This window comes from Gobius niger (genome assembly GCF_951799975.1).
Source record: "Gobius niger genome assembly, chromosome: 14".
Classification (NCBI taxonomy): domain Eukaryota; kingdom Metazoa; phylum Chordata; class Actinopteri; order Gobiiformes; family Gobiidae; genus Gobius; species Gobius niger.
Genome location: NC_136865.1, coordinates 22804585 through 22946823, shown reverse-complemented (window position 1 = coordinate 22946823; position 142239 = coordinate 22804585). Strand labels below are relative to the sequence as shown.

Sequence of the window (142239 nt, the reverse complement as noted above, 5' to 3'; positions counted from 1 at the left end):
TTGCTTTTCATAGCCACACCAGGGGGCGCTGTGACTTGATATTTGTTAACATTACATTAAGTTTAAAGGGATATTTCAGGATTTTTGACATAACGCCTCATTTCCTAGTTATGAGAGTGAGAGTTGAGTAAGTGTTGATTTTCTGGATATATATTTTTTTGTAATTCATGCTGTTCATGCTAGAATAATTTTAACCATTTTGCATTTAAAATAACTTAAGTTTGAGCAGCATCAGCTCCGTAGTTGTATAAGCTATGCGGCGGCGGAGTGATGCAAGGTCAGTTATATTCCAAAAATTATTCTATTGACACAGACATTTACAGTGCCTCTCAAAAGTATTCATACACCTTGAACTTTTGCACATTTTGTCATGTTTACTATCCTAAACATAAAGATTTTATTTTGATTTTTTTTACTGAACGTTCACACACAAGTAACAGACAACTGTGAAGTGAAAGCAAAATGATACATGATTCTGTTTTTTTTTTTTTAATAGAAAAGTGAAAAGTGGGGCGTGCATAAGTATTCATACAGCATGAATTAATACTTTGTGGAACCCCCTTTTGCTGTAATAACAGCAGAAAGTCTTTTGGGGTTTGACTCTACAAGATTTGCACATGTAGAGACTGACATTTTAGCCCATTCATCTTTAAAAAACAACTCCAGCTCTGTCACATTAGAAGGAGAGCGTTTGTGAACAGCAGTTTTCAGATTATTCCACAGATTTTCAATAGGATTTAGGTCAGGACTTTGACTGGGCCATTCTAACACATTAATATGTTTTTATTGAACCATTCCATTGTAGATTTATCTTTGTGTTTAGGGTCATTGTCCTGCTGGAAGGTGAATCTCCGCCCCAGCCTCAGTTCTCTTGCTGAATCCAGCAGGTTTTCCTCCAAAATGTCTCTGTATTTGGCTCCATCCATCTTCCCAACTATTCTTACAATCTCCCCAGTCCCCGCTGAGGAAAAGCAGCCCCACAGTATGATGCAGGGTTAGGTTTGCTCCATACATAACGTTTTGCATTAGGGCCAAAAAGTTAAATTTTTGTCTCATCTGACCAAAGCTCCTTCTTCCACATGGAGCTGTGTCCTCCATATGACTTCTAGCAAACTTCAAACGGGATTTCTTATGGCCTCCTTTCAATAATGGCTTTCTTCTTCCACTCGTCCATGAAGGCCAGATTTGTGTAGATACGACTTATAGTTGTCCCATGTCCAGATTCCCCCAGCTCAGCAGCAGGACTTCACAGCTCCTCCAGAGTTATCTTGGGGCACTTGGTTGTATTTCTCACCAGTGTTCTCCTTGTTCAGTTTGTTAGTTTACATGAACAGTCGTGTCTTGGTAAGTTGGCAGTGGTGCTTTACTCTTTCCATTTCTGAATGATGGATTGAACAGTTGCTCCGGGAGATGTTCAAATCTTGGGAAATCTTTATATAACTTAACGCTGCTTTAAATTTCTCCACAGCTTTATCCCTGACCTCTCTGGTGCTCCTTGGCCTTCATGATGTTGTTTAGTGACCAGTACACTCCGACCACAGCTCTAAGGGCCTAAAAGAACAGCTGAAGTTAAACTGAGAATAGATTACACACAGGTGCCTCTATTTAACCGTTAGGCCAAGGTGTGAACATTCTGGAGTCATTAGAAATGTTTTAAAGGCAATTTATTGCACTCAGAAAATGCTGTATGGACACTTATGCAAGCCCCACTTTTCACTTTTCTATTTCTATTTTATTTTCTATCATTTCACTTTCACTTCACAGTTGTCTGTTACTTGTGTGTGAACGTTCAGTAAAAAAATCAAAATAAAATCTTTATGTTTAGAGTTGTAAACATGACAAAGTGTGCAAAAGCTCAAGGTGTATGAATACTTACGAGAGGCACTGTATATGGTTAGTCTGGCGTTATAAGTGATTTGCCTCAGGTGCACTGTGGAGCGGGTCAGACGGTTTTTAATGCAGGCTAGCTGATACCATAGAAATGCGCTAGCCTTGCACTAGCCTAGCGCCACGAAACTCTTCAAATGTAAGAACTGCATGAATTACAAAAAAAATATCTCCAGAAATCAATAACTCTGGATAACTAGAAAATGAGGCCCAAAGTCAAAAATCCTGAAATATCCCTTTAACACCCTGATCCTGACATTAGCTTTTATTAGGGGTTTAATACTGTAAAAAAAATCTAACATCTTATTGCAAAAAGTACAGATCATAGTTAAAGTGTTTTGTCAGATGCTCAGGGCTTGGTCGTCTCATGGAGGCTGAATGGTGTAGATTTATTTTTGCATCTGTTTACAGTATGATCATATTCATTGGTGGTCCCGCATTAGCGCTCGTCCTTCACATGTACAATAGACCAGGATGAATGATGTGCATTAATGAATGGTGGTGGTCAGAGGCTTTTGTCAGGCTATACTCTAGAGGAAACTGAAGCTACATTTGTGGCTTAGCATCACCGTGTGTGGACTGAATGAAGCACAAAACACACATCTGGTACTGATTAGGTATTGACTCATGATAACACAAAAAAACACTCTTAATAACAAAAGGGAAAAGCACTCATTATGACAACCTGCCACAGTCCTGTCTCTGATGTTTAATATTTAATACAATGAGACATTCAAAAAGGAGGAGATACCAGCTTCAGGTCAAGGGTTAAAACTTTTAAGAGTGTGACTTTAGTTGGACGTTGTGTTGATGAGAGGTGGACGCTGCAGTTACAAAAAAGCTGTGACAACCAGCCCCGGTCTCCCCTACTTTCCTCATAGACTCTTATAATAAACCTATTAGATGAATGTCCTTCAGGCAGAGGTAGAAAATGAACATCCACAGTGTACTAGTGTACTGCACACAATTACTAACAGTGTATGAGATTGTAATATATAATTGTCTAATGGAGGACGGCAAAGATGTAAACTGTCCACCTTATTGCCACATTCACAACAGGTGATCGACAAAATGCAAAATGGTTGTGGTTTTGGAAATACAAATGCTACACAGAACAAAAACAGCAGCAGGGCCAAATCGAGACAAAATCAGGACAAACTTTTCTAATAAACATCTAATTACTGAGATACACAATTACAAGGAATCTGTTTCTACATGGAGGTTTTTTTTGGTGGATGCTGCATATTCTGTGTTCTTAAATAAGATGTATGTTTTAAATGATAATTATAATGTTGGTTTATTCACAAATACAAAACCATTTTACACTAAGGCCTAAGAGTTTGTTATGTTAAAGCAGAACTAAGTAACATAAGCGCCACTGCAGGTGTTGTAGCATGTTGCGTGTTTTTACTCATTAATTGTCCGTGAGAGTAAATACTACGCTGACAGAAAAGACAAAGGGACAGAGGGGTATTGTACATCCAATTACACAATGGAAATCATTTTTTTCACTCAAACTTGGCTGTAAATACTGTTTAAGTGGCGCTAGCCCACAGTTAGCTTTGCCCGTTAGCCTGTTAGCTTCTTCTTTGTGATTCAATTAGTGTGTATTGGTGACTCCCCCAATCATCCCATTAACACTTGTATTACCCCCAGAGAGACTACGGAAAGGATTTATTTAGGTAAACAAGTTACTTAGTACTGCTTTAGACTATACGGAGTTTAAAAATGTTAAAATGAAGTATTTTCCTCCCCCTACATGTTCCAGAAATGTCCTAATGTGTAGAATGAGCCCAGACCTGTTCACCACAACTGCCTCTAACTTAAAAAGTTGTCAATTCAGGTCTGAAGCGCCGTCATGCACAAGCTTAATATAGAAGCTGCAGTTGCGAGTAAGACCTAAGGTGGCAGTAGTGAGTATAAAATGATCAACTTGCATCTCTTTAACGCCACAAATCTGTCCATTTATCATTTCAAACATATTTTTCAAAACAAAGGATTGAAGAGAAATCTAGAAATGAGCTAAATTGGACACAAATTGCAACGTTTGAGCAAAAAACAAACAAATGTAAAGACGACGGAAAATGTGAAAAATGCATTTAATGGCGGTTACAATTATATTTGAGCGCCACTTTCAAATTACATCACCTTACATTTGACGATATGTGGCGATCTCAGCAAGATCACCATAAACATGCAAAAACATGAACACAAACGGAGGCTCTTTGATGGCAATAATAACAATAAAAAGGCAGTAACAGTGTCTAATGCTGATGTGAGTTGAGCCCGAGCCCCAAGGACATGCTATACTGAAAATAATGTCTATTACCGAAACTTCATTAGTTTTATTACTAATTTCCTAACGTCTGAATTAGCGCCTCGGGGATTTGCACTTGTATTATCTCCATTAATGCTAAGAGACTGTTCCCTTATTACCCTTCAGTCTCAAACTTCATTAAACAGCTGCTAAAGAAATGCTCTGGTGGTTCTACAGTCTTAATCCACATTTATTGTCATTAATGTGTTCTTTAGTGGTGTATTTAAGTTGGGTCTTATTATTTGGGTCTATTTTAGCCAGTTCTGAGTTTCCTCGTGTTTAGTGATTAGGTCAGAATACAGGGAGGGGAGTAAGTATTGGGAGTGAACATTTTTCCCAGTAAATTCCAATAAATGATGTTACACGATATGATACGTGATACTGTGAAAGAAAATACATTCTATATTAGTAGTTACAGATTTTAAAAATGTAATGTTTGTATTACATATAACTGTTTAAAAATGATCATTGAGTGAAAGTGCAGTCAAAGATTTTCTTTGCTTTCCCGTTCTCTTGTATTTTGTTTTACGACATTAACTACTGTGCAGATCTTACACCAGTTTGGACGAGTTTGGCATTTTCTCTTCATACATCAATACAAACAATTTAAATTCACTTGTAACTTTACTGTCTTAAATCCAGCACTGGAAATGAAACACAGAGACTGAGAAAAATAACATCACTGATCCTTCTTTCTCTCGCTGCGTGGTTTGAGGAGCTGCTGCAAAGTTTAACCCTTTACTGAAGCAGGTCATTTTGATTCACTCGCCTGTAAAATGACGTCTCCAAATGAAAATCATTGCTGTTGATGTCCCTCATGGAATTTACATAATTCTTCTGCCTGTGAGTCTCTAGTTGTAGCCACAACAATCAGTATGAATATCAGTGCCACTATTGGCAAGTTATCAACTACAGTACTGTAATAAAATAATAATTTTCTTTATCCTCGCCTACATTTTTTGATGAAAATAAAGGTCCACAGCTGCAACAGATAGGTGGGAGCCCAAACACACTCTGAGTCTATAAAAATACTACCACTTGAACATATATTTTAAACAGGTCAACAATATCTGTCAAAATTAACTTTGTACATCAATTTTTACATGGATATGTCCATGCGTTTTATAGGACCTTTGTCAATGTGACTGTGGTGCGTATAGGTATGCATTCATGGTGCACGTATTGTGGGCGGTACGTAGCCTCTTTAAAGGGCTACTACTAATAATTGGTTTTATTTATCTGGACACTCAAAGACACTTTACATTGCATTACTCATTCACTCCATGCTTGGTGCCCTGGGGTAGCCTGACGGAAGTGAGGCGACCAGTCTGCGCCATCGGCCCCTCCGACCACCACCAACCACTCACTCACTACATTCTTCAGGCATCCTGGTGGTACCACACGGTCTCCCATCCAAGCACTGACCAGGCCCTTCCCTGCTTAGCTTCCGAGGTCTGACAGGATTGGGCCGAGCAAAGGCGGTGTGGCCACAAAACAAACCTATATGCCGTCGTGTTAAGCTCCTGCGGTGTGTTTTCCAGTGTCTGTCCTTCAACTCTCCTCTGGATGACGCATTAAAGCTGTAGAAAATACAGGGCAGGGGTCATGGTGTTATTTTGAAACCATTGAAACCACCCACAAAACAACAAGATACAACCATTTCAGCCATGTAGGACACTCTTGTTCTGTCATTTCTCGAAGTGAAGACAAAACAGACATTTCCTTCAAACTGTAGACTTTTCCTGAGCAAACACACTCTCTTATGCTGACAAAACAGTTCCCTTTACATATTTCTGCATATTGTACAGATGATTTGATGTGTGACAAAGATTGAATGATTTAAGTGAATTTAAAACGCCTGGATTATAAAAACTATGACAAACAACAGCAACAACAGCACCTGAAGTCAGACAGTGTGTTAAGTAAAAGAGGGCGAGAAAGTGTTATGCTTTCTCAACTGTTTTCTAACCCACACATGGCTTTTGTAGTTGGTTGTGTTTGTTGGGAGAAAGAGGTTGACATGTGACCCTGGGAAGATACAGTATGTTTTCAAACCTCATGGAAAATCCCAAGCATCCCCAAAATATACCTCAGATAATGTCTATACTCGTGAGTCCTGATAATGCTCCAAATGAAATGTCTTTGACACAAAGTTGCCAGTCCCTTTAGAGAACCAAAGAGCAAGTTTTACTCATGCTCCCCATTCTACATAATAATATACATCCACTTGAGTGTTGACCTGCTTCTCCAAAGGTGCAGCATATCTGTCTTTCTCTCTAAACTTTAATACATAATACATTTAGTGAAGTCTCCATTTATCCTTTGGAGAGACTGATTTAAATCTGACCTGACTCACATTGGTGTTTTCTTGTCTGTGTGTTAGTCAAAGGATGAAAACAATACAGTTTGCTTTTGTGGAGAGTTTCGAGGAGTGTGTCACAATGATGGTCCAATTATGGAAAATGTATTTACACCAGAACTGGAGGTTTTCTAGAGTCTGGATCAGGGCACACAAGAGCAATGCCAGTATTGTGGTGTCGACAAATACCCAACGAAACAAAACACAAGTTCTTTTATTGTGCTGTCAACTACTCTACAATAATCACTGCAGTGAAATGGCTTCTACTGACTCTGGAGCAGTGTTTCCCAACCAGGGGTAGGGGGACCCACAGGGGTACACGAGCACTTAGCAGGGGGTACTTGGAGCTATTACAGAGCTACAAATAAGGCCAAACTATTTCTCTTTTTAATGATAATTTGCAGTAAAAGATTTCACCTAGTGTTTTTGCTTTATTTTTAACACAATACACAACCAGTGTTCATTTTGACAACATATTTTAACTTAGTTTTAATCTTTCTCTTCAATTTTAGTTTAGACTAAAAGTGCAGGTCAATTTAGTCGACAAATTCAGTCTTTGTATTTATAATATTAATTATAATCATATTTAATCCAGGACCTCTGCTTCATGGAGCTGCTCCCACATAAACAAAGCTCAGAGCTGCTCCTTTGGCAGAGAATTTAAATGATTTTTCAGACTGTCAGTGGAAGTTTGGATGATTTTAGTCTCTCCTTTTCATTTTTATTTAGTCTTTATTCAATGAAAATATCTGGACATTTTAGTCATAGTTTTAGTCCAATTTCAGTCAGCAAAAATACTACTTTGACTTAAAGGGGCTAGATGCAAGTTAGCCATTTTATACTCACTACTGTCACCTCAGGTCACACATGTAACTGCACCTTTTATATTAAGCTTGTGCATGACGGCACTTTGGACCCGAAGTAACACCTTTTAAGTGACAGTGCAGGATTTTAGAGGCAGCTGTGGTGAAGAAGTCTGGGCTCATTCTACACATTAGGACATTACTGGAACATTTAGGGAGAGGAAAATACATAATTTTAACATTTTTAAACTATAGTCCCTTAGTATCATAGTCCCATAGTCGATGAAATTAACCCCTTACACGAGTAAATACCAATAAATCTGAGTTTAGTGGATCATTTTTAAAATAATTGGCTGCACCTTAGACACAAAGGGTTGGGAACCACTGCTCAAGAGCATTTCGATTTATTCAGCTATGGCCTCTATCTGGGTAATGTTGCAGGATAAGGCCGGAGATATTCATATTTTGAGGTCCTAAAATTCAGACTTTCCAAACCATTTTCTTGACACACTTTTCCCAAAGTGGCAATATTTGACAAATTAAGTCTGGTGAGAGTAAATGTAATATACCCAGAGTTGACAGCACATTACTGAAAACAATTTACACACAGAGTAAGAGCAAGTCTGGAGTTCTGTACCAGGGGAGTGTCCAAAACATTTTCTCTGGGGCGGCCTCATGGGGGCAATAAGCCATTCTCGGGTGGCACCAGGGAGTCTTTAAGGCTTTAATCCAAATTTGAACAGGGAGAAGTGACACTTAAATGTCACTGTTCTGATTTGTGCTTGTGATGTAACGCTTGTCACCAAATCGGCTCCAAAAGTTTGAACCGGATTAAATTTTTTCAATGGACTTTTGCAGAAATGTAGCTGAGCAAACACAAGAAGCAGCACACGAGCAGAAACCAGGAGTGGAAGGTTAGATGTCTGGATTAGCCTCTTTCATTAGTTGCGGCTTAACATTTTATTTACATAACAGACATTTCAAAGGTCAAAAGGAATCTCACTCTCTTTAAACAAAAAAAAAATCATTATAACATCTTTTGAACAGCACTTCCAGCTGTTGTCAACCCATCAACCCCATTAAGGTCAAAGCTAGAAATCATCAATGAATGTACAGACCTTTTCTTTTTCTTTTCAAGCATCAGACTAGACACAACTGTGCCGTATTCCTGCCTCCTGCTGTTCGTTCTTCAAATATTCCTTATTTATATTCTATAGTATAGTCATATAATCTGCAGATATATTAACACTTTTTCATTTTGGTCCAACTGTAAGGATTGCGAAGATGCTTGAGATAAAAGCTTGATTGTCCGACGATCCCCAGGTCCCTGCAGAGTTGCTTCCTCTGGTGCAGGTGCTTGTTACTGGTCGAGCCTCACAGTCGCTCCACACTCACACTTGCCATCAGGGTGCTTTGCCCATAAGAGCCAGCCCACTTCTCAGCCCAGCAACAACAGACTCCCTCCGGCTGCAGCGGAAGCTTGATGGATTCTTCCCAACAGAGTCTTAAAATGACCGCCCTTTTGTGCCTTTTTTAACACTTTTCAGATTTTGCTTTGGATAAGACTGAGCGTGTAAAAGTGGCCTCTGAGACAAATCCAAAAATCACATTCAGTTCAGTTTCTGCTTATTTATAGGGTCACAAACACATCAACCGGCCACCAAGCATCATCTTATAATACGGCAATGATAGAGAAACCACAGAAATGATATAAATGCCATGAAACAGACTTCGTCATACTTTAACATAGGGACTGGCTTCTCCATTCATTTGTCTGGAGAGATTCAAGCAGGTCCTGGAAGCCAATCAGACGTATGCATTTGGAGGAACAGACCCAGAGCTAACGGCGTTTTTGGGATTAGCGCGCAGCATTAGCCACATTAGCTGCAGTGCTAGCACGTCGACATCACCTTCGCGATGTCTGTGTTTTTGGAGGCGGCGCTGATGTTGGTGGACTGGGCGGTGTCCATTTTGCTGCGGTGGTCCCGGTTGTCGTTGAGGGGGCAGTCGCCGGGCGCGCGGCACCAGAACACCTGCTTGTAGGAGTTCCTGAAGTTCTCCGACAGAAAGGCGTAGATGATGGGGTTGACGGAGGAGTTGCTGTAGGCCAGACTGTGCGCCACCATCCGGAAGACAAAGGAGGCCTGGTTCAGGGGGAACGAGCCGAACTCCACCCAGAGATGCACCACGTGATGGGGCAGCCAGGACAGGCAGAAGACCACCACCACCACCAGCACCGTCAGAGCCGTCTATAAACCAGACAGTCGTCAACACAAAAATAAAAATAATGACTCTAAATCAATTCATCATGTCATGTTTTTCTTCCGAAGTTGATTGGATTGAACTTAATCAGTTATTACTTAAAGAGGGGGTATTATGTTTTTTTCAATCACATAGCACCAGTCTATAGCTACAATGATGACGAAACCTTCTGTTGGTCTGTAAATGCAGTAAATTTAAATAACTGCCTTGTATAAAATTGCTCTCTCAAAATGGCTGTAGTGAATGTCTTGAAATAGGCCTCTGTCTCTTTAAGAACCTCTGAGCCTTTCCGACACGCCCCCTCCACACTCTGTCTGTGGCATCAGTGGGGAGGGGGTTCTGCTGAGGAGCAGTGATTGGTTACTCGGCTGGTGACGAAAGCTCGGAGGCGTCTCCAGGAGGTGGGGGCGTTCCTAGGAGGACTCAGGCAAACCTATCCCTAAAATGGCTGCCATCAGAGTTTTTACAGATTACTCAAAAATACTTGAACTTGCCAAGGCAACACTTCAGGCATGTTTTTAATGAGGGAAGGACATAATAACATGATATAAAGCTTGAAAAATTTGATTTTGCATAATACCCCCCCTTTAAAGGAACTATAAGGAGTTTAAAAATGTTAAAGGTGTAGATAGAATGTGTAGAATGAGCTCAGACCTGTTCACCACAACTGCCTTTAAAATCCCGCACTGTCACTCAGAAAGGTGTTACTTCAGGTCTGAAGTGCCGTCATGCACGAGCTTAATATAGAAGCTGCAGTTACGCGTAAGTAGTGAATATATAGTCCAATGGCTGCTTGTAGCAGAGATTCACGACGACGACGCTAGGGGCCGCCATTGCTGCAGTACTTCCATATAGTGGCGGCAGAACAAGCTAGTTTTACATTGCATAGCATTGGACTTTGGACACGTTCTAAACAACAGTAAGGCCTGGTGCCTATTTTTTTTTTAAATCTTTCTTCAGCTAGATATTACTCTTGTGATAACGCTGGGTTAGGCACAACTAAAGGGACCAGGCTGGTTTTTGTAAGAAAAAAATTAGAAATCTCGTATTAATGAGGGCCGGACTGTTAGCATTAGAGCTGCGCGAGCTACATGTCACGCATGAGTCTACAGTGAAGATCCCGCCCTTATGCCCTTCTTAGGAACAGGCTTCGTCAGAGCTGGGGAGGAGGAGTCTTTAAATCCACCATGATTTCCCCCTTGAACATAGTTATTTTGTACGGGGAAAAGTGAGTATTGACGGTCTATTAATAATGTGTCTATAGTCCCTTTAAATGAAAGCCATAAGAGTGAGTCAAGTATATAAAGCAACAAGGTAGAAAGTTGAGAAAAGACATGTCCGCATTGTGAAACTAGCCTTAATGTAAAAATGCTAATTGAAGGCTAATTATAATCAAATTAACAATCTTCAAATCCAAATCAGAGCATCTCTTCCTGTGACAGAGAGAAGGAAGCAGGTCTGGCACAGTATGTATGGGCAGTATTTCACATAAAATTGGACGAGTTAGGCCGCTGATACCATGGCAACCCTAGGTGATGACACAATGCATTAAAGGTGCATGATGCAACTTTTAATGCGAAAAGTAGTCACCCAGCGTATGAGAGGTCAGCATGCTCCAGGATCAGTTGTGTTGTAGGTTTTCTCCTGGTCCGCCAGCAGAGAAAACCTTCCAAACCATTGATCCTGGATTGTCCTAGAAATCACTGATTGAATGTAAAGGCGCCATGTTGACCATTCATACAGCTGTTGGGTCACAAGGTAAAAAATACACAAATATCAACTTTTTTTCTACATAAAAAGTTGCATAACTATCCATCCATCCATTTTCTTCCACTTCGTCGTGGGGGCAGCTGTTGGAGCCCAAATCATATTGCACCAGCCTCTTATGGCTCCTCCTGCAGGTGGTGGGTCCACAGAAGGACGGCCTCATGATTCTCAGGCCTGTTGGTCTCTCATAAGGGGCCTCTGAACCGCTCTTTGTCTGACCCGTCACCTATAGGACCTGCCATGGGAGACCCTACCAGGGGCACGAAGCCCCCGACAACAGAGCTCCAGGGATCATTCGGGCGCTCAAACCCCTCCACCACGTTAAGGTGGCGGTTCCAGGAGGGGAAGTTGCATAACCTTTAAAGAAATCTAAAACTAAACTGAACAAATAGTTTGAGGCCGTCAGCATTTCAACACCGTCACTGGATTAAAACCAGCCAGTCTCTTACCCAAAGGCCCAATCAATGGCAGAATGAACTGCAGTGAAAATAGAAAAAGCGAGACCTGCTTCGGGACCCAAAGGTGTGGATGAATATTCACACGGGGTGCTGTTCCAGGAAGCCGGCAATATTGGACGGCAGGAAGGCGACTGGCAGGTGATATAGTGAATGCACTCCGTGGTAGCCAAATATAAAAGTCCTTTATTCAGGCATGGACATATCCCCCCTCAAAAAAGCCTCGATAAAGAAATAGATTTCTCTCCCGTCCTGTGACTCTGGCCTCCACAATAGCCCTTTGTTCTATGTGATGTGTCTTGTCTGTTAGCCTTTTGGTCCGGTCTATATGTTTTATTCCTGAATATTATGATGATAAATGTATGTGCTGTCACTGTCACTTATATAGTATTTATGTCTGTTTGCTGTCATGTGATGCTTCAAGGCTTTTATGTTTTTTTACATGTCATAATCCCATGTAAAAGTGATGCATATTATGTATATATAATTGTTTGTTTTTTTCTTTCGGGACACGAGATGCCTCCCACGTGATCTCTCTGGTATTGAACACCTGTAGGGTGTTCTTTCAAAAGATGACCTGACGAAGACATGCTGTGTCGAAACGCGTTGGCTTTGTTTTAGATCTGTCCATGCCTGAATAAAGGACTTTAATATTTTACTCCCATTGAGTGGCTCGGAATTTTTTGATTGCATTCACTGTATCTACGTCACCAGCCAGTCGCCTCTGTCCTGCATGAATTGCGGTGTTGGGGATTGAGTGATAGTGAAAACGTATGTATTCCTACACCAATGAAACTGCCTTTATTAAGACAATGTTTTGATCCAAGTGGAGCTTCCTCTTTTCTGTTCACTGATGTGCATATCATTGTTCTGCTTGAGTGTTGGGGATTGAACCATCTGGCTTTGGGTCAGTGGGTGCAACTATTTTTTTTGAAAATTGCATCTTCCACCTAAAAGGTCAGTCAGTGCGGTCGGTCTCTTTCACTTTGTTGGGAAACTTTAATCTGTCTGCACTGAGACTCCGCCTCCGTCAGTCTGTCTTTCTATCTTTCTGTCTGCCTTAATGGAGCAAAGCTAATTACATAACCAGTGGCTATGAGCAACATGACAGTAATAGGCTTTATGGTGAAAGTGTTTGCACTGGAAATGGAGCACTTAACGGATAAAACATTCTCCAAAAATGAAACAATTATGCAGTAAAAATCAAAGGAATTAGAGCCTCCCTTTAAAACTGTGATTATAGTCATTTCTAGTATAGATCTGACTATTGGATCTGATCTGGCTGAATGCAGTGGAAATGTTAATGGATTTCAACAGAAAACCCAAATACAATTTACTTCAATGAAGTCACATATTTCCACTGAAGGGTTTATTGGATTGGTAAGGGATAAAAGGAACACATTTCCATCTGTCTTCATCCTTCGCCTCTTTAGTCTTCAAGGGCTTCGGTTTCAGGCAGACCTCATTTCAGCATCGCTCTATATTCACTGTCCATCCCACATCTAAAGCTTAATCTGGACTCATCTGAATTCTATCTTAAAACATGTCACATGACCTGTACCTCTAATGACTGTGATGGCCCATTGCTAATCATATTGCCACGAACAAAGGGAACAAAAACATCACAAAACATCACTGCATCACACTCACCTATTTATCATCATGTGTCCCATCAGGACGTGAAACATTTACATTTTAATCAACGTTTGCCTCATGCATTTTTCATTTGGAAACTACAACTGAAACCAATCAGTAAAATCTGATCTCCATCAAGGTTTCAAACATCACTGTTATCAAGAGCTTTTTCAGCCTTTAGTGTGTCATTTATTGAAGACAGTTTGATATACCAGAGCTATAAATGCTGGAAATACTTTCATAAAATGGTGCTAATATAGATCATTGACTGACCTTTCTTTTGGAGAGCTCCGACTTTTTAGAACCATTCCTCAGCTTTTTGTGAAGATGATTTAAAACCTGCAACAACAGACACGCATTTTAACGCAGTGTTATGTTTTGGGGATTACAACATTTCCAAAGAACCAGATCCACATCTGCGTAATGCCCGTGCGCCCTCGTGCGCAGCGCGCCTACCTTGGCATAGCAGACGGAGATGAGCGCGAGCGGGAGCAGATATCCAAAGACGAACGTGCACAGGACGTAGACTTTCCGGTGGTGGTCGGGCCAAACCTCCCAGCAGTACGTGGTATTGTCCTCGCGCTCCACGATGCTCTGAAAGTGTGCCACGGGGGACGCCATGCCCAAAGACAGTGCCCAGATCAGCACCACGCCCAAGGTCGCGTGTCTTGCCACGCGGATTGAGGACGACTTCCTCGCGTGAACTATCGCCACATAGCGGTCCACGGACATCGCGGACAGAGTGAAGATGCTGACCAACATGGACACCGTGAAAAAGTAGTGGATGAACTTACAGATGAACGCGCCCAGGACCCAGGTGGGCAGCACGTAGATGGTGGACTGAAAGGGCACGCAGAAGAGTAGGTAGGACAGGTCCGCCACGCTCAGGTTGAGGATGAAGATGTTGGTCGTGCTGCGAGGCTGTCCGGGCTTACTGCGCGCGAGCACAGTGATCACCAAAGTGTTCCCGAGCACCCCCAAAACGAAGATGACCCCAAAAATGAGCAGTGAGATGAAGTTATCCAAGCCCACTCCGAGCAGCGCTTTGGCCGCGGGCAGCAGCGCCGCGTCGCTCTGGTTCTCCATCTCTGAAGCTGAAGTTACATGTTGAGCTCAGCCTCTCAAGTCAAACACTGAGGACTGAAGGCGCGCGCGGCTCCTTCTTGTTTCCACGCGCACGCGCGCGCTGTCTCCAACATGAGCGCAGTAAAAGACGCGCCTTTGATCCACAGCAGCGTTTTACGGGCTTTCAGATTCTTCATTATATAGTTGAATGCACACGGGATGATACTTTTATATCTGTGCAAATAGAAAACCTTTATATGCGAGAGCTCTGTACCAGACTGTTTATATTAAGGGCAATCTCAAATGAAAATGCGCACTTGAAACGGTTTACAGGTGCACAAACAACATTTATGATGGAGAATGAGGTCAGTGAGGACATGTCATTTTAGGACATACTAAACATATATATCCTTAATACACGATCAATACAAAGTAAATCTGTAGAAACCCTATAAACCAATGGAGCTTTCAACCTCAGCAACAACAAAACAGAGGTCAGGCAATCACAATCTAATAACAAATTCTACTGCACACTTTTACATCAAATTGCTGTAATTACTTCAGTAGATTGCTGCCAAAGCTGGAGACGAACTGAATATGGATGAATGATGAATTGCAGATTCAAACATAAAACTGACTTGATTCAAAATAGCTTTTTGTTTCCATTTAATCTCGCTAGAAGCAAACAGAACATAGTTACACAGCCCAGGGATATAGAGCGAGTCTCTCTTAAAACGCACCAACACACCGAGTCTTCTCTTATAATAAAATAGCACTTAACCTGAAATGATGCTCGAATGCTAATGTTGAACGAGAAAGTTTGTGTGATGATTGTGTGTTTCAGAGAGCGGCGCAGAGGAGGCAGCGATGACAGGAGGAGGCTGAAATTAGAGTCGCCCAGAGGAAGACCAAAGAGGACAATTATGGATGAACTGAAAGAGGAGAGGACGCGCTCATTAGAAGAAGATAAATTGCTCAGATTATTTTTAACTATTGGAAAAAGGGGGAGTATGAGTCGCCTTGATACCAGTTTCCATCTGGCCTGTACTTTGTCTTATTGATCCCGCTGTAAAAACAACATCACGGTGATTAAGAGGCAGAGATGGAGGATAAACATCTGCAGCTCATGGACCGCTGTAACCTGAACCAAACGAGAGCGATACCATCACCCGTGTGCCCTCTGCGCTCACAGGACGGCTGTGAGGCCAGAGCGAGCACAGAATCGGGAGCACGTCTGCCTTTTGTCGTAACATTTGGATCACTTGCAGACGGGGAGGTAAACTAAATAACATAACATGGATCTTGAGGTGGCACTTTTTTAATGCTTTGGCTCAAAAACAAATTGTGGCCTATATATTTATGCTTGCTGAAATATCATCTATCTATCTATGTATCATCTAAGCCTGACTAGTCCCTACTAGAACTAGGAAGTATGGCCATGTTCAATGCTCAGGTCTCTGCACTGGCTTCCTGTCACTCAGAGAATAGTCTTTATGGTCTAATTACTACGACTATCGACTCATCGTTCAATTAATGACTGAAAAACCATACATTTTTGGGCAAAACATTTATTCTGTCCTCATTTTTCTCATGTATATTCTTTTTACCCACATTAAGGTGTGTCTTATTGTATTTCATGTTTATTAATTAAGTCCTTTTTGAACAAAGCCTTACTGTCATTTATAAACTTTAGTGTAAGTTTATCACAATATCCTCCTGCGTCAATATATCGAACTTCAAATTTTGTCGTGACAGGCCCACATACAGTGCCTCTCGTGAGTATTCATACACCTTGAACTTTTGCACATTTTGTCATGTTTACAACCCTAAACATAAAGATTTTATTTTGATTTTTTTACTGAACGTTCACACACAAGTAACAGACAAATGTGAAGTGAAAGCGAAATGATACATGATTCTGTTATTTTTCAAAAAATAGAAAAGTGAAAAGTGGGGCTTGCATAAGTATTCATACAGCATGCATGAATACTTTGTGGAACCCCCTTTTGCTGTAATAACAGCAGAAAGTCTTTTGGGGTTTGACTCTACAAGATTTGCACATGTAGAGACTGACATTTTAGCCCATTCATCTTTAAAAAACAACTCCAGCTCTGTCACATTAGAAGGAGAGCGTTTGTGAACAGCAGTTTTCAGACCTTTCCACAGATTTTCAATAGGATTTAGGTCAGGACTTTGACTGGGCCATTCTAACACATTAATATGTTTTTATTGAACCATTCCATTGTAGATTTATCTTTGTGTTTAGGGTCATTGTCCTGCTGGAAGGTGAATCTCCGCCCCAGCCTCAGTTCTCTTGCTGACTCCAGCAGGTTTTCCTCCAAAATGTCTCTATATTTGGCTCCATCCATCTTCCCAACTATTCTTACAGTCTCCCCAGTCCCCGCTGAGGAAAAGCAGCCCCACAGCATGATGCTCCCCCCCATTTGACACTGGGGATGGTGCACTCAGGACGATGAGCAGTGTCAGGTTTGCTCCATACATAACGCTTTGCATTTGGGCCAAAAAGTTCAATTTTTGTCTCATCTGACCAAAGCTCCTTCTTCCACATGGAGCTGTGTCCTCCATATGACTTCTAGCAAACTTCAAACGGGATTTCTTATGGCCTCCTTTCAATAATGGCTTTCTTCTTCCACTCGTTCATGAAGGCCAGATTTGTGTAGAGTACGACTTATAGTTGTCCCATATACAGATTCCCCCAGCTCAGCAGCAGGACCTCACAGCTCCTCCAGAGTTATCATGGGGCACTTGGTTGTATTTCTGACCAGTGTTCTCCTTGTTCGCTCTGATATTTTAGGTGGAGGACCACGCCTTGGTAAGTCTGCAGTGGTGCTATACTCTTTCCATTTCCGAACAATGGATTGAACAGTGCTACGGGAGATGTTCAAATCTTGGAAAATCTTTGTATAACTTAATGCTGCTTTAAACTTCTCCACAGCTTTATCCCTGACCTCTCTGGTGCTCCCTGACCTTCATTATGCTGTTCAATGACCAATACACTCCGACCACAGCTCTGAGGGCCTAAAAGAACAGCTGAAATTATACTGAGAGTAGATTACACACAGGTGACCTCTATTTAATGGTTAGGCCAAGGTGTGAACATTCTGGAGTCATTAGAAATGTTTTAAAGGCAATTTAATGCACTCAGAAAATGCTGTATGAATACTTATGCAAGCCCCACTTTTTACTTTTCTATTTTTTGAAAATTAACAGAATCATGTATCATTTTGCTTTCACTTCACAGTTGTCGGTTACTTGTGTGTGAACGTTCAGTAAAAAAATCAAAATAAAATCTTCATGTTTAGGGTTGTAAACATGACAAAATGTGCAAAAGTTCAAGGTGTATGAATACTCACGAGAGGCACTGTATGGTTGATTGATCTGCCTTTTGTACTTTCAAGTAATTGTGGAAGCTCTTTGATTTCCCTTGTGTATGAATTGTGGTCGACAAATTAACTTCCCTAATCCATAAGACCATCTGATCTAAACAGGGTTCCAGGACAGAGACAATGGGGAATTCCAGGGAGCTCGGATAAGTGCAGGGTTTGTGATGGTTGTTGTATCCATCAATCAATCAAAGTTAAATGTAACAACACAGGCAAAACAGCACAAAATACAGCATTAGGCGTCATGGAAGGCTTGTCTAAGTAAGTGAGGCCCCTTCCGAACACCAAACCGGATGTGCGTCAGCGTCCTTCATGATGAGGAGCGTCCGAATTGGGCTGTCAGTTAGGAAGGAGTTAGGAAAAGGAGCCTCAATGCTAACTATCATAGCCAAAAATAAGATTCTGCACAAGCCAAGCTTTATGAAAGTGACAAAATCCATGTTGTCATCACCACAGCTCAGTCACATGTCAGTGTTAAAGAGCCGCCTCAGTAAACGGCTTAAATGAGGGCAGTTTGTGCTTTTGCTTTCATTTAGTAGAAACTTAAGCCACATGGATCAGATATAAATAAAAGAGAATAAAGTCGAGATAAAATAATGCTAAAGGAAAATGTGAAGGATCATTTGGATTTTTCTTTTTTTGTTGTTGGACACTATACAGTAGGGGGCAGCATGTACTCTTGTTTGGCCTGCTCCACCAATACCTTTAAAGAAGAAGAAAAACAGCTGTTGGTGATGTCACTTCCCCTTCCCCTGGGTAAGGACGGTCAAATTGGGCAAATAGCTCTGAAGCTCTAGTTCACTAACTGTTGACCCCATGAAAGGTTATTAAGGATTCGTTGCTAGTGTTAGTACTTAGGGGCTATAATTTGATGGTTTCATACGCAGCCTGTTTAGTCTGGATTTAAATAGTGGCAGGTCAGTGAAGACTCGCAGCTCGACTGGGAGCTGGTTCCACAGTTTGGTCCCTCCACGGCAAAAGCCTGAGGAGGGACCTGGGCCCATCCAAAACCATCTGAGAAGAGGAGCGCAGGGCTCTGCACAGGCGGTGGATGGACAGAAGCTCAGACAGATATGGGCGCGCATGTCCATGTAGAGCTTTAAAAACAAAAAACAACATTTTAGATGACATTGTTGATCTCACAATAGAGAAATTCACTTGCTACATTACATCACTTTGTAATATATCGTCAGTGAAGGTTCTTGAATCCCTTCAACTACAGAGAACAGAAGACGACTCAAGAACTTTCACTGAAGATGGACAACGCTTGTACGACTGAGAGCCTGAACAGACCAGGAGTGATATAGTAATAATCAATATCAAAGCTCATCGTTGGCAGTGCAGGTTTACAGTCAGAGTCGGGCCGCACGGTGGTTAGTGCTCCAGCTTCACAGCAAGAAGGTCCCGGGTTCAAGTCCCACCTTTCTGTGTGGAGTTTTCCCATGCAGTGGGTGGGAGGTGTTGTCCATGATGGATGAGAGCTTGGCTAATACCCTCCTGTCCCTCTCTTCCAGGGGGCAGCTCAGGACAGAGCGGGCCCTCCTGACCAGCTTGTTCAGTCCGTTTATGTCCCGCTCTGTGCTCTGAGCATATAGTGGAGATCAGAGGCCACAGAGTCATGAGGCCTGTTCACTCCGAAGGACCTCAGTCTCCTCAGAAGGTGGAGGCGACTTCTTGTTCAGGGAGTTGGTTTTGTGGGACCAGTCCAGTTTATTGTTGAGGTGAACACCCAGGTACTTGAAACTGTCCATCTCCTCAATGTCCTCCCCCTGAAGTCCCTCTCCTAAGGTAAATTAAATCCAGAATGGCAGTCGAGGGAAAAGAGGATCGAGTTTTCTTCACCTACTACTTCTACTTCGAGTACCAGACTTACTTCGACAGTCTTCCAGATGTTTTCCTCTCAATTACCGAACACTAATCTGAGTAACTCTATTGATAATCATGCCTGAAGACAATCCGGGGGAATAATCACCGTCTACAATACTTTTAACCACGGTCCCTTTTACAGCGTTGATCATAATTGCTTTATCACCTCATGTCGAGAGTGAAGTTTCCATGGAGACGCTTCAGTCCATTCGAGCTGGAGTTTATCCCTCTCCTTCACCGCTCGGCCAATTACCTGTTCTGTACAAAACAACTGCAGCATTATTCCACCCGGACAAACAGCAATACAGAAAGTAAGTTTATGGATCTGAGGTTCTCAGACTTTTCACAACAAGGTTTTATGAAGTGCAACCACAGCGAGGCAGCAATTAAATCCGGAAGGAAATTCAGTTTTTTAGCTGGAGAAATAGTCACAGATTAAAAAGTTATGAAAATTAGTAAGACTTAATAGACAAACAGGACAGCACAGAGAATAACAGTGAGATAAATATTGGGGCAAATAAATATAAGTCTCAAAATGTTTACTTCTAAATACACAAGATTAATGAGATTTTCCTGTTTTACTGAATCCACCATCAGTGCAGTGAGTGCAGCAGGGGTGAGGAGCGGTGGGGTGAGGGGAGAAGGTGAGGAGAGGGAGGGGCAGGACTGAGCTACAGGAGACACACACTGAACAAATGTGGGGCCTTGGTTTCCAAAGAAGAGCATTTGCTCATATAACTCATGTGAGGAGTAAAATGATTGATCAAGTCGTGTTTGTCCAAGAAGCTTATGCTAACTTATGCTAACTTCATTTGGTCTGGTAATTATGGTAAATACCACTTGTCAAGTAGAAAATTGCTTTGACCTTTCAACACGACAGAGCGCAGCAATAATACTGTTTTCATGCCTTTTAGCTGAAAGTTAAGAAGCAATTTTAATGTCATCTTTTTTCACTAGTGTCAAGTTTAAAAACATGAATGAATCAAACGTGATGTGTTTTACCGAGTAAAGCAGACGCCAGATGCATTTTCTTTACTGCTGTTTGTAGACGACTTTCTCACATGAAATCATTTGTGTGTTTGCTTTTGTTAAAGGGACTAGACGGAGTTTAAAAAAAAGGAAAATCGTGTATTTTCCTCCTCCTACATGTTCCAGGCATGTCCTAATGTGTAGAATGAGCTCAAACCTGCCTCTAACATCCTGCACTCACTCAAAAAGTTGTCACTTCGGGTCCGAAGTTCCGTCATGCACGAGCTTAATATTGAGACTGCAGCTACGCGTAAGACCTGAGGTGGCAGTAGTGTAGTGTAGTATAAAAATGACAACTTGCATTAAGTCCCTTTAAAGCAGAACTAAGTAACTCATGCTCCTGCATTGTGAGAGTAAATACTATATGACAGAAAAGACAAAGGGAGAGAGGGATATTGTACATTCAATTACACAATGGAGATATTCTTTCCCTTCAAGCTTGGCTGTAAATACTGTTTAAGTGAATTGAAATCTTCCCACTAATAGTGGGACAGGTTATCTTGGACAGGTTTGTTGTTGTTTCCATCAAATCGAGTTGTTCTCACAGTAATTGTGTCCAGTGGTGGATTTAAAACCACTTGTTTTCCCTCCAGGAAATTCAGCTCCAATAGAATAAATTGGATTCCACGTGTCTCTGTCCACCCACACTCCAAAATGTGAACAAACTATCCAAAAATCCAATTCTCCTGTGCCCAGAAGATATCCCAGACAGGAGAGACCGGGAATAGATGGGAGTAATATCTGTGAATGCACCGCCCCCGTCCTCACTCATGAACATACAGCTTTTCTCAGACGCATTTCTCTGATCACAACTAAAATATTATAATGAAATTCAACCGGCACAAAGAGTCATTTTCTCGTTCTGTTCGGCAAGAAGCAAGTGTTAAGGTTCTATTAAGGTTCTAAGGCTCTGTTTTCAGCTGCCAGTTTTTTTTACCCTAAAATGAACAGAATTTACATTTTGTCTAAAATACATCGTTTTTAAATGTATTTTCAACGTTTTGATTATAAATTATACTGAGAATGATTGTTAAAATCACAGCAACAAACTGTTAGAAAAACAGCTGAGACAATGCTTAACTGAAAGGTTAATTACAAGGATCCTGTACTTTTTACGGTATATAATTGAAATAATTCCAGAAAATGTATGTAGAATAATACAGTAATTGTGGTTACAGAAAATGTGCCTTTTCCATTATCTAATTATGAAATTTACATTCTTAACTGTAAATAATTTTACAGAATTGATCTACAGTTTACTGAATGAAAACAGGGTAAACCAGTATTTGCAGCAAATGTATGTAAAATGTACAGTATTGTTAGTTACACACTGTACTATAAACAGTAATTTTCCATGAACCGAGTTACATACTTTTTCTGTAGGTAAATGACAGCCTGTACTCATCTACTTTTAAAGCGCCAAAACCTCCTCTTCAGTTTGTCTCTTCATTGCAAAACTTTGTAAATGCTCATCATCTCGTCGTCCAGGTCATTAGTTTAATCTTGCGACACAAAAACAAGACTCAGGGTTTACGTTTTTGACAGACATGAATTTCCTTACGGGGATTAATAAAGTATAACCTTGACCTTAAGACAGCAACATTTCACTCCAGCCAGATTCACTATATTGTCTTATTATAGTGCCATCCATTACAAATATCAGATTTTTTATATTGTTTTGCATTTTTTCGGTTCCTTTGTCTGACATTTTTACTTCAAGTGGGAAAAAATGTTTTCTATTTACTCCTAGCCTCAGAACATTTGGACACTCTTCCTCTGGCTTGTCTTCACTGTGATAAATGTCATTATGGAGATGATGCTCTGAAGACCAACTGTTGTTTTGTTCACATAACGAGAAATTAAAGAGATGATCTCACAATCTCACGAGGGAAAACAAGAAAGGAAGCGCATGCGACCAAATGATAGTTAAATAATAAATTAAAAAAACAGACAAACACTTCAGCCCGGCACAGCTGCTTGGCACAAAAACAAAAAAACAACTCAAAAAGCAGCCCTCCTATACAGTCTGTACAATGACATATTTTCAGACATTACATAAAGCACCTCCTTCAACTCCTCTCTTTCTAAAATGGCACTTTCATTTTTCGAAGCCTCACTTACCCTTTTCTTACAGAATCTCAAGCGTTGACACTTCACCCCTTTTTGAAATGTCTTTTTCTCACACAAACTGTCCATAAAGCAAGTGTTAAATCCCCAATTATCATCTTCATGTAATATATATCCTCACTTTGGGCTGCAGGGAATGTGTGAAACCCTTACAGGAGAAGATGCAGCACTTTGCACCACCAGCAGAGGGAGACAGTCGCATTTGCCTCTGCCACCATCAGGACAGTGTTTACCTCTTACTCCCCACTGTAAACTTTTTCTCCAGTTTCCTGAATCGTAAAAGCTTCATGACCAGAGAGCTACAGCTTATTGGCCAGTGTAACGCCTCATTTGAACGCTAAGACCTACAAAAGTGTTGTTGTTTTTTTGCGTTGCTTTCTTGTCTCTCTTTTGTCACTCCTATTTTGCGTATTTGTCATGCTTTTGGAACTTTTTGTTGCTCTTCTGTGGCTTTTTTGTTGCTTTTCCATCAGTTTTTAGTCATGTTTTTGTCTCTCTTTTTCCCCGTGTTTTTTTGGTGATTTTTCATAGTTTTTCCCCCCACTTTTCCGGTACGATTGTGTAATTTTTTTTTGTCACTCTTTGTGGCTTTTTCATTACTTATTAGTCACTATTTTGACGCTTTTTCCCAAGAAGCTTTTAGATTTGGGTAAAGCCAAACTGAAGAAAATGGGCTTGTTCAGGTGGGGGTTAAGTAGTTGTGCAGCTGTAACATTTTTTAAGAATGTCTTTTTCAGGGGAGTCCTGACCCCAGATGGACCTATTGTACATGTTTTTAGTGACAAAGGAAACTGGAGTACACAGAGGAAACCTGCAGATCGTGTCACTCCCTTCTAACACGGGTGAGAAAGAAAGAAAGAAAGAAAGAAAGAAAGAAAGAAAGAAAGAAAGAAAGAAAGAAAGAAAGAAAGAAAGAAAGAAAGAAAGAAAGAAAGAAAGAAAGAAAGAAAGAAAAAGAAAGACTGAAGGAAGGAAGGAAGGAAAGTACGAATACAAACATGACAGATAAAATACAACACTATAAATGTTGCAGCAGTTACTATCAGAGAGGAGGAGCAGAGAACCAATGAGACGCCAGAGCAGCTGTATTTTAAAGGCATCATGTATCGCTCTCGTCTTAACTGAAGGCCTGAGTGAAGGTCGCTCCCAGAAGCTTTTAATCCTCCATCCTGTGCTCGGTATCACTGAACCTTGAGAATCACAGTTTTTGTTTTTTCACTTTCTTCCAAGTGCAGCCCCTGATCACCTCCTCGGGGTTGAAATAATGAGCAGCTCAGTGGTTGTCTGCGTCTCCTAACCGTGAGGATGCACTCACATGAGCTGCAGGCATGTTCCCCAACTGCTCCAGAGTGTTTGCTGAATCTATTTCTGCTGCGCGGGGTCTCCTGCACTCAGGCACAGCAGGTCCTTCTCTGCACTGGTCCCACACACCACTTCTCAGGAAAATTGATCCTTTTATCTTTGAACGTGCCATTTATTCAGCAAGTTGTGTTTTGTTTTCTCTGGCAAACCGAACAGTGACTTTACAAAGTGCCATTTTAACAAAGTACAAAATAACAGCTTGTTGTTGTTGTGCTATGTTAGCCTAAAACATGCACATGAGGCGGCACGGTGGCACAGCGGTTAGTGCTTGTGCTTCATAGCTAGAAGGTCTGTGTGGAATTTTCATGTTCTCCTCGTGTCTGCGTAGGTTTCCTCTGGGTTACTCCGGTTTCCCGAACCACTAAAACATTTACAATAGGGATCCCGAGGGAGGTGACCAGGACCACCTCCACTGGATTCTTTCGACGTGAAGGAGCAGCGGCTCTACTGTGAGCTCTGCCCGGGGGACTGAGCTCCTCACCCTGTTGCGTCCACACCAAACGTCAGGTTTCCATTTAAAATACATGGAGGACACGCCTCGGGGGCGTCAAGAGGTCCCGCAGCGCGTCACGCGCCTCCTGTGCGGCGTATTTTGAAGCTTTTCGCGCTTGGTAAGCTTTTGACGCCTTTCAGAGCCGAGCGGCCGAGCTCTCTCGCTCAGAGCGCGTACATGTTCACTGCAGGCGAGCGCTGAGAAGCGCCACACTGTTAACTCCACCTGTCTCTTTGTTGAACTGAATGCCTGTCTTGGCCTCAATCAACTTGATGTCATCCACCTTCACTGCTTTCCTTTTGGGAAAAGTGACGAGGCCCCAAAAAAAGAGCAGCAGAGTGACCTGAGGGAAAGTCTGGATTTGGAAAAATTACAAGTCATGTAGCTATACTGCCATGTCAGGCAATATTCCTCTCTTTATGAAATAAGCACTCAATACTACTACTATAGTGGTAATAATAATAATAATCATAATAAAAATCATAATAAAAATCTTAAATATATATAATCATATAAATAATCATACAATACAGGCCAATCTTTCATTTATTTAGTAATAATGTGTTTTATACATTTTCGGACAGAAATCTGCTTTGCATCGCGAGCCGTAGACGAGTAGTAAAGCACTAAAGCACTAAAGCAGTGTGGACGGGAGTGAAGGGTCTGGGCGACGGGGGAAAGCCAGGTGAGGGGGGGGGGGGGGGTGGTTCCAGAGTTCACTACTCCACCTACTGATGAAAAAAAAAAAAATTCAAAGACCTCGCTTAAGGCAGCTTTAAAGTGCATATGACAGGTTTTAATGCTTTTATTCATTTTTCAGTTGCTGACAGGAAGTGACATAGATAAAGGTTTCACAACAGTTTGACTCATTTCCCACTGACTTAACATGGTTGGCACGGCAACAGTTTAAAATAGTTCACCTTCCTCTATACGTCACTTCCTGTCGGCGCCCAATAAGGAAGTAAAACTATAAACATCACACTAAACTAAAGAAAGCTGGGTACAATCTTTAGTAAAATCTTGAATATAATTGTGCTAGCAATGTTTTAGCACAAAATGTGTCTAATGTGTCACATGCACTTCCAGAAAACATCACAGTTTCTCCTCATCCTTCAGTTCATTGATTTGTTTGTAAACTCTCCAACCATCAGTGACTCTTTCACCTCACGGCTCAGGGTTCAGGGCTTAAACCCCGACAGAAACAAGTCTCCCTGATTGACTTTCGTTGCACAAAGCCCTCATTACCCGAGCGCCTGTCACCCCGGATGACCTCCCTTCATCTCATCTCACTGTGTATTGAATAAACAAGCGCAGCCTCTCATCCTGATGTCACCGCGAGGCCAGGCAGTGAAAGCAGAGGCCTTCATATTACACTATCTCCTCATGAATACTGATCAAAATAACCCGTTAAGGCTCGTTTCGATCCGTTCGGCACCGTGCTTAACCTCTGAAATAACCATAATACGATCAACCATGGCTGTACTTTGCTCCTTTGGATCCTAAACAGCTTGAATGTGTTGGTGCCAATGATTCTCTCAGCTTTTGGCAGGAGCAGCAGAGACAATGGGAGATAATGCGTTTGTTTGTTTAGCATCACAATAATATCACAGACCCGGGGCAACGGGGTTATTACGGACACAATGGGGCAGAAAGAATGAATGGAGGGCAGTAAGTGCAGCCTTTACTATGTTACTAATGTCAGCCATAAACCATTGTTGTCTTTCCATGGAGACTCCTCGAGATCAACTAAAGCGTGGCAGGTGCACCACTGGGGGCGCTTTGGTTTGTCAGGTGGTGATCAGGGCAATTTTGTGTATTCATTATTCTGAATGATTGAAAAATGTTATTATCCTCTTAACCCCCACCTGAACCAAAATGTGACAAAAAAGCAAGAAAAACGTGACAAAAAAATGAGGAGGCTTTCAAATGTGCCGTTACTTTGGTCTATAGGCTGCAAGCTCCAGGAGAGAAGCTTTTAGATTTGGGTAAAGCCGAACTGGAGAAAATGCGCTTGGTGAATAATGCTACAGTGTGTGTAAGCTGAAAGATTATGTTATTGGCATTGGTTTATGATTTGGTGTTGCCTGTATTAAAGCAGAACTAATTAACTCATGCCCCTAGAGGCCATAAGCGCCACTGCAGGTGTCGTAGCATGTTACGTTTTTTTACTCATTAAATAATTGTCCGTGAGATTAAATATTACGCTGACAGAAAATACAAAGGGAGAGAGGGATATTGTACATCCAATTACACAATGGAGATCTTTTTTTTTTTACTCAAACTTGGCTTTAAATACTGTTTAAGTGGCGCTAGCCCACAGTTAGCTTTGACCATTAGCCTGTTAGCTTCTTCTTCGTGATTCTATTAGTGTGTATTGGTGGCTGCAATTGTGGTTTTCTGGCCAGAGACACCAGGGGGAGATGAAAGACCCCCAATCATCCCATTAACACTTGTATTACCCCCACAGGAACTACGAAAAGGATTTATTAAGGTAAACAAGTTACTTAGTTCTGCTTTAAAGTTTCCCAGCCCCAAAGCTGATGCGTAAATGAGACAATGCTGCGTGTGTAGTAAAAATCAAGCATACATGACTCTGCTGCTGATCCACTTTTGCACGTGGTACTCGCTTTGCACATGAGCAAACAATTGGTGAATGACGATGGGAGAGTGCGACCACTGTGCAAAGCCTTCTTCAGCACATCCCAAAGATTCTCAGGGGGGTTCAGATCTGGACACTGTGGCCAGTTCATGTGTGAAAATTATGTCCCTGAACTACTCTTTCACAATGTGAGCCAGATGGATCCTGGCATTGCCGTCTTGGAATATGCCTGTGCCATCAGGGAAGAAGGAATCCATTGATGGAATAACCTGGTCATTCAGGAAGTTCAGTTCGTCAGCTCATTCTTTGGGCACATAGTGTTGCTGCAGTGCAATCCCAATTCTCATAAAGCTTAGACTCTGCTTCCACAACTCATTCACTGACTCGATTAGGGCTATATGTGCAATAGGCTAAACTTTACTCATGTCTTGACCAAACCTATAGCTAAAGATCTGGAGATGAATCCTCCATCTCTGCCCTCTGCCCCAGCTGCATTAAGTGTTGGAACAAAACCACATGAGAAAAACATTTTCCCTGTAGGGTCAAAAAGGTTTACATTTATCTAAACCTTATTATTGAAAAAGTGGATTTGTTTCGCTTTTACATCACGCCCACAGTTCAAAAATCTCCCTCATTCATTCGTGTTTATCTTTGCTTCAAACAGAGCCGTCCCTTTATCCCGTCACAAAGCCCAGTGTCCCTCTCTCTCTCTCAGCTGCCTCCTGTAGGCGTCCCGTGGCAGGATTCCTGACCGTATCTCCGTGTTTGTGTCCCACTGCTCCGATCTATCGCTCCCTTTGTGCTCCCCGCGGTCCGCCTTGACCCCGCAGTCCCAGGAACAAGTCCAAGTCTCTTCTGGACCCGAGCCGGAGCTGACGGGACGTCCCACTCCTCAGATTCCTGCGGCCCTCCACGCTCCAAACGTGGGTCCAACGCAGCGGGACGGACAGACCAACCCTATGTGGACAAACATGCCTTTGCAGTTTAGAAAGAGGTTAAAGGAAGTGGACGCCATGTTGGCCCAGTTTTACCAAATCAACCAGGAAGCACCAAGGGATCTGGAGAAACGGGACGCACCTAGTCACAAAATAACATAAAGCCAATGCATTTCACTAATACATCAGTCCACGCAGACTCAAAGCGCTGAACCATCGAAAGAACATAGCCAGAGTTGCCCCATTCTCTCTCGGGCCAACACGGAGACGCTCATGCATGCTTTTATCACCAGTCGTATCGACTACTGTAATGCCCTGCTTTCTGGTCTTCCCAAAAAAAGTATCTCAGGTCTACAACTTTTACAAAATTCGGCAGCTCGTGTCCTGACGAAGACCAGGAGGCGGGACCACATTGCACCGGTTTTAGAATCGCTGCATTGGCTTCCCGTGTGTTTCAGGATCGATTTTAAAGTTCTTTTAATGGTTTTTAAATGTCTTAATGTTCTTGGTCCTTCTTATCTTTCAGAACTGCTTTTACCTTACGAACCTTCACGGCCTCTTCGCTCCTCCGGCAGGGGTCTCCTAGTTATTCCTTAAGTCAACAAAAAGACTCATGGTGAGGCGTCTTTCCAATATTACGGCCCTCGCCTCTGGAACGACCTGAGGAGGAGCTCAGGGCTGCAGAGAACGTTCATGTTTTTAAGAGCAGCTCAAGACCCACCTTTTTAGCTTAGCTTTTAACTGACTAATCTATTTATTTAATCCTAATATATAAAATGTATATATATGGGAGGTTGTCCCAGACGCATTGTTTTAAATGTTGTAATCTGTAAAGCACTTTGTGATACCTTTCGGTATGAAAATCGCTTTATAAATAAAGTTTGATTGATTGATTGAACATGAAAATAAAAATAATCAAAAGTGTGTACTAACTTCAAATAAGACTCATCATCATTTCATTATATTCATGAAAATGCATAGTTGAACAAGCCAGACAAACACTATCAAGATAAAATAGGATCAAATAAGTAAGGATTAAACAACGAGGAGCCGTGCATTAGACGGTTATAATGCACGACGCGGAGTCAAGAACACCACGACGCGCAGCGGAGTGGTGTTACTCCGCGAAGTGCATTATAACCGTCGAATGCACGGCTCCGAGTTGTTTAATCCGCTTATACCATGGTCCCACAAACGTAACATTTATAATAAATATTTGTTTCATTTACTAAACTCACTAAATATGCCAGACCACCGGGACTATTTTATGTTGGTTATTAGCCGGTCACTGAAGGCTCGTCTCAGAGCGAGTCATTCTCCGCAGCTATTACGAGGATCTCAGTCAGGCTCAACGACACAACATAAGCACACGCTGCATCGCCAGAATCACAACACAACAGGACCAACCCGGCACTTTTCCGTGGAAGTAAACACCGATGTGCGGCACTCGTGGGCAGGAGTTATTTCACTTTTACGCTGTTTAACCTGAAGCTAGCTAGCTAGCTCAACCAGCTCAACTGTTTATGGAAACAGCTGCGGTGGAGTCGCTTACACCTGGGCGCCACGAACTGAAACTTTTATGATTGACTTTACTAATCCAGCCAAATATGTTTAAATGCAGGATCATTTTATGTACGCCTGAAAATCATGAATAGGGCCTTAACCGTTTTCAATAGAAATGGAAAGCTCATATTTTATTAACAGTAGCTAACCTGCTCACTCTCCTCTACAAACATTTATCAAACATTTTGTTTTGGTCAAAAACGTTGAAATTAAACAAAATCCATCGCATACGTTCCTGTCAGTCACTAATTACGTGTTTATCTGATTCAGCTGTGTCATGCGTTGCTATGGCGATGCCCACAGCGGAGTGATATCCCAGTGATTTAACTACCGGACTACGTGTGCGGTTATACGAAAATAATGCACGCTTGTTAGCACCCACCAGCCAATCAGAATCGAGTATTCATCCAGACCATGGTATAAAGCAATGTGAATCCAGCAATGTTACCACAGTCTAAGTTTAAGTTTGGGTTCGGCGTTCGTGAGTGGGCGGGGCATCCGGAGCATTGGGGCCTGTTGGCTGAAAGTACGACGGTAACACTTCGGATCAGTGGTTCTCAACTGGTTTGGCGCCTGGACCCACAATCACCCTTGGATGATGAGCCGTTATTCAAATACGACAAGACGTAAAATATAATGTAAAATCTTTTCTTTAAAAATTGTTGTTGCGTTAAATAAGTCAAAAAAGCTGAAATTATGATAAAACAGGTCATAACAGTAATTTGAACAGGCTCTATCATCTCAAATGCTGGGTTCTCCCATTTCTGTCTATTAGAGAGATGTTTATTCCAGTGTAATGTTCCTTGGCTTCACTGTCTGCCTTTCAGGTGAATTGGGTTCAGTTCAGTTCAGTTCAGACCTGGAATGACTTTTGACAGAGGCGGGAACCAGACGCCATTCAGACACTTGTTTGCATACATTCCCCATATACTGTATATATAATTCATTTCATTTACAGGCATGAGAGATATGGCCAGGTGCATGTCAAAATGCAATACAAGGGCAATCGCCTCAGGGTTAGACTTCGCATCTGCCAATAAAACGACGATTAAAGTAACCTATAAGGCCACAAAGGTAATATTTTTTCCACATTTAGTGTTTCTCAAAGATACTTGTAGACTTTATTATTCATTGTAGGGAAATTTGTCCTATGCATTTGATTTATTCTTCGATCAGTGCCTGCGTGAGTGGCCAAAAGTGCAGCACCCAGGGACGCATCTCTAGATTTTGAGCCAGGATGTTGGTTAGGATTATACCTAATGAGAAGTTGTTAGCCGATTCTGCATGTTTTAGGCCGCATATTCCAAAGAAAAGCCCCAAATGACCGGGAATCGAACCTTGGACCCTCCTTTAGAGAGAGACAAGAACCACAGCACCACCAGTTCACTTACAGGAGTCACCAGACCTTCAAGAGCACTGAGTTGTTCGGTAGCTCCCAGTTCCACAACAAAACAGTCAGGGCACTTTCTTCCACCTCGTGCAACAACAGCGTTGGTCCAGACGAGGCTGGTATCTTGCGTGCACACACCTGCTGCATCAGGGCTTGTGGCCAGTGGCTAAAGGGTGTCGCTAATAACAAAAGAGGCCGGCTGAGGCGTTGCTTCAAGAGCCCTTAAAGGGACTATACATACAGAGTTAAAACATGTTAAAATTAAGTATTTTCCTCCCCCTACATATTCCAACAATGTCCTAAGGTGTAGAATGAGCCCAGACCTGTTCACCACAACTGCCTCTAAAATACTGCACTGTCACTCAAAAAGGTGTTAATTTGGGTCCCAAGTGCCGTCATGCACGAGCTTAATATAGAAGCTGCAGTTACACGTATGACCTGAGGTGGCAGTAGTGAGTATAAAATGGCAAACTTGCATCTAGCCCCTTTAAACTGCTGCTTCCCCTTCGCAGTGGCTTCTCATCTCTTTCTCTCCATCACTCCTCATTCATTCAGCATTTAGGCAACATCCTTTTCAAGCTCTCACAGGACAAACTACAAACTGTATTTGTCCCACTGTGAGTTAAACACTGTCCCAAGAGAAAGAGAAGATACCGATCAAGAGCGATGTGCACCCCCGCCCCCTCAGCCTCATCCATTGACAATATTAAAACGAAGAGGGTTGGTACCACTGTTCCATAACATCCCCATTCACCATTCACACGGGTGTCCAGCCCAGGTCAGAGGTCAGCCCCAAAGTCCCATCTAAGGCCTGCATTTGGAAACACAAGTTACACTATTTAATTGGAGCTTAAAAAACAAATTCATGGCTTTAAAAAAAGTGAGCCACAAGACTAGAAATTACATATTCAAAGAAATCTAATTGGAGCAAAGTGAATGTTTTTATGATTAGAAAAAGTCCAGGGCTACTGAGTGAGCCTCAAAGGGCCCCCAGGTGCCGACGAGCTGAGCAGAGCGTTGCTGATTATTTGTTGAAGTGTGTTCTGTAAAGACGGCGCAGTGTTCATGGATAATTATGCTTCATGCCTCACTCGCTATTTTCTGCAAAACTGCCGGACAGTTTCTCTCACTGCGATTTTTCTAAAGCCGTTATTGAAGAATGAGGACAATTCAAAACCTTGCACCATGTAATACACAATGTTAAACTGAATCTGCTGCAGCTTTTTAACTCAATGTGTGTTGGGAACAGGATTCAGTGAAATAATGATCACTATGAAACTATATGATTAACAATGACCAAACCAGGCAAATAAAGCAGGGCCTATTTTGAGAATAAAACAATCACTGACTTGTGTGCGCCTAGAGCAGATTCAGAGAGATACTGTACATATAAAAATATGTTTCTTTCCCCAGTTGGAGTCTAATCGTTTGGTACAATAGTCCTTTGTTTGAAAATATTAATATTCAGAAGCTGAAGGCGTCAACTCACAACCAACAAGTGCAGTTTTGTCCTGAGAGAGATGCGGAAAACTTCACTGCAACATAAATCCAAGCCATCATTAGCAACATTATTATACAAGTGATTATATGTTTACGTTATAATTGTAAAATATTTGCAAAACCAGGGCCGTGGACAGACTTTCTGTGGCTCAGGGCAAGAAGGCTCCACGTGCAGTTTAGTCCTGATTTGATCAGAGTCCAGGCCTGGTGGGGCTTAGAAGGTCAAATTTTTCATGAGGAGGCACTTGGTGTGAAAGGTTTGAGAATTGTTGCCATATTATTCATAGAACTGGACTCACTATCCACTGGTGCAGCACCAACTGTTGTAGAAATAAACGGAAGTAAACTAGTAAAATAAAAAAGGTAAATTCTGAGTTGACTTTGTTCTGGTGATTAATTTGTTTAACATGTTGAACTGAATAATTTAAAACATAAAACATATTTTTATTTCACCCTTTTCCTATATAACTCCATGTGTTCATTCATGTCTTCAGTGAGAGTGTTGAAAATAAAGAAAAGCTGATTAACATTAAAAGTGCTTCCAAACTTTTGACGGGTACTGTATAGCTTTAATGCCTGATGTAAGTAAGTGCTTTATTTGTCATTGTACAACCGTACAACAAAATAATGTTCAGGTGTTAGTCCTGAGCCGCTGCGACTGAGCTGGGCCACCACTGTGGGCCGACCAGCATGTTTTTAAAGGTTGTGGAAACCGTAGCACCCGGAGGAAACCTGACTGCCTTCAGTCTCCACTGAAACGGTGCTCCGCCTCCTGGGTTTGTCCCTGTTTCAGAGCGTGGTGTCCTGCACTGGTCAGCTCCACCTCCTCCTTCCTCTTCCTCCTGCGCAGCTCCTTCCGCTCCACAACAGTCTTTCACCATCTTCTGGGAAGAGTTTAGCAGTTAATCTGTTTTATTCTTCAGGGAACGTCCATTAGCTAGAACAATAGAAGGCATGTGTGGCTTAGCTGTGAGTCTCGCCCGGATACCTCCTCGTTTGTCTCTTCCTTGCTTCCTGTAGTGCCTCATGTGACGCCTCCACTGTGCTGCAGGTGTAGGGGGGGCTCTTAGTATGTTATGGACACTTTGCAGTAACAGAAACCACAAATGCTATTAGCAGAAAAAAATACTAGAATTACTGGATTTGATAAATGAAATGCTAAATGAAACCTCTTTACATCAAGGAGCCACTCCCCCATTCACACTCCAGGCAAGTGTCTTGCCCAAGGACAGAGACCTTTTAGCTCTGGAGCCTGGAGGAATAATGTTGCTAACCCGGTATCATAAACCAAGTTAACCTCTTACCTTAACCAAGCTCATTTTCTCCAGTTCGGCTTTACTCTAATGTAAAAGCTTCTCGACTGGAGTTTACTGCTTATAGAACAGTAATGGTAATGTTTTTGCCGCATTAATGTCGCATCTTTGAAGAGCATTAACGTGGTTTTGTACATTTTTGTCAATTTTTTTGTCTCTTTTGTGGGGTTTTTGTCACTTTTTTGTTGCGTTTTCATCCTTGCTTTTTTCAAGAAGGTTTAAGATTTGTGTAAAGCCAAACTGGAGACAAAGTGCTCAGTTCAGGTGGGGGTTAAGAGGTTAAAAAGTACCGGTATCTCTTGTATTTGATCATCTTCCAGCCTCTGTCTCTGCCTCCTCTTCTCTCTCATTCATCAGAATCACTGCTGCTCCACAATGGCCCCACACAGACACCGCTCTGCGAGTCCACTCAGAGACGAGCCCAGTGTCCCGGGACAAAGGAGACTGACACAACCATCAGACCCCCGTCCCGTCTGTTGCTTTGGGCTGAGACACGGCCTTCACCCTCCATGACCCCGCGTCGCTGTCCCATGCTGCTCCAGGGGGGTGAATACATGGACTTAACATGACTTAATAACTATGGAGTAAAGGAGTCAAAAGGCTGCAAGAAATCAGGGCCAAATGCAGTATTCAGTAACCGTCTTATTGTGATAATATTATTAGATAATGTATTACGAGATAGTGAGAAATTGATACAAAATAAATTATAAAAATCCTGACTTTTATAATAATGATGATCACTCTCCTAAACCAATGGTGTTTTGTAGAATGGACACATTTAATTAGCGCTCGTGCTTCACTGATAGAACGTCCCAGGTTCTATCTCCAGGTGAGGCCTCTCTGTGTGGAGTTTACATGTTCTCCCCGTGTCTGCATTTCCTCCGACCACTAAAAACATGAACAACAGACCAGGATGAATGAGGGTGTGTTTGAGAGCGTGCATGGGGGACGACAGATGTAAATTAGCCAATGCATGAGTCCAATGTTCATTAACATGCACTGTCCAAATAAACACTGCGCATATTGTACCTGTTGCATTTGGTTCTTTATCTTTTGCCAGTCTGAATACTAAAGGAATTGTGAAACAGATGAGGGCGAGTGCATCAATGGTCTGAGGAAACTTGTGAACGACGACCGGTGCTCTTCAAGGCCAGAGCAGAACATGAATGAAAAAGGAGAAGTATAAAGACTTGCCTGTGGGACAGCAGTCACTCAGAGAAAATGTCAGAGGCAAACGAGTCTATAGCAAAAATTAAAAGTCCTTTATTGAATCATGGACCAGCCAACACATTTCAACCACGAGGGTCTTCGTCAGGAATAAAGAAACTAAAGGAATTGTGTTCAAACACTTGAAGGTTCAATACCTGTCTCTTTTTTCTAGCAATGGATGAAATTTGTATACATTTCATGAACTTTCAGGTGATTTTTCTTTAATTTTTCTGACAATGACCCTGAAAACAAGTGACTCTGCAAGAATCAGGATGCTACAATAGAAAAAGTTAGGTATGAGTTTCGGCCACAACAAACATACATTTAGTGTCTTCCTATTTCATTTTTTGTCATTAAAAAAACAGGTAACACTTTATTTTACAGTACCCTTGATACATTGTACCTAACTTAATGTAGTACAATGTAATGTGCTCTGCAACAATGTGTAATAACCTGTACCTGGGGTTAGAAACACAATGGAATAATATGTATTTGTAGTTTGTATAAGACATAACCCTAACCTTAAAGGAGCTATACCTGATTGTACAAAGAAACAGGGTCACTCAAATTTCAAATTGCTATTTTCTGGTCCAAACTCATTTCAAACTTTCCTAATGCATTTACAACATCATTCGTCACAGGGACTGAGTTTAAACCAGGTTTCACAACTTTCAGGAAGGAAAACTGTAAAATATGCCTACTAGCCTGACATTTATGACTATTTAAAAGGCTTTAAAACCAGTATTTTTTGGATAAAGGTCTGCTTTTGCCATATACTAAAGGACAACATTTTATTCCAATAGCAGAAATATAAAAAATCAAGGATAGCGCCTTTAAGCCCAAGTTATTCCATTGTGCATCTAAAACATAAGTACAAGTTATTATAGATGTACTAAATTTAGTTAGGTACAATGTATCAAGGTACTGTAAAATAAAGTGATACCAAAAATCAGGTATAGTGTCTTTAAGTGTGATTTTTAAGTTACTTTGTTCCTCTACCTTCTGATCTTTACATTCATTCATGTTCATCCTCCTTGACCCCAGCGTTTGTTCACTACAGCTGACATCAGGAGAGTTACAATACTGACCCAACACTGGAGCACAATCGCCCCTCTCTCCCCACCCCCGTCAGGAGGAGGGAGCAGGTTCAAAGCCGCCCCCGGGTGCAGTCGTCCCGTGGCAGAAGGGCGAGCGGGCAGCAGTGTAGCCGGGTGTATACGGGACAGAGCAAAAGGTCGACCCCTCCCAGACGCCTACAGACAGACTCCAGGACTATGGCCTCCAGCAGCGGCACGGGACACAGCGCCTTCGGACTGGGCAGGAAGAAGAAGAGTCCCGGCCTCATGGATCAGATCACTAAAATATTCGCGGGGGACAAGAAGAAACGCAGCAAGGTCAGTGTCTCGGCGGATTTTCAGCCTAATTTGTCCTTAGATGGAGCTGGAGGTTTACTCCCGGCGCTACGACTTCACATGGAAAGGGGTCAGTGATGCTGGATTTGTGGACTTTTGGTGAGAGTTAGATGATAGTCAGAGGTGGGTAGAGTAGATACTTAGAAATATATCTAATCACGCAGAAGTAAAAAGCAGATGATTCAAAGTAACAAAGCAGGACAGAGATAAACGAGAATGAACGAGAAAATCAACTATTCTTGAGAAAATTTGTGTAATTAGTTAATTAAACTTTAAGGAATTTTTATAAGTCGCCAAGAAGCTTTCAAAGAGTAAAGAAATGTCACTTCTATCCACCTCTGAAAATATTACAGGTGAACTAAGGCAGCTCAGCTTAACAAATGTGTGAAGTTTATGATGTTCATGCTGGTTGTGACTGTTGGAGGCTAAGCTTCACTCTTTTGGCTTTGTCCTGTTGCTGCATTGTGTCTCTAACAATTGATCTTTGCCAAATGTATAGATAGAAAATCCAGGAAAAAGGCCAAGGCAGTAGTGGTGTGACGTTCATGGCCGACCGACTCTTTTTAACGGCTCTTTAGGTTGAACAATCCAAACTGGATCTCAATTTTACTCCCTGAAGAACTCCCTGAAGGAACACAAGAACAACCTAACAGTGGAGCAGGCGACACAAGTGAAAGCTTTCCAAGTCAAAGCTAAATGATTTGTCAGACATTAGTTGTGAAGTTTTCCCATTGTAATTTTAGATTATTCCAATTAAAAAGTGCCTTTTATGCATCACGTCTTAGATATTGTAAGTTTTCAGGTTGGCGTTATTACACATTTTACATTAAAGAGCCGGTCTTTTGAACAGTTCTGTGAGATAAACTGATCCCAAAGAGATTCGGCTCCTTGTAAAGCAGGGGTCGGCAACGTCAGGCCCGGGGGCCAAATCTGGCCCTCCAGCATAGAAGCTCTGGCCCTCAAGAGGATTTTGAGCGCTCTGTCTAAATGTAGATTGTTGTTGATAATAAGCCACGTTCATAATGTATATATTTTTTAATGGCCGGTAATTCTTGCGAATGGCCGACATTTTACGACCAAGCCGGCCAAAGTGGCCGAAAAAAAAAAAGTCTAGCGGAACCTCTGGTCTCAATATAGGATGAAAACGCAACAAAAAAATGACAAATAAGCAAAAAAAGAGCAACAAAAAACTATGAAAACAAAACAAAAGTAATGATCAGTTTTGTAGGTCTTGGCTTTCAAATAAGACACTGCCCCATCAGCCTGTAAACTCAAGTCCAGAAGCTTTTAGATTTGGGTAAAGCCAAACTGGAGAAAATGTGCGCGGTTCAGGTGGGGGGCAACAGGTTAAAGCACTCAAAAATGTGAAACATACAGTCAATTCCTTTAAATTTCTCAGCCAAACACCCACTTAAGTCACGTATGATGCACAGCTGGCATTTGTTGAAAGTGATGCTTTATTTCGGGCGACAATTGGGCGTCTTCGGCCCTCGGCCTTTTGACGATGAAGACAATCGGCCCTTCACCAAGCACACTTACCTACCTCTGCTGTAAAGAGCCGTAAACCCCATCACAACAAGGCAAAGAAAAACTTAACAGAAAATGATTGAACTAATATTATGTGCCAAGTTTGCAGCATCTTCTGTTACATGTGATTATTGTTTACATTGTGTTTAAGACCTGACACCTACAAGCTAGTCAGGAACAGAGCCGTGGGAAGATATTATAGCTAGGGGGTGCAGAGGGACAAAATTGACACCCTATTAATTAATATTGCCTGCAGTTTGCAAATTATCCACCAGGGGGTGCTGCAGCGCCCACAGCACCCTGGGTTCCCACGGCCTTGGACAGGAACATGTCTTTTGTCAATGCAGTTACTATGTAGTATCTGAAAACTTTCCCAGTGATAAAGCAGCGGAGGACAAACACACACAGAGAGAAGACGATCTAAGAATAACCTCTATCATAACGTCTCCTCCAGTCCTCGATTGGATCTGAATGGCACATTGTTCCAGGAAGCCCTGGATGTACAGACGAGGACTATTACCTTGACAACTCAGTCCCAGTGGTCACTGAGGACAAGAAAAGGCTGCAACTGTAAAAGCAAGTTTGAAAGTATGAAGGAATGAGGCATTTGGGGACCACAGGACCTGAAGAAAATCCATTTCTCTCACACATTATTCTGGATGTTTTACAAGATTGCGATAAATATTTTGCATCTCTCTGTCTCCTACTTTTCCCCCGTGAACTAATTAGAAACAGCGAAGAGCTTGTTAAGAAAAGTCCAGCAGCCAAGATTATTTTTCAGCACGAAGAAATGGAATCAATTGTGTTTATTTTATTTTATGAGACCTAAATGTTTCCTGATTGAGTTCCACATCACAAGAAGAAATTGCATCGACCGTATAAATGTGAAGCTAATATATGCTAGACTCATTACAAAATGAGATATGTAGCCTTTATTTGCTATCATATTATGGCTCTGCTTGTAAAAACTACAAATTAAAAATCCGCTTTTCCGAGTTTCCCCTGTAGAGAATGTGCTACAGGTTTGAGAGCCTGTGATTATGTCGATCCATCATAAGCTCAAATCAGATGTGAATGAGTCTGAGGAAACTCGTACGAATGGGAATTTGACTTCTCACAATAGAGAACAATACAGGACTGTGAAACGTTTTTGTATCTTTTTTGTATCTTAGAGCAGTGATCATTTTCCATCCATCCATTTTCTTCCACTTGTCCATTTCCGGGTCGTGGGATCACATTGCACCAGCCCCTTATGGCTCCTGCTGCAGGTGGTGGATCCACAGAAGGACGGTCTCATGGTTCTAACCAGGCCTGTTGGTCTCTGAACCGCTCTTTGTCTGACCCGTCACCTAGGACCTGTTTGCCCTGGGAGACCCTACCAGGGTCACAAAGCCCCCGACAACAGAGCCCCCAGGGTCATTCGGGTGCTCAAACCCCTCCAACACGTTAAGGTTCCAGGAGGGGAGTGATCATTTTGACATATTTTAATTAAGTCAGCTTTGCATTTATGATATTTATTATAATAATCAGATTTAATTTCGAGCTACTTCGAGCTCCTTCCATCAGGGCAGAGATACAGACTTCCTTGTGCCAAGAAAAATGTGTACAGGAAATATTTTGTTCCATTTGCCATCAAGGAGCTGAGCAAGTTGTAACCACTAATGTCGCTGAGTCAGTCTGTTCCTTTTCCTTTCCTTTAATGAAGTGAATCTGCTGCTGCTGTGTCTGCAATGAACTGATTTTATCATGTACATTGCTGGGCAAATGTATTCGAATGTGTGAGCGAGCCAAAGGCAAATTTCTGCCATCTTTGTGCATGGTAGACAATAATGTTTTTTTTTTTTTTCTATGTTATTCCTAGTCTCTTCTTTTCATTTTCATTTAGTCATATTTTAGTTGACGAAAATATCTGGGCATTTCAGTCACAGTTTTAGTTTTGTTTTTGGTCAGTGAAAAATATAACTTTGACTAAAATTATCACAAAACGTTTTTCACATGCAGGTTTTTATATGGATTTTACAGAATATGTGCTGTTTTACACCAAAGAATTCCTAAAACTTTCTCCTTTGTATTTCCTCTTAAACATCTCGAGCCTCACTGTGGGAACACTTCTTAAAGCACCATTTCTACCTTATTCTGTTCTGTGATGGTGGGAAAATAGCATTAATTTGATTTGAAAAGCTGTGCTCTGTCCCTATGTGAATAGAACCCCTTTTTTTTACCATTTCAACACTAAGGAATGAAAAGGTAAAAGATCTTTTCACACGGTGCCTGCGTCACTAAAGAAGTCATTTAAAATAATATGCTCTTTGTGATAAAGAACTCGGTCTCTCAGAACTGTATTTCAGTCACAATCACAATCCATCACAGAATCTATAGCTACGGACAAAAGAACCCCTCGACACAAACTAAAACTATTGACGACAACTGGACACTTTTGCTTCACAAATATTCGAAGGCAAGAGCAGACCCTGATGAGTGAGTGAGGTGATAAGTTCATTGGGGGAAAGTGTGTGTGAGTGTGAGGTATATCCAGTGGCGTAGCAAGGGTACCAGGGGGTAGCCCGGCATCCAGACTAATCTCCGATGTTTATTAATTAATAAACAGGAGACTAGTCTGGCGACCCTGTCGTAGAAAAGCTACTGCTTGAGGCGGGACTAATGTGGGACAACCGAAGCTTAGAGCAGCCAATGAGAACACAGCGAATGTGACAACAGAAACAGCGACAAGAAAGTTGTATCATTCGGACATTAACAATGGCGCTCCTGCCACACGGAGTTCAGTAAATGACTTCTGTCGTTTATGTCAGAAAAACGTAAGAATACAAGCATACCGGAGCATTACGTGAAGTGGTTGCTTGTGTTGAAAAACTACAAAACAAAGGCGCAACAACGTGACGCCCGTTCAGGGAGCTGCTCTGATTGGTCGGTAGGCTCCATATCGCTGCGTCACTTCCTTTGAAAGCGCGCAATGGAGTGTTGCCAGACCCTCTTCTGTAAAGAAGCGGAGTCTGGTTGGCGAGACTAACCAGGGGGCCCTAAGCAGGGATGTCAGTAGGGGGCCCTCTGTCGGCCATTTTGTGCTCTGCGACAGGGTGCATTTGTCTAATGGGGCCCTTTCAGGGTATATGCGACAGCCAATTGTCGTTGCACCTTGTCACAGCTGTATTCTCTTGGTCGTTTCTGTCAAATCTGTTGGCCCTCTGGGGGGCCCTGCTGGCTTGGGGGCCCCAGGCATTGGGGGGCATTAGCCAAGCTACGCCTCTGGGCAAATCCAAACAGTGGCATAGTTGTGTTTTAATCTGACCCATGCACAAGCACTGAAATAGTCACAGTAATTTAGTAAAGGAGGGTATAAGCTTTTTTTTTTACACCATGTTACTGACCTGGAGTTGAGTTTTCGGGCTGCAGTTTTGGGTAATCTTCCTCCCCTCTTGGTAAAAGCTAAATAATTTTATCACAAAGTAAAAACACTCCGTACAGCCACAGGTCGAGCAGTGTAGATGGAGGATCAGGAAGTGAAACTACTGCATATTTTGCTCTTTTAATTCGATATCACATTATCTCAGTGTAAGAAAGATTTGTTTGAGATTGTTACAAAAAGCCTAACACCCTCTCTTTACTCTGACACCTGCTCACTGATGGAGGGACCTTTCAAGTCCAGGGTGCTAGTTATTAACCAAACATCGATGATAAACTCCAGGACATCACCAGGGTAACGCGTTGTCCTGCTCTTGATACTCAAACTAGGAATATACACAGATTTTTTGTATTTAAGGCTATATATTATGGGGGCATTAAAATGGCGTTTCATTCAAGGTTAAAGTCCTCGGCGTTTGACCCATCCTTTGATGCTGCTGGGTAAGGAGCAGTGGGCGCCTGGGGGCCCACAGATGTAAAGCCAGGCCCATGGTCAGAGTCACCTGGCTGGAGCATTGACCCATTGTGCATGTTTTTGGTTGAAACCGGAGCACCCAGAGGACATCAGACCAGTCTAGATGCACTGTATAATATTCTTTTGCCAAACACCTCATGTGGAAAATAATACAGCACAGGAAGAACAAAAACTTTTGGATTTTGGTAAATATTTTTGATAGTTTTTGATCATTAGTGTTCATAGATACAGACGGCATCTTGTCATAGAAGGGGGCGTGGCTACGCCGAGGGGAAAAATCTTTAGAGAAACACCATTTTTCCCTCTTTTTAGCCATTTTCTGGTGGAATATCAACTTATTTATCACATAAATAAAGTCAAGTGTAAATCAGGCCCATATGGATATTTTCTCACAGCAGATTGTTCAGTAGAAGTGAAAAAAACAGCAGTTGTAGCTAGCGCTAGCTAACCCTTAGCATTAGCCCGATGCTAACATGTAGCATCAGGTTAGCATTCTCCGTTTTTTTATGTATTTATGGGCTGTTGAACCACTTGGCTCCTCCCCATGTCTTTGTATCTTTATTTAGTAGAAAACTAGATTGATAACTCAGCATTTGTTAAAGTAGATTTTTCTCCAGATTGTTTTCCCCCTTAACTGTTTTCAAACATGACCATATTTGGGCGATTCCAGAGATGCCGTCTGTGTCTATGATCAAAGCCTGAATGAACAGAGTATGTGAAGAAACACACTTGGACATATCATGAAAGGATCTGTCTTGTTGAAGGAGAGTCTTGATGCCGCACCACTTGGGAACCATAGTGTCCATACATCATTTTCATTCCTAACAGAGCACTAAGAGTTCCAGACTGAGTGTCACATCAAACACTTTAGGCTCCTGTTGCCAGGCTGTCGCTGTGCAATGACATCGCATCGAGACAGATGATGGGGAGGAAAAAGGTCGCCAGCTGAAGAGATCACACATTTACACTCGCAGGTGATTACTCTGAGTAACCTGAATGAGTCTCATTTAGGCACCACTTTTTCTCCATGTTATTACTGTTACAGTAAAGTGCTGTCAATATTTTTTCTCAGCATATTGTTTTTTAAAGTCTTTATTCATGTTAGTTTCAAAATGGAACAAACAAAACAGTGGAGTATGACAGTTACAAAGATGATATTTTATGATGGATTGTTTCTTCTAACTCTGATCAGCCATTTTCAGTCTTATGTAGTGAGTGATTTCCTCCATAATCTCCTTCCAATCTGGCAATGTTACAGCAGTTTCTTGTAATGGTTTTCTTGCTGGCCATGACTTTGCATAGGTAAATATCCTCGGTCCGTATGACTGACTTGGATAATAGCCCCAGGCACGAAGTTTGTGAGTCGTTGGACATCTTATAGCCAAAGATTTCCCCTATCACCTCCCCTATATTTTCAAAAGTAAGTAAATAAGAGCTTTATTTGCCATTATGAAACAATGAAATTGCGGCGGTCAGATATAGGGTTAGTCCTGTTAGGCCACGCCGCCACTGTGGGCCAACCTGATCAGCATGTTTTGGAGGGATAAGGGAAACCAGAGCACCCGGAGGAGACCCAGCTGCTGCCTTCAGTGCTCCACTGAAACGGTCTCCGCCACAACACATGACAATGGTTGGCACTCATGTTGCCACAAAGTCTCCAGCACTGTGGAGGAGTTCTTAGCTGCTTATACTTTTGGCATGTGGTAAAATAAAATACCTCATTATGTTTTTCCAACGAAATTGTCTTCTTTGCCTCGGGCTGGTATGTATATCAAGGTTAAGGCAATGTCAAGATGCTTTGTCAGTATACAACAACAACAACTTTCTTTCTTTCTTTCTTTCTTTTTTTCTTTTTTTCTTTCTTTCTTTCTTTCTTTCTTTCTTTCTTTCTTTCTTTCTTTCTTTTTTTCTTTCTTTCTTCACTGGGAGAACCATAAATCGGCGCCTATGAATGCCAATGCTCCTCTGCCATCGTTCCTATTACAGTTTTTCATACATTTATACAGCCTTTCATTTGTCTCTCAGGGATCAGAGTCGCTCTTGATGCTGACAAGCTGGAGCTCATAATTACTTTTAATTGATGTAATTTTTGCATGAAACGCCATTGAATTCTGCCCCCTGCGCCTCCTGCTCATTTCCGTCTCTCACTGACGGCTGCCGACTCACTGGGACTGAATGTCAGAGTCATTACTGTAATCATTATGTTAAAACAGTTGTGGATTTTTAAAAATTTAGGAGACAAAAAGGTGATCGCTGCTGGATTTCAATGCCGTGAATGTGATTTTTCAAATGTTGATTGAAGCGTTCCTTTACCAGATCTTGTACGATAAATAATTATTGTAGAGGATAACTATTCAAGGAAAGTATGGGGTTGTTATATCTGCATTTTGCGCAAGGGGCAAGAAGCAAATGATGGGAAAGTTCTTATTTCTGCCACTAGATGGAGTCACGAGCACCTGCAAAATGAAACAATGCATTAAGGTGTTTGATAATCCAGGTTCATTGGGTTTTCTAATAGCGATGATAACATGAAACTGTCACGGTGTGAAGACAACCGGCCTCTCCTCGCTATTTTGACTCGTTGTGCTCATTGCCCATGTATCTGATGAACTAAATATATTCCTGTCGTCTGTGTCCAGGGCTCGTTCCGGGGCCACGCTGCCTCCCCCCAAACGTCCTCCACTCGACGTAAACCGACCGAAAATGCTGTGGTCAAGTTCTTCAGGAGCCTCGTGAGTAAAACAGTAGCTCATTTATAACTACAATTCAGAGTTCGAGATTATAAATGATTCTTTAATGTGTTTTGTTTTGTGTTTCAATAATGTCTTCCTCACGTTACAGACAGACAGTTCTAATCTCTCATTTCCAGATAAAAGGCTAAAAATATGTCAGCAAAGTGCGATCAACATTAGGGCTGGGTACCGATACCAGTACTAATGCAGTACTAAGTAACTCATGCCTCTAGAGGCCATAAGCGCCACTGCAGGTGTCGTAGCAAGTTATGTGTTTTTTACTCACTTTTACAGTGAGAGTTAATACAACACAAAGGGCGACAAAGGGAGAGAGGGATATTGTACATCCAATTACACAATGGAGATCATTTTTTTCACTCAAACTCTGTAAATACTGTTTAAGTGGCGCTAGCCCAAAGTTAGCTTTACCTGTTAGCCTGTTAGCTTCTTCGTGATTCTATTAGTGTTTATTGGGGAAAAATTGGGTGAAAAATAAGAAAAAATAATGTAAAAAAAAATGGGGCAGAAAATGGGGAATAACTTGGGGAAAAATGGAAAACATCGGGGGAATTAGGGGGGGGGGAAGTAATTAAAAATGAGTAAAAACAAGGAAAACAAATTAGGAAATCGAGAAAATATTTGGGGCCAAAATGAAAAAAAAAAAATGAAGAAAAAAAAATTGGGACAGGGAAACTTACTTTTTTTTTAAAATATAAAATAAATAAAAAATGTATGGAAAAAAACAACAACTTGGATCTAAATATATTTAAAAAAAATTCAATATTGTTTAACGGTACCCAGCCCTATAGTCAGTATAGTAACGTAGTGTTTTACACAAAAAGCCTTGAGTCCAACCAACCACAAGTTATTCTCATGTACAACAGTTTATTTATTTATAATTTGATTGCTTTGCAGACAAGAGACAAGATAATTTTTGGGTTGCATTGTATTTTCTGTCACAGCAGAAGTTTGTGCTTTGATTCTCTCCATCCTTCAAAACTCTGCTGCTGCGTTTGTGCCTCTGTCTCCAACAAAGACCTGCTTATTTAGACTAAAACAATGCACTTTTCTTACAGGGACTGACTGAAAAGAGTTGATTTTTGTGTGATTTTTCTCTCACTTGTTCCATCAGGTCGCCACTCCTAAATCTCCCAAATCCAGGGTGAGTTTTGAACCTGATCGTTTGGTTTATCGTCTTTATTCGCAGCAGGAACGAAGGAAACTGTCCACAAACATGTTTCAGATACACCACAGCGGTACATGTACAACGTGGTATTGTTTTACAGCAGCGGTAAACAACTTAGTGATCAAGATACAAAGGTTAGAACAGTTTACAATATTATTATGGGGTTTCAAATGCCAAATGTGGGACTCGTTTGCTACAATGACCCCATTTAATATCGGTTTCAAGTTTCATGAATTCAACTCAGATGGTAGAAGTGCAGAGGATGGACCAGTTGCACGACCTTTCGGGAGTGTTACCTTTTAACAGCATATTCTTATGGCACTTTACATAAGAATAATAACATGGGAAGTGTATGGAAATAGCATGGTATCAATAACCAAGGATGATGCATTTTACAGCCCTACTTCTATATTATTAAATCAAATACTGGCCATGTTCCCGGTAGTTTCCTGGGTAAAGGTTATTGTGAATCCTATTGGACTTTTAGGTAAAGAAATAAATGGAGAAGCAGCGCACAGTCCCAGCGAGTGCGGACAGTTAGCAAGCTTTTTAGCCGTTAGCATTTAGCCACCAATCTTAGCAAGATATTTAGCTGTTAGCATTTAGCCACCAAACTTAGCAGGATTTTAGCTGATAGCATTTAGCCACCAATCTTAGAAAGCTATTTAGCTGTTAGCATTTAGCCACCAAACTTAGCAAGATTTTTAGCTGCTAGCATTTAGCCACCAATCTTAGAAAGCTATTTAGCTGATAGCATTTAGCCACCAAACTTAGCAAGACTTTTAGCTGTTAGCCTTTAGCCACCAAACTTAGCAAGACTTTTTAGCTGATAGCATTTAGCCCCCAATCTTAGCAAGCTTTTTAGCTGTTAGCATTTAGCCACCAATCTTAGCAAGCTTTTTAGCTGTTAGCATTTAGCCACCTAGCTTCGCAAATTAGCTATGAACGATCCAAATGTTTTCAGCTGTTGTCAACCCATCGACCACATTCAAGTGATATCAAAGCCTAGTTAGAAATGACTAATTGATTGTGATTACAGTCCTTTTAAGATTTTAAAGATATGAATGTGCGGCCTCTGAGCTAGATGCTAACTCATATTCCATTAACTCATATTCCGCTAAGTCTCTACGATGGTTCCCGGCTATTTCACTATATGACTATTTGACTATATCTGGGGAAGGTTAGGGCCAGGAGTTGGAAAACACTTTAGAAACAGTTTAAAAACAGGAAAACAAAAAGTTAAGGTTAGGAAAATGGTTTGGATTATGTATATTTATCATGTCATGACAGTTTAAAATCTAGTTTCTAATCGGTGCATAAAATTACAAAATATACCATGTTGATCTGTTTAAGACAAAAAGGTGGTGTGAACTCTTTTAACACATTAACACAAAGAGAGTTGTAGCTGTTGGACGGTTCTATAGACACTGCCTTAAGTTTTTGCTTTTTGTGGGATCAGATACACATTCAATGGCCACCAAACATCATCTTATAAAAGGTTAACGGTAAAGTAACTACTCAAGTTACTGTATATAAATGCCATGAAACGGCCATACTTACTTCTTTCTCTTTATATTTGACATATAACCCCATCTCCAGTTTAGAATAAACAGAGAATAGGCTAGGCTAATCTCTTGCCATACTTTAGTATAGGGCCTGGCTGCACCATTCATTTGTGTGGATATATGAAGCCGTTGTCAAACAGAAGTACACATTTGTAGGAACAGACTCAGATAGTTAAAGGCGTTTCTTTGATTTCTAGGCTTTTAGGTGTTTTTTCTTACCTATTATTGTGCTGTTATTATGTTGAGTGAAGTGCTACTCATATTTAATTGCATTTGTGTCATTATTTGTCCTACACCACTACAATTACCCTTAAATATATATGTAATGTATCCTGAGCCTTGAGATAAACCTAAAGATAAATGTTTGATGGAAACATATTTGTGTCTTTTTCATGTCCAGTGGAGAGACGTCTTGGGTTTGGTACGTCACAAAAATGAACTCCTTTTGTCCCCCTCTTTTCCGCCTGGTGTTAATCCCTGTTCTTGTGTCGAGAGCAGTGTTTGTCCTTTGTCGAAAGCCGTCAAACTAACGCTAGGTCTCTCACTCTGTCGACGTGTTACCACAATATCCGCAGCGCCTGAACCAAGCGCCTTTTGAACCAAATGATCGAAAACCCCATCACGGCAGGTGAGGCAGAGGTGGAAATGAATGGCAGGTCAGAGGCCGGCGTTGTTTCGTGAGGCCGAGAACATCTACAAATGGGGAATAAACCAGGCAGGAAGTACAACAAAGACATTTTCATTGACAACAAAACCAAAATTATTATTATTATTTAAATTTCTGCCTTTTTTATCTTCTGAATCTCCTCAAAAAGGCCTCTGTCAATGAATGAATGAATGAATGGAGTGTTTTTGTTGGTTGATGCATTTAAATCAATACAGTTCAAGATTGGCGTCTATGACAGGAAATGCCATGTGACAGAAACCCATGAATAGGGGAAAATCATTGTAATACTGTTTACTATAAAGTGCAAAGATTATGACTACTATATTTCATTCAAATGGATGTCATGGATAGAATATTATGCAGCTAAAGGAATTGTGTTCTACATAATAGCTAATGACTTAACATCATCATCAAAATGATGGTTAAATTACAGATCATTTATAGCAGTGGTTCTCAACTGATGCTGTCAGGATCCTCCATAATCGTAGAATGACAAGCTGTGACCCAAATAACATAACTTCCCACAAATAATAGCATGATCAAAACAACCCAGTTACATTAATTTTAACAAAATACATTGTTTTCTCGCAACCCTAAAATGGTTTCGACCCACCAGCTGAGAACCACTAGTTCATAGCTTTCCACTGAAATCCTGATCAACAATAAAAACTATTTAGTAGAGAACAGTAGTGTTTTTTTTTCTTTTTCAATATAAAATAAGGTGAAGCTGATGTAAAACTACTGTCAAAAGAAAACCGTTTTCAATTATATTTTGCAGAATAAGGAGGAGCTTTAATATTACTTCCGGGTCCAATGGATGTGATTTTACAGATTTCAACCTTAAAGCAGTGCTAAGTAACTTGTTTACCTTAATAAACTCTGTTCGTAGTCCCTGTGGGGGTAATACTGTAATAAGTGTTAATGGGATGATTGTTTTTTTTTTCATCTCCCCCTGATGTCTCTGGCCAGAAAACCACAATTGCAACTTCGCTGCCACTGGGTCAGAGTCACCAATACACACTAATGGAATCACGAAGAAGAAGCTAACAGGCTAACGGGCAAAGCTAGCTGCAGGCTAGCGCCACTTAAACAGTATTTACAGCCAAGTTTGAATGAAAAAAAATATGTCCATTGTGTAATTGTGTGTGCAATATCCCTCTCTACCTTTTCTGTCAGCGTAGTATTTACTCTCACGGACAATTAATGAGTAAAAAACACCTGCAGTGGCACCTATGGCCTCTAGGGGCAAGAGTTACTTAGTACTGCTTTAACCTGACAACGGTCTTTTAATGTCAATGGAACTTTTGGACATTTGGACCTGGAAGTAGCTTGATTATAATGTCACACAACACCAATTTGAAGTTTTAGTTGATTGCGTTCATACATCGACACAAACAAAACAACACAAATCTGATTTTGAACAAAATCAGATTTGTGAATTGCTCACATCAGAGCTTCAGCCGTTCAGCTCGTAATAACATCTAAATGAGAAAAACATAATAATCTTCAAATACCATCATATCCCCAGTGGCTAATAGACTTTTGAAATGCTCTATTGTAATTCCAGTCCCCTTTGCTTCAACCTAGAATGACTCACTGCTTCTCGATGACTTTGAGACAGCACGACTATTTATGACTCCACACTGGTAACACACTTTTTCATAGGAAATTGCCAATAGACTTCTGTATTTCTCTATATAATAAGCTTCTGTCGGCCTCTTGCCCTGTGTTTTCTCTCCCTCCGTAAAGCTTTGGTCTCTAAGGCAATCTGCTCCATCCTCTCACTCCTGTCTGTCCTCTGTTTCAATTTTCTGGTGTCAAAGTGGATCTAACCCTTTCAGTCCTGCGCGTATATATGTTTGGTTGTTGTTGTTATTGTTGAGAAAGCAGAAAGAGACAAGTCAGGACCCAGGCCATTGTGCAATATATAGCAGGATGATAATAATGGGGTAGTTGGAGACATTTCAGATTTAAAACAGACAGTCGCCATGTTCCCAAAGAATGAAGTCACATCCTGAATGACCAGGTTATTCCATCAATAAACGTCTTCCCTGATGGCGCAGGCTTAGAGTGGTTCAGGGACACCACTGTGCTGGACAAGGCTTTGTGCAATGGTCATACTCGCTCACTTAAAATACCACGGTGAATGCGTGCTGTAATTAAAGTTAAAGGCGGTCCAACCAAATATTATAAAATGTGACATTTTTGTGGGGACATTTTTGTCAGGCAGTGGAGATAGGAAGGTATATTAGTTAAAGGAATACCTTTCCTGAGCTTAGACGAGTTGATGCGTACCTGTCTGGTCTTTGTGTGTGCACTCAGTCACGCAAAAAAGACCGAAGATGTTGTTAGCATTTAGCCTCTCCTCCTCTGCTCTATGGGGCCAAACGGGGGTAAAGTTAGCAGCAACCAAGCTCTTCCACGTTTTCCCTATGTAAATATAGTTACGTGAGTAGCTACATAATCTAAGTAGACAAAATTAATTACAATATAGAGCCCCTTTTTATCCACTTAGAAAATCGACATTTAATTTTGTGTAACTATACTTGGATCCTGTAATTGCTCATGTAACTGTATTAAAATAGGGAAAACGAGGAAGAGATTGGTCACTTCTACCAGATTTGACTGAAACGACCAAGAGAATAAAGTCACTGTAGCAGCTGTGACAACAACAATTGGCCGTTGCATATTCCCTGAAAGGGCCCCATGAGCCAGATTCGCCCCTCCCCCACCTGATAAGGAGAGCACCCCGTCACAGAGCACAAAACGGCCACCAGAGGGCCCCCTACTGACATTCCTGCTTGGGGCCCCTTGCGGCGCCACTGTCGCTTCTAACTCCACCCCCGTTTGGCCCCATACAGGAGGAGGAGGAAAGGCTAAATGCTAACAACATCTTTGGTCTTTTTGCATGCCTGAGCGCCAGACAGGTAGGAACATATCTCAGTATGGAAAAACGGTGGCCCATTCCTTTAAAGGTACATTATGCAACTTTTTAGGTGGAGAAAGAGTTGATATTGTGTGTATATGACCTTGTAGTGATTCAGTGGCTGTATGAGTGGTCAGCATGGCGCCTTTACTTTCCATCACAGTGGTCTCTATGACACAGGATCAATTGTTTGGATGGTTTTCACTGCTGATGGACCCTCTCCCCAGAAAACCTACAAAACAATTGATCCTGCAGAGTTGTAGAGACCACCGTGATCAAAAGTAAAGGCGCCATGCTGACCACTCATACAGCCACTGAGTCACTACAAGGTCAAATACACCGAAATATCAACTTTCTTTGCATAATGCACCTTTAAAGTACACAAAAATACTAAAATATTGTTAGTTTCTTTCCTGGAGTAGGAACCCAGATCCAACCTTTACCTGGGTCTTGGATTTACATTCACATTGTAATACAAGTGCAGAAGTGGTTCTTGACTTTGGGCCATCTGCGATTCGCTCGGCCTCCATCTTTTGTCCAGGAAGAAAAACAAACCCCTGCTTTATAGGAACAGAGCAGGACAGGAGACTCTGGTGTGGAACTAGCATTGCATTTTCATTTCAAAGCGTTTCAAACACCTGCTGACCTCCAGATTACTTCCTTCATCACTTTAATTAATAAGTGATACAGTCTGCTAATCACAAAGCATTAGTGTTATAAAACATGTTTTTCTACTTTAGTTCAATGTGACCAGTGCAGGCTTTTGTTAGAGTCCATTTGCTAAAAGGGTTCAGAGCATCTTACTGTACAGTGTGTGTGATTTTGGATCTCAGGATCATGTTTCAAGTCCATAAAACCCCTTTTCACACGTCACCTGTTTCGAAGATCTATGGGTGAAAAGCTGTTCATTCTTAAGGTCTTCTTGTAAACAGTCATTTAGTTTTCTCACCTAAATGCAAAACTGGTGCAACTCTGGCTCCTCGGAAATAAAATATGCATCACCAAATTTAGTTACATCAATATCAAAGTCAAAATTGGAAAAACAGTCAGAAAAGATTCATTAAAAGTGCGGATGTGCTCTCAGGTTCAATTCCCACACTAGGAGGGTCTTTCTGAGTGGATTTCTCTGTCAAACACATTAAAACAAGCTCTCATTTTGCTGCATGATACTGTCCAGCGTGTCCCTATAGGCCAGGGGTAGGCAACGTCAGGCCCGGGGGCCAAATTCGGCCCCCCAGCATAAAACCTTTGGACCCCAAGAGAATTTTGAAGAAACTTTTACTCATAAATCAGAGACCAAATATGTGAAAAGGACTCTAAAATGTGGAAAATACTGTCAATATTTTCACATTTCCCAGCAAAACACCCCATTAGGTCATATATTATGTGCAAAACTTATATTTGTAGAAAAAAGGTGCTTTACTTTGGGCTACAATAGTGAGTTTCGGCCCTCCATGACACAAACTTGCCTACCCCTGCTATAGGCTATCTGTACCTTCACCTGCAGTTTGTAGTTTGTAGGTTGCAGCTGCCCTACTTTCCATCTCACACAGATGTTGTTTTAGGCCTCATCGTCCAAAGCCGAAGGAGCAAAGTCCCCAGTCCGACGGCGCAAAGAGCAGGGCACACTGTCCCGACTCCTCAGCCTGGTGAGACAAACAACCACATTATACATCATGTTCACCTCAAAAATGTAAAAAAACGAGCCTCAATATATGTGTGTGTGTCTGTCTCGATGCAACAGTAAAGATAGATTCAGCGCAGATCAGTGAGTAACAAGATGGTTTTATTTCTCCACAACGATATTTTCTTTTCTTTTGCAGAAGCTTGTCATCTTAAAAACTAATCAATTCAACAAAAACATGTTTATTTTGCAGCAACAAGAAAGCACATTAAATTCAACCAAATCTCACTGTTTTAACATTTGGTCATTGCCTCGTCTTGTGAGTAATTAAGATGTAACTCGGAGGAAATCAGCCATGTCCAGGTGGTTCGGTTCGCCTCCACTGCGGAAATCATGTATTTGTGAATTATCAGTGGCCGTAATTCTCGGTGTGGAGCGTAAATCTATTTGGTGGACCGGATCCAAACTCTACCCCCGCTTTTTCTCCAGTTCAGCTTTACCCAAATGTAAGTTCCTGGAGCTTAGAGCCTCTAGGCCAGTGTAACGCCTCATTTGAAAGCTAAGCCCTACAAAAGTGATCTTTTTTCCTTGCGTTGTTGCCGTGTTGTCGTTAAATTATCATCGCATTTTTGTCACTTTTTTGACATTTTTTCATCACATTTTTGACACTTTTTTGTTTATTTTTAGTCACTTTTTTGACACTTTTTTGTTGAGTTTTTGTCATTTTTTTGTTGAGTTTTTGTCATTTTTTGGACACTTTTTCATCACATTTTTGACACTTTTTTGTTTATTTTGAGTCACTTTTTTGACACTTTTTCATCACATTTTTGTCACTTTTGTTGAGTTTTCGTCACACTTTTTTGAAATGTTTTAATCACTTTTTTGTTGCAGTTTTGACACTTTTACATCACAGTTTTGACACTTTTTTCATATTTTTGCCTCTTTATTGCTTTTTCCAATAAGCTTTTATATCAGGGTAAAGCTGAACTGGAGAAAATGTGCTCGGTGAAGGTGGGGGTTAAGAGGTTAAATTAACATTTCCTTCTTCTAATTCTCGTCCTGTGTCAAGACAAAGCAGATTTATATCAGTTTTCACATATAAGCGTCTCAAAAGTGCTTTACAAAGATGAAAGTTAGAACAAATGGTACTTATCACATGAAAAGGGGACATTGACCAAATACATTTCACATCCACAATATCATAATTTCATCTTTAAACCTACCTCAAACTCCATCCATGTTTATTTGCAGCTTGGATAACCAGCCGCCATTGATCCTCACTAAATGTGAAAGCTCCTGACAATCACACAAGCCGCCATTAAGCCGCTAACTTGTCGTCTTTGTCGTTTATCCCGCCTTTTCCCTCTAGGGAGACACCAAGTCCCGCCCTCCCCCAAAACGCTGGAGCACCATCTTCTGAGCAACCGCCTCCGGACCCGACGCGAGCGGGACGAGAAGACGCGACGGAAGGAGAAACTAAAGAGGCCGAGGCGGACTCACAAGCTCGAGAAATGCTTATAATGACTAACTAAAATGTCCGCCCGTGTTAAATGTATTGTAAGGGGGGGGCTGTTGTGGGTAGTTTTCATGTCACATTCTCGGGAGGTCAAAACATGAGCAAACGCCATGTTGGAAGGCTGTAGCAGGTTTATGTTCCTGCACTGCCTGAAGCAACGTTTGCTCAAGTTACACAAATGTCTGAGCTTTGTTTTGAATGTGTCACAGCTCTTGCAAATTAAGTCCTTTATTCGGATACAGACGGCATCTCTGGAAACACCCTTATATGGTCATGTTTGAAAACAGTTAAGGGGGAAAACAATTTGGAGAATAATCTAACATTTTCTCAAATTATTCAAAAACGACTTCAACAAATGCAGAATTATGAATATAGTTTTCTACAAAATAAATATCAAAAGACATGGGGAGGAGCAAAGTGGTTCAACAGCCCATGAATACATAAATAACGCACAATGCTAACTTGATGCTTCATGCTAGCATCGGGCTAATGCTAACGGTTAGCTAGCGCTAGCTACAACTGCGTTTTTTTCCCCACTTCTACTGAACAATCTGCTGTGAGAAAATATCCATATGGGCCTGATTTACACTTAACTTTATTTGTATGTGATAAATAAGTTCATATTTCACCAGAAAATGGCTAAAAAGAGGGAAAAGTGTGTTTCTCGAGATGCCGTCTGTATCAATACTGTGTGTTGTCAAGCGTAAAAAAGAAGCGTATCTGTTTGTAATTGTGTGGTTATATGTTCGCAGTGTGTCGACCTCCAAGTTCACGGCATGAAAACTATCTATAGGCAACGCTGTATATACATATTTCTTCAGCATTAAATGTATTATCATCTTGTTAACGCTCGTTCTGAATGAATATATAGAGTTTGGTTTAGTCGATATTATAACAAGGTTAACTTATGCGGGCAGCAGAGGGTACAGCGACGTGTTGTCTAAAGCAGTGGCTGCAAATGTATCTTCAGGTTGTGCTTTTTATCAAAAATGTCCTCCGTAAATAAGAAAAAACTGGTCTTAAGGTGCTATGTTTGTATCTGTCGTCAGTTCAGGGCAAATGTCTCGTTATTTTTGTACATAAATACCTTTAGTGAAAGCAGTGTTGCACTATTACCCACCTTTAACTTGCAATCATTTTGAAGTTATCAGCTTTTTAATCACCTATAAAATAAATAAATGTACAGTATATTGTTTGAGAATCGTAACAGTGCCCTTACGAAGAATTGCACTCTCTGTGACCAAAGCCTTTAAAACTACAGATTAATCTTCATGTGCAGCTAATTTAAACCGAAGTTAGCACTTAGCATGTAGTGTTAACTTCCTAGCACTATAGTGACTTTATTGTGATTTCTATCATTGTAAAGTTGAGGGAGAGATGGCAAGTTGTTGGAAGGAAATAATGGATGGTATAAAAAGTTCAGAGAAAATGTGGGGGGAAAGGAAGTAATAACTTAATTTTATGTGGAATTACCAGCCCTGTTTGTAGCAGATATACAAGTGTTGCATGGTTTTGTTTAAATTTGTGTTTTCCGGTGTCAAGAAACCAATGTGATCGAGGAGTTTGTGTGTTTGCAAGTCCAGCCTAATGAGAAATATATTGTATGTTGTCAATGGGAGCTATTAAAGTTTGTTCAAAGCCGTCTGGTGTTTACGCTTCGTGTGTTTTGATATTGGGTGAAAAGAAAATTGAGCCGAAGCAAAGTCTCTGTAATACTTTGTTTGAGCCTGGATTTCTGTATTTTTCCACAAATATTAAATGCCAGGGCTTATCTAGATCTAAACAGGGATGAAACCAAGTTGAAACCGGGTTGAAAAACAAAACCAAACTAGGGCTAAACCAAGTAGGACTAAACCTGAATCAACCGATATTTTAAAGAGGAAATAACCTTGATGTTCCACACTATTTGTGCAGGCTGGTTCTCCAACGTTTCACATGAGGTACCATCTTTTAAAATGTTTGGCCTTGTAAATAGCACCAGGACTAAAGCAAGATTAAATCTGGGAACCACAAATTAAATTTCTCGTGGGAGAGGTGTGGTTTACGATTGTCCATAGACGTTTATTGGGCGCTACGAATGTCTATCATGCGTTTGCACGTAGCCCATAGCTAATCAATGGTATCTGATGACGTATGACGTACCCGCTGATCTTCTTTTAAAACAAACTTTCGAGCCAAACTATTTAACACGGTCTAAACCTTGATGGAAAGATGGCGTCGCGTCTGCTGCTGTCATGTTGGATCCGTTAACAAACTACAAACTTCCGTCTGTCGAATAGCGCGTCATCGTCTTGCCGTCCCTCCCAGTTCTGTGATTGGTTCCCAGGCTGCCGAGCAGTTCGAAATGATTCGAGCGCACACAGCAGCATGGGTATTCCCTAACAAATTATATCCAAACTGGGTGGAAATCATTTCTACTCTTAGAAAAAACACCTAGCTTAAAGGTGCTAGATGCAAGTTGGTCATTTTATGCTCACTACTGCCACCTCAGGTCTTAAGCGTAACTGCAGTCTCTATATTAAGCTCGTGCATGACGGCACTTCGGACCCGAAGTAACCACGTTTTGAGTGACAGTGCAGGATTTTAGAGGCAGTTGTGGTGAACAGGTCTGGGCTCATTCTACACATTAGGACATGGCTGGAACATGTAGGGGGAGGAAAATACTTAATTTTAACATTTTTAAACTCCTGACCACTCATGCCGCCGCTGGGCCACTACATGTGAAATACGCACAAATATGGACTTTTTTTTGTTGCATAATGCACCTTTAAATGCATTACTAAAGCATGAACTAAATTATCTCCAGATACAATGATTTAAATACCCCCATAGACTGTAAGAAAGAATGGACTAATTCCTGAAGCCGTACTGAAATGGCGGCTCCAGGACGTTCCATTGAAACGTTTTTGCCTCTTTAAGTCCTTATTGAACACAGGTTTGTCATTCTGATCTCCGAGTGTTTTCCTTAACACTCGCAAAACCGTCTAGTTTTTTGTTTCCCTTCGCTATTTTTATTTTTTTTCTAAATAATGGAGCTGGCCCCAAAAGCCCAGACAAATCGCTAGCATGAACGAGCTTCCGTTTGAACACGCTGAACTCTGTCCTTTTGTTCTGTTTTAATTTGTTAAAATAGACATCCCATTCATCAAAACTGCACTTAAAATCTCTCTGAACCATGAGTGAATCATACGCTTTCAAACACGCATACAGAGGCACATCGTTCTACACAAGCACTTAGTTCATCATGAGGCTTGAGTTTATGAATGCTTGCTTCATCTTGAATAGTGCATCATTTGCAAAAAAAACATCATCTAAATGAGCCAAAGCTGCATCGTTTGAGAACATTGGAGGGAAAAGTGTTCAGGCTCATGAAGCATATCACAAAGCAAGGCCATTGTGTGTAATGTGCACAAAATAATCTACATTTTGTTCAGCCAGCGCCACCGTCTCAAAACATGATAAAGTGAACAACAGTTGACGTCCTATAAAGAATACATTTGTTGTTTGTGTCTCCCAAAAAATAGAGTCCTGTTTGCAGGTTGAATAATACAACCTGCAAACAGGACAATTTGTAGTGTAACTTTCAAGGTTCATTTAGTCAGACAGGCATGAGAGATGTTTACATGTTTCAGTCGCCATCTGCAGGCCGTCATCAGAAGAGGACCTGGGAAGTTATACGAGTAACACAAGTAGATACAATAAACTTTACTAAGCTAAGACATTTTGTACATTTCTCCCAAGTTACTGATCTTGGTTTGTTATTTATATAATACACATCATCTTTTTTTGTAGCTTTTTTATAAGCTCAACAATGTCTTAAAGCTCTGGTGCCCAATTTAATTACTTAAATCCATGGTGTCCATTTAAAAGCCTTTATTTAGAGCAATGGCCGCTGGCTGCTCTGCTTTGTGACGACAACACTGGCGGCCGCCATTGCTGTAGTACCTCCACATTGAGGAGGTGGACAGGTTCAAGTACCTGGGTGTTCACCTCAACAATAAACTGGACTGGTCCCACAACACCAACCCCCTGTACAAGAAGGGCCAAAGTCGCCTCCACCTTCTGAGGTGACTGAGGTCGTTCGGAGTGAGCAGGCCTCTGCTCAGGACTTTTTATGACTGTGGTCGCCTCTGCTCTCCACTACACTGCCGTGTGCTGGGCCCCGGGCAGCACAGAGCGGGACAAGAACAGACTGAACAAGCTGGTCAGGAGGGCCAGCTCCGTCCTGGGCTGCCCCCTGGACTCTGTGGAGGAGGTGAGGGACAGGAGGGTGTTAGCCAAGCTCACCTCCATCATGGACAACACCTCCCACCCACTGCACGGGACTGTAGAAGAGCTGTGCAGCTCTCTCAGTGGCAGACTGAGACACCCTCAGTGCAGGACGGAGCGCTACCGCAAAGCCTTCATCCCCACTGCTGTCAGACGGTACAATAAGACGTGCAGACGCATAATAGACATTCATAGCGCCCAATAAACGACTATGGACGATCGTAAACCACACCTCTCCTACGAGAAAATGAATTGGTGGTCCCCAGACTAAATATCACTTGTGATTTTAGTCTGGTGCTAGCCAGACTACATGTGGATATCAATTAATTAAAAATCTCAATTATAGCATCTCTTTAATTCAGATTGGTGCATGTCATTGAACAATCAGCATGTGAAAAGAAAGTCAGAATTTGAAACCTGCAGAATGTTCCCAAATTGTGTCTCAGTTTTTAAAGCAGAACTAAGTAACGTGTTTACCTTAATAAATCCTTTCCGTAGTCCCTGTGGGGGTAATGCAAGTGTTTATGGGATGATTGGAGGGTCTTTCATCTCCCCCTGGTGTCTCTGGCCAGAAAACCATGTTTGCAACTTGACTGCCACCGGACCGGAGCCGCCAATACACACTAATAGAATCACCAAGAAGAAGCTAACAGGCTAACAGGCAAAGCTAACTGCAGGCTAGCGTCATTTTAAACCTATTTACAGCCAAGTTTGAGTGAAAAAAAAAAAAATCCATCGTATAATTGGATGTACAATATCCCTCTTTCGCTTCGCCTTTTCTGTCAGCGTCGTATTTATCCTCATGGACAATTAATAAGTAAAAAAATCTCAACTTGCTACGACACCTGCAGTTGCGCTTATGGCCTCTAGGGGCAAGAGTTACTTAGTACTGCTTTAAATTGTAAAATCTCCCTAGAATTGGTCACCCTGATCTAAACGCAGAACAACTAAAAGTGGGACAGTATGTTAGTATAGGCCACAGCATCTGCAGCCTTGACTAGAGCAAACACTAAACCCATAAACTTTGCAAAGCCATGACCCACTTCTGAATCCTTCCATCCGCCCTGTATCTCTCTGCGCTCGGAGTCTTTGTGGCTCCTCTGTTGTCGGTGCCAAACGCGTCTGTCTCCATTGAAATGTAAATGCAACAGTGAGAGCGGATGCGTTCGAGTGCAGTCAACATCATCCCTATTCATTATCGATATGTCTGAGCACCTATGAAGCCTTTTTTATTCCTAATGCATGTCAAGAGATGCATCATGGTTTAATTATAACGCTAAAGAGAGGTCTGACTCGGAACAAGAGGCCCCCTGGTGCTTCAGGAGCACAGAGTTTGTATGTACGGGAAAAAAGTCAGGCTTAAGCTGCGCTCCATTTCTTTCACCGACTGTGTAAAAGAGGAGGGATAAGCTCAATAATAAAGCTGATTAAGTTGTGCATATAAACCTACTTTGTGAGTGGAGCACAAAACATTAAAGCCATGCTACAATAGAATACAATACATTAAAGCCATGCTACAATAGAATACAATACATTAAAGCTATGCTACAATAGAATACAATACATTAAAGCCATGCTACAATAGAATACAATACATTAAAGCTATGCTACAATAGAATACAATACATTAAAGCCATGCTACAATAGAATAAAACACAATTGTTTATTTTGTTTTGCTACATTTTGTTTAAGAAACATTTAGATACAAATGTAAGAGTTCATTTGGACAAGCAGATGTCTCTGTTTTGATTATTTCGAATTTTTACAAATTGTTGTGGATATTTGTTACTGTACAGACGACACATGTGAAACTCAAGTTGTCTAAAGAACAAAAATAAATTTAAAAAATGAAAAAAAGACAAAAAATTGAAGAAAAACAACATTTTTTTTTTTCGATCATTAATTGCACATCCCTAGTTATCCTAATAATAGGTAAATCAGTCTCCTTGTTGTGCCTTAAAGTAGCAAGACTTGACAATAATGAAAGGTTGAATGTGATTTTATTTCTCATTTTCTGCCAAAACTGTTAGAACATGTATCATCTTGAAATTTACATCAAACTTGCCTTCATATGTTCAGAGGAAACATAATCCCGACCAGGCTGCAGTGGTTACAAATGTAAATTGTTGTTGGGGACCGTTACAAAAATATCACAAGCACAAACATTTGCCCAGACTTCACAGTGTACAATCTTATAAAAACACAGATTCACATCAGAGTCCATAAAGATTTCATCCAGTGTCCTTAATGTAAAGTCAATATCATCATGTGCAAAAAGCAAAATCTCAAGGTCAAGTTCCAGCAAAATGAGTGCAGAGAAAGTGAGAATTGACTAGATTATTATAAATAATCATGAAAGAACAGCAAAGACGGAGGAGCAATAAGCTTTAATGGTGCAAAGTGAATCATTTAGTGCCATCTGGTGGACATCCTAATAAATGCAGACATTAGTACTCCCTCAAAAAAGTTAAAGGGGATGTATGTATCATCTTGCACAATTAGTGTTTGAAAAATGCAGTTCTATATAAAGGCAAGCAAAAGATATATATTTTGGATAATGGGCGACTGATTTTAAACAATGGCAGTAAATGGGCTTAAGAACTAAAACAGAATCACCAGTAAACAGTAAAGTTAAAAGAGTTGGGCTGAGGTAATTTGCAGATGAAATTTAATAGTGTGACCCTCTCTTTTGTCATTTGGTATGCCTGGCCCTAAAACCTTGAAGAGCACCTGTTTTGCAAGTGTATCCGCCATCTTTTAAGATAAGATAAGATAAGATAAGATGGTACTTTATTGATCTCACAGATGGAGAAATTGCATTCGATGAGAGAGCATCCGGCAGCAGCACCCATTCAGTGCGCACCACTCTTTTTTTAGCATTTACCATCCGACCACAGTGAGCCCTCTGTCTCTTCTGCTCTAAACAGTAAAGTTAATTGTATTTGAACCGGTTTCCTTTGCACTTGGGGACATAGATCAGCAAAGTTAGTGAAAATATCATAAAAAAAAAAAAAAACACACACTACATATCCTATTTAAATATTTAATAAATATTGATTCCATCCAATACAGACCCTTTAATTGTTTGAAACATTTCGGGCTTAGCTGGAGGCGGGAAGTTAGATTCCTATCTATTTCCATTGTAGCTGTTGTCATAGTAACGATAAACAAATGTCTGTTTTTGGAAATATCAGATAAACCTTATTTCATCGTCTCAAATGTCGTTCCTCTTGTTGTTGCACCTTAAGCCACAACAGGACCACATTTTTAGATGTAGTTTTATACTTGTAATCGCTAGTTTTAGTTGAATCTTATTGTTAGAATATAACATTAAGATAAGATGATACTTTATTGATCTCACAGATGGAGAAATTGCATTCGATGAGAGAGCATCCGGCAGCAGCACCCATTCAGTGCGCACCACTCTTACTTACACTCTTACTCTTATTAAATCGCTATTTATCATACTGGGTCAGGCTGTACAGTCGTACTATCTCTGTCATAGCCTTGACTGTGGGGCTCAGGCTTCCACTCTCAGCCTCTGAATGCTTGCATATCAGTATGACGCTCTGAGAGGGTATTTATCCCTTTTCTGTGGAAGCATAGACAGACTTGAATGGTAGGACTAGCGCAATGTCTCGAGTTCATGTCTACGGGTCCCGCACCGATGGTAAATAAACTTCTCCTGCATAAGACATCCAGACTGCCGCCTGTTTTTCCATCTATCCTCTCGAACACCATTGTTATTTCTCTAACAATTATTTCTCTTGATCACTTCCTGCCTCCAGCTGACGTCACTGATGATGTCAGCAGCTAAAGGGTCTATAGTGCGTAACAAGATGGAGTGTTTTCTAAATATGGACCTTGAAAAATCACCTTCAATAGGTGGCGTTCACGATTTAGAATGTGATGATGTCATAATGTCAGATGGAGGGCAGGGCCAATACAACTCTATGGGAGAAATGCAGTTTTTGGAAGAAATCTCCAAAACGAAAATTGACAAATGTTTTTCCTCTTCAGTATTTGATCGTGATTGGATTCACAAACCTGTGATATTATTTTTATGTCTGAAAGTCCTTTCTATTGGACAACATCATGGTCATGTTTTCACATATTGTCGCCACTTTTTGACATTTTTCAGAGATAATAATTGGATATTAGTTCATATGTGCCGACAGAGGAGACAATGAACTTTGTGACATTTTTTGTTTCATGTGGATTCCTCCAGAAATGACTGAGATATGAGCCAAAAAACAAAGACATAAAAATATGCATTTTGTCAGTTACCACCGTTACCATAGTTACCGTCAGTTGACCTCCACCTCAATGTTAAACTATAGGCTCTTTAGAATGTTGTGATGTCACGTGAACGCTACCTATTTAGACAAAGGCATAAAGTGAGCTGTGAAAAGTCCTGTCGCCAGAACCTTTGTAATTATACTTATGGCACTATTTGCAAGTAGTTAAATAAGTAGTCCCTATTTAGTTATCTTTTTCATGGCTTGTGTAAATTCCATGTGTTCAAAAGATCAAATCAGATTATAAATAGTGTAACAACTTTATCTGACCTCCTTCTGACTCAAGGGTTAGGAAGAAAAAAATAACTTACAAACATCTCCAAGCCGTTTTTAACTAAAGCCCTCATTGGCCTCCTCTTTGAAAACATGGCTACCGGCGGCCACACTTTCCGTCTGCAAATCATCCACGATCCTCGACACACTCCCCAGTAATCTGTTCATCCCATCCTGCGAGTCAAACTCCCCCTGTTCCACTTTTATCTGGCCTCCCACCGCGAGAAAGCCCTCTCCCTCCTCGAAACCGTAGCCGAAGTTGCTATCATCCTCTGCCGCTGTGCTTGGGTTGCTCCCATTCGCGGCCAGCCTTTGACATCGAGCTTGGTGCCTGAGAAAACTGTCTTTCCAAATAACTTTCTTGCCGCAGACGCTGCATTCGAACGGCCTGAGTCCACCGTGCGTCTTGAGGTGCTTGGTCAAGTGGTGCTTCATCTTGAAAGACTTGTTGCAAACTGGGCACCCGAACGGTCGCAAGTTCAGGTGCTGCATCTTCACGTGGCGATCCCTCATGCTTTTCAGCGCGTAGGCTTTTCCGCAGTGGCAGTAGTGGACTTTGCCGCCGAACGGGGCACCGGCGAGGGGTATGGAGGAGGACGAGGAGGGCATGGGAGGCGATGAAGGTGCGAGGAAAGTGGACGAGGATGTGGGAGTCAACGAAGGACCTTGGTTGTTGCTCGTTGAAGGCCAGTTCCCGTCAGACCCCGGTAAAGTAAAGTCCGGAGACACCAAAGGCCGCTGTGTGACTTGTCCGCTCTCCTTTTCGATCTCGTCAAAAGTGTCTTGGCTAAAATTACCTTCTCCAAAATGTCCCATATTTGCATCTTCCTCGTTCGAGTGGATTCGCCCGTGCTCGCTCTCTTGGGATCGTGGAGCTTGATGAGACCAAGGAGGTATATGCCACGGGAGCCGAGCCGAAGGTCCCGGGACAGTGTCGCTTTCGGGGACGTCGGAGGAACCGTCTCTAAGAACTTTGACGTCATCAATGCTCACCTTCACAACAGGCCCTTCGTTTGACTTTGAAACGGTATTGAAATCTGCTGAGACAAAACAAAATCATGAGACAAAGTATCCTAGATGTAAAATTAACTATGACATTGAGTCTCTTGCAGTGTTCCCTTTGTTCAGTTAAAGGGATATTTCAGGATTTTTGACATAGGGCCTCATTTCCTTGTTATCCAGAGTGTTGTTGATATATATATATTTTTTAAACTCATGCAGTCCTTATATTTGAAGAGTTAAGGTTTGCTAGGCTAATGCTAGGCCAGTGCATGTCTATGGCAACTAGTAGCCAGCATTAAAACCAAGCACAGTGCACCTGAGACAAATCACTTATAACACCAGACTATCAACATAAATGTCTGTGTTGACTGAGTATTTTTTGAAATATAACCATTTTGCATTTAAAAGAACTAATATTTGAGCAGCATCGGCTTTCTGGTTGCAAACTACGCAGCGGCGGAGTGATCTGCTAGCTTACCGGTTCTACAGTAGTTTGTTTAGCTGCGGCTGCATTACTACACGTGGACTACTCCTTGATTTTGAAGAGGTTTTTATGCAGGCTACTAGTTACCATGACATGCACTAGCCTAGCACTAGCCTAGCACCACTAAACTCTACAAATGCACTGCATGGATTAAAAAAATAAATAAACAATCTCCAGAAATCAACAACACTCTGAGGCCCTATGTCAGAAATCCTGAAATATCCCTTTTAAGTAAATAATCGGCTATTTTACTCACAATTATATTCAGATAATTTATAGGAAGTGTTTGAAGTTTCAGCTTCTGGAAAGGTAACTTTGTTTGTATAGCCCTTTTCATCCAAAGCGCTTCACAATTTTTCACTCACTTCACTTCAAACTCGGTAGTAGTAAGCTACATATGTAGTCACAGCTGCCCTTTGCACAGAAGCGTCATCTGTGCCAGCAGACCCTCCAACCACAATTCACCTAAGCTATGTAGTATTCCTCAACTTCTTACCCCAAAGCTTCTGGAAAAAAGCGTCTAAATAGCAACAAAATTGAGACGTAAATGAGGATGAAAATGCAACAAAAAAGTGTAAAAAGATTGACCAAAAGAAAAACAATATAATGTGATAAAAATGCGATGAAAAACCTGTTGGCAACAATGTGAGTAAAAAGATCTGTTTAGATCAGTTTTGTAGGTCTTAGCTTTCAAATGAGGCGTTACTCTGGCCTATAGGCTCAGCTGTAGTCGAGACCTGGACAATATGCACGGTTAAGGCGGGGGGTTAACAGTCTCCCATCCAGGTAATAACCAGGCCCATCCCTGCTAAGATTTAATATCTGACGAGATCTGGTATTCACATTACTTTACCTGACAGACATTTCTTTATAACTGCAACTGCAAACTGTACTACCGGAGACTTAGAAGTAGCCGCTTACGATTGCACAATCATTTGAACTTTTACCCATAAATCTGTTTTTCACAGTGAAAAGGGACTAAATGTTTTCAGTTACACAACTCATATTAGATTCTTACCACACTGTCCGACGACTCCCACTTGCACTACGCCATCTTTCTTCTCCACAGCTGTGCTCTCCTTACGGTCATTCTGCCTCCTCTCTGGGGTCACATCACTTCCCCCGCTCTCCCTGTTCTTCTCCGAGCTTCTCTCTGGGTCCCGCTGCTGTTGGAGCCTACATTTCTTTAATGTATCTTCACTGAGGGGCGCCCCGTGGTTTTTAATACTGTGTCCTGGCTCAGCTTGGACAAAATAGTTTGGTTTTCTTTGGTTCGAAACCCACGGTTCCTCACAACTAGAGTAATCACTACTGTCATTGTAAGCAGGGAGGCTGTCCACTTGTGAGTCCGCTAAATGTTGCCCCGTTGAAGCCTTTTGACGTCCCCATCTTGGAAACTGTTGAGGTCTTCTCCACGTTGCCAAAGGGGGCAGTGTATCAGGCCTCTTCTCCCTTTTCCTGCCCTCTCGCTCTGTATACAGACAGTCAGTGCTGCTGGGAGACTGCTGGCGGGACACAGAGCCCCCGGGAGGAGGGACGTCTGAGGTGGGACGTGGTCTTTTTAAAATCTCAGTGCATTTGTCCACTATGTGCCACATCTGAAGGAAGCTGGCCACTGTGACATAGTTGACAATGTCATCTTGGACGATGCCGAGCTGACCAGTGTAAGCCGAGATCAGGACGCTCTCGAAGGCAACGGGGTCCATCACCGACGGCAACGACACGGTGGTGACATTCTTCAATAAAACCTGTTCGAGGAATAAATAGCAAATTAACAAATTGCAATTCTGAAAAACAGGATGAAGTAATTCTTTTTAGTTGCTATAATGACTGAGGACCAGAACACAGACACTATCCACAAGAAAGAAAAAAAAACTGTTCCTAAAATATAAATCTCATAATCTTTATGAACTTCATGGATAAATGTTTATATTGACATTGCTTTAGCTTTTAAAGGAATAGGCCACCGTTTTTACATACCAAGATATGTTCTTACCTAACCTTAGTCGAGTTAATATATCCCCGTCTGGTCTTTGTCCGTGCGCTCTGTCACGCAAACGGAGCACATACGCAGCCTCTCCCACATGTCATATAGCTCCAAAAAAGCTCTTCCACGTGTTCCTTATTTAAATAAAGTTAGCTTCTATTGACGGAAGTGAGCGGGGAAGTCTTTAGGAGTTACTGCGCGGACGTTTTGCTCCTCGTATCATTACGCCTCACAATATAGTCCCCCTTTTTATCTGCTTATAAAATCGACATGCTACATTTCTGTGTAAATATACTTAGCATGAAAACACTTCACGTAACTTTATTTAAATAGGGAACATGTGGAAGAGCTTGGTAGCTTCTATCGTGAGCTTTTTTGGAGCTATGTGACATGTGGGAGAGGCTGCGTATGTGCTCCGTTTGCGTGACAGAGCGCACGGACAAAGACCAGACGGGGATATATTAACTCGGCTAAAGTGAGGTAAGAACATATCTCAGTATGTAAAAACGGTGGCCTATTCCTTTAAGGAGACGTATGGTATCATGCAAATGGGGATGGGACGATAATGAAATTTGGGGTCACGATTATCTTGGCCAAAATAATTGCGATAATATCATCACATTATTTGCCTATGGTTTAAAAAATCACTGAAACTGCAGAAACGATGTGGATTGGGCAATTATTAAATATTTCTCTTCATCGTCTGCTGTAAATGTCATAATGAGTAAGACAAAAAAGTAAGTATTTAAAGTCACACTGTGTAACATTTTGGACAATATTGTTGCCATCAATACAAAACATGCAGCTAATGAGCAGCTCGACACAGAAAATGATATTTCTGCAGTGGGTAATCAAAGAATGGATTTGGATGAGGAACTAACCTACTGGAATCTTAAGTACTGCTGACTTTAGTCACATCTCCATGGAGACGTAACCACTCCTGGGTTAAGTTACTGGCACTGGTCGTCTGATGGATTTAGTGATTATCTTCTAGCACGATAATCACGATCATCAAAAAATGTGGCCATCGATTCATTGCTGATAACTACTGATTATCGTCCCATCCCTACATGCAAAAATCGACTATTTTGAGCGCTTCCCCATGTTCTCAAAAACATCCTTGCGATGGTAGATCACTTCATTCCCGCAGTTTTGAGTAATTTTGTCAGCACAATTATCTAAGCACATTATCCATCACTGGACAGTTTCTTGGCAGTTCTGCGCAAGTACTCAGCGCAAGAATAAGGCGGACTTGTTTCTGGCTAACATCTCTGAAATGATTGGGCCTATCCAAATAAAATAACAGCTGGGAAAAAAATGTAAGTTTAGCCTCCGTCAGCACAAATGAGATAAAATAAAGGTCCGACCATCTGAAATCAGGATAAATCATCATACTCTGCATGATTCAACATGAACCCAACTGAGTCACAGCCCACCTGGTCGTGGAAGTACGGAGAGGACGCAGCGAGGACACATCGATGAGCTCTGAACACTTGTCCCTGTACGTGGATGGACAGGTCACAGAGCTGCCCCTCTCCCCTTTGTCGGTTCAGGCTGTCCAGGACAGAGGCTCGAACCGCGGGGAAACACACCTGCACCGTGGGGCTCGGGTTGTCTCCAGAACCCACATCCATCTTTATCAAAACACTGGGGAAAAGGACAATATACAGGTCAAGTTGATACATCCATCCATTTTCTTCTACTTTTCCCTTGCTGGGTCGTGCACCAGCCCCTAAGCCACATAAACTATTAAAATAAAACAGCTAACACAGTGTAGACAGTAGCGTAAGATTATTAAGTATCTAACCGTGATAACTGAATCTAAATAGAGTTCGGGAATGAGAAGTCATATCCTTAAGCATTATGGGATTAGCAGTAAACTAATGGAGATTTTAAAAGTCACAAAACACTGGAGTTATTGTTCACATTAAAACACTTGGACACCACAGTGTGTTATATGTATTTTTCCAACAGTAACTCAACAGCTAATGGAGTTGTCCCACGGCTATTTTCCCCTGTTTTTAGCTAATGTTAGTCAATGGAAATGTATGCTCACAGCTGCAAAGATGGCGGATCTCCATGGTAACTGTAGAATTTCCCAAACGCTATATTCACATGAATGCATTTAGAAATGTATAAGATGTCTAACATGTTTGACTCACAAACAAACAAACATCTGTTTTTTTCCACCCTTTTTCAAACAATGATCTGGACATGAATATTAGTAATATTATTAAAGATTAATTACATTAACACCTGGACTCCAGTTTATCCCTTATCACCCAGTCATCGCACTAGCCGTTATTAGCATGTTAGCATTGTGTTTCGTTAGCATACTCTACCTTTAACTACTTGTAGCTTTGTCCTCGCAGCTCTATGTGTCCGTAGATATGTCCATGGCGAATAAAAACAGTCTGACTACCTGTCCTATTGTTTGATACGCTTTAGGAGCTTCGCTGGCTTTTAGCCTCCCAGCCCGAGCAGCTAACAGCACCTTAGCTTAGCTTAGCGTCGGGGCGGAGCTGCATCCTCTTGAACTGCAGCATCTGTGGATGTTTTGGAGTCGATCAGGTGGTTTGGAGATATAAGAAGAGCCGATCACACCTGTCACGGTAACACATACACGTTTCGTTTAGGAAGAATGCTAGTTTGGCAGAGTTTGGTCTAAAACTGTGAATTTTGAGGCTGTTGAGGCTAGTGCTTGGGAGGCTGCCATCATAACTGTAACCACGCCCTGTGGGGTGGTGTTAAAGGGACAGCCTATCTGATAAATCCGCGTCTTTTTATTGTGGAGATCATTAGGATGCTTTACTGTGTTCATGTAGTGGTTCTAGAGTTAGACATACTAGTATTATTGTACAAATCTAGCTTGAGAAGTCTAAGGGGCGGTGATTCAGCGCGCCTCTCCAGTCCGTGCTGAGTCCCTGGTTTTACCGCAGTGCCTCTGCAGCAGCGCTCAGTGACAGAGGTGCGTGTGGCGCACAGAGAAACCTGCTCCAGAGAGAGGACCGTCCAGCCACAGCACATACGCAGATTTATTTCACCTTCTCTGTTTTGCGGCTTCTTTGTTTTGGGCACATCTCGAGTTTCCCTGTGATGTCTGCCCAGCGGAGGCAGGTCCTCTCGGAGCGCGGGGCCATCAGATAAAATTTTGCATCTGTCAAGCAGGACGACGACAAGACAAGCGTGTATTTTGTTCTCAACACGGACTGGGCCTCGATTTCAGGACAGTGATTACGCGTTTTGTGTGGATTTACCAAAAGCATTTGTAGCCTGTAAGCTCCACCAGTAGCGCGTCAAAACGTAGCCCATTCTTTTAACCATAAAGCATGCACATTGATCATATATGCATCGGCGTGGTATAGTCCATCAGTAGCTTGGCATGTTGCATATTGTATTTTAGTCCCTAGTGTTAACTGTAAGGCGATCTAAGAGAACACGTTTTATTACTGTGTGCGTAATTTGACTACGGCACCTCAGGGAACTAAGATAATCACATCTCAGGCTATCTCCAAATAAAAATAACAGCACTGTGATCTGGATATCATAGGGAATCAGAAATCAAAAAGCTTTCATTTGAGTACATCCAGTCTTTCCAGATACAGTTACAGAAACTTGTGGCAATAATATCTGTATTTTTGAGTCAGTTGTTGCTGCTTAGAGCCAAAGATACAAGAGCATATTCAAAGTGTAAGCAAGGCCTTGGCCACTGAAATGCATGTTTAGCTTCCTGACATTTACAATCAGCACTTTATTATTACACAGCTAGTACATTTTGCATTTATTATTGTAAATATTCAAGGTCCATTAGAGTTTTAAGTGTAAGTGGGGCTCAGTCCTGAGAAGAAGAAGAAGTGCTGGTGCTTTTGGACGACCAATACAAAGATGGCTGACGGGACAGTATTGCACCTCCTGATCCTGGCTCTGCTCTGCTCCCTGTTCGGTAAGTGGGATGGGGTCACTCCGGATTGTATCAGTGTACTGTAAGATCAATCATCAGTGTGTGCAGTCCACTTTATTCAAATATAACCCTCAAACATGCAGTTCTGTTTCTATTGTATTACCTCCTCCTACTGTATGAGTAAATGTCCCACCAGTTCTACAGAAACAGTTTTTATTTGTTTACTTGGACAAACTGCTGCTGGTGTGGAATATCTATTACATGTAGCACCTGGCATTTTAATTCCAGATGACTTCCCACTCACTAAAGTATTTTGAGGAAACTAATCATTCAGAAATGCAGCTCGGTGACCATCAGCTGTGCTTTAACCAAGGTCTGAACTAGTACCATTATGACGAGCCATAAGAGTAGAGATGTCGGTTTTTATTAGTCAAGTAAAGAGTTAACATTGGGAGAGGGCGATATGCCAAAAGACTAAAGCTGTACATGCTTCTTCCTAAAGGTCACCCTTCATTGTGGTTAAACCGCCGTGACCCTCACTCGAATAGAAGAGTGTGGAGAGAAGCGTTTGTTTGAGCATTTAGCTGTATTTAACCCAAAAGAAAACCTCTTCAAATTGGCGTATGCCGTCACAGGGACTGGTTCACCGATTGATTGTTTGTCATCACATTGTCCAGCCCTAGTAGAAGGTACACAATCACACAATACACAATTAGTGCTGTACAATGGAGGTAGAAGAATGAACAGGTTCTTGGGGCTGGGTATTGCCTACAACACCTGCTCGCAACCCTGATGCAGAGTCCAGAATATAAATCATATTCTGATGCGTGTTATAAGTGCCTGGATCGGAGACATACTGTATACAGACATCACTTATGGGCACATGATGTAACACTGACCACCATGAAGCCCAAAGTCTGACATTAAGATTGTTTTTATAAAGTTGGAAACCATGATTTTACTTGCTGTGTACAAAGGAGTGTGAGCAGCTGCAGCAGATAACCGCCGTTGTTTATTTGCATCATTTGTTCTGCTCTCAGTGGACCGGGCTGGTGGGGCGTGTGCCGAGGTGGACTCGGACACTGAGGCTGTGGCGGGGAAAGGCTTTAAGCTGGGCTGTATCTCCTGCAAGCGCCGCAGCGAAGTCGAGGGAACTGCCACCGTCGAGTGGTACTTCAGAGCCAAAGGAGAGGCCGACTTTGTTCACGTGAGTCCGATGATGCGTCGATAAAATGGTTGATAAATGGTCATCTATCCCCATTCAGACACCAGTGCACACAGACATGGCACCTGCGGTTATGTTTAATCCTCCATGTGGCTTCGACAAGCTCCAGTTCTAAAGGAAAAGAGAAAAATATACATATGAGAAAATTATGTAACCCATGGAAAGTTCCTCTGCATTGACTGAAAACCTTGCAAATCTGTTGACAGCATTTGTCAGAAGGCAGAGAGCAGACCTTGTTTATCTGTTTGCTGAGGTGATTCAACTAATACACTAATAACAAAAGGCGAGTTTATGACTGTGTTAACAACAATCACCGGTAAAAATCTTAAATAAAACTGAGCAGCAGTTTGTGAGATCGATAGACAGATCGGTGCGGCATCGGCAGTGAAGCGGTCGCTGTCTCGGTCTGTCGTGGTGAAGAGGGAGCTGAGTCGGGGGCAAAGCTCTCGATTTACCGATCGATCTACGTTTCCACTCTCACCTATGGTCTTGAGATTTGGGTAATGACTGAAAGGACAAGATCGCGAATACAAGCGGCCGAAATGAGTTTCCTTCACGGGGTGGCTCAGCGCACCCTTAGAGATCAGGTGAGGAGCTCAGTTACCCAGGTGGAGCTCGGGAGTAGAGTCGTGACCCTACACGTCGAAAGGAGCAGCTGGGGTGGCTCAGGCATCTGTTCCGGATGCCTCTTGGCCGCCTCCCTCGGATGATGTGCCGGACATGTCCTATTGGGAGGAGGCTTTGCAGAAGACCCAGGACACGCTGGAGGGACTATGTCTCCGTGGCCTGGTGTCAGAACAGCTGGAGGAAGTGTGTGTGGATCGGGAAGTCTGGGCATCTCTGCTCAGACTGCTGCCTCTGTGACCTGGCCCCGGATAAAGCGGAAGAGAATGGATGGATGGAGTGGCAGTGACAGATATTACATTTAAAGGCCCCTGATTTTCTTTTTTTTTAATTACAAATAATGGAAGAAGAAGCCATCAAACTCATTCCTACCTTTCCTAATATATTGTAGCATCCCAATTCTTTACAGGGACAAGTTCATGAGTTGCAGGGTCACTTTTCAGGGTCACTTTCTCAGAAATGCTTGAAGACCAGCCTGTAGCTTCATGAAATTGATACAAATGCTTTATAATAAGATGCACAATGTTTTTTCCCACAAATGTCTAGTTTACAATGCAGTACAAAAACAATGTTATCAGGTATAGTGCCTTTAAGCAGATTGGAGGCATGTACTATAGGCATGCTTTAATTTGATCTTTCAGGTATTTAGTGATAAAAAGTTACAGGTATAAACCAGAATTTATACCTGTAAGAGTAGACTTCTTACGTATCTTGCATTACGATCGTAAAGACTTAAATTTGACCAAGACAGAGTTAGGCAAAAAGGACAGACTGACTCCTGACAGGCGGTACATGGATCAATATCACCTGCCACTTCTCACTCTGAGGTTGTCTCTATAAGGCTTCAATGTAAAACCAGCTAATCCTGTAGTTTAGACCTCTACAAGCATGTTCTACAACGCATGTGATTCTTACATTTGATTTCAATTGTCTGTCAAGTGTTAATGCGTTTGGGGATTTTATCATAACAAAAATCACAAATCTAACTGCAACAGACAATTTCAATGAGATATTTTTATCCGTTTGAAATGACTGAAATCTCCATATTCTGTCTCCCAGTGTGTAATAATAGCTTCCTTTCAAACGGGCTGTGATTGATTTTGACTGACTCGATTTTCTGGTACAAAATGCAGCCGCCCACGCTTCATTTGATCTATTCATATACACAAGTCTGCAGTCTCCCCTTTCTCCCTCACTTCCTGTCCGTCTCCCATAACAACGCTGGGTCACTGTCACATGACCAAATGAAGGGTTAAAGATCAGACCGCGCCAGAGATTAAAGTCGATACAGAAATTTCCCCCCCACACTAAAATCAATCGGGTTTCTGAGGGATGTGGTGTGACGACCTTGTGCAGTGTCAACTGTTGTGTTGACTTGAGTTAAGGCTAAAACTAATCACACAAGGCTTTATTGCACTTTTTATTTACTACAAGACACGGGGGATGAAATATGGTTACACAGAAACATAAAGATAAGATGAAGCTTTTTGAGCACAAGAAACCCTTTCCTAATGGTCGTCAAAATTGTCTTTTTCTTATAATATTATGCTACTCTTTATGTAAAAAAAAAGTTGATGTTTGTGCATATTTGACCTTGACCCAGTGGCTGTATGAGTGGTCAGCATGGCACCTTGGCTTTCCATCACAGTGGTCTCTAAGATGCTCCAGGATCAATTGTTATGTAGGTTTTCTGGTGAGAAGGTCCATTAGCAGTGAAAAGACCCCATGCTGACCACTCTGGGTCACTACAAGGTCAAATACGCACAAATATAAACTTGTTTTCACATAAAAAGTTGCATAATGCACCTTTAAGGTGAAAGGTACGACACCTGAGTTATATTTTTCTAGTTATGGAATAAGGTTTTTTTTGTCCTCCTTTGTATATTTTAAACTCAAAACATTTGTGGGAAAACATTTGTGTCAATTTCATGAGCTCACAGGTAAGATTTCACGTATTTCTGTGACAGTGACCTTGAAAAGTGAAATGTGGATTTAAACTCATCTCTGTGTGTCCGATGAGTTTGGACACAACTAACATTCCCGACAATTATTTCAGCATATGATATTCATGTCGAGTATTTAAAAAAAAATTGAAAACAGTGTATTGTAGCTTGAAACCCGTGGTCTAAAGTGGTTCTATAGGGACCCACCGACAACCATCACGATAATCCCACCCCCTAAATAATTATTTCAACTAGGGCTCAGCAATAAATTAAGAATGTGAAAAAAACACTATGCCTTTTGACGCCAAATAATATCAAAATGCTGTATTTTCTCACAGTGTTGTGTTGAGAAGAAGAAGAACTTCATTTGTATAGCGCCTTTCAGAGACAAAGTCACAAAGCTCTTTACATGAGACAATGAGTCAAGAACATTGGATTAAAGAACAGGATAATCAGGTTTTATACATAACCACCATGAAGGGAGTATATTTAGTTCACTGAAGACAAACCTTTACTAAATAACTGCAGCCTTTGTGACTTGTGACCATTCAAAGCTTTTTTGTTCCATGGTAGTATTTCTCTTTTGTTTAATGTGTCCAGATCTACAGTTACAATGAAGACGGCGGTACGATCGAACACGATGACTTCATGTACCGCATCGACTGGAAGGGCAGCAAACGCAGCAATGACATCCAGGACGCCTCCATCTACCTGACCAACGTTACCTTCAATGACTCTGGGACGTACCGCTGTTTCCTCAACCGCATCCTCTCGTACGACAACAACTACGAGTACAACGATATCATCAGCAAAGTGGTGCACCTCTCTGTGGTCGCCAAAGGTACTGCTCTTAAGTAACTATGAAAAGAAACTAAATATTGTGTTATTAGATTACGTCCTTGTAGAGGATTTGCATCATTTCATTCTCAACAAAGCAGAACAGAGACTCAGAACAATGATAACAATGTAGAATCACCAATAGTGTTTTTTTGTGGTTTAATTCTACATTCATTATACTGAACATACATGGAATAGATTATGTTTCATTAATCAGTTTCCTACATCATGCAGGGTTTCTCTTACTTTTACACCTACTTTATACCCCTCAGCCTTGATATATTTTGTAATATACATTAAAATAACGTATGCCTCTAAATATTAGACTTGTGTTTGGTGGTATGATAAAGCACAGTTGTACTTTAAGCCAGCAGTGAACGCACTTCCCCCCTTCATGCAAAAGTGACCAAGGCCTCAAGGTCAATGCAAAGTTTTAAAACAGGATTTCATGCAAATCAGAGCAAGGAAACCAGAATCAGAACCAGTTTGTTGAAGATGTTTAGACTCTAGGCCATAGCAAGGGCCACTTTGGAGTTTTGAACTTCCCATGAGGGCCGGACCAGTTACGAATTGGGTTTAAACAATTACAATGAGAATGTAATCTCCTAAACTCATCCAAAAGGGCAACAGAATTGCTGCAGTTATGCATTATTTATGTCTATGAATGGTTTTAGGTAATGCATATCAAGATTGATAATGTTTTGGCCCCTGTGCCTTTGCAGCCTCTGCTCTAGATTACAAAACACAGTGAAAGATCATGGGAATTACCAGTTTTTAGTGCAGAAGAGGGAGGCGGACTGACTGCAGGATTACTGAAACATGAGCATATGAACAAAACACTGCTCCAGTTCTGTATTTGGTGAGGCTTTGACACTATAACATAATTTAAAACCTCTAAACGGTTGATTTTGCATGATGTAGGCCTTTAAAGATTCATTTTACTATAGAACTATTTAGAATGGGAATGTGTTATCATATGAACAAGGGCAGGGAAAACTACTTTTCACAAAGCTGATAATAAAAACCTGCTGAATACCATGAGAGAATGGAGCTTGGAGTCATAGATCACATTAGCCAATTACGATATAAAAAGTAGATAAAGAACAAGATCTAGTGAAGGTGTCAGAAGAGCACCATGTCATGAGTGCTGGGCCCTTGCACAGTCGGCTCTATAACAGAACTGTGTCTGATTTCCACTTGTGTAACTGTGTGACTGTTTTGCAGCGAACAGAGGAACTGCGTCGATCGTGTCGGAGGTGATGATGTACGTCTCCATCATCGGGCTGCAGGTCTGGCTCCTCATCGAAATGATCTACTGCTACAGGAAGATCGCCGCCGCAGGGGAGGAGGCGCTACGGGAAGCAGCGTGAGTCCAAATTCAGTGTTTGCACTTTATACAGTGCACCTGACTTATATTGGCATCCCTGAACCGAGAGCTCCCACAGAGCTCCCAATATTTGCAGAGGGCACTGTATAATAGGCTAAGATGTTCGCTTGGAGAGTCAAACTGATTTACGTTGAACCCACAGTGGGGGAAAGGATTAACTATATGCCTTTTTAAAAAGTGCAAAATATAGATGCAACCAAAAAGCTACATAAATGTGCAAAAAGCTGGCATGGTATGTGGGAAAACAATGAATGTTAATGATCGTAACTGCACATCTCTGTTTCTTTTTGATTGCAAACTGAGCAGCCTGGTTTTCTGCATTTCCCCTTTGTGAGATCAAATAAATTAAAGTAGGAAAAGCAGATTTGCATTTTGGTCTTTGTTGCCAAAGATGTCTGTTATGACACAGAAGTGAATTCTCACTCTTGTCTCGTCCCATTCCTGTCCAGTGTTGGGCAATATAGTCTATATTAGTAGATACAGTTTTAAAAATGTAATATGTTGGTTTTACATATTACTGTTTCAGAAATGTAGCTGAGTTGCACTACTTTGAGTTACTTCTGAGTTACATTTGGCAAAATATAAACTGAAAATAGTAATAAAGCCACCGCGCACAAGTGCAGCAAAAGATTTCCTTTTGCTTCTCTATCCCCGTTCTCTTGTGTTTTGTTTTGACGACATTAGCCACACACAACTGCAGATCTTACACCAACTTTGTAATTCGAGTTACTTTCGAGTTGAATGACTAATATATTACCATTATATTTGTTAGTTACTGAAAAAAGTCAACACCGTACCTGTCCCATCCCAATAAGATAAGATAAGATAAACTTTATTGTCTGTTCCCGAAGGCGACAGAATTCGTCTTTGACAGGCTCAAAACATGCACACACACTTCCATAAAAGCACAAGGCACATTTAAAATCAGCATAACAATAATATATATATAACAGGACTATTATTTATGACCGTTCAACGTGGAGATTGCCTTTGGAACAAATGACTTCTTGTTTGTCTTTGTTGGCCTGGGGGACTTTAAAGGGATAGTTCAGGATTTTTGACATAGGGCCTCATTTCCTAGTTATCCAGAGTGTTGCAGATTTATGGAGATATTTTTATGTAATTCATGCAGTTCTTATATTTGAAGAGTTACGTGGCGCTAGGCTAGTGCAAGGCAAGCGCATTTCTCTGCATTAAAAACAGTCTGACCCGCTCCACAGAGCACCTGAAGCAAATCACTTATAACACCAGACTAACCATATAAATGTCTGTGTCGTTAGAATAATTTTAACCATTTTGCATTTAAAAGAACTTATATTTGAGCAGCATCAGCTTCGTGGTTGCATAAGCTACGCAGCGGCGGTGTGATCTGCTAGAAAATTGTCCCTCAAAATGTGATCATTCATGTGATGCAAGGTCAGTTATATTCCCAAAATTATTCTATCGACACAAACATTTATATGGTTAGTCTGGCGTTATTGCCCTGTGCTTGGGACTGTTTTTAATGCAGGCTAGCTGATACCGTAGAAATGTGCTAGCCTTGCACTAGCCTAGCGCCACGAAACTCTTCAAATATAAGAACTGCTTGAATTACGAAAAAAAATATCTCCAGAAATCAACAACACTCTGGATAACTAGGAAATGAGGCCCTATGTCAAAAATCCTGAAATATCCCTTTAAAACGCCTGCCTGATGGGAGCAGTGTGAAGGAGCTGGAGTGGATGTGTCTTCAGTGATCTGGATGGCCTTCCTCAGCACTGAGCGACTGTAAAATCCCTCCAGGACCAGTCCTAGTCCCGCCCCTTTATGTTTTTAATCTAGTGGCCAATGAACGTCCATGCTCGCGCCTGCCAGATCTGCAGAAACACAGACATGAGCGACTGTTTTCCCTCTTTACATTTTCGAGAAGCCTAAATACTGCTGTGTTCAGCGCCAGTGCGTCGCTCCTCTGTCCTCGCTGACAGCAGCTCCAGCTCCCACACAAGCAGCCTGAAACATACAGTACAGTGAGGGAAGGAGGTGGCGAGCACAGACCACGCACAGGGAGGATGCGCTGCTGTGGTGCATCAACAGAAGAGAGGATGAAGACAGTTAGCTCTTAGTCATCTTCAGTAATATCCCTCGTGTCCTCGTGGTCAGATGAATAGACGAGGCCTGCATGCTGCTTCCCAGGAATACATGTTCCTGTCCTGGAACTCATCTTATTCAATACTCAACACTGAAGATATGACAGTAGACTAGAAGCAGGAGCTTGAACAGGGACTCAAATCTTCTCCAGAATGATTTGATTACTGTAATAATCAAATAACAGAGTGATGTTTGTTCATTTGTGCATGTAAATCTAAGGCTCACTGTCTTGTTAATGTGTTTATGCATGTTTTTATGTGTTGGCATATCCACTTCAGATGTGGGGATTTAGAGTTACACTGAGCGTCCTATTTTTATTCACCTATTTTCATACTGATGAGAAGTCGTTATTACCCAGTCCAGGTGGGTCATGCCCTGGATAAGAAATACAAGCATATTAATGGCCACAGTGCAATATTTGCCCCACTTTTGAAAGTCCCAAACATCACTCTCGCCTCTGTCTTTGTCTCAGATTTCTTTGTTCTTCGTTTTGATTCCTGTCCATGTGTCGTGACGTACTTGTGCTTGTGTTTCATGTGTCTCTCTGTCTTGTGCTGTTCGTTCTGTCTCTGTCTCGTTCTCAGTAAAAACCAAACTCAAAACCTTCCTCCCGTAAGTCACAACGGATCACACCTCATCTCAAATCCATAACTTTGTTTCATTCGACTTTTTCATTACTTCTGTTACAACAAACGGTTTGAATTTGTTTTTAACATGGCTGTTTTTCTCTCTTTTGTTTCAGAAATGCTGAGTATTTAGCGATAGCGTCAGAAAGTAAAGACAACTGTGCTGGAGTGCAGGTCGGAGAATAGCACAGGTACGTCCTTTTATTACAAAAGACCAAACTGAGATGATTATGAGCTGAACAAATCACGGCAAATATGATGATATCGCTCATTAAGATGCTTGTTTTCAAAAGAGCGGGCTCCAAACAAACACTGGGTTAGTTCCACCAGGACATAGTTTAAACGGGCCAATTTAGAAATGCCTAAAAATATTCTATACAGGGTTCAGTACTAATATTTCAACAAAATATTTTCTGTTTTGCTTTTTCAGTTAATCTAAATCGTACATTATACATAATAGTATCATCATTAGACCCTACAGATCCCCTGGTGCAGGACTGAGCCAAGTGTCAGGATCCATTAAACAGGTGTTGCTTTGTATGACCTGCCCTTGCACCAAAATCTATTTCTATTGTGCAAGTCACAGGACAAACATTCAGATGTTTTCAATGTGTGAAATGTATGAATAATTGCTGTGTTATGTAAGTATGTAGCCTCAAGTTTTAAAATGGTGTATATGTTTGTTGGAATTACACACCTTACACAGGGACAACAGTTGAAAACTAGCTAAATGTACAGAAATGTTCATTAGTGTGTACTTTGGGGTACTCACCTTATTCTGGAAGTTCGCGTGGGCGTCGCCATGAATTGTGCCCGCCCCTTTTCTCCTGGGACTGGAGAAGTCCACATAAAATCAGTTACTACATGAAAACAAAGACGTTTTTCGGTGTTGACATGTTGGTGCAAATGAACATTGGCCATTTTACATAAATCAATCGACTAAACATCAGATTTGAGCGGAGAATATTTTCCCTCGTTCTCCTTTTAAATGAACAGGCTTCGCGCTCGACCGGAAGTGTCAGTACAACGGCACACATCTGCATAAACAGAACGTTATCATTAAAATGCACAAGCCCCACCGTGTTTAGCCCGAGAGATCTGACAATATCAGCTCACAAGAAAGAAATCTAAAAAAAAATGATAATAAAGATACAGGGCGCATTATTGACCGCTATATTTGGCACTTGTTCTACTATACATACAAAAGAATATATATATATACAGGTGCTCGTCATATAATTAGAATATCATGAAAAAGTGCATTTATTTTTTAAACTTAAACTGTGAAACTAGTACATGATACACTCATTACATGCAAAGTGAGATATGTAGCCTTTATTTGTTATCATTTTAATTATTTTTGCTCACAATTAATCTAAAAATCTCAGAAAATGAGAATATTTCAAGTCATAATCATCAAAAATGTAACAAACAACGGCTTGACATATATCCCTTTGCATGTAATGAGTCTATATCATATATTAGTTTCACATTTTAAGTTGAATAACTGAAGTAAAGGCACTTTTTCATGGTATTCTCATATGACGAGCACCTATATAAATGATTACACTCTATATGAGTTAAGTTTATTTATTTGTCTCACACACATACATAAAGTGTAACACCGTGAATTATTTACATGTTACCAACATTTGAGTTTTCTACAGGTGCAACCAAGGGAAATATTTAGTCACACACACCTCACCTTACATTTTAGGTGCTGACAACTCATATTGAGATAATATTTTGTAATTATTGTCCAAATAAAAACTGGCACCATTGTGTGGGAAGAGAATTTTTACTTCAAATGATGTCTTTCTCCTTCTGTTTCCTCCCAGGCTTCTTCCATGGACCAAAAACAGCCCTCATCTTCTTCCGACCTGCATGAGCACCTTGTGGAGACTTTTCTGCTTCACCTTCAGCCTGTAGTGTCCCTCTGCACAAACGAAAATCACAATCCACAAATCGGACGCGTTTTACTTTAATATCAACGGTGATAGGATTGAAAGGGCACGGTCACTGGAATAGCAGGGATGATGCCTTTTGCAGCGTTGTCATTTTATCAGGAAAATACTAAACAATGAACTATTGCACAGACTTTGCTGAACCGTATTTAACATTGTATTACAGGCTGAGGCGCCGAGCTATTTCCATCCTATGACTGTGCCGTAGAGTAAAGCGCGACCCAACAGAGATGTAGTTCTTGTGACGTGACTCAAACAAAGGACTTGGGATTCAGCCTGGAGGATTTGGACTTTTTTAGCTAGTTCTTGGCCTCTGTACAACCGCTTCAATAATCACGCTCTTAAATGGTGGTTTTAAGATCAAATAGTTTAAATCTTTTCGAATGGATCAGAAGAGTGGATTAGCCGCTTGTCTGTTTTAGGTAATAATGACACCAGACTCGGACCAGTTCAATGTGACTCGAACTCGGGAAAAAACAAACGGCGACTTGACGACCGCACTGCAACCCACAAACCAAGCATGAACCAGCATCACTGTAAATAATAACCTCAGCATGTTCTGAAGACGAAGACGACATTATGCATCATTGAGCCACATTGTCAATAGCATTCGTTTGTATCAGACCAAGGAGTGTGACGGGCGTCTGCGGGACTCCGTGAAGCCGACTGTAAAAGAATACGCTTTTTATGACGTCATTCACTGTTATATATACACAATTACAAATGTATGGTTAAGTACATGTAATGGGTCTACATAGAAAGTCTTTCCAGATCATATACTGCTAGTTACAGTCAAATTTATGATGTACTAATAAAAATATGAAAAACGAGAAGTAAAGCATGTTGTCTTTAGTGATTGAAAATATCATCTTTGAGTAACACTAGTGGGGACGCTTTTTTGCTTTTTGATATGGGGTTTTGGGGAAATGATGAATAATTGCCTTTCTGTATTTTTGGAGCACTTTAACAGGTATTTGTTTGAAAAATAATTGATGCTGGATTTTGCCCCTGGACCAATATATTTCGTCATAATTCAAACAGCATTTAGATATTATTAACAATCTTGAAAACTGCACTCTGCTCCTCTCCAAGATACTACTTCTAAAATCACCCAAACTCCAGTGTCAAATCAATCTTTACCAACCATAATAAAAAAAATGAATGAAAATAAAATGAAAAAAAGCTTATACTCAACAATAGACTGGACAGACATTATGACATATGAGCTCGATGACATCTGTTGTAAGTAATAATTATCTTTTTATTTCAGTGAAGCAGCAATTTAATGAAGAAATGTTGGGCAGAAAAGTTATTTTTGATTCAATTTTTAAGCCAATGACATAATACTGCATTCATGTGGTCAGAGCTGAGCTGTTACTGTAGTTTTTCCTCAGTGTTCATAGATGTGAGCCACACATGTGTTTATCGTGTTAATGCTAACCGGTAGCATGCTAACGTCTTGAGCAGCTTAAACACTGACTCAGACTGAGACTCTGTTGTCATGACAAACTGTAAAAATCACAGAGAAAGGTTTTCTGTTTCCTCTTTGATGGGTTAATTTAGTCTGATGAGTGAAGCAGATCTTTAGTAAATCCTGCTGTAGCTCGACAGACGGCGCTGCTACGTCTGGGCCACATTTGCTGGTTATATCACATAAACGTGCGTCTCTGGGTCCGTGTTTTTACCGTTTTCTTCTTGAGCAATGATTACGAGTACATACAAATGCCACTGTTACTCAGTTGTCTTTCATTTTCATCCTGAGAAAAGATATTGTTACATGTTGTAGTACTGCATAATGCATAATAACTTCGGTATTCAAAATGGCCGCCTGATAATGTCATTGGAAACGCTATAATAAATCTATTATCATCAAAATCGTCAAGCTAAAGAATGCTGGGTAATTTTAAATGTAATTGTGTCAACTATGTTATAGCAAAAATGTGTCTAATGTGTCTGATGCACTTTAATTTAATACAAGATATTGATATGATATTGATATATTGCTTAGATCCCACATCACCAACCACATAACGCACCTCATGGGCTTTTCAAACACTGACTGGCCTTTTACTCCAGTCCAACACTTCATGATCGGAGGTCATGGGAGAGCTCTCCAAAATCCTCGACCTCAGCCTCCCACTCTCCCCTCCATCGCCCTCTTAGGTGATCTCTCCAACTCTCCAAACCAATTCATAACTTCATACTGATATCGCTCACCATTGCCAAAAAAAAACAGTCTTCCTCAATTGGAAAGATAAAATTAAAATATGTCTCAATCAATGGCTCAATCTAAGTGTGTTTCTTTACACACTTAATAAAAGGTTCCTGATGCTTTTGTTTTTTACTTTGAATTGCAAACCCTGGCCACCTAAGACACTCGGGTATTTTAGAACACAGACACTAAAAGCGTGAAATAAAGTGTTTCAGCTCGATTCTGGTTTCCTCCTTTGTCACGTTATCTTCTGAACAAGTGTCGTGTGAGTCAGTGAGTGGGAGGTGAAAAGCACATTTAGATCTGCAAAAGGACAACTGTCGAGAGTTGAATAAATATTAGTTTTGCAGAAAATGTCACGACGCTTTTGCCGGTTGTCCACTTTATTCCAAAAGCAAAATGATATTATATATGAGTTTGATTTCAGTGTGTACATGAGGTTTGAGAGAGGACTGATATTGGCAACACAACATGAGATGCTTTGTCCGAAAAATGTGACTTGATAGTTATACGCTGAAACATCACAGCAGAGGAAAAGGCTCAAAGAAATCGTCTTATCTGACACCATAGTTTGAAGAGGGCTGTTTCAGATTCTTCTGGTGGTAGGTTGACCTGTGGTTGCCATTGGCGACAACGAGAAGAGCCGAGGAGAGACCTGGCGGAGGAGGGGCGGAGGAGGGTCGCAGCATGGCTGGGAAACGGCCGAGAAATTGATCATCATTATTTTGATTTTTATTATTTAAGCTTTTTGCCAGTTCAACATTTTTGAGAATTCCCAAATTTTCAAGCTAAAGTTTCCATTGAAAGTTTCAGAAAAATGTCTAGAAATGTATTGGGAATTTCCACCCGATTTATATAGTGAGGAAAAAAGAATCAAAAAAGAGTCACAAAAACATAACAAGAAACAAAAACATGATGGAAAAAGCAAGAAAGGAGCCACAGAAAAAGTGAGTAGAAAAATGAAGTAAGAAAAATGTCCCGGAAAAGCAACAATAACACAATTAAAAAAGCGACAAATACAACAAACAAACAAAAAATGACGCAAAAAAACCCCGGTGAAAACCATACAAAAAAGAGACAAAAACACAGAAACTATAAGCTCCAGACAAGAAGCTTTTAGATTCAGGTAAAGCCGAACTGGGGTAAAAGGTTGACCATCCCTATCTGATAAATCCTGAGACTAATAAAAAGAACTGATCCAGCCTGATTTAAAAGCCTAACCATTTAAACAAAAGGTAAACAATAAATAACGAGACACCAACAACCTTATATCACATTTATTTAGTTCAAATCTATGACTCTTTATGTCCACGTTTTCTTGCCGTGTTGTGTTCGATTCCCCTCTTCATCACCCGCTCCAGTCTCTACAGTCGTAACACGCAGTCCGTGCCGGGATACTGCGGCAGGTTTAGCTCATATTTCCTCTCCAGACCGGGCGGGACGAAGCGACCGCCCAGAAAGTGGTACCGTCCCCTGAACAGCTGCGCAGATTTCTTCGGGGCGGTGAGAGAAATCAACATGTCGGGCTGGAGTCCGTCTGCGCTGCCCTGCTCCACGTCCCAGCCTGAAAAACACGACACGATGGTGAGAGCTGGTCCTTGAAGGAAAACTGGGTGCTGAAAGGAGGTCATGTGGGGCATTTCTGTGCAGAGGTTGGAAGTGGTTTGGGTCCGGGAAATAACATACGCAACAACATCCCCACGACTTGCCAGTAAAAGAGACTTTGTACCTCAGAGGGACTTTCCTAATGAAATACAGCTCAAATAAAGATAAAATAAAGAAATGTGAAAAATGTGAAATCAGTTTTTAAGGGGAGACATGCTTTTTCTGATACCTGCACTTTAACAATACTTGTTTTTCGATTCTGATACCTGAACGATACTCTTTCTGATGCCTATACTAAAATATGTCATACAGAATCATAAAACAGATTAATAATGTTAATTTATTCCTTTTCCTAACATTCAATTTCTTTTGCATTTGCACAACCAAGAAACTTCCTTTAACTACAAAAGAGAAGAAAAAAACACTTTCCGATTTTTTTAATTTTTTCCCCCACATTTTTCCATATTTTTCTCCCTAAATTTCCCCCAATTTTTCCCTTTTTTTAAATGTTTTTTTTACCTCAATTTTCCCCCATTTTTTTTGCCTCAAATTCTCCTTTTTTTCTCCACATTTTTTCAATTTTTTTCATTTCTTTGCCAAATTTATCCCAATTTTTCCACGTCTTCCCAATTTGTTTCCACTTTTTTCCCCACAATTTCCCCCAAAATCTTACCCCCAATTTTTTCACAAATTCCCTTTTTTTTCTTCTCAATTTTCCTCCTTTCCCCCCCCCTTTTTTTTATTTTTATTATTATTATTTTTTTCAGGTTTTATGCCTCTTAACATATAAACTTGCACCTGGAAACAAAAAAATACCTAATCTTTACAATAACATGTGTATTTATCACACTGGTTCAATGTTTCATGATAGATTTATTTGGGAAATTGCATTTTTGTCACATTGGTGCGACGATATCTCCACTTTAGCAGCTCCTACAGACTCCAAATGTTCCAGCCTTTGACTAAACAATATAAGGATTTTCAGAGGTATTTTTCAACATCTAATTCCTAACTTGATTTATTGGCTTATTTTAAAACCAAACAACAGTGATGCCAGACCGCTTGACAAAATGTATGTAATTAGTTAAACAAAAGAATAATAATTGTAATGACTGGATCTGCATTTTAAGGCTTCAAACAACTTGACAAAAACACTAATCTCTGAAATAAACCACAGCAGACTCCATTTAATGCTAAAACTGTCCGTGATAGTGAAAACTGCAGCTCTGGATAAAATATTTGTGGGTTTTGACGAACCAGACGGGATGTCAATGCTGGCGATGGGGACGGTGGTTTTCTTCAGAGTGTCTACAATTGTCCCGAAGGGCTCCCGTACTGCGCCTTTGAAGCTGAAGCCGAAAATAGCATCAATCACCAGGTTGTAGGCCTCGTCGATCACCGCCGCCTGGAAAGAACACAGGTGGAAACATTATTAACAACAAGCACAGCACAGGAAAGCATAACTTCATTTGCACAGGGTATAGAGGAGGGCAATATATAAGATTACAGTGAAATTCTGTTTGGAAGATATGCAAATTCACAATATCGAGTATATCTCCAAGAAATAACAACAAAGAAGCTGCAAAAACTGATGCAAAAAATGTGATTGATGTGTAATCTTTTGTAGTTTATTATCATGCAGACGTTTACCTCCACATTTTTGCATGTTTCTGATGGTCTGCAAAAATATGGCTCATAATAGTTATTGAGATATTAATTTTTGTCAATATTGGTCACCACTCATTTGGATTCAGATCAGATTTATTTGTTTTTTGTTTGCTTTGCTTTTATTTCTGACATGTTGAACCTCTTACCTCCAGTTCGGCTTGACTGGAGAGTTTACAGAACTGATTGTTGCATTTTTGTCTCTTTTCTTGATGTGTTTTTGTCATTATTTTGTTGGGTTTTTGTCACTTTTTTATTCTTTCTTTGTTGCTTTTTTGTCACGCTTTTGCTGTTTTTTGTTGCTTTTTCAACACTTTCTAGTCGTGTTTTTGATGCTTTTTTTTTGTCTCTTTTTTGTCGTGTATTTGTTGTATTTGTTGTCTTTTATCATGTTTTAGTCACTTTTTTATTTGAGTAAAGCCAAACTGGAGAAAATGCGCTTGGTTCAGGCAGGAGTTAAGAGATTAACTATAACCTTGTGATATTGCAGTGGCTCGGGGGCCAAATACGGGCCTCAGACTAATTTTTGATGGCCCTCGGGCTTCTTGCTGAATCGGCATAAATCTCCAGAGATGTAACTTTTTTCCCCAAGTTTAATAATTGTACACAGTTCTATCCTAAACAACTAAGATTACATTGTTTAGACAGACATTGTTTAGGCATTAAAGGGACTGTACGGAGTTTAAAAATGTTAAAATTAAAATCCTGCACTGTCACTCAAAAAGGTGTTAGTTCGGGTCCGAAGTGTTGTCATGCACGAGCTGAATATAGAAGCTGCAGTTACACGTATGACCTGAGGCGGCAGTAGTGAGTATAAAATAGCCAACTTGCATCTAGACTTGACTTTTTTTTATTCATTACAATTAACTAATTACATAGGTTTGTGATTGTGATTCAATGATTCAAATTCAATGTGATTGAAAATATTAATCAAAATTTCAGCACAGACACTTCTTCAGTTTCCTTTTTCCTGCATGACGTCGCTTAGGGACGAACACGGCGTAAAGCAAAAACAATTTTACCGTCAAACTTGTTTATTCCCACATTTAAGCACCAACATAAACCTATTTAAAAAGATCATTCTCCAAAACAAATCAAACTGCTCTTGTCTTGGAAGTGTTTATAATGATCACACAGGCCTCACATCGCCACGAAAATAAGCTAAAATGTAGGAAAATACAAAGAAGAATCTAAAATATACCAAAATGTAACAGTGTCTCTTTGCTGGTGGCTTGTGTGGGAGGCGAGGCAGTGTAATTTAAAATGCATTTATTTAGAATCATCCCCAGAGCTACAACAAATTCATAAACCAGCTCAGACACCATCCATTACTGGCTTTGTCTATGGCCCATATTAATAATCTCAAACCTCCATTAAACATGAACGAGCAATGCAACAATCAATAGTGAGATGGAGCTGGAACATAAAAGGGTCATTGTGTTGGATAATGGAGTCTGGCCGACTATAATGTGGTGTATAACAGACCTCGGGCAGCTCCGAGAGGAAGGGGATCTCCATCTTCTCACACTGAGTGGTCAGACCCTGAAACAGAGGCTTGTTCGGTCTCTTCGGATACAGGACGGTCGGCTCGTAGCCCTGAGGGACAGACAGAGAGAAAGGGGGCTGAAGATAAGGAATATTAAAGGCCCTGTAAACAGCTACGTTGTCTATAAACAGTGAAAAAGGAGCGAGTAAATCTTAAATTGTTAGTTGTGGCCCAAACACATTTCCCAGTTCTTCTCAGAGATGAGTTTAAGGCACGTTTCACAACTTTCAGGGAGTAAAGTGAAGCTTTGCTGTTATATTAACTCAAACAACAAGTAGCCAGCTTGTCCAAATAGGTTCATTAGGTCTTCTAGTGATTATACTGTTATGTTCTTTTAGCCTCCCCACAACAGTTTCAGCTAGACGTGGTCACATGGTGCTGCTGTGTCGTGTCTGGTCAGCTGATTTAAACAGTTTTTGGCTCTGTCCTCCTGCTTGTAGTAGGAGGCTGACAGCGCCATCTGCAGTCTGACTTCTTCAGAACTGTGTCCCAGGTATTGGACAGTTGGTTCGCCCCCTCGTCCCGGTTCACAGTCTGAGGGGGGGGGGGATATTTGTTGCTCTCGGTCTCGATAACATAGGCATTGAGGTGGTTCTCCCTGTTGCAGTGGTCTGATATGGCTGACTTTAGCTGTTCTTGTTCTGCTTGTCGAATGCTGGCTCGTGTGCAAGCTTTTGATGTTTCCTTGTCACATTCTGTCCTATACTATGTTACTGCAAGCAGGAAGACAGAGCTAAAAACTAAATCAGCTGACTAGACACGTCACTCTCTGAGGAAGGCCGCAGTTGTAGCCAAAACTGTCACGTACAACATAACATGCAAGTCTGGCTATAAGAACATAATAGTAGTTTTAAGTAAGCTTGTTCAGAATCAATAAAAATGCTCTATATTGTATTTCAGGACCACGGGGCAAAGAGGAATGTAACAAATGTCTGCTTTTCCAATGTAAAAAACAAATAATCCACTGGGCTTCCAGCTTGTGTCTTTCCCAGTCTTATTATTTTGACTCAAGAGTGAAAAAAAGTCCTAGAAGAAAGAGGCAAAACTTAAAACCCAGTCCAGTCGACGATATTAGATCATCTCTGCCGCAATCATTCAACAAGACAATACTTTCCTTTAAGAAGTTGTGAGAAGTTGTTTCATGTAAAGTGCTTTACAACAAAGACACTGGTGAGTCAGTAGAGCTCATTTGTATTGTTTTGGTTTTATTGATTTTGTTGTTGCGTGTGCAGCACTTTGGAAATGTTTTGTTGTTTAAATGTGCTATATAAATAAAGTGGATTGGATTGGATTGGATTGGATTGGATTGGATTGGATTGGATTGTGAGTCTACCAGAGAAACTAGGCACTGCTGTCATCAGGAATAAAAAATAAGTATCGAAAAGAGGTACAGAAAAAATCGTTAGATACCAAGTTTGATGGCTGTTGAGCTCTTAAGAAAGTTACTTGGTTGTTTCTGCTAAAAAAAAAGATAAACATTTTTAATAAACAGTCTTTTATAGAATTGATTAACATATTGTTCTGCTTTATGGTTGTTCATAATAAATATCTTTGTGCAGATATCGAAAAAGTGTAGTTCAAGTCCCATATCATCAATTAAGTATCATTAAAGTACTAGTATTGGAAAAAAAGGTGCAGTATTCAGCCCCATCTGGCACCTCTTGCATTAAATGAGAAAAACATAATGTTGTGTTGTTTTTGTCCATTAGGTGCTTCAAACCCGGCTTTGTGGTGTCAGAAAGGGACTGAACCTGGCACTGTGGATTAGAATCTGAACTTCAATCCCACATACAAACAGTTTGAGGTGTCGCGCACAGACTAAGCCGTCTCCCCCGTTGTTCCCCGGTCCACAGATCACCAACAGAGCAGGTCTGGACTTCAGCAGGGAGGACAGAGGATACGCCTGCAGACATGAATCAATACAAGAGGGAAATACGAGCATTATGTCACTAATGAGAGGTTTTCCTCAACGAGGCAGTCGGAAGAAACGTGTCTGTGGATGTAAATGACAGATGTGAACAATCTGATTACGCTCCAAACGTAATCAGATCGGGGGAATGAGGTCTGAGTACGAAAAACGACACTTCTGTAATAATGTAGTAGAGTTTACAAGCCAAAAATGGAACAACTCATGTGTGAAATCATAATATGAATATAAATATGAGGGAAACCTGAACGTGATTGTATCAGGTTTTCAGGGCGTTTTGGGAACAGCTGAAATTTCCCACAATTCTTTCAATCGTCTTTTTAATCTATGACATGAGCTACACATTAAATTGAGAAGAAATTGCAGGACTAATCTGTTTTGCTGGAATGAATATGTCTTTGTCTCCAACTGCTTTCGTCGTGAGCTACTTCACAAAAGAACACGGCAGAGAGCAACTCAAGAGACTTATGCATCTATAAATAGGAACATTGTAGTTGTTTGTCCAAGACAGTATTAAAACTTGGGTCATTATGTCTTTATATAAATGTTGTAAGCCTTTGGAGAGCCTCTTGGAAAGATCACTGTTGCATTATAGCCTGGGCCTGTGTTTAGACTCACTCTGGTGACAGCTGTGGCGCAGCTGAGTCCTGCCAGCTCCATCAGCTGATCCACGCTGAAGCCGTACTCGGAGAAGAGCTCCTCATCGATGTGCTGGGCCTCTTCCTGACTGAGAGAGAGAGAGGGAGAGCGTAACATGAGTGTTCACTAACTGACTCATGTTATAACATTTACAAGGGGAAGGTCAGTTTCCTGGTTACTTGAGGTCTGCCAGTCTGAAATAATCTGCTGTTAAAGGGGCTAGATGCAAGTTGGCCATTTTATACTCACTACTGCCACCTCAGGTCATACGTGTAACTGCAGCTTCTATATTAAGCTCTTGCATGACGGCACCTCGGACCCGAAGTAACACCTTTTTGAGTGACAGTGCAGGATTTTAGAGGCAGTTGTGGTTAATGAGTCTGAGCTCATTCTACAAATTAGGACATGGCTGGAACATGTAGGGGGAGGAAAACACCAAATTTTAACATTTTTAAACTCTTTATACCTCCTTTAAGTGCAAAAATACATTTGTTTTGATTGTGTTTATTGTAAAAACCTCTTAATGGGCCTTTACAACTGAAGTGCCACCTTCAAAATTGAATGAAGATCTTCCTTTGAGATTGAGTTTTATTCCCGTAATCCTTAATCCTGTTTCCTCAAGACAGTGGTTTATAACAAACACGCTCTTACCCGAGGTACTTGATGCCCTGGGCCATCGTGGAGAGCGGTCGGCTGCTGAAACAGTCTTTTTGGTGAGAGTTAGAGGCAGAGGACAGTGAACATGTCCCGGGCTGAGACAGGACAGCAGTGGCCCGGGAGGACACCAGGAAACCGATCCCAAACAAGGCACGGACACTCAACATCCAGGAGGCTCTGGGTCCTACGACGACAAGGGTGTTCAAATAAACGTGCACATCTTTTCAGTTATTAAAATGTTCAATAACGTTGTCAAAGTTGTCCTAGTTTTGATAAATTCTTGGATTTGGCTGTGACAAAGAATAAATGCACTAAACAACAACTATTGCTTTGATTACAGGCGCATTTATTGTGGATGATTGCCTTTAAAGATGTAAACCAGCCCACTTCTCCTCCGACCAGACTCAAAACTTTTCTGGGAGCATGACATCGCCACCAGCTCATCTCCATGGAGACTACATATGCTTGTGTATGCGCATGTTGTTTCATATTTATTAATTTATCAGTGTTTTGCTCCAGAGACGCATATAACAAATGATTGAAAATGTTCCTCATTGTGTCTTTATGATGATGATGGAACTTACCCAATGCTAATGTGCAAATATTGACAATTTGCCATCGAGTAACGAGTTGCAAAAATATAGAACTTTTTTCAGTAACTAAGGAATATAACACATTACTTAAACAAAATAACAGAATATATTCCTATATATAGTCCTTACAATTAAAGTAACTCGAGTTACAAGTGCATTTAAATTTATGAACGAGAAAAAAGCTCCCCCAAATAGGACACAAGACCCATAGCGTTAGGGCTTAAGGTTAGGGTTAGAGTTATGTCTTATTACATTATGTACCTACAAACTACAAATACATATTATTTCACTGTGTATCTAACCCATAGGTACAACTACTACACATTGTTACAGAGCTCATTACACTGTACTAAATTTAGTGAGGTACAATTTATAGTGTAAAATAAAGTGTTACCCTATTTTCATATTTTCAGTTTATACTTTGCCAAAAGTAACTCAAAGCAGTGTCAGCTACATTTTGAAACAGTAATGTGAAATACAAACATATTACATTTTTATATCACTAATACAGAATATATTACAGTTTTAAAGCAACTTGCCCAAAGCTGTTCATGTCATAATCTATGGGTTTAATTACTTTAAGAACGCATAAAACAAATGACATATTGTTCTCTGTAACTCATAAATACAGCTTTGTGCCCCCTCTCAGTCATGTCTGTTTATTTATTCTGTCATCTGATCTGTAGCAGCTTAGTGCTTGGCATTGCAATTTACCCGCGGGCTGTTTCCCATGGCTTTGTCATTGATCAGAGCAGGTCACAGTTACAGAGGCGACAGCACGTTTTCCGCATTACCGATATAGGGCTACATTTTGATTCTTGTAAAAAGAAAGAAAAGTTTATGCTCTCATCAGTTCTTTAGTTTAGGATGTGCTGCTGCTGCTGACACTGAAGCTACAAAAAACAAAAATACTCATGACGTGCATCGTAGATTTTACACACAACCTTAAATAAATTACTTTTGTAATATCATGCGATGCTAAACACATAAACATTTGTCATAACGTTATAAACAGAGTAAACGCGACGGGAAAACGAGAAATGTAACTTACAGCTCCTTGTTGACATTTACTTCCGGGTTTGAAAAAAAAAAAAAAAAAACTCCTCACGATCAAGTTTCAAAATAAGAGCCTCTAATCCACAACTTTCAAACTGATCCTTTAAGCGACAAACATCTTACTATTTATAATGTTCATATCAATATACACAAATTATAACTTAAGTTTATGTAACCCAAGGGCAATGCATGAAAAAGCACTTTCATCAGGGACGGTATTTAAACGCCCTCTAGCGGCAAACACAAGAAATGCCTAATGTTACACTGCAGTCACACTGCAGAGCATTCCAGGTAAATTAATAGGTTGCTAAAGCACAAGAGCGACTAAACCTAACCCAAAACTACAAAATAATAAGGAACAAGCTCTCTCAAATGTGCTCCTAATGCTCAGCTAGACACTAACAATATCATTTTAACATTAGGTTTTTCAAAATAAAGCCTTTGGAAGATGACCTATTTAAACCAGTGGTTCTCAACAACCGTGACCCAAAAGTGGGTTGCAAAAGCTTTTCATATTTTTGTACAGAAAAAGTATTGACTACTTGAGTTTATTAACATGACTGTTGTTGTTTTTTCATAATGTCATGTTTTTTCTGATTATTTTATGCTTATTCAACGTTTGACGAAATGACAATATTTTCTAAGAGTAAGTCGTATTTGGGATACAGAACCGCTGATTTAAACCATATGTTATTTATTGGGTGTGTCTTTAAAGATCTATTACAAGAAACACTGAATGCAAGTGGTATATGACAAATCTTTATTGATACAAAATCACACAGTACAGTAAATGGTGATGGTCGATTCAAAGTTGACCATTCCTCAGAGTCAGTCAAAAATCATCAATTTCAAAAAGTACAAAAAGTAAAAAGTACAAAACACGTCTTTCAAATTACTTTTATTTCACTTTATTTCAAAATTAAGGCTAGATAGTGGTTGGAAGCGTATATGCGTCAATAACATGTAGAAAAAATAAACGCACCAATGTCAACAATGGCGCATTGCGAAAAAGCAAAGCCTTCCATAAATGCATGCTAGCGGATACCACTTCATTTGTAGGAATATATTCCAAATGCTTAGAGTAAAAACTACATCAATAAACAAATTATAGAGGAAAAGTTGTACTAAACAACAACAAAAAGGTTATTTCAAGGTCTTCCAAGCGTCATGTGTTGAGCTCACATGATTGGACAGGTTTCCAGTTTGCTCCCAGTCTGAAATAAATAAAACATTAGTCAGGGTTTCATAATGTTGTGCCGGATCATGGTGTGTGATATCGAACTCTGTGTTACCTTGCGAGGGGTGCTGGTGCTGACCAAATAGGACTGGGGCAGCAGAGCCTCAGAGATGCCCCCGGACCTGAAGGAGCGAGAGGCGGAGGACACGGAGCAGGAGCCCGATTTGTCCGAGGGGAGGCCGCACGACCCGCACACCACTGTCCGACTGCGCAGGTTGTACTCCCCGTCACTGCAGGTGCTGTGCGCCACCTGCTGGAGGCGAGAGGGAGAGGAGAGAGGGGCATGAAGGGCTTCTACCATGACATTTTTAGGGGAAGATGTGGCTACAAAAATGACCAGGGACAGGGAATGGTGCCTGATGCTAAAGCAAGGTATTGATTTATTTTATTAAAGGATAAGGAATTGACTCTGTGCATAACTTCAAATCTTAACAACGGCGCCCAAAAAGTGACTTCCTGTTTCGATCCAGCACACCAAAATAAAAGCACCATCACCACATTAGTTCAGCAGTTCATTAGTTCAGCTTTCTTTCTGTCAATAGATACAGACGGCATCTCTGGAATCGCCCATATACTGTATGGTCATGTTGGAAAACAGTTAAGGGGGAAAACAATTTGGGGAAAATCGAAACTTTCTCTAATTATTAAAAAACTACTTTAACAAATGCTGCATAATGAATATGGTTTTCTAGACAATAAAGATACAAAGACATGTATCTACCTCGGCGAAGCCACGCCCCCTTCTATGACGAGATGCCGTCTGTATCTATATGGACACTTAAAATGTGTGTATTTAATTATATTCTTGCAATGTTGCAAGTACCTGCTGAACTAATTAATGAGACAAGCTGTGTGCTTTTATTTTGGTGTGCTGGATCGACACAGGAAGTCACTTCTTGGGCAGCGTTGTTATGATTTGAAGTTATGCAGTCGATTACAAAATACCACTCACCATGTCATCCTCATCATCCTCAAAGTGTGAACGAGTCACTTTCCTCATGGCCATTTCCTAAAACAATAAATGAAAGTATTTGTATTACAGTATTTTCCTAATGTAACATTGTCGAAGTACCTCTCCGTTGGCGCTGATGAGTGTGGTCTGGAACACGTCTCCAGTTCCCCAGATCGACTGGTTCTTCCACACCAGGTCAGAGGGTGGATTATGGGCCACTCCCGCCCCGGACGCCCAAATCTGGATACATTATTACAGTAACGTTATAACAGCCAGAAGAGAGGGGAGGGGAGAGGGGGGACTGGTATGGGTGTCATCATGTGTACGAGCGCTCACCGTGACTCGCTGTCCCGCTTTCAGGGTGAACTTGGCAGGAAACTTGAAGGTGATGGTTGCACCGTTTCCTACTTGACGCTTCAGCTGCCAGTTTCCCAGATTCTGATCCTGAAAAAGAAGCATTATGAAATGTAAAACGGGATGTGAGATGTGAGAAATATGATCTGTATTTTCCCCCGTCCCTCCTCACCTCGTCCGCCTTGTTGCTGAGCCGCACATACTTGCCCTCCATGTCCACCTCGTCCACGGTGCACCTGCCGCTGGCGGAGGCCTGCTGGGTGATCCTGGTGCGGGACACTCCTCCGCCGAAGCTGGCCTCGCTGTCCGTGTCGTTGGCGCGGCGCCGCTTGGCCGAAGAGCCCTGCACCACGCGGGAATGGGCCGAGGACGCGGAGGTGCGGCTGCCTGACATCCGGGCGACTGCGGGAGGCGGGCTGGGAGACAGACGCAGCCTGGAGGCAGAAGGGGCACACGGGGTTAGAGCGGGATAATAGAATGATGACAATATTTAAAGAGGACGCATCAAGCAAATTTATAACTTTATAATTTATAACTTAGAACATTGGTTTGGGCGCCTCAGCATTAAAGAGACTAGATGCAAGTTGGTCATTTGTATACTCACTACTGCCACCTCAGGTCTTCTGCGTAACTGCAGCTAACACCTTTTGAGTGACAGTGCAGTTGTGGGGAAACGGGTCTGAGCTCATTCTACACATTAGGACATGGCTGGAACATGTAGGGGGAGGAAAATACTTAGTTTTAACATTTTTAAACTCCATATAGTCCCTTTAATATTTTACATCTTATGAATCACTTTTGGTTTTGATACACTACAAAAAGTAAATATCAAGCATTGGCTTAAATTACTTGAATTGAAGAAATGTATCTTGTTTTGAGTGGTTTTCACTCATTTAGACCTTTTTCCTGATCTGACCAAGATTATTTTGCTATAGTTTGATGACATTTCAGATGGTTCTAAGGTAAATCTCGCTTGAATTGAGAAAGTAAAACTGCCAGTTGGACAAGACCATTTTTCTCTCCTCTCAGAACAAGTTAAATAATCTAGGACAAATGCCCAACTAAATCTTAACTAGTCAAAAGAACTAGAATTTGGATTATTATGCTCAAATTGAGACATCTAAACTCTACTAAATTATTTTTTGCAGTGTATGTAGCACCTACAGACGCCAAACCTTCCAGCCTTATATGAATATTTAGCTTTTTCAGAAGGCATTGTCACATCGAATTCCTACTTTGATGTTTTCTTTTAAAATGAAATAAATCAAAATCCCCATAAACTTGTACATTTAAAGCTCTAGTCTGTCTCTCGAAATATATGCAATTTCAAGTATGCTTAAAATGTATCGATTGAAAGCATTAAATTATAGAAACCACATTAATCTCTAAGTAAAGCTTCAAAGTGGCATCTCTACAATAATGCTTTTTGTTCTGTTCACCTGCAGTGTCTCGCCTTCAAAGGCTAAACTCAATTGCCAACAAATGAATGAAACTATATAACCGGATTAAGCACCAGACCGGCTCACAGACCAGCCCCCCTGCCCTGTCCCGCCGCTGTACCTCTCCTCCTCTCCCTCCAGCAGCTTCCTGTAGGCGGAGATCTCCATGTCCAGAGCCAGTTTGACGTCCAGCAGCTCCTGATACTCGTCGAGCTGCAGCTGCATCTGCGCCCTCATCTCACTCATCTCGCGCTCCTTCTCCCCCAGCTGCCGGCGGGTGCTGTCCCGCTCTCTGGACAGGGCGTCCTCCAGGTCCCGGATCTTCGCCTCTCGGGCTGCCAGCTAAACAACGCCAAAGAATAATCACCAAAAATGTTATTTGGAGGAATGTTATAACAAGTGTATTTGTAACTTATAGTGACCATAACCTTTTCTCACTGGTCCATAAGGTAATCAAAGAACACATGTCTATAACTAAGCTCTCAATCATTCAGGAGTTTTCCATAATAGCAAGGTGTACAAAGAGTAGTCATCTGGACTGGGTTTGGCCTCAACAGTAACATATAATAGATAATTGACAATACAATAAGTTACTGACAGAATTTTTAATCTCTGATGAACTGAACTGAAAATACATAAGTAACAAAAGAGGTCAGTGATTATATGAACATGTAACTACTACTAAATATAAAAAATATTTCAGAGAGATAAAATAATGATGCAAATAATAATGCATTGGTTTTATATAGGGCTTTTCAGGACACTCAAAGATGACGTGGGTTTGTCAGGATATCCTTGTGAAGTTGGCCCCCCCATAGTGTCCAATTCACTCCAATAATCAATCAGTGATCAATAACTCAAAAACAGAGTGCGCACAGACGCTCATTTTTTGTCTATTAAAAAAAAATCTACCAAAGCACTGACAAATGGCACCATTTTCAAGTGAATTGGACACTATGAGGGGCTAACTTCACACAGGTAGATTACCTTAAAGCTGGGGTACCTGATTCTTCCTGTTCAAACAGTGACATTTTTTGTTTTGGCCCAAACTTGTTTCAAACTCTCAAAGTCCCTCCTGTGTCTTCAAATTGTTCACATAGTGTAATTATATGCACATTTCACACCAATATACGGCATTGAGTGGAGACAAAGTGAAGCAGGGGCGGCCACTCCCAAGATAAATTCCACTCATTTAGATTCAACTTCTATCATCCATTGCTCAATAAAACTTTAGGTGAAGACAATAACCTGGTTTGTGTTTTACTGTATATACACCATACTCTGAGGTGGCGAAAATAAATGTATTCAACAGCACAAAAAAATCAGGTACTACAGCTTTAATACATTTAACTGGCTTTAAATGAGGCAACATTTTCAAACACAGTCAGTGAAAAAGGGAGCATTACAACCTCATTTTATAATGTTTGCACCCTCAGTTTTTGACTCCCAATATATTTTAAAGCCAGGAAAGAATATCTATTTCTAACTCTGACGGGCCCTCAGTCAGTTTGTTCTGAAGCCGGCGCTGTTTTGGTTTGTGCTGACATGGTGGAAATACCTTTGATCATTACAAAGTCTGTATTTAGTGAGCAAAAGAGTTTTATAGTATCTGTAAACTATGCCCCCTGGTGTTTCACAAGGTTCATGCCTGTAAACAGTGCTCTGCAGCCAGTTTTCTGTTGTTATTACTCTATCATCCTGTCGTTGGTTTATCCAAATTGTAATCCATATGCTTTACTCTGCCATTAAACTGAGCACAAATGTATTGCATGTGCTATTTTATTGGATTTTCTAATACAGTATTTACACCTTCAAAGCTTTTGTTATAAATCCTTGACCAAAATCACACTTCCTCCATTATATTTGTCTGTTTTGTACATGAGCTTAATTTGATTTACAGTATTATTAGGTACACGCTTTCTTCAATCTCACTCTTTTCCGTGCATCACAATGAAACTAGAACAGATAATCCGTGCCCCAAACAGTTGCACAAACATTTCTCTTGCCGTTTCCATGGCCCCAACGGACGTCAGGAAACAATAGCTGCAGCTTCCTCCAGACCGAAATACGCTTCATAAAATTAGTCACAGAACTAACAGCGTGAATCACCGACTTTAAGTCCAGCCCTGCGTAAAAACAGACCTGTTTCTGGAGCTGGCTGAGCTGAGCCGACGTGGACTCCATCCTGACCCGGGTTTGCTGCAGCTCTTCGTGAGTGGCTCCCACCAGGTGACTGCTCCTGTCGGCCGACTGACGAGCATTCTCCAGCTGGAAACAGGAAAAAACACATTTACTTATAGAGTTGTTATTACCAATGTGAAACAAGGAACATCCAAGTCATATTTAAGACTCAAGCAGCCAGAGGAGACCTGCTCAGGACGAGGACACGCGTAATATCGGTCTGACCTTGGCGTTGTACGTCTTCTCGATCTCCTCCTTGTACAGCTTGATCTGCATGTCTTGTTGGTTGCGCATGTCGGTCAGAGCCTCGGACAGTTTGCTCTCGTACTCCTGCTGGTGCCCAGAGTCCAGCTCCACCATGCGGGACTCGTAGCGCCGTTTTGTCTCACGCACCTCCTGAAAACGGCAAATAAATAAAGCGCTCGGTTAAGGAGAAGTTATTGAAAAACAAATGCAAAAAAATATCAGAATATTTTGTTCCGGTAGGTGGTGCTGTGCATCAGGGTTGCCAGGTCGAATTTCCCATGTGCTCCTGCCTTGAGGAGAGACCGCCCCTTTCTAGCCTGTCACTGAAATGGACACTTTGTCATTCGAAAGAGTGATTTTTATCCAGAAAAAAAGATAGAAACAGCATATATTACATTTACACAGCAAAGCAAAAACCCACAGTTTTTTCACCCGTGACGAGTCTTAACTTCTTAACCACCGCCTGAACCGAGCACATTTTCTTGGCTTGGCTTTACCCTAATCTAAAAGCTTCTAGGAAAAAAAAAGAGCGACAAACATGAGACGAAAACGAGGCTGAAAACGCAACAAAAAAGTGATAAAATATGACAAAAACACCACAAAAGAGTAACAGAGAAGTGGCAACAAAGGAATGAACAGAAATGTCAAAAATGTGACTAAACACGGCAAAAATGCAAGGAAAAAGATCAATTAAAATGAAGTTTGTAGGTCTTAGCTTTCAAATAAGACGTTACACTGGCCTGTAGGCTGCAGGCTTTTAGATCTAGATTTTAGAGAAAATGCACTCGGTTAAGGCGAGGGTTAAGAGGTTAAGATTTGCCATGGGTGAAACAACTGTTGTGGGTTTTTGCCATGTTGTTTTAATGTGAAAAAGGCTATTTCTATCTTATTTCTTGATAAAAAAAAAACACTATTTCGAATGACAAAACCTCAATTTGAGTAAGGAGCAGTCTCTCACCATGGCATGGCCACATGGACTCTGTAAACTATAATTTAGTAAGAAACATTAAAAGTTCCAGCTGCACCGTGAATTTTCGGGTGTTTTTTTTAGATATTTTTGGCCAGGCTTGGGAGCAGAAAACTGGCAGCCCTGGTGTGCAAACTATATATACTGTAAATGTTATTGTCTCACAACAAGGAAAGAGAATGTGGCTGTGATCTTCATGTTTTTAAAGCAACTATTCACTTATCTAAACAAATATGTATTTTCTCCTTTGATTTTCTCCAGCAAAAACAACTTAAACAACAACTCTTTCTATTGGAGGAATATTTCACCAGTAGTTTCTGTACTTTTACTCAAGAGCTTGTTACATTGCACAGTTCTGAAGCGTCAGTGCGATTACACAAGTCTCCGTGTGTCCTTCACCTCTGAGTGGATGTTCTTCTGAAACTCAATCTCCTCCTTCAGCGTCTGGATGCGATTCTCTCCATCGACCCTGCGCAGCATCTCGTCCTGCAGCTGCTTTCGAGCCTCCGCCAAACTGGTGTCGAGCTGAAACAATAAACACAAAATAAGCATACAGTACAGAAACGACTTAAGGAAGCGGAGGTCGGCGCTTTAATCACAAACGCTAACGACCGAGAGGTTTGAAAAGGGTTTTTTTGGAGCGTAAAGACACAGCGCACAAAATGTCTTCCAGACCTAGTCGATATTTAGTATAAACTTGTGCCAGTAGCCACCCATAAATCAGGAAGCGCCAAAAACCACAAATTCCTCTGTTCGTATAAACCAGCGTTATGAGTCACGGCGTGGCAAACAGAGAATTGTGAATGAAAAAAAGGAATCAAGCAAGATTCAGTCCAGATGTGCTTCCAGTAAGTTTAGAGACGCATTGTTTGAAAATGTCCACAACTAAACAAAAGGAGGCCCGTTTGCAGAAATATGTTGAGTTTCTCAAACTGTGGTGCAGAAGATCTAGTGTTTGTTCATTTACAAGACAAACTTAATTAGGTTTCAGTTCTTGTTTAGGTCAGTCTTTCAGATCTGATTTAGACACGGTGTTGACCTGATATAGGGTTCAGGATCGTGATGTCATATCGTTAAGCATCATGGGATTCTCAGCGGGCTCATTTGATAATAAACTAAAGGAGAGTTTAAAAGGTAAAATGCTGGAGTTTTTGTTCATAATAAAACATTTGGACACTCCAGCAGCTAATGTTGTTCCACGGCTCTTTTGTCTGCTTTTTATACTGTTTTTAGCTGAAGTTATGGTGCGTTCCAGGCAACTGGTATCTTTCCCACTTGAAAATTGCGACTTACGACCTCAGAGCGTTTCACGTAAATAAAGTCGTATAACAAATGCAACAACAAGTTAGCTCATACGATGCTAACGTTATATGAAAGTTTCTCCAAACCAGATAGTTAAAAACATACGACTTAACGTTATGTTGAAAGCAGTGACCAAAAGTAACTGATGCAGTGGTTTTGTTACAGTTTCAACATTAGCTGCTCCTCCACTGGGGGGCGCCATTACTGTCTTCATCTCGTATACAAACACGTAGCGGTCTGGAGTTCTCCGAGTTTACAAGTTGTAATTACCAGTTCAAGGCATTTTTCCAAGTGGGAGGTGGAAAATTTACCAGTAACCAGTTCCCTGGAATGCACCATTAGTCTATGGGATATGTTGCCAACAAACATGGCGGATCTCCACGGTAACAGTACATTTAAAGCCCATTGTTTCATAGTGCATTCTAAGGAATAAATGACATTTTACACCAGCAAAACATGGGACATTTTAGCCAAAGCTTCACAATTTTAAATGAAAGGACGCCATAACAACATTTCGCAGACTCAAGGGTCAGTCAAATGTGTCCTTCCATTGAAAATGTCAAGAGCATATCTTGTGTTGGTGTGTACAATTGTATTTGACAGATATGTTTAAATTATTGTTAATATCAATGCTTGTTATGGCGATTATGAAAACCTTTATTTGGTTGAAACAGACTGAGTAAAAATCAAAAAAGTCCTGAACACTTCACTCCACATTGAATTGCAGTCTTCACTTTCACCACCAGATGTCTCCATAAACACCTAAAAACTACATTCTTCATAAGCACATTTATTTTTAACTCCAGCTACAATATCACATCCCCCCTTCACATTTAGCACAGTTGCAGGACAAGTTTACCTTGGCCACTTGTGCTTTGAGATCCCTGTTCTCCACCTCCAGGGTGCGCTTCTCTCCCAGCGCCGTGGACAGAGAGGCATCTTTGGAGTTCAGCAAAGCTTCCAAATCTTTAAGCCTTAGCTGAGCAGACGCCAGGTCCGCCTCCTTCTTGGTGTTTCTGCAGAGACACAGCACCCAGGCGACATATACTGATCAGCATTGCAAGATACACAAATGGAAATTCATGAAGCAATTATTTAGGTCGACCATTCCCAAAGTCCAGAGCAGATCCCAAAGACCCCACAAAAGGAGTTCATGTTTTTCTTCATAATTTCATAAATAACAGTGACTAAAGGCTAAATACTAATATAAAGTATTACAAGCTTTACTCTTTTGTGCGTGCTTGACATGCAGATAACTTCAGGGGCCCACCTGCAACACCTATGAGACCCTCAACTTACCCTAGATCCTATTTCAGGAATCACTATTATAGGTATTTCAATGTAAACAACAAAATATCTCTTCTCTGTGTGGTCTTATTATGCAGTAAAGCCTGCTAACTCCAAACAATCATATGCTGGGGACCACCTTATATAGTAAAGCATGCATTCGCAACCTTAGCCTCGAGTGGAAATTTGAAAAAGTTTCCTTGATGGTTTACAATGAGCTATTTTTGGAACGGGAGAAGAAGTCTAGTAGGGGAAAGACCTTCCAGTTTCAGAGAATATGAGTCACTGCAGGGATGTGCGTCCATAGGCTTCTGCATCTGGTCGCCGCAAACCAGAAGAAGTGTTTAGCCAAGTTACGCTGCCATGGAAACAGCGTGTCCGTCGACTCAATATTTATGGAAAGAGCTCCACAAACAGTGCCACGTATTGTACTTGAGCTCGTATAATGATTGCTTTGGTTGACGAGGAGGGAGACACGGGGAAAGAGTTAGTCATCAAAAGCCCTGTATGGACGGATGGATAAATGGATGGGAGGAGGAAGAGAGAGTGGGCTCGAAATGCAGCTGTGAGCAATGCAGAGGCTATGTCGGAGCCGGAGCGAGGGAAGGGAGTGGCTACGGGAGCGCACACGGCGTCAGCACAACTTAAATAAGCGTCAGTCGTTACCATGTGATTAATAACGCAGTTGTGGATTCGGAGGCAGGGTTGCATTCGGTAAATGCTTAGACCATGACTCACAGAGATGGGAATAACAGAGTGCAATAGATTTAGTGAGATGTGACAATTAGGAAGTTGACTTTTATTTGTTTTTATAAGAGAACTTGTATCCGTCTGATTTTGCCATTAGTCAGAGCACTACAAATTTAACGCTGCAACTTGATGCTACTTGATCTGTTTATACAGTGGCATGCAAACGTTTGGGCCAATGGCAAACGCGTGCCCAAACGTTTGCATGCCACTGTGGTTGCTGCGCGGCTGCTTGACAACGTTCAAATCTTGATGAACATTGGTGGGAAAAATAAAAATTAAAAAACGGTTAACAGAGGCTAGTAAAGTTACACTTTTATGCAGTGGTAGCAGTAATAAGTAGTATGTGTATCACTTTCTTTTACAGTACCTTGATACATTGTACCTAACTTAATTTAGTACAATGTAATGTGCTCTGTCATGTGTAATAACCTGTACCTATGGGTTAGATACACAATGGAATAACTTGTATTTGTACTTTGTAGGTACGTAATGTAATAGGACACGAGACCCTTAGGGTTAGGGCCTAAGGTTAGGGTTATGTCTTATTGCATTTTGTACCTACAAACTACAAATACATATTATTCCATTGTGTATCTAGTCCATAGGTACAAGTTATTACACATTGTAACAGAGCTCATTACATTGTACTAAATTTAGTTAGGTACAATTTATCAAGGGTACTGTAAAATAAAGTGTTACCGGTAATAGTAGTGACAAAGGTGGTGGTATCAGGTGGTATCATAACTGTGCAAGTCTTACATGATTTTTGTATATTGTATCTTTTTTTTGTACTATGCATATATTGTGTACATTTTATATGTACTTCTAGCACAACTTTACGATTCATGAGGAAAAAGCTGTTATCTTTATTATACTGTATGTATGTATACGTTGGTATGTGTCAAATGCCGGGCCCCCAGCCTCGCCCATAACAGTGAATCACTTTCACTCAAGCAGAGAATTATTTACTTTGTCATTCGGCAAACTGTTGAGAGAAGATAAACGGTACAAAACACTGGCACAAAGTCAGGCCCGGGGCTTTTAGATTAAAAAAAAAAAAAAAAGAGTAAAAGTCAATGTGAAGCTTTTTTAAGACGTCACGAGGAGTTCTCATGGCCGTGTCTAGACTAATTTTAATAAAGCGTTGGTAATTTGTAAAAGAGGATCTATGAGTCAGTATGTCACTCACTGCCTACTGTACATAGTTGTCTGCACACTCCCAGTCTGAAGCAACAGGGAGGAGCAATGACACACACCGAGCCAAACCACGTTTTTCAAGGTGCTCAAAAATGATCCCCACACAATATTATACAGTGTGTTGCTAAGAGATGGCGAGTATTTAGGACCATATAGTTCCTTTGAAGTGAGATAAGATAAGACAGAACTTCATTTATCTCACATTGGAAGAGGTCACTGCAGCGCTTAATATGCAGTGGTTGTGTGGAAATGTGCAATTAAAACAAGGATAAGAAGAAAGATTTACAAGGAATATTAACTTTAAGAAGGAAGGATAATAATATTGGGGGGGGGAAAGTATATGCAAAAATAGAAAAGTTGTAGTTTGAGTAAGATAGTGAGTGAAAGAGAACTGAAAACATTTAAAAAATAGAGTTTAAATTTGAAACCATAACACTGAGCCTATGCATGTGTCTCTTTTCTTTTTTTTTTTTTACCTCATAAACTGTATTACTCATTGCCATGTTCTACTTGCTACTGTAAAAATCTAATCTAAACTAAATATATGAGTCATTGTGTCTTCAACAAAGGACTTCCTTTGGGACTTAACAGTTAAATAGATGAACCAGAGCCGTAGCATTGGGCTGTGTGGCCAGTCCAGCTGCTCTGGGGCCTGGGAAGTGGGGGGTGTCCCTAGTTACGCAATATTTGTTTATATGATCCAACTTAAAGGGACAATACGGAGTTTAAAAATGTTCAAATTGTGTATTTTCCTCCCCCCACATGTTCCAGCCATGTCCTAATGTGTAGAATGAGCCCAGACCTGTTCACCACAAGTGCTCAAGTCCGAATTGCCGTAATGCAAGAGCTTAATATAGAAGGTGCAGTTACACGTATGACCTGAGGTGGCAGTAGTGAGTATAAAATGGCCAACTTGCATCTTGCCCCTTTGAAATGTGTTGTTGTGCATTATGTGGTTTTGCGTTTTGCAAAAGTATAATGAAAAAATACTGATTATATCCTAGATTTTAGTGATCAAAGGGTACCGGAATATCTTCAGCTTTGGTTGTTTTAGCTGCACAATGTGTCAAAATCAATTCTACTTAAAGCCACACTGCGTAACGTTCCACCAAGTCTGAGTCAAAGAACAACATTTTTCCCATTCCTGTCCCCACCCACCTGGCCTTCAGCTCCTTGTACTCCTCCTTGAGTTTGGCCAGCTCCAGTTGAAGCCTCGCTCTCTCTTTGGCCACCGAGTCCAGGGTCTGCCTCGCGTCGGCCAGCTCGGTCTCGTAGGCCGCCTTCAGTCCGCCCAGCTCGCGGCTCACCTCCGACTCAGACTCCGTGATCCGGAGCCGGAGTCCCGCATTCTCGGACTCCAGCGAGCGCACCTTGTCGATGTAGACGGCCAGGCGGTCATTGAGGTTGCACAGGTCCTCCTTCTCCTGCAGACGAGTGATACGGTTCGGGGAGACGACCGAGTTGGCCGCTTTGGGGGTGTTTTTGGGAGTCGCCATAGCACCTGGAAAGTCACAGCTGCATGAAGCCTGGTTTTCACGTCTGCCATTGCTTTTGGCATCAAAACTAATGACGCATTTACTAGATTACACCATCTGAAGACAAGTCTAAATGTATTCTTATGAGTGTGTGTCATAAGCATCCACATAGTCACAGGCTGTCATGTGCTGGCTGTCACTGTATGGCCAATGCTAATAACGTTACCCAATAGTTCATGGAAAAAGCCATAATTACAAAGCCCAAAAAAAAAAGAAAATCCTGGAAGCATGTCATGTTGTGGCTTATTTGGAAGGGAAAAAAGCGACAGTGTTCCACAATCGTGCTCTAGTAGCATATTTGTGCGTTATAATAGTGGTATTTGGAGCAGTAGATTCTGGCTAAAAATAGTCAAAAGTTAGTAAAAACTGACTGGCCCACCCTCAGTTTGGAAAAGCAGAGCGCAGCAATAAAACCAAGTATTGTCTTGAATGGCTTCTAATGACGGCTGCAGCTCTCAACTCTTTTTTTTTTTTACAAGGACTGGCAAAGCCTCTAGGTTCAACCACTGCAACTGGGCTGCGTTTCCACGATGCCAGTAACTCAGCACCAGTTATTATGAAAAAGTCCCTCCTATCGTCTCAATTTCAGAATGATGTAAAGACCTTAAGGGTAGATTTTTCATCATCAAAGTCAGTCCCCAAAACCAAGAGTCCATTCATTTGTAAAAATCATGCTATGAATCAACTAATCCTTTTTAAGCATTTTAAAAGTTTTGAAGGTTATACGGTTGAATGAATCGGTCTATCCTCAAACTAACAGCATTGTAATTACTGTACAAAAAAAGAAACAATTATGTCAATGCTCGAAAATGTTAAAAATGAATTAAAAGTAGCACAAAGTAGTAAAGTCCCATCTTACCTTTCATCACTGTGTGTGAGATAAAACAACTCTAGAATCGCTCAAACAAAGACTATAATTGATGATAAGTCGAGGGCGGAGTCGGGCCCCACCCAAAAGTTAAACAAATGTGTCTGGTCTGAAGATGCGCAGAGTGCGGCTTTCTGGGATTTACCTGCTTTTCTTTTTTTTGGGTCTTCTGTCTGGGATGTGAAGGGACTTGTTGCGTCTCTCCTCTCAGCTTCTGCCTCTGTGGTCTATGAGAAAACGCTGCTCGGATCTGAACGGTGCATGTGAGTTCACTGAATGCCCCGTAGGAAAGAGTGAGCTGGTAGGAGGGAGGAGGGAGGAGAGAAGAGGGAGGAGAGAGAGATCAGCTACAAAGTTTGGCACTCACTAGGTTACAGTTGCCTGGTTTATATAGTAATACTTCAGTACATAGACTTACTTTCTGGGCATAACATTAAGTAATCTGAGAATATAGGCAAACATTGTGAATGAACTGCAACAGAGTAAGATCTTTTTTCACCTGTACATACTCAAAGATATAGGAAGCAACCATGTAAAATGTAAAAACTGATAATAAAGTGATACATTAACTACTTAAAAGGTACAATTATGACTTTAATGTTAACTCAAGAGAATGTAGAAGAAAGTAGTACCTCCTCTGTGCCCACCTCTGCTGTCTGGTTGGGCGGCATGGGCGTGTGGCTGACGGTGACTCATCCTCCGCTCATAGAAAAGCCACAGCCCCATGTGACACGTCCAAGGAGTAATTTTAGTTTGATCTTGTTGCCTGAGAGAAAGTTATGATTGCTGTTTATCGAGACCGCACTTGACTAAAAGCAGAAGTGAGGAATGCCCAGTGACGCAAAAGGTTTTCAGTGATTCTGCACGACGGTGCGATGCCGGGGACTCCTGCTTACAAAGAGTTACGTAACAGAGGAGTAGGGTTTATGCTTTGAATGAATGACTGGTGTAAGCGTAGAAGCGAAGTGTCATGTGTGAATTAAAACAAGTGTCACTTCTGTGCGGCTTGGAGGAATAATTTGTCGATGCACTACAGGCCAGTTCAGGCTCAGACACAGACTTTATGTCTCCATTATGTTATTATCAGTTTTTGTTATGGGTTAATCCTAATTTGGACAAACATATTTCTCGTTTGATCAAAGTTTACAGTTTGTTGATAATCATTAGGTGCTAGTATTTAACCTCTTAAACCCCGCCTTAACCAAGTGCATTTTCTCCAGTTCAGCTTAACCTAAATCCATAAGGTCACAGCCTATATTCCAGTGCAACGCCTCATTTGAAAGCTAAGACCTTAAATTGTGTTTTTTCCTCATGTCTGCGATACTTTTTTAAAATTGCTTTTTCTTGGGTTTTAATCACATTTTTGTCGCTCTTTTGTTGCGTCTTTGTTCCACATTTTTGTCACTTTTTCTGCACTTTTTTGTCATGTTTTTTGTCTCATTTTTGTCACTTTTTCATCGCTTTTTTGTCACTATTTTATCTTTTTTTTTCACGTTTTTGTCACTTTCATTTCCCTTTTTTGTCTCATTTTTATCCTTTTTTGTCACTATTTTATCCCTTTTTTGTCACTATTTTATCCCTTTTTTGTCACTATTTTATTCCTTTTTTGTCACTATTTTATTCCTTTTTTGTCACTATTTTATCCCTTTTTTGTCACTATTTTATCCCTTTTTTGTCACTATTTTATTCCTTTTTTGTCACTATTTTATCCCTTTTTTGTCATGTTTTTGTCACTTTTTTATCGTTTTTATGTCACATTTTAGTCGCTCTTTTGTTGTAATTTTCATCCTTATCTTTGTTACTTTTTTGCCACTGATCTGTCACTTATTTTGTTGAGTTTTCATCACTTTTTCGTCTATTTTTTTGTGCTCTTTTGACACTTTTTTCAAGACACTTTCAGATTTGGGTAAAGCCAAACTGGAGAATGTGCTCGAGTGTATTTCTCACAAAGTGTAGTGCATTTACTGTTCAACAGCGCACTGTTTGAATTCCATGACTTCCTGTTTATACAGTAAATGTGCTTCCAATGACAATGCAGGTTCTGTGTTATAGAAGAACTGTTTTTGAATTAAATTATCTAACAGGAAATCACTGTTCCTCTGTATATTAATAAATAGGTTAGGCTTGATTCATATACATGCAGAATTAACTAAGGCACCTTGACAATTTGCTCTTTTTTTCTGTAAAATGGGAGGGAAAAAAGGATGCCATCTGTCCCACTGCTTGTGCGGTTTACCTGATCTAGACTTTGGCATTAGAAATCTTTTCACTCTGACTGCAGGTGGTGGAGGAGTATTCGGTCTTTGTGGATTGTTCCAAACATGCTCTCTTTTGTGATCTGGGGATGTGCTGCAACTTGTGCTTTATAAGTAAAAGAAAAACAAAAGAACAGTTTACTTAGTAGTTCACATATGAGCACTGTGACATGTTATATATTATCCACCAGAGGGCAGTAGACAATAGGACTATTGAAATTAGCCAGATTTTGAAAATGTTAAACCTTATTTCCACCCCTAAGAGGGCAGTGACTTGGGGAATGGTAGAATGCTTTAATAAAACTATGGGTATGTAGGTATTGTATTACTTTATGTTTTAGCCTTGGTATTCAAATAGGCCTATGACAATTTGGGGAAATGTGCCCTTTTCCTTATATATTTTGTTAATTCTTTGTCCTTAAGTGCTAGTTAAGTGCTTGGGAGATCCATACTGTGCCATGTTGTCCTTTTCTCTGCCACCCCTCGCATCTGCATAGGGTCTGTGCGCTCGGAAAAACTGACTGGCGCACTGTTTTCCCACGTAAATGCTCCCACCTAACCTCACAGTGAGTCCCTAAAACACAGCGGGGGTTGTGTTCCCTTTAGGTTTAATGGTATAATTAGGTCTCGGTGTCAAACACGCAGTAAAATGAGAATTATGGAGCGTGTGTAAAGCGACCGCTGCCTCCTCCACCGCCTAGACACGGACATTTTCCTTGTCATGTGGTTTGAGCGAAAACCCGTATTGGATCTCAGCGGTCACCTGGGCAAATCAAAGCAAAAAAAAAAAAAAAAAATAAACATTTGACGGGCGATCTGTCAAAATTGAGCTAGACGTATGAACAAACTCCTACTCAAAAAAAAAAAAAAAAAAATTACGTCGATTTTAAGTTTAGTTTCAGGCGTTTTACGTTAATCCTTCGGAAAAACTAACAGACGTTATATCGACGTTTTTGTCAGTTATTTGTCACGTGCTGTATTACACGAACTGACGCTAGCCAAAAGCACAAATATGTAGCTTTAACCCGATTTAACTTTAGTAAAAAGTCCCAAAACAGCGGTTTATCTCAGTAACAAAATGAAAGATAGAGTCCAGTCCGTGTCTTGTAGGCGCATGTGTAGACCCGCAGCTTTGAGCGGATAAACAGCTGCTGCGAACCGCATAGCAACGGATCAGGAAACGAAGGACAAAACGACCTTTCGGCAAAGAAATATAGACGAATAGCTAGCAATTTATCCAATACAAAGCAACTAAACGGTGTATTAAAGCGAGAGGACGTCGCGTTGCTTCGATATAAGGTTCCGAAGTCCCGGGATCGCTGTTAGTTTTGCGGAAAAGACGCTCTCGACTCGGCGCTGCCTGCCCTGCATCTTCGGCCTCCATTTTGCTGCTGCCCGCTCAGCGCCTCACGTGTCCCGGACTGTCTTTCTCACATGACCCGTGTGTTTGTCCCCGTGACCACCAGCGCTTCCATCTCTGTAAATCAGTGTCGTTGAATATCAGCATTTTTTTACACACACCCCGCAAAAGCTTCACATGGATATGCTGGAGCAGAGCCTGGACAACACGGCGAGGTAAGGGCAAGCTAATGCCCGTTTCCTGCGCGGCTAGGTCGGCTACTGCCACGGCCTAAAAAAAAACCTCTTTCATTCTGCGATCATTTTTGTTTGCAATCCTCGCGTACTTTTGACATGTTTTGTTTTAGTTTGCTACTGTGGCTGTGGATGCGCTTTGTGCGTAAACTGGTTGCGTGTTTCGGCATGACTCGTATGACATTCTCCACTGTTTGCAGGAAGGCTAAACTAAACATGAAAACACACGGCGCATTTTTAGTAAAAGCTAGTTTTGAAGTTTCTGCCACATGTTACGGGGACCTGAATGAAATATAATTCAGTCATACATCGCCTATACCGGCACATTTCACCATAAGTTGCAGTTATATTTAGTTGAATATGTATTGCTGCCATTTTTGCACACATTTCATCAATAATTCCCTCTTGTCCTGTATTGTTTTGGTTCACTAGAGGGCGCACTATAGTCAATTCTGGGGCTTCGAGGAAAACATTGATTCAACGAAAGTTTGTTTTTAACACAAATTTGAGTCATTTCTGCTTTATTGTTTGCAGTCACGACAAACAAGATACAGAGGAGGTGGTGGCGTTACAAGAAGGTGAGAGACTTTACTCACCTTAATGAAAATAAACATATATATGCTGACCATCATGTTATTGATTAGTGGAGTAATTATTTGCCATGTGTCACCAGTGGGTGGATGTTTGCTTCAGAATGGCTCTTGACAGTTTTTCCTTTGTTCTCTGTGGTAAAGCTATATTTATGCTACAGTAGTTTATATTTTTTGAAATTATTTTAATGCCGTTTCTGGTTCAGCACTTTTATGTCATCATTCAAAAGTTGTGCAGTGCAAACAGACCACTGATGAGACTGGCAATAATAAGAACTGAATATAGAAATTGTACAGCACAACACTGCATATTGTAACATCCTGTGTTGCAGGAGAGGCGGTAGGAGAGGAGCCGACCACAGTGGCCATCGCTGGCGTCCCACAGGCTGCTTTCGCTGACCACAATGTACAGTACCAGTTTCGCACAGATAGCAACGGAGGACAGGTGAGATTCTGTTTTACTGACGTTTCCTCTTTAACGTAATGGAAATACAAATTCCAAAACCCTTGTCTCTAATCTGCAGGTGACATACCGTGTCGTCCAAGTGACAGACGAGCAGTTGGAGGCTGCAGACGGGACGGGAGCAGTCAGCGTTGTCTCTACGGCTGCGTTCACTGGAGCTCCTCAGGCTGTGGCGCAGGTAAACAGGCATTTGAGTTTTGTTTTGTTTACAAGTTGATATTCAAAAGGCATAACTTATAATGTAATTTTGTCCTTTCCAGGCTGTGATCCAGAACCCGTTTAGTAACGGGGGAAGTCCTGCCGGGGAGACGGTGGGAGGAGAGACACGTTTTGCTTATTTTCCTGCCGCCACAGTAAGTGATGGGACAGCCACAGCCGTGTCAGTACAAGCCACTGCCGAACCTACAATTACACAAGCTGGAGGTGAGAAATGGCTTTGTCATATGTTACTAAATGTTAAGGGTTACTGCAATTGAACGCAATCAAATGGAAATTATTGTAATTTGCAATGTAGCAATTTTTAAATCACTAACACTGCAACCAGAGCACAGTAGTACAATATCCCTTGCAAACATAAAGTATCCCGTGAGGTTTTCTTATGCTTAAAATCTGCAATTCCTCATTATGTGCTCATTAGTTAAAGGAATAGTTCACAATTTTTCCATACTGAGATATGTTCTTACCTGAGCTTAGACGAGTTGATACGTACCTGTCTGGTCTTTGTGCCTGTGGAGGAGCTTGGTAGCTTCTAACTTCACCCCCATTTGGAGCTATAGGAATACATTGGGAGAGGCCAAATGCTAACAACATCTTTGGTCTTTTTGCGTGACTGAGGGCACACACAAAGACCAGACAGGTACGCATCAACTCGTCTAAGCTCAGGTAAGAACATATCTCGGTGTGGAAAAACGGTGAAGTATTCCTTTAAAATAAAATAATTATAGCTTAACTCTGAAAAAACCCTCTCCCACAGCAGCTAAATGAATAAAGTGTGTAACATTTCTTGATCCCAGGTCAGTTTTATGTCATGATGAGTCCACCTGAGGTGCTACAGACGGCGGCTCAGAGAACCCTCGCCCCTCGAACACATGCCTACACTGCGTAAGTATCAGCTTCTACTGTCCTACTGCTGTTCTCCATCTTTCATTGCTTCATTGTCTCCTAATATTATGCCCAATCATCATAGAAAAAAAACCCTCCACGTGTTATTTTTCTCCACCTTTCGACAAATGATCAGTTGTGTTTTGTGTAAAATTATCCAACTTAACGACATCTGAAAAAACACGCTTTGTCCCACTTACCTACCGTTCTCAGAGATCTCAATGATGGCGACTTGTTGCAGCATGGCAGTTCAAACTGGTGAGGATAACTTTTGCCTAAGCCCAATCTGAGCCTGTATCGTCCCGTGTGTTTTAGCAGTCGGCATTTTGTGGTTCATTGTTCATTTTAACACCCTCAGCCAAACAAAACCCCCCAATATTCATGCACTATTTTATTTTTTTTAACAAATGTGAAAATGTGTACAATATAGTTTTCACAGCCAGTGATTTCCCTCAAGTTTTGAGTCACGGTTTTAGAATTTTTCTCTTTTTTTTTTATAGGAAAGTAGACGGCCCTCGAGCACCTAGAGATGAAAGGCGAAGAGCACAACACAATGAAGGTGAATTGATGAGAAACCAAATTTTGTGATGTTTATTGTCCAAGGGAATTCACATGGCACAAACTGTAACTCAAACTCCTTCTTGTCTAGTTGAAAGAAGAAGAAGAGATAAGATTAACAACTGGATTGTAACTCTTTCGAAAATTATCCCTGACTGCAGTGTGGACAGCAGAACAGGAGCCGTAAGTATTCGCTTGTAATTTCTCCTTTAACATTACACTTATTGTGGTTAGAAAGTGATTTTTCCTTGTACTTATCCCAGTGGTGGAAAGTAACAAAGTAAAAAGTACAAATTATAGGTACTTTTACTTTACTTAAGTACATTTTATGATGAATACTTTTTACTTTTACTTCACTACATTTTACAGCCTGTATCTGTACTTTCTACTCCACTACATTTTTAAATTGGGCTAGAAATAAAAGTGACCTCTCTACGATGAACTGGTTTAGTCTCAGTTTAGACTCGGTTTAGTGGTTTACTCCTTTAGATCTGGTTAAGACCTGGTTTAGACCTAGCTTAGTCCGGGTTTACAACTGATTTAGTTCCTGTTTTGACCTGAGTTAGTGGTTTACTCTTTTAGACCTGGTTTGATTCAGATAAAAAAAAAAATCCTGCACATTATACTCTTAAATACCTTTACTTTTTACTTATAAAGTACCTTTTTGCAATGTATACTTTTATTTAAAGGCCCTATACCAATGAAAGAGGAAGCCAGTAAATTAAAATGTTGGTGGGGGTACAGTCTCATCCTAACATATTTGTAGCATCCCAATTCTTAACAGGGACATGTTTATAGGTACATTTCACTACTTTTCAGGGTCACTTTCACAAGAATGCTTAAGGAAGACAAAACAAATGTAATTCCATAACTAGAAAAGAATAGAAGAAGAAAATCAGGTATAGCTCCCTTTAAGTAAACATTTTATCAGATACTAGTAGTACATTTTTCGTCCTGTGTTTGTACTTTTACTTAAGGAAAAATATTGAGTACTACTTCCACCACTGACTTATCCGTATAACAGAGGCTAGAAATGAAATATGCTCACATTTACAGTAGATGGCGCTTTTCAACCAGTGTGGAGAGTCTAGTGCTTTGGATTAAGGAGGTGGCGGCTAAACAGTGGTGTTGTCTTCTGTGGTCCTCAAACCTTTCACACCAGATACCACCTCATAAACTGTTTACCTTTCCGAGTACCACTTCATGAGATTAGTCACCATCCAATTACCACTAGGTGTAGCTCAAGATCAAATCAGGTCTTAAAAGGGTTTAAAACAGACCTAAATAGGAGAAAAGTATATCTTAACCCGGCTGTTAGTCTTGTCTAAACCAGCAAAAACACCTCACTTAAATGCATTACTAAAGAGAAAATGATCTGTAGTAAAACTGATTAAAGTCTGAAATTGCATTACCACATCTAACAATAACCGCATCGATAATCATCATCCTCTGTCTTCCTCAGAGTAAAGGCGGGATCTTGTCCAAAGCCTGTGACTACATCCGAGAGCTGCGTCAGAGCAACCAGCGGCTGCAGGACAGTTTCAAAGAGGTGGAGCGAGTCGAGATGGACAACGAGCTGCTTAGACAACAAGTCAGTGAACGCCTCAATAAATAATGCAGCTAATCAGAAGCAATTAGACCTGAAACTGAAAATGTGTCGTCCTTAAAGCCATACGCCCAACATCCCACCCACTAAATGCCATCGTCTGTCTCAAACTGTTTTTTTTGTTTGGTATCACAGGCATTTTGGCATTTAACCTACACCTACCTTTATCCTCTTTCTTTTTCCCAAGTTATGTCGAATTACAAATGTTCCCCCATAACATTTCAAAACAAAACTCTTCATGTGACTGAAAATAATAAATGAACAAAGCTATAAGGTCAATCTTTTTCCTCTTCACAAATGTTGTTAATAACCTCTTACCCCCACCTGAACAGAGCGCATTTTCTCCAGTTTAGCTTTACCAAAATCTAAAAGCTTTTAGACTGGACAGTGTAATGCCTCATTTAAAAGGACTGCAAAACAGATCCTATTTTTGATGCCGAGTTGTTGTCGTGTTTTGGTCACATTTTAATCATGTTTACTTCGGGGGGGTTTTTGTTACGTTTTTGTCGCTTCTTTTTTTTTTTGTCGCATTTTTGTCAAGTTCACTTTTTTGGTCGCTCTTTTGTCACTTTTTTGTTGCGTTTTCATCCTTGTTTTCGTTGCCATTTTGACACTTTTTTTCAAGAAGCTTTTAGATTTGGGTAAAGTCAAACTGTAGAAAATGTGCTCGGTTAAAGGGGCTGTATGCAAGTTTCATACTCACTACTGCCACCTCAGGTCATACGTGTAACTGCAGCTTCTATATTAAGCTCGTGCATGACGGCACTTCGAACCCGAAGCAACAACTTTTTTGAGTGACAGTGCAGGATTTTAGAGGCAGTTGTGGTGAACAGGTCTGAGCTCACTCTACACATTAGGACATGGCTGGAACATGTCGGGCAGGGGTAGGCAAAGTCAGGCCCGGGGGCTAAAACCGGCCCTCTAGCACAGAACCTCTGGCCCCAAAGATGATTTTGAGAAATATTATTATGCAAATAAGGGATCAAATACCTGTTAAAGTCTTAAAATGCAAGAAATAGTGTCAGTATTTAAAAAATGTCCTGTCAGAACATCCCGCTTGGTCATCTATTATAGAAAACGCTATCTCAATGGCCGCCGCCTGGGCGCCGCCATGTTTATTTCCCATACCGACTTTGAAGCTAAGCAGGGAAGTGCCTGGTTAGAACTGGGATGGGAGACCGTTCCTTGGATGCTAAGCAGGGAAGGGCCTGGTTAGGACTGGGATGGGAGACCGTTTGGGAACACCAGGAAGCCTGGCGACAGTAGTGAGTGTGTGCGTGGTTGGTGTTTTTACATCCGCGGCCGGCCCCCACGTGATGGTCCCACCGGCCGCGGGCATTGGCCACGGGTCCATATGGACCGCGGTGCTGCTGTCCGAGGACAACCCGCTGTCACACAAACGCGAGCGCATGAGATCTGACTGCCGTGCGTGTGCGCGCATCCAAACAGGGCGATGTGTGTGTGCGCGCGTGTGTGTTGGTGTTCGTGCGTGTGTGTATGTATGTGTGCGCGTGCGCATCCAAACAGGGCAATGTGTGCGTGTGTGTGCGTGTGTGTATGTGTATGTGTGTGCGTGCGTGCCCAAAACCTGCTCAAACAGGAGCCTCTAATCACACGCGCTGCTCCGACTGATTTATCCTCCGTGTGAGTAAAAGCGAAAATGAAACTACCACTTAACGAGCGCATGGCCTGCACTGCATTGTTTTTTTTGTTGTTTTTTTTTACTTTGCTGCTGGACCATTTGTTTTCTATTTTGCTTTCACGTATTCTGAGCCCAGAGGTACATTTTATTCTAAAGCAGCTTGGAAAGCATTGCCAATTTTATTGTAAGGTTATAAATACTGTCTAACAACGATAATTAGGCTATTTTATTTCAAAACCTACTCATTATTTTTTGAATTGTACACTACCGTGATGCACCAAACCACGGCTTCCTGCACCGTGAACCAAACCGTTAGAGCTGAACCCCTAATATTTATCCATAATTATTCCACTGTCTCTTGAATCCTGTTCCCCGAGTTTAGCGAACATATTGTCGTTGTAGTTTATAAGAAAGGAGCACGGGTGCATCAAACACTCCAATTGCAGTTTGTTTGAAAAAATTTTTGGAATTCATTCTTTTACTCATTTGTAGTGGCCATAGTTTTTGGAATGGGTTGGGAACCACTCGCTGAACTGTGTGACGGGTTGGACATTTCTTTGTAATCACTCATAATCTCAGAATATCAAATGTGGAGACTAGCGAGGCCCGGCCAAAGGCCGGGCCTCAGCTAGTATCATGTATAATGTTAAACAGTGATTCTCTACTGGTGGGTCGGGACCCAAAAGTGGGTCACGGAACCATTTTCAGTGGGTCGTGAGTCTATAGGGAACTTTTATTCAACATTTTCCATCTGAAACTGCATGGAAGCACTAACTGTGTTTGTTATAATTAATATTATTGGGTTGTTTTGATCAGAATTTCAGTCTTAAAGGGATATACTGCTTGTTCAATAAAAGCTTGCGTGGAAAATACAATATTTTATACGATATATGACAAATCTTTACTTTAGGCTACAATGTTGAGGTTCGGCCCTTGGGTGTTTTGGCAATGATGAAAATCGACCCTCCACGACGCAAACTTGATGAAAATTCTTAGTTTTAACATTTTTAAACTCCGTATAGTCCCTTTAAGGCCCGGGGGTTAAGAGGTTAAACTTGTTTTCTTGATTTGGATTGATGGTAATATGCTGAAAACCCATTCATCCATTTTTTTTCATTTTCAGATTGAAGAATTGAAGAACGACAACGCACTACTTCGAGCACAGCTACAGCAGCACGGCATAGAAATCAATGGAGACGCGACGCCCCAATGATGTTGAACTGACTGGACACTTGCTGTAACATCACTAATGTTGCTCTTCCCCTTCAACCCACCTTCAACAACCTGGAAGTAGAATCATGAAAGACCATTTACGTCGAACTTTTGGACCATGTACATCCACGAGGCACGGGACACTGACGAAATGCTATTATCGGACTCAACCTCCTTCGCACCAAGTTATTCCAAGTTTCAGCAACAACCGCTCCAAAGCAACCCATCCTCAAACGAAACCATGTTAAGTTCAAGTTTAGACCATGACCTGCCATTGACATTGTTCCCTGAATGGGATAGTCCAGCGAGTTGTAAGATTTCTAATGATCATGCTTTTTTAGTTTTTTTTTAAAGTTATTATTAGGGTTGCACAATATGGGAAAACATCTCGACCAAAACAAGGATCAAATTGAATAAAATGACAAAAAATCAGGCTTAAAGTTTTGCACATTTTTAAACTGCCTTGCATTTTTGTGTTTTGTGTGGCTTAAAATGTGTAAATGTTTAAGAAATAATGCAGGTATATGGATATTCTTCCACTTAAAGCTGCTCTAAGCGATCCCGTTTTGTCAGTCTGGCACCGAACTGTAGAAGACCAGCGCTGCACCTCGCACCCCCCTCACCCGCTTGTTTTAATAGATCCATGCCCTCACCTCACAGCACACCCCCCAACACACCCTCACCCCCACACGCCCCCCTGCACCGTAAACAAGGATCTGCTCTGATGCAGCTGAAATACGTTTGTTTATTAATCCACAGGAGCTGTCACTTCTCTTTCCTCACAAAGCAAAGCGGCACCGGAGGAGAGGCTGAGGCGTTCAAGGGTTGTGGGGGGAAAAAGTACTACTACATTAGTTTTAAATGGAATGCTTTTGTTCTAAGTGTCCATAAAGAGTTCACTACTCCACCTACTGAAAAGAAAATTCAAAAAGACATCGCTTCAGGCAGCTTTAAAGGGGCAAGTTAGCCATTTTACACTCACTACTGCCACCTCAGGTCATACATGTAACTGCACCTTCTATATGAAGCTCGTGCATGACGGAAATTTGGACCCGAAGTAACACCAGTACATCGTTGGAACATGTAGGGGGAGGAAAATACATAATTTTGACATTTTTTAAACTCCATATAGTCTCTTTAATAAAGCGATAACTATGTTTTGTCGCTGTATTTTGCCGCCCTAATTATTATTTTTATTGCTTTTAGGAATTCAAGTGCCTCTGTGTGGCCGTTTGAATTGAAATAGGGTCTGCATGGTCAGCTTTACAAATATATTAATAAGTATTCCTGGACTATCCCATCGATTTTTTTTCACTTTTTTTGTTGGCGCGTTTGAAACTACTCAATGTGAATGAACTGATAGCTCTACTTTGCTTTGTCATTTAATTTATTTAGTAAGGACTATGTTTAAATATGCATAAAAGCAAATGCTGTTTTGTGTTATGATCTCCCATCTTTAGCCATTTAAGAATGTACAATCTTTTGCTTTTTAGTTTTCCCATCACTGGATCACTCATACTAGATTTTTCGAAAGCTGCCAATATTCTACAGAGGTTATTACTATTGTAAATTTAGGTTTGATAGCACAGAAAGGAGGTGATTTTATTCCAAGGCCTTAATATGAAGCCTGTTGGAGACTAACGTAGCTCAGGTAATTGGGATAGCGCTCTTGCAAATAGTTCCCACGTTTAAAAAAAAAAAAGAAAAAAATATCTGTATAAATTGTTTTAAATGGGCATTAAATCGATTGTTTGTATATCTGATGAAGAGATCACTGGTTTAATGCACTGATATGGATAGTATTGAAATGTAAAGGTTTTATTTGAATGATTTTCTCATTTGTAATTTGCCCCGAAAGACGCAAAAACAATCCGGGAACGTTTGCAGGGCAGAGGACCATACTAATAACTGCAGCCTGGTCAGGACTGTGCTGAGGGCGGACCGGAGGAAGTGGTACTAAGACTAACCAGCTTTTGTCTACACTGAAAGTCACCACAGCAGCATGGAGAAAATAACCACTGGCATGACTAACTCTGATACAATAAATAAGTCTTTATAACTATGGTTTATTTTATTTCTGTATGAGAGTGATGTTAACAAGTGCGGTGGGAGAACAATTAATCTTCCCTTATTGCACACTTGTACAGTATGGAAACACGGTGGCCTGTTCCTTCAAGACATTTGTGTTGCTCATTTATTAATAACTATAACCTTTTAATTTCCACCTGAACTGAGCAGATTTTCTCCTGGTTGGTTTATCCAAATTTAAAAGTTTTTAAAAAAGCATAAAGTGACTAAAACACAACAAAAGAGCATCAAAAATGTGCTGGAAAAGCAACAAAAATAGAAGAAATGTGGCGAAAACACGACAAAAAAGCAATGAAAAATTAACAAAAAAGAGCAACAAAAATTTCCCAGAAAAGAAACAGAAATGCCACAAAAACGAGGATGAAAACACAAACAAAAATGTGACAAACGTGTCAGAAACGTGGCAAAAACACAATAAAACATGAGCAAAATGTGATTAAAACGCAGGGACGACGTGACAAAAAAGCTACAATCACTTTTGTTGGTCTTCGCTTTCAAATGAGGCATTACACTGTTGCTTTCCAGTCGAGAGGCTTTAATATTTGGGTAAAGCTGGACTGTAGAAAGTGCTCTCGGTTCAGGTAAAGGTTCAGACCAGGTTAAGATAGTTTTATTTCACTTTTGTCCTAACGTAACTCTTTAACTTGTCTTGCCACTGTGTAAAAACTGTAATGAATACTTCCTGCCGGCAATATCCCATCAAACTTAAGTATTCTATTTACAAAAGCATACAAACCTGTCAAATTCACCATAAAACATTAGTGTTGTGAATTATTAAGTAGAGAGTTAACGTTGTGTTGGTTGGTTGCCTAGAGAGGGTTGCCAGGGGAGACCAACACCAGCTCTGTCTGTGGGAACGTTCAGCGAACAGCGGTGAGTGAAACATGGACTAAAGGAAAATGCTTTTCTGTCAATTTTGTAGTTTTCGGAGTGTTTTTTCTGCTTTGTCTGAAATTTAAACAGGCTTTAACTTTGTCAAAACAGAAATTTTATGAATAGTAGAAGGTCCACTGATGACTCGCTGACAAAGAATCCCAAGATAAAACTACTGACAGCAATTTCCCTTGTGGATTCATTTGTTTGTTAACTAGCCCGTACCCAAAAGAAAATATATTGTGTGCTTCTGTATAAAAGATACTTGATCATAGAAATAATATAAAGTTGCCCTATAATTTATGAAGCCTATTATTCACTTGTGCAGAACTGGGATTAGTCTATTGGTCCCACAACCCATCATCAAGTTTGTTTAGGCCTTGGTGTGGGATAACGTTTGGGTCAGGGCCTTATTTTATATATAAAAAAATAACCTCTTAACCCCACCTGAACTGAGCACATTTTCTCCTGTTTGGCTTTACCTAAATTTAAGAGCTTCTTGGAAAAAGTTTCAAAATGGCAACAAAAATGAGACGAAAACGAGGATGAAAATGCAACAAAAGAGCGACAAATATGTGACCAAAAACAACATTACAACATGTAACAATATCTCTACTCAGGATGAAAATGAAAGACAGTGTCATTTTCATTTACTCGTAATCATTGCGACAGCAGGATTTACTAAAGATCTGCTTCCCTTTGAAGACTAAATGAACACATCAAAGTGAAAATACAGAAAACCGTTCTCTGTGATTTTTACAGTTTGTCATGTCAACAGAGTTTCAGTTTGAGTCAGTGTTTAAGCTGCTCAAGAGGTTAGCATGCTACCGGTTAGCAACTGTCATCAACCAACTGTCACTGGCTTCAACACGTTAAACACACGTGTGACTCACATCTATGAACCCTGAGGAAACACTACAGTAACAGCTCAGCTCTGACCTCTGTCACATGTTGTATCCAAGGTTTGGAGTGTGGTTCAGGGCTTTCTCTTAGAGAGGTCAGAGCTGAGCTAAATGCTAACCATTAGCATACCAGTAGCATGCTAACGCCTCTGACTTACTGGTTTCTTCACATAAACGTGCGTCTCTGGGGCCGTGTTTTTACTGTTTTCTTCTTGAGCAATGATTAAGAGTACATAAGAATGTCGCTGTCAATCAGTTGTCATTTATATCCTGAATAGAGATATTGTTGCATGTTGTAGTACTGCATACTTCTACTTCGGTGTTCAAAATGGCCGCCATAACAACAAAAGTCACATGACTGAAAAGCATGTATAGGAATATGCTGGGAGAGGCCAAATGCTAACAACATTTTGGGTTGTTTTGCGTGACTGAGCGCACACACAAAGACTCGACAGGTACGCATCAACTCGTCTAAGCTCAGGTAAGAACATATCTCAGTATGGAAAAACGGTGGCCTGTTCCTTTAAGAGGTTTTTAACAGAACACAATCCGGTGGGAATATTGGTATCCTTCTATTCTAACCTTGGTTTGGCTCAACCATATCTCAGTTCTTTTCCAGGAGGATGTCTGTCCCTGTGAAGCCCGCGCTGCGCCACAGTGTCCCGGAGTGGACCAGTAACAACCTGGAGCTGTCCAGCACCGCACAGCACGAGCGACATGTGTCCCACTTCCTCAGACAGGAGGGCAGGGCGCTGCGCAATCAGACCACCTGCCAGGTACGTCATTATGATAATGAGACACAAAACACTCACTGTCATTTCTCTCTCATTGTTTTGAGATGATCATGTTTAGCTTACCCTCACTTCTTATACTGTGTCTTCAAGGATAAAATTTCACGTTTCTCTCTGTGTAGACGGACTGGGATGAGACAGACACAAACCGCCGCCTCAGTGACAGAATCTGGGACATTTCTCAGTGGAGAGACGCTCTGGAAGTCTGTGCGAGGAAAGTTGACGACGAGATGGACGCTCTGACTTTGGTAAATCATGTAATATTTCCTCCAGTGTTTGGGCAAACTGTTATTGACACTGTCCTCTCATGCTGACAGTGTAAGGAGCAGACGGAGCAGGCGCTGGCAGCCACGGTGCTCCCTCTGGAGGTGGGGACCGAGTGCCTGACCCTGAGGGAGGGGCGGAGGGGCTACGAGCTCGTCCTGGACCCAGCTCACGATCAGCTGAAGGCGGAGGTGGCTCTCATCGAACGAGTGCAGCAGACCCTGCAGCAGCTCATAGATAAGGCCTTCGAACACCTGTGGTAACCAGCTCTCTCCACCGGATGATGAACGTTAACCAGAAAACAATAATAAAACATTGATTTCAAACATTTTCATATAATTTTTAGATAGATAGATAGATAGATAGATAGATAGATAGATAGATAGATAGATAGATAGATAGATAGATAGATAGATAGATAGATAGATAGATAGATAGATAGATAGATAGATAGATAGATAGTTGGCTGAAAGGATAACCATTAAAATGTATTTATCCCCTGAAAATAAAGGCTATTGAAAGAAAATATAGAGCTTTTTACTGCTGGAAGAGTGATATGTGGTACAATACTGCAAAAACAATATTCTCGTGATACTTTACCAAACCTTTCCAACACAGCATGCCCCATTCCATTTAAACACACATTTTTCTGCAAACTGTGTGAAAACAAGACTTCATAAAACACCAAATCAGAACTAAAACAAGGATAAAATTTAACTATATTAGGAAAAGTACTACAACCACATGCTTTAAGATGAGTTAGTAATAAAATCAGTCAGATGAAAAACTAATTTTGCAATATATTGTGGCCTTTTAAAGCAGTACTAACTAATTTGTTTACCTTAATAAATCCTTTTCGTACTCCCTCTGAGGGTAATACAAGTGTTCATGGGGTGACGGGGGGGGAAAACCACACTTGCAGCTTTCCTGCACCGGGTCGGAGTCACCAATACACACTAATGGGATCACGAAGAAGAAGCTAACAGGCTAACAGGCAAAGCTAATTGCAGCTAGCGCCACTTAAACAGTATTTACAGCCAAGTTTGAGTGGAAAAAAAAAATCTCCATTGTGTAATTGGATGTAATATCCCTCTCTCTCTTTGTCTTTTCTGTCAGTGTAGTATTTACTCTCACGGACAATTAATGAGTAAAAAACCGTAACATGCTATGACACCTGCTTTAAGACACAGATATTACAACACCTAATATTGCAATACATTTTTTTTAGCCGATATAAGCCCTAATTGTGCTATGTTATATGTTTAATTACATTTTACAATAGATGAATACACCCTGAATAGGAATAAATTCATAAATTCAACTCAATTTTAGTATAAAGCCTTAATAAAGACATCGGCAGCATAATCAAGTGCGACCACTGGGCCCCCACTGTCATGAACCTGGATGCGCCCCTGGTTCGATGTGCCTTGGTTGTCAGTGTGTTGCAGGAAAATCGTCAGCAGCTCACGGCAGACCTGCAAAACAAACTGGACGCTCTGGATATCGACGAGTCCTGTTTGTCCCTCACGAGAAAATCCCCACAAATATCACTGAAGCCCAACCCCGCCAGGATCCCCTCAGGGTGTGTGTGTTTAAAGGGACTATTGCCTTTGTTATAGAAGAAAATAAAACGGTTCATATTTTGTGTCAGATCCTGTACCCCCGAGGAGTGGCTTCAGTTCAGTCAGTACAACGTGGCCCGAGCGGAGGAGGCCATGCACCTGTCCCAGCAAATGAGAGAGGAGATCAAACTCACCCTGGCACAGGTAGAGGACACATTCCCCTACAACATGCTACTCAATCGTGCTGGTTAAACTAAAACTGTATTATTGTTTGTAGCTGCAGAATGAGTTGGACAAACAGCGCAACGCCACTGAGTTCGCCCTCAGGAAACGCACTCACAACGAGGAGCAGGCCCGGGACGAGCTCGAGTGGCAAATACGAAATGTGAGTGGAATCTATAGCAATGTTACGCATGAACATGTAGTATTTGTAACGCATTACTTTGTCTTTAAAGCACATATGATACATTAGACATTAGTTTTGCTAAAGATTGTACCCAGTTTTCTTTAGTTCGGCCATTTTTGTGATGTTTAACTTTATGAATTGTAGAAGGTCCACTGATGACTCGCTGACAAAGAATCCCAAGATAAAACTACTGACAGCAATTTCCCTTGTGGATTCATTTGTTTGTTAACTAGCCCGTACCCCCAAAAGAAAATATCTTGTGTGCTTTGCAAAATATAAAAGATACTTAATGAAAGAAATAATTTATTCTCCATAGAATCGTAGAAATAATATAAAGTAGCCCTATAATTTATGAAGCCTATTATTCACTTGCACAGAACTTGTTCACTAAGGGTTGGTGGTTTTAATTGTATTAGTGCAATGGTCCCACAACCCATCATCAAGTTTGTTTAGGCCTTGGTTTGGGATAACGTTTGGGTCAGGGCCTTATTTTATTAAAAAAAAATAACCTCTTAACCCCACCTGAACCGAGCACATTTTCTCCTGTTTGGCTTTACCTAAATTTAAGAGCTTCTTGGAAAAAGTGTCAACATGAAAATGCAACAAAAGAGCGACAAAAACATGACCAAAAAAAAAGCAAAGATAAAGTGACAAAAATGTGTGATGAAAATGCAAAAAGGCCACAAAAGAGCGACAGAAAAGTGACACATTTTTTTCCCGAAAATGTGTGACAACGCGGCAACAATATGAGGAAAAAGATCACTTTAGATGAGTTTTGCAGGTCTTTCAGGCTTTGCACTGGCCCATAGGCTGTGACTTTTTAGATTTGGGTAATGTTTTTGTGATGTTTTTGTGATGTTTAAAGTTTCACTTCCTTATTGGACACTGACAGGAAGTGACATAGATGAAGGTAAACCATTTTAACAGTTGCCGTGCCGATCATGTTCAGTCAATGGGAAATGAGTGAAACTGCTGTGGAGCTTTACCTTCATCTATGTCACTTCCTGTCAGCAGCTTAAAAATTCAAATAAAATTAACATTTCTGCCCAACATTTTTTCATTAAAATTGCTGCTTCACTGAAAAAAAATGATAATTATGCAACTGATGTTATCCTTCTAAATAAGTCATATTTTCAAAAGCATTAAAACCTGTCACATGCACTTTAATGTTTGCTGTCAGACTGAGAGGGAGATGGAGGAGATGGAGGGAGACATAAAAGGACTGGACGCAGATTTGCAGGCGAAAACAGCGTCCCTGAAGCTGGCCCACACTCGACTGGAGAACAGGACCTACCGGCCCGGCATGGACCTCTGCAGAGATGAGGTACAGTAGATATTAGTCTACCTTTACCAGATCATCTCTAAGTTTCACAAAAACCCTGGAAAGAAACTCTCTGGCTTGTTAATTGCAATAACGTATTTGATCACACTGTCTCTCTCTCATTTTTAGGTTCAGCACGGACTTGTTTATGAAGTCAATCAGCTCGAATCGACAATCATGTCTCTCAAACAGAAGCTTGCAGAAGCACAGTGAGCTCATGTTTCTCTGGGAATGAGATAAAATGTTTATTCTGTCACTCTTTTTTAATCTACTCTCTCCATTCTTTACATCAGGAACTCCCTGCAGAGGCTGAAGCTGCACCACACTCGGATGCTCCAGAACTTGTCCCGTAAGCAGCAGGCCCTGTCCCTGGAGCAGCGCAGCCTCGGCACCAGGACCCGCCTCGCCCCCACCCTCCCCCCGGCCGCTCCCATCCCGACTACAGAGAGACCCCCTGTGCCCCTTGTCCCGCTCACCAACTCCAGCGGGAGGAGACACCTGCAGCTTCTGGCTCAGTAGGACAGCGATGACACCGTGTACAGTATTTACACCAACACAGAAGGATAACAGTGTGCTCTTAAAGCCACTCTGCGGAACATTCTAGCTTAAAGTGCATATGACAGCTTTTAATGCTTTAATATGAATACCATCTGTTGTAAGAAATAGCAAATTAATGAAGAAATGTTGGGGAGAAAAGTTTTTTAAAAGCTACTGACAGGAAGTGCTTGCCTCTATCTATGTCACTTCCTGTCAGTATCCAATAAGGAAGTGAAACTATAAACAGCAAAAATGGTCAAACTAAAAAATCTGAGTAAATTCTAAAGCAAAATCTTAAATATAACTGTGTTAACCATGTTTAGCAACAATTGTGTCTAATGTGTCATATTCAAGGCCCCATCCACACGGAGTCAATGATTATTTCCCAAGCTCGGCCCCAGAAAGGAAAGATCTCAAATTGGCATTCCAACTTTTCCTAAAACAATGACATCACAGTGGCAGTGTTGTGTTTGTTAGCAATAATCTACTGACCTTGTATCTCCACTCTTCTGCTTAACGGCAAGCCACAGGCGTCATCATCAGAGGAAAAAAGCACCACATTCAGTCTGTGCTTTTGGACTGACAGTAAAAGTCCGTTCACTGACAACATTTCCGCTTTAGTCCCGTGACGTCTGAAGCATAAATTCACTTCCTCCTTTCTCCTGTATATCGTAAATCCATTGAGCAGTTTCATATTCACTGCACTGTTCTTGCTTTCATCCCAGTAAGTTACAGTCTGCAGTCTTTGTGGTAGCGTCACAGCGCCACACACAGGCCTGGCAGTGGTTTTACACCCATGAGCGGCTCCATGTAGACGCATACATTTACTGAGCTGGCTCCGTGTTTATAGAGAACTTTTCTGAAATTGTACATCTATAGCCTAAATGTTGCAGCAATACGTGCTCCTTAAAGCAGTACTAAGTAACTTGTTCACCTTAATAAATCCTTTCCTTCTAGGGGTAATACAAGTGTTAATGGGATGATTGGGGGGTCTTTCATCTCCCCCTGGTGTCTCTGGCCAGAAAACCACAATTGCAGCTTTCCTGCTTACAGGCCGGAGTCACCAACACACACTAATGGAACCACAAAGAAGAAGGGGCAAGAGTTACTTTGTACTGCTTTAAAGTCAGCCAGACAGTAACAAACGTTTCTCGTAACTTTTCCTGGCAGAGAGGTGTTTTCCATCGCTGAAAACATACACAAAGTACAGTTCAAAATCCTTGTATGTTACTATATGTCACACGGTGTGGCTTTAATTAACACTTTACAAAAACAAATTAAAGCAGATGGGTTTTATCCACATGGTAAACTAATCATGCACCTCCCAAACCGGCGCCAGTGTTGCAACATTTGATCAAAGCTGTCTGGTTGGCTTTCAAATGTGAATCAGGTTCAGATCAAAAAGAATCATGTAACATTGTTCTCTGATGTAGGTTCAATTTTATACAAATCAAGTACAAATGTCATGAGTTAAACGATTCTTAATTAGTGGTTTGTTTCCTCATGTTCCTGTGTATTTTGTGGTTTTGTCAGTGTGCTGTCGTTTGGGTTTGAGTATTCATATTGTCATAAATGTTACACTTGTTTTTGCTCCTCGCTCACTGCTCTCACTGACCATTACCTTTAATGACGGCGTCTGAGGGAGCAGAATTGTTTGATCAGATGAGAGTGTGATAATGGAGTCAGGCTGCAGACACGGTTCATGCAAAAATTACCGTTTTTTTCCACAATAAATGGGTGATTTGGCTCTTAACCATTTGTCTGTTTGGATAGATCTTTAGGACAGTATTTTTGAAAGGTCCTTGTGGATTTTTCAGGCTTGTCAAAGTAATACAGCCTTGAAACCGAAATTAGATAATGGTTTAAAAAAGGAGATACAGGCATGTTTACCCACTTGTGTCTTATACAAAGAAATGAAAACTCCAGGTATGTCTTTGATGATGGAATAACAATATGGTAATGCTGAAAAAAGAGAGATGTGTTACTTCATTTTATACCATTGTGAGAATACCAAGCGGATTAGGATTTAAATGAACACATGTATTAAAGTGTATGCAGATATTTGGGTCTTTTGATTAAAGCATTAACTCTTGATCCAGGTCCAAGTTCAAGTCTAAAGTCGCACAAAAGGCAAAAACATCCATGACCTTTTTCCTCCTCTATTTTGTACCGAGCAATCTTCACCGCATCATCCCAATAGATTGTATTAAATTGAACAGTAGCCTTGTGTTTTCTTACCAAATACATTACCATTGATTTTTACTTCAGCTAATGAGGCCAAGTCCTGGGCAAACATTAAAAGGTGCCAATTGAGGATAGGTTGTCAATGATTCCTGTTTCTTGGAAGTAATCTTCTCAGTAAACTCATTCTGCAGATAATGCTTGTCTTCATTATTTCCCAGAGCTTTAACGACGCACCTGCTCTGCCTTTTATTCTGTGCCATTAACCCTCGAGAAGTGTCTTAGTGTCACAAACAAATCACAGTAAACGCCCTCCCTCTATCGGCCCATATAGACTTTTATAGTTTTACTGCCCTATCCGTCTTGTCTGTGGTCTACGCTTTAAAGCCTGACTCATACCGAATCATTTCACTTAAGTGCCCACATGCTACCTGTCAGTTTCTCTGTGGGATGGGGGCACTTAGGTCTCCCGGTGCCGGGTAATGAGCCGTAATTCTGCATGAGCGCGAACCCTTATCGCTCTCCTGATGTCGTATGGGACGTGCCCCTGCCATGCCCACTCCAGGCTGGGACAACGCCTACATTTTTGATGACCATCGTTCATTGAAGAGTTGCGGGCTCTGGAGGCTATGAATGGGCACAACAGAGAGGGTTAGTAGAGAGAGTTAAAGGAACAAATCGAGATTTTTTTTCACCAGAGGACGTCAAACTTGGATTTACAAGGCAAGTTCATACATTATGGACAATCTCTGCACATGAGCATTGACCTCATGGGCGATAAGGCTATTTTGATGAGATTATTCAACTATTTTTTACTAACTTTTGGAGGACTTTTGCTCTAATTTTCCAGCCTAAATCAAACTATTTAACTCTTCCCTTCAAGGCCTTTTGTGACAAACCTCTTTTGCCCAGGAGGTGTTTTTGCCACGGCACAGAACAAACGGCAAAAACTGAAGACCATTTACCAACATTAATGGAACATGTACCGTTTTCATATCTTGGTACTGCACTCTTCATATATCATTCAGCATGAAACCTTTGAAGCTTCTGACCACAAGATGAAACTGTCCTTCAACATTGAAACAACAGTGAGAAGCTTTTGCTGAAAATCTGTTGATCATTAAGCGCTTGAAGATCAAACATCTGAGCAAAGTTTGGAGCAATCAGGATATACTTTAAGCCATTACCAGGTCATTGACGTTGGAATTAGATTTCCAAATGGACTTTAGAGGACCACATCTCAACTACAAACGAAGTGACTGGTCCAAGTGTTCCACCGTCATGATCCCCGGTGTTACTTTCCTCTCAGATTTCCCCCAAAACCTCAACATGTAAAAGGATCTTTGACTGTAACTGCGCTTGACCGGTGGAACCAACCATGTCAGATTTGGTCAAAGACTGCCTGGCCATCACCATCTACTGCATCACCTTCCTGCTGGGTCTCCCTTCGAACATCCTGGTCTTTTTCGTGTACGTCCGAAAGGCTCGCAAGCGCGGCGCCACCCCCAACGTCGTCTACGCTCTGAACCTCTGCGTCGCCAACCTGGTCCTCGTGGCTTGGTTTCCCGTTAAAGCCTTCGAAACTTTACACACCTGGAAACTCCCCGCTCTGGTGTGTCCGATCTTTAACTTCTTCCTGTTCTCGTCCGTGTACGGCAGCTGCCTGTTCATCACCGCCGTCACCGTCGGGCGCTACCTCAGCATCGCTTTTCCGATCATTTACAAAATGTACCGGCGCGCTAAGCTCTCCTGTTTCATGAGCGCCGCTTTGTGGGCCATCGTGTTCGTCCATCTTGGGATTGGACTTGCAGCGGAAGGCGGCGCCAACTTCATATCCGTTGAAGGTGACGTTGCGGCTTGCTACGATACCTTCAACGAGACCCAATTGGAAGTTCTGCTCCCGTTGCGGTTCGAGATGGCCATACTTTTGTTCATAGTGCCGCTGATCATAACGTCTTTCTGCACTTTGCGTTGCGTCGTGCTCGTCTGGCGCTCCAATCTCCGACCGCTGGGGAAGAAGCGAGTTCTGACGGTCGCTCTGTCCACCTTGGCGGTTTTCATCGTGTGCTACGCGCCTTACAACGCGTCGCACATCGTCGGCTTCGCTTTGGACACGGACGTGGAGTGGAGAAGCTTGGCCATGCTGACCAGCGTCTGCAACGTGTTCTTGGAGCCCGCGGTGATGCTGATGCTGTCGCCGGCGGTGCCCAGAGGCTTCATGGGGAGGATCTGCGGAAGGCAGAGTCATTTCAGCCAACGAGGCCCCAGACAGAGTGTGATCAAAAATAAAGCGGAACATTTTCCAGGACTGTATGAGAAACAATCAGAGAAAAGGAAAGGACAGGACACAGAGACTAAAACCAGGAGGGAAGACTGTGCAAAAAGGACGATGTGAACTTAGGAAATGTATTGACTTTGATGAGACAATTAGGCATTGAATTACAAGACTTCAACTGAGAAAAGGACCAGCACAATGGACACTTTCTGATTATAAAACTATAGTTCTCGTAACAGTTGTAGTGATGTGGTGTTTATAACAACCAAGAATGGATCTTTAAAGAGGCTAGATGCAAGTTAGCCATTTTATGCTCACTACTGCCACCTCTGGTCATAGGTGTAACTGCAGGTCCTCTATTAACCTCGTGCATGACGGCAATTCAGACCCAAAGTAACACCTTTTTGAGTGGCAGTGCAGGATTTTAGAGGCAGTTGTGGTGAACAGGTCTGGGCTCATTCTACACATTAGGACATGGCTGGAACATGTAGGGGGAGGAAAATACTTAGTTTTAACATTTTTAAACTCTGTATAGTCCCTTTAAGGTGAATGGTTCTCAGTTGTGAAAAGGAATAGATCTTTTTTCAGTCAATTTTACCCACAATTCCCCCAAACTAACACAATAATCAGCACAACAATGGAGCGGGAAAGACAAGTGTAAACTTTTTGCACTAAAGTCAAAGCTAAATGCACTAAAAATTTAGTTTCAGCCTTTTTTTTATCAGATGTGGCGCAAGATTTGATACACAAACATGTTTTTCAAAGCATAAATATCATTCCCATTGTGACTTTAGATGAATTAAATAAAAAAAAAAGCCTTTTATCGATCGTGTCTTTGATATTGTGAGTTATCTTGCTGGTGTTATTGAAAGTTTTACATTAAAAGAGCCAGAGTTTTGAACGGCTCTTTGAAATGAACAGATCCCAAAGACTCGGCTCCCAGTAAAGAGCCGTAAATCCCATCACTAATACACTAATACAATGTTAACATTAAAGGCACATTATGGAAGATTTCAGGTTATATGTACTGTATGTTGCAACGTCATAAGAAACAAATCAACTCTTTCGTTCAACTAAAACTCAATGCATAAATTCAAAAGAAATTTTTCATTTAAAGCATTTGGAGGAGTGACCTAATGTATTGAAACCTCATATTTGTCCAATCTGTAAAGCAAAGCAGCTGGGGATGTCCCGCTCCCAGCAAAGGTACCTGTCGGGATCGAGAAGAGGCGAGTTTACACCAACATACAGACGGATGAGGTTTTTGTTCACCTGTAAATAAAACAAATGCTTCAAAATTAATGAATTAATTTGATCTTTTTTGTTTTTCTGATTGGTGCCTTGGTGTTTCATGGCGACTGTGCAACCTTAAAGAAGAGAATTTGATGATTGTCCATTAATGTCGTCCATCTAAGCCTAGAAATGTCCAGCTGTGTTGATTGACTTGATGTATTTGTATTTTATTCCATTTATTGAGTGAAATGTTAGAAAATGAGCAGTTTGGCTTCAACACATCATCATACACAGTTGGCTTTAATGCTCACACTTTTGGTTGCGTCGGTTTGACAAGAATCGAAACCTGGATTAAATTATTTCGCTGGTTGCTATAACAGTAGGGTGGCAGAGTTTCAAATCAAAAAACTGGGACACATGGCATGACACTGGCTGTCTTTTCCCACGGTGAATGGTAAAACTGTTAACTATCGATCAAGGCGATGCTAGCATTGTGATATTCAATTGGTTTATACTTGCAATTGACTTTCATTATCATGTCAAGTGTGTTATTTTGGACTATATTAGCCAAAAAATGGGACACCTGGGACGTAGACTGAGTAAAAGTGGGACAAATCAATGGTTTTGGAGAAATCCATTAGGACATGGGATTCAAAACTGGGACATCTGGTCACCCTATATAATAGAAATAAAAGTTGAAGCGGCATTTTATACCAACAATTAGCTAACAATTACCCAGTAGGCTAGTCCGGAAAACTTTTCAGATTTTGTTAGCCTGCTTAATGTATTTTGTAAGCCATCAAGCAACCCAAATTATGAAAGAGTCGTTTTGTTTTCAGCTGTTGTTAACCCATTGACCACATTTAGGTGATGCCAAAGCCAAGTTTGAGGTCATTAATAAACATACAGATCATTTCAGATTTTACCTTCGATACAAATTAGCGCATAATCTTGGTCCTGTGATCTTATATGTTAATGAGAAAAGACAAAACAGAGTAATTATATAAATGCCATGAAACAGACATGTCGTACCTCACCATACTTTAACACAGGGACTGCTTCACCATGCATTTGTTTGGGAATTGCCGTCTAACTAATGGCTTTTCTGTGGTTGCTGTTCTCATGTCCGCTCAAGTGTCCCTTTGTTCCTAAAATCCTAACCCCGACTTTAATGTTTGCTCAGTGGTGACCATGTATTAATCTCTGTGAACTGACATGCCAGGCCTATAACATTTTACTATATGTTTTTTCAGCGCATGGGAAGCTCACAGACGCTGACCGGCTGTTCTTTTACGATATAACAATGTTCTCAATCTTATCTTAGTGTTTAGACAAATACACCAGTGTCTCAGAGAAGAACTATTATTTGTTGCAATAAGACCCATCTCAGTATAGTATCATATGTGCTTTGCCTTACTCTATCTGTCCGAGATGAGGAATATAAAGTCACGGGACGCTATAAACTCTAATGTAAACTTATAACATTGCAGTGGTGCCATATGTTCATTGTTAGGAAGCTCGACTAGATTAATCGTGTTTACAACTGCGGCGAAAAGTCCCTCTCCCTCTCTCTGTCTCTCTCTGTGTGTTTGAAAAGGCAAAGGGGGAGTATATTAAATTTCCGGCGTCTTCTTCTTTTTTTTTTCATTGCCGTGACATTTTTAGTTCAGTTTCAGAGCAGCGTCCCTCAGATTACCACATGGAGGAGCTGCTGATCGGACTCATAAAGGGGATGGATTACCAAATATGTAATGCCTGACAATAGGTGAGACTATTTTATAATATTGATAAAAGATTTTTGTGATGTTTCTTTGCTTTGCTGATGGAAAAACAATTCTAACCATTGCATAAAAAATAAGTTATTTTACCAATTGCACTGTGATATCTAAGTTACTTCTTTAACATATGTGGCTTTGATGCATTCATGTGTGACTGAAATGTTATTAACAGCTGAAAAATGAATTGTTTTGGGGTTAATAAAGTTTGTGTCTTAAAAGTACAGCAGTGTTTAGGGAGCAGCAAGTCAAATGTAATGTTTTTCATTCAATTTCGATGCTTAAACAAACATTTGAATCCGTCAGCACAGATAAAACAAGCATTATCCAAACATTTGTACCATCCACTGAACAGCGAAATGATGAAGAAACTGGCAAAGGAAACTTTTGAGCAATATTTCCATAAAACTGATTCAAATTTTGCAGGAATTTTCAGCAAAACCTGCAACTGAATGTGTTTTGACCTGGAAACTGGAGTAAAACAGAGGTGAGCGAGGTTAACATTTTGAGAGAAATTTCGATTTAATATCAGTTGAGATCAAATGTAATGACATTTAAGGACGTTATTTTAACACTTCAGTTCAATGACTGTTTATGCCCCACGGGGACGCTGCGCAGTAATGTTTAAACAGCTATTAATATGTCAAAGCTTTTGTTGGTAATGTCACTTCAGGCTGAAGTGGAAGAAGTATTCTTATGTAAAGTAAAAGTAAAAGTGCAGATACAGGACTAAAAAATGTACTTAAGTAAAGGCATAAAAGTATGGATTATATAATGTACTTTATAAGCAAAAAGTAAAAGTAGAGTGTGCAGGATTTTTTATTTTTTTTTAATAATGTGAATAAAACCAGATCTAAAGGAGTAAACCACTAACTTAGGTCAACAACAGGAACTAAACCTGGTCTAAACCTGGACTAAACTGGGTCTAAACCAGGTCTAAACCAGGTCTAAACCAGGTCTAAACCAGGTCTACACCAGATCTAAACAAGGTCTAAAGGAGTGAACCACTAAACCAAGTCTAAACTGAGACTAAACCAGTTCATTGTAAAGGTCACTTTGAAAATAAAATACTTTTAACCCAATTTAAAAATGTAGTGGAGCAGAAAGTACAGATACAGGCTCTAAAATGTAGTGAAGTAAAAGTACCCATCATAAAATGTACATAAGTAAAGTAAAAGTAGCTATAATTTGTACTTTTTGCTTGTACTTGTGCTCTTTACTTTGTTACTTTCCACCACTGACTTCAGCCACTCACTGTTAACGGTGCGACAGGAAACAGAGACGAGTGAGACGAGGGCAAGTCAAAAGAAATAACGTATGATTTAAAGAAAGAAACTCGAGAATGAGCACATGTATGTGGAAAACAAGCTGTATTTATTTCCTTCCTTGTTAATGTAAGCACAGCAGATTTATAGTCAACTCCAAACAAACTATAAGACTAAATTGTTTCCTGTTTGTGCAAAGTCTGTACATAAATAGGGAAAAATGTCCTGTTGTGACAGCGAGCTTGATACATGTTTAAATAGTGTCATGACTTTAAATATATGTATTAAATTGATGAAGTGAGAGGTGCATTTAATGATCTCTGAACCCCCGCCGTAACCAAGTGCATTTTCTCCAGTTTGTCATTCACCAAATCTAAAAGCTTTTCGGAAAAAGTGTCAAATTAGCAACAAAAGCGCGTCAAAAATGTGACAAAAAGGCAATGAAAATGTGGCAAAGATGGGACAAAAGCGTATTTAAAAAAGCAATGAAAAAAAGTGCCGACAACGTGGCAACAACGCGAGGAAAATGATCCATTTTCAATGAGTTTTGTGGATTTGAGTAAAGCTGAACTGCAGAAAATGCACTTGGTTGAGGCGTGGGTTCAGAGGTTAATGTGACTATATCATTTTAAGGCAATTTCTTGCATCCATGTTTGTTTTAGTGAAGAAAAAAAAGAACATTAGGGGAGTTCAGTTTTGGAGACGTCGGCGGCGCTGTCAGCAAGTCTTGTCTTTCATGCAGAGTCACAGGTTCAATTCACACTTGAGGCTGTCGTGTCCCAGAGCAAGACACTTCAAGTTCCCTTTGATTCATCTCATTGATCACTAAATGTCAGCAACTAGAGCTCGGGATTCTCGACAGAACTGCACCGCCTGAAAAAAGTGGTCACACACTTCATACACACTGATATTTGGTTGGACCATCTTCAGCTTTGATTACAGCAGTTTCAAAAGGTGCTGATGGGAGAGTGTGACCACTGGGGGTGTAATGTGTAAAAATCATGCTCCCTGAACAACCCTTTCACAACATGAGCCCGATGAGTCCTGGTGTTGTCATCTCTGAACATGCCCGTGCCATCAGGGAAAAATAAATCCATTGATGGAACAACCTGGTCATTCAGGATGTTGAGGTCGTCAGCTGATCTCATTCCCACGACCAATAGTGATGTTAAAACAGCTTTTTCCCTCCAACTAGACTCCGCGGCCGGGAGAGGAGGGTTGTGGGGGAAATATGTGCTTTTGTTTTGGTCGCATTAACACAATTACGGCCGAGCGAGTGCCGACCTGCGCCACAGCGGGACCGGCTGTTTATCTCTTTCTCTCATTGTTTAACTCACGATGGGGGTTAATAAAGTTTTTAGTTTGACCTGTGATAGCCTATAATGCTTGAAGAGGCTAGATGCAAGTTGGCCATTTTATACTCACTACTGCCAGCTCAGCTCATACTTGTAACTGCACCTTCTATATTAAGCCCAAAGTAGTGAGTGACAGTGCAGGATTTTAGAGGCAGTTGTGGTGAACAGGTCTGGGCTCTACACCTTAGGGCATTGCTGGAACATGTAGGGGGAGGAAAATACAGAACTTTAACATTTTTAAACTCCATATAGTCCCTTTAAGGAAGAACACAAGGCAGCGCGATGTAAACGAGGAAATCAGTCGACCTCTTCTCTTGTTATAAGGGACGCTCTCTCGCAAGTGGCACAGGCACAGAGCACAACAGCTGCGCCACTAGGAAGATAACCATAGCCTTTAGAGTTTGTGCTGTCCTTGCGCCAGGCACAAGAGGCCCATAGTTTTGCTGAATCTAGACCTGAATAACTGCAGCAAACCCAGATAAGAACTAGTCTAATTCAGGTGGTGACTCTTTCTTTTTGGTCAGGCAGTGCATTTACTCCGGTAGTGGCACATTCCATAATCACAAACCAATAACAAAATGTAAAATGCTGGAGTTATCATTCACGTAAAAGTATTTGATCACAGTAGAACACTTTCAATCCCAACATCTATACAGGAAAATGCTGCTACTCTAAAGGAAGAATAAATGGCACCACTGAATTATGCTTCGTTAAGTCTTACGTTTCGGCCCCAAGTTTAGCTCTAATAATGAACTGCTGAAGCCTATCATCTGCTGTGGGGAGACATTTGCAAACCCGATATTTATTGATCTTTTCATCCATTCTCTCCCCAGCTCGGACACCTCTTGCACCATGCAAAGCGGCCTGCTGTCGGTGGGCTACATCCTCACCTTCATCCTGGGCGTCCCGTCCAACATCCTGGCCCTGTGCACCTTCTGCCGCAAAGTGTCCCGCAAACCCACGCCCATCGACGTCCTGCTGCTGAACCTCACCGTGTCCGACCTCATCTTCCTCGCCTTTCTGCCGTTCAAGATGAAGGAAGCCCTGGACAACATGACCTGGTCCCTTCCCTTTTGGCTGTGCCCCGTCACCGGATTTATTTTCTACGTCACCATCTACAACAGCACCTTATTGCTCACCGCTGTTGCCATGGAGAGGTATTTGGGCGTGGCTTTCCCGTTGAGATACTCCCTCTGGCGACGGCCGCGTTACGCAGCGTGGGCAAGCGTAATGTTTTGGATCGTCACTTTGACAAATCTCAGCATCGTCTACATCATGCCAACTGCTAAAATCCAAAATGGCAGCACCCCGGCTTCTTGCTACCTGGAGTTTACCCCCGATGAGCTTTCCATCGTGCTACCTGTTCGTCTAGAGCTGTTTCTGGTCTTGTTTTGCGTCCCATTCTTGATTTGCACCTTTTGTTATGTGAAATTCATCCTGATCCTGTCGCGTTTGCCGAACATTAGCCGGCGCAGGCGCTTGAGGGCGATAGGTCTCGCATTAGGGACCTTGCTGGTTTTCGCCGTGTGCTTTGGGCCGTACAACGTGTCCCATGTGGTCGGGTTTGCCCGGAAAGAGAGCGAGGAATGGAGGAACGTAGCGCTGTTGTCCAGTACTTTTAACGCCTGTCTAGACCCCATCATCTTCTACTTCTCGTCAGCGGCCGTGCGAGGGATGCTGAAGAGATGCTGCAAAAGCATCATGGCCAAAATGCACATTCTGAAGTGTCAAAAACCTGCTGCACAGAACTTGAACAATGTTTGAAATACAAAAAAGAGACAATGTGATCTTTGGCACTGCCTTAAAAAGAACTACCTTTTGCTATAGCAGTAAATTATCTTAAGTTTAAATGTAATCCTCTTAAAAGTGCAGGTATAGATCTATGTTAGACCTATGTGAATGTTGTGGATTACTTTCTGAAGGATTAATATCTGTTTGGCCTCGGACACTGGTCCCCTCAGGGCTGTGTTCTCTCCCCCTCGCTCTTCTCTCTGTACACAAACTGCTGCACCTCCAGTCACCAGTCCGTAAAACTGATCAAGTTTGCGGACGACACCCCTCGTCATCGGGATCATCTCGGACGGTGATGAGTCCGCCTACAGGAGAGAGGTGGACAACAACCACAGAAGACAGTGGAGATGATCGTGGACTTCAGGAAAGACACAGCCCCACCTTCCCTCCTCACCCTGACCGACTCTCCCACCCCATCTCCATCGTGGACTCGTTCCGTTTCCTGGGCACCACCATCACCCAGGACCTCAAATGGGAGCCAACCATCAGCTCCCTCATCAAGAAGGCCCAGCAGAGGATGTTCTTCCTGCAGCAGCTGAGGAAACTTAAGCTGCCGATAAAGATGCTGGTCCAGTTCTACACGGCCGTCATCGAGTCCATCCTCACCTCCTCCATCACAGTGTGGTTCCCTGGCGCTACAGACCGGGACAAGCATCGACTGCAGCGTATTGTGCTGCTGCTGAGACCCAAGACCCAGACCCAAACCTCCAGTCGCTTGAACAGTTGTTACCCTCCACCATCAGACTCATGAACGAATAACCTGTTCCAGCCATTGCACTGCTCTATTGCAATATGTGGTCTGTCCACAGTCATATCTGCTGCTCACACTTAACGCACCTGCACATCTGTGAATAAACTCATGCTGTCGTTCCATGTCAAACTGGTGTTGTCTTTATCATAGTTTAAATTGAATCTTCTCATGCTAGCCCATATAGTCCTATAGTTTATTATTTATCTATGTGTTGTATGTTTTATGTTTCATGTTGCACGACTGAACCACAAAAAATTCCTAGCTGTGAACCTGCTCATGACAATGGCAATAAAACAATTCTGATTCTTTAAGATGAAATGATTGTGGCCAGAAATGGATACAGTTGATTTCCCATTAAAGTGGGGAATTGCGGAAATCCTTGTGTTTCACAAAACGGTCACACGATTCTTGGGTGGTTCGACCCAATCACCTGACATTATGGGTGTGAGTGGGCATTTGCTGACTTTTGTTATTATTCTTTGTCAATAACATGTCAATAATATTTTTTTAGATTTGCTGCTACATATTAACGATAGATATAATATAATAAAGATGAGCGGGTTCCCATTCATTGTAAAGGGTCCTGTGTGAACCTTAAAGAGGGGGTGTTATGCTTTTTTCAATCACATAGCACCAGTCTATATCACACTACAATGATGACGAAACCTTCTGTTGGTCTGTAAATGCAGTAAATTAGAAGAACTGCCTTGTATAAAATTGCTCTCTCAAAATGGCTGTAGTGAATGTCTTGAAATAGGCCTCTGTCTCTTTAAGAACCCCTGACCCTTTCCGACACGCCCCCTCCACACGCTGTCTGTGGCATCAGGGGGGAGGGGGTTCTGCTGAGGCGCAGTGGTTGGTTACTCGGCTGGTGACGAAAGCTCGGAGGCGTCTCCAGGAGGTGGGGGCGTTCCTAGGAGGACTCAGGCAAACCTATCCCTAAAATGGCCGCCATCAGAGTTTTTACAGATTTCTCAAAAACACGTGAATGTGCCAAGGAAACACTTCATGCATGTTTTTAATGAGGGAATGACATAATAACATGATGTAAAGCTTGAAAAAGTCGATTTTGCATAATACCCCCTCTTTAATGGCCGCTCTATCTCCTGCTACGCAGCCTGTTCCTTAAAAGGGCAAAAAGGCGGGAAGCCCTGCACTCGAGGAGCGGGCGGAGCCTCCACTGAGCTCCAGAGCTTGATTGACAGGCTCTGAAGCCAGTCAATGCACTGAAAATGCATCAAAATTTTAGGCCAATTAACAAAAACTAGCATGGTTAAAAATATTTCACCTACCCCAGCATGGTCACGTGGGTCGTAGCGGTTTTTAGAAAAAGAAAAACTCTTTGGAGACAGGCTTTTAAGCCGTTTTTGGGGCGTTTGAAATCTCATTAGAATCAATGCCTCCAAGTGTCTCTTGGAGTCGCCCCTGGCCACAAGGGTGTGGTATTACAGCAATGTCAGCTCCGCCATGAGGACCATGACCACCAGAGAAGAGCGTTCTTCGCATATTGATATTAACACAAAACTCAATATTTATCTGTTTTATTATCACAAATTTTGAGACTTGGTTGTGATTGGCTCAAACGAGGCGCGCTTGATCCAATCAGCAGCAAATTCTCCAATGTAAGTCTTGAACATTTTCAACGGGAGCCATTACAGTTTGGCATTACTGGCCTATGCTGTAATTTAAATCTGACTCTTGACATTAAGAGTTTATACGTTGCCTTACGGATACTTTTTTAACTCACCGTATCTGAGGATTTTGTTCATAGTTTTGTCATGAACTACTTTTAATTTAGTTGTAGTCGACAAAGTTTCAATAATATTTAGGTAAAGTCAAGTCTCTTTGGCCACATGATGCTCCTGAACCTATAGGCCGGACCAACCCCATGATTCAGACACTGTTCTGAATGAAATTAAAATATATTTATCGTTTCCCCTAAGTACTTGTTTTGCGTCATTGATTATCAGGTCAGCTTGTGCGTCACTGCTTCCTGTGGCACTTTTCTCTTTGACCAAAATGCAATAATGGAGGAAACGTGGGGCTGCATCCTGCTCAAACAACCTGCACTGAGATTTAATCAGCTGCGGAGAGTTTTATTGGAGTTGTAGACACTAGACAATTAAAATGTGCCACGGTCAGACACTTATTCAGGAAGGAGAGGTGCGTCGCTTCGGGTCAAGGAGGACAGAGACAGGAAGAGCCGACATGGAGGACAAACAGTGGTAAACATTAATAAACCGGTACAGACGGTAAACACTGATAACTGAAGATCATTATTGTCTTTATTAATGCAA

At 41.1% G+C, this 142239-nt stretch overlaps 10 protein-coding genes and 1 long non-coding RNA gene across 20 annotated transcripts; 6 read left to right on the top strand and 5 right to left on the bottom strand.

Annotated features, from left to right (window-relative positions):
* Positions 1–5671: 5671 nt before the first annotated feature.
* Positions 5672–14628, bottom strand: galr1a (galanin receptor 1a). Of its 2 annotated transcripts, XM_079571018.1 has the most exons (4): positions 13942–14628; positions 13759–13824; positions 9277–9615; positions 5672–5784 (listed from the first exon to the last, which is right to left on the bottom strand). In XM_079571018.1, exons 1-4 carry the CDS (start codon positions 14569–14571, stop codon positions 5779–5781), a joined length of 1041 nt encoding a protein of 346 aa, XP_079427144.1. In that variant the 5' UTR covers positions 14572–14628; the 3' UTR covers positions 5672–5778. The 2 variants fall into 2 exon arrangements, with proteins under 2 accessions (XP_079427144.1, XP_079427143.1); XM_079571017.1 differs by lacking the exon at positions 5672–5784 and having other exon boundaries at positions 9234–9615.
* Positions 14629–36472: 21844 nt separating this feature from the next.
* Positions 36473–55374, top strand: mbpa (myelin basic protein a). 5 transcript variants are annotated; one of them, XM_079571087.1, is made up of 7 exons: positions 36474–36734; positions 44814–44906; positions 46039–46068; positions 48058–48078; positions 52816–52899; positions 52995–53018; positions 54244–55374. In XM_079571087.1, exons 1-6 carry the CDS (start codon positions 36615–36617, stop codon positions 52995–52997), a joined length of 351 nt encoding a protein of 116 aa, XP_079427213.1. In that variant the 5' UTR covers positions 36474–36614; the 3' UTR covers positions 52998–53018; positions 54244–55374. The 5 variants fall into 5 exon arrangements, with proteins under 5 accessions (XP_079427211.1, XP_079427213.1, XP_079427215.1 ...); XM_079571085.1 differs by lacking the exon at positions 52995–53018 and having other exon boundaries at positions 36473–36734; XM_079571088.1 differs by lacking the exon at positions 48058–48078 and having other exon boundaries at positions 36480–36734.
* A 7669-nt stretch (positions 55375–63043) lies between these two features.
* zbtb22a (zinc finger and BTB domain containing 22a) lies at positions 63044–69427 on the bottom strand. 2 transcript variants are annotated; one of them, XM_079570937.1, is made up of 4 exons: positions 69046–69427; positions 68140–68350; positions 65735–66464; positions 63044–64270 (listed from the first exon to the last, which is right to left on the bottom strand). In XM_079570937.1, exons 2-4 carry the CDS (start codon positions 68335–68337, stop codon positions 63288–63290), a joined length of 1911 nt encoding a protein of 636 aa, XP_079427063.1. In that variant the 5' UTR covers positions 68338–68350; positions 69046–69427; the 3' UTR covers positions 63044–63287. The 2 variants fall into 2 exon arrangements, with proteins under 2 accessions (XP_079427063.1, XP_079427064.1); XM_079570938.1 differs by having other exon boundaries at positions 63044–64267; positions 69046–69425.
* A 134-nt stretch (positions 69428–69561) lies between these two features.
* scn1bb (sodium channel, voltage-gated, type I, beta b) lies at positions 69562–82200 on the top strand. The gene is made up of 6 exons (XM_079571062.1): positions 69562–70646; positions 71645–71811; positions 74997–75237; positions 76458–76599; positions 79490–79564; positions 81212–82200. The coding sequence occupies exons 1-5, from the start codon at positions 70589–70591 to the stop codon at positions 79557–79559; spliced, it is 678 nt and encodes a 225-aa protein (XP_079427188.1). The 5' UTR covers positions 69562–70588; the 3' UTR covers positions 79560–79564; positions 81212–82200.
* A 2618-nt stretch (positions 82201–84818) lies between these two features.
* naxe (NAD(P)HX epimerase) lies at positions 84819–93281 on the bottom strand. 2 transcript variants are annotated; one of them, XM_079571032.1, is made up of 7 exons: positions 93233–93281; positions 91583–91772; positions 90911–91019; positions 90158–90268; positions 88305–88415; positions 86412–86559; positions 84819–85113 (listed from the first exon to the last, which is right to left on the bottom strand). In XM_079571032.1, the coding sequence occupies exons 2-7, from the start codon at positions 91753–91755 to the stop codon at positions 84914–84916; spliced, it is 852 nt and encodes a 283-aa protein (XP_079427158.1). In that variant the 5' UTR covers positions 91756–91772; positions 93233–93281; the 3' UTR covers positions 84819–84913. The 2 variants fall into 2 exon arrangements, with proteins under 2 accessions (XP_079427158.1, XP_079427159.1); XM_079571033.1 differs by having other exon boundaries at positions 93140–93247.
* A 1134-nt stretch (positions 93282–94415) lies between these two features.
* LOC306973485 (lamin-A-like) lies at positions 94416–106683 on the bottom strand (the record flags this gene model as incomplete). The annotated part of the gene is made up of 12 exons (XM_079570409.1): positions 106308–106683; positions 102775–102931; positions 101013–101138; positions 99626–99796; positions 99362–99487; positions 97341–97561; positions 95953–96214; positions 95763–95870; positions 95547–95666; positions 95427–95483; positions 94530–94724; positions 94416–94451 (listed from the first exon to the last, which is right to left on the bottom strand). The coding sequence occupies exons 1-12, from the start codon at positions 106643–106645 to the stop codon at positions 94416–94418; spliced, it is 1917 nt and encodes a 638-aa protein (XP_079426535.1). The 5' UTR covers positions 106646–106683.
* Positions 106684–107675: 992 nt separating this feature from the next.
* LOC306973996 lies at positions 107676–110108 on the bottom strand. Its single transcript, XR_013793590.1, has 3 exons — positions 109789–110108; positions 108185–108361; positions 107676–107850 (listed from the first exon to the last, which is right to left on the bottom strand). It is a non-coding gene; the product is annotated as an uncharacterized lncRNA (long non-coding RNA).
* An 85-nt stretch (positions 110109–110193) lies between these two features.
* On the top strand, positions 110194–118974 carry usf2 (upstream transcription factor 2, c-fos interacting). Of its 2 annotated transcripts, XM_079571022.1 has the most exons (11): positions 110194–111382; positions 111935–111978; positions 112323–112435; positions 112515–112631; positions 112714–112876; positions 113467–113554; positions 113768–113812; positions 114055–114113; positions 114204–114295; positions 115575–115703; positions 118484–118974. In XM_079571022.1, exons 1-11 carry the CDS (start codon positions 111345–111347, stop codon positions 118571–118573), a joined length of 978 nt encoding a protein of 325 aa, XP_079427148.1. In that variant the 5' UTR covers positions 110194–111344; the 3' UTR covers positions 118574–118974. The 2 variants fall into 2 exon arrangements, with proteins under 2 accessions (XP_079427148.1, XP_079427149.1); XM_079571023.1 differs by lacking the exon at positions 113768–113812.
* A 2521-nt stretch (positions 118975–121495) lies between these two features.
* On the top strand, positions 121496–127374 carry tekt2 (tektin 2 (testicular)). 2 transcript variants are annotated; one of them, XM_079570990.1, is made up of 10 exons: positions 121496–121533; positions 123044–123211; positions 123349–123474; positions 123544–123749; positions 124929–125072; positions 125142–125256; positions 125330–125437; positions 126639–126782; positions 126909–126988; positions 127073–127374. In XM_079570990.1, exons 2-10 carry the CDS (start codon positions 123059–123061, stop codon positions 127296–127298), a joined length of 1302 nt encoding a protein of 433 aa, XP_079427116.1. In that variant the 5' UTR covers positions 121496–121533; positions 123044–123058; the 3' UTR covers positions 127299–127374. The 2 variants fall into 2 exon arrangements, with proteins under 2 accessions (XP_079427116.1, XP_079427117.1); XM_079570991.1 differs by lacking the exon at positions 121496–121533 and adding an exon at positions 122885–122916 and having other exon boundaries at positions 123055–123211.
* A 3501-nt stretch (positions 127375–130875) lies between these two features.
* On the top strand, positions 130876–131892 carry LOC306973484 (free fatty acid receptor 3; the record flags this gene model as incomplete). Its single annotated transcript, XM_079570408.1, has 1 exon — positions 130876–131892. The coding sequence occupies one exon, from the start codon at positions 130876–130878 to the stop codon at positions 131890–131892; it is 1017 nt and encodes a 338-aa protein (XP_079426534.1).
* Positions 131893–134714: 2822 nt separating this feature from the next.
* LOC306973483 (free fatty acid receptor 3-like) lies at positions 134715–139164 on the top strand (the record flags this gene model as incomplete). The annotated part of the gene is made up of 2 exons (XM_079570407.1): positions 134715–134770; positions 138234–139164. Exons 1-2 carry the CDS (start codon positions 134757–134759, stop codon positions 139162–139164), a joined length of 945 nt encoding a protein of 314 aa, XP_079426533.1. The 5' UTR covers positions 134715–134756.
* Between the last annotated feature and the right edge of the window lie 3075 nt (positions 139165–142239).

Bases quoted from the DNA above. Each gene is read 5' to 3' on its own strand.
- galr1a (XM_079571017.1), bottom strand. From the start codon at position 14,571: ATGGAGAACCAGAGCGACGCGGCGCTGCTGCCCGCGGCCAAAGCGCTG. The intron at 13,825-13,941 runs GTAGGCGCGCTG...CTGTTGTTGCAG, and splicing joins TCTCCGTCTGCTATGCCAAG to GTTTTAAATCATCTTCACAA. The intron at 9,616-13,758 runs GTCAGTCAATGA...TCTGGTTTATAG, and splicing joins CGGAGCTCTCCAAAAGAAAG to ACGGCTCTGACGGTGCTGGT.
- mbpa (XM_079571085.1), top strand. From the start codon at position 36,615: ATGGCCTCCAGCAGCGGCACGGGACACAGCGCCTTCGGACTGGGCAGG. The intron at 36,735-44,813 runs GTCAGTGTCTCG...GTCTGTGTCCAG, and splicing joins ACAAGAAGAAACGCAGCAAG to GGCTCGTTCCGGGGCCACGC. The intron at 48,079-52,815 runs GTACGTCACAAA...ATGTTGTTTTAG, and splicing joins GGAGAGACGTCTTGGGTTTG to GCCTCATCGTCCAAAGCCGA.
- zbtb22a (XM_079570937.1), bottom strand. From the start codon at position 68,337: ATGGATGTGGGTTCTGGAGACAACCCGAGCCCCACGGTGCAGGTGTGT. The intron at 66,465-68,139 runs GTGGGCTGTGAC...TTCCTCGAACAG, and splicing joins CTCCGTACTTCCACGACCAG to GTTTTATTGAAGAATGTCAC. The intron at 64,271-65,734 runs GTAAGAATCTAA...GTTTTGTCTCAG, and splicing joins GGGAGTCGTCGGACAGTGTG to CAGATTTCAATACCGTTTCA.
- scn1bb (XM_079571062.1), top strand. From the start codon at position 70,589: ATGGCTGACGGGACAGTATTGCACCTCCTGATCCTGGCTCTGCTCTGC. The intron at 70,647-71,644 runs GTAAGTGGGATG...TTCTGCTCTCAG, and splicing joins TCTGCTCTGCTCCCTGTTCG to TGGACCGGGCTGGTGGGGCG. The intron at 76,600-79,489 runs GTGAGTCCAAAT...CTTTTGTTTCAG, and splicing joins GAGGCGCTACGGGAAGCAGC to AAATGCTGAGTATTTAGCGA.
- naxe (XM_079571032.1), bottom strand. From the start codon at position 91,755: ATGTTGAGTGTCCGTGCCTTGTTTGGGATCGGTTTCCTGGTGTCCTCC. The intron at 88,416-90,157 runs GTATGTGGGATT...TCTGTCCCTCAG, and splicing joins CGCGACACCTCAAACTGTTT to GGCTACGAGCCGACCGTCCT. The intron at 85,114-86,411 runs GTTCGTCAAAAC...CGTGTTTTTCAG, and splicing joins CAGCATTGACATCCCGTCTG to GCTGGGACGTGGAGCAGGGC.
- usf2 (XM_079571022.1), top strand. From the start codon at position 111,345: ATGGATATGCTGGAGCAGAGCCTGGACAACACGGCGAG. The intron at 112,877-113,466 runs GTGAGAAATGGC...TCTTGATCCCAG, and splicing joins TACAATTACACAAGCTGGAG to GTCAGTTTTATGTCATGATG. The intron at 115,704-118,483 runs GTCAGTGAACGC...TTTCATTTTCAG, and splicing joins ACGAGCTGCTTAGACAACAA to ATTGAAGAATTGAAGAACGA.
- tekt2 (XM_079570990.1), top strand. From the start codon at position 123,059: ATGTCTGTCCCTGTGAAGCCCGCGCTGCGCCACAGTGTCCCGGAGTGG. The intron at 123,212-123,348 runs GTACGTCATTAT...CTCTCTGTGTAG, and splicing joins GCAATCAGACCACCTGCCAG to ACGGACTGGGATGAGACAGA. The intron at 125,438-126,638 runs GTGAGTGGAATC...GTTTGCTGTCAG, and splicing joins TCGAGTGGCAAATACGAAAT to ACTGAGAGGGAGATGGAGGA.